Source organism: Panthera tigris, chromosome F3, assembly GCF_018350195.1.
Source record: "Panthera tigris isolate Pti1 chromosome F3, P.tigris_Pti1_mat1.1, whole genome shotgun sequence".
Lineage (NCBI taxonomy): Eukaryota > Metazoa > Chordata > Mammalia > Carnivora > Felidae > Panthera > Panthera tigris.
This window is the reverse complement of record NC_056678.1, coordinates 35,847,663-35,972,679: the sequence shown is the minus strand read 5'-3', so window position 1 is coordinate 35,972,679 and position 125,017 is coordinate 35,847,663. Positions and strand designations below refer to the sequence as shown.

The 125,017-nt window shown below is 49.3% G+C and overlaps 2 protein-coding genes and 2 long non-coding RNA genes across 16 annotated transcripts; 2 read left to right on the top strand and 2 right to left on the bottom strand.

Moving 5' to 3' along the window:
- Positions 1-4,546: 4,546 nt before the first annotated feature.
- LOC107180982 lies at positions 4,547-26,770 on the bottom strand. Its single transcript, XR_001511756.2, has 4 exons — positions 26,572-26,770; positions 18,362-18,457; positions 6,150-6,339; positions 4,547-4,850 (listed from the first exon to the last, which is right to left on the bottom strand). It is a non-coding gene; the product is annotated as an uncharacterized LOC107180982 (long non-coding RNA).
- Positions 25,372-69,819, top strand: MAPKAPK2 (MAPK activated protein kinase 2). 2 transcript variants are annotated; one of them, XM_042975369.1, is made up of 10 exons: positions 25,372-25,845; positions 64,408-64,547; positions 64,737-64,810; positions 65,089-65,168; positions 65,645-65,771; positions 66,388-66,463; positions 66,872-66,996; positions 67,320-67,405; positions 67,525-67,605; positions 68,097-69,819. In XM_042975369.1, exons 1-10 carry the CDS (start codon positions 25,561-25,563, stop codon positions 68,238-68,240), a joined length of 1,218 nt encoding a protein of 405 aa, XP_042831303.1. In that variant the 5' UTR covers positions 25,372-25,560; the 3' UTR covers positions 68,241-69,819. The 2 variants fall into 2 exon arrangements, with proteins under 2 accessions (XP_042831303.1, XP_042831304.1); XM_042975370.1 differs by having other exon boundaries at positions 25,373-25,845; positions 64,737-64,801.
- Positions 69,820-87,301: 17,482 nt separating this feature from the next.
- On the top strand, positions 87,302-100,036 carry LOC107180985. 12 transcript variants are annotated; one of them, XR_006214053.1, is made up of 8 exons: positions 88,265-88,881; positions 92,488-92,606; positions 92,948-93,078; positions 93,165-93,287; positions 94,794-94,931; positions 98,464-98,981; positions 99,365-99,639; positions 99,817-100,036. It is a non-coding gene; the product is annotated as an uncharacterized LOC107180985 (long non-coding RNA). The 12 variants fall into 12 exon arrangements; XR_006214056.1 differs by having other exon boundaries at positions 88,266-88,881; positions 93,165-93,282; XR_006214054.1 differs by lacking the exon at positions 88,265-88,881 and adding an exon at positions 92,231-92,379.
- On the bottom strand, positions 97,021-101,079 carry IL10 (interleukin 10). Its single transcript, XM_007096107.3, has 5 exons — positions 100,761-101,079; positions 99,899-99,958; positions 99,493-99,645; positions 98,412-98,477; positions 97,021-97,338 (listed from the first exon to the last, which is right to left on the bottom strand). The coding sequence occupies exons 1-5, from the start codon at positions 100,923-100,925 to the stop codon at positions 97,246-97,248; spliced, it is 537 nt and encodes a 178-aa protein (XP_007096169.1). The 5' UTR covers positions 100,926-101,079; the 3' UTR covers positions 97,021-97,245.
- Positions 101,080-125,017: the final 23,938 nt, after the last annotated feature.

Below are 125,017 nucleotides of genomic sequence, written 5' to 3'. Positions count from 1 at the left end.
AAAATGGGGGGAGGGGGGTATTTTTACCTACAGGGTTGGGAAAGGGGCAAAGGCTGAGGCTAGGGCAATTCCGTGGCGCCAGCTGAGGCTTAAATACAATGAGAAAGCCCCACCCTGCCTGCTCTGCCCAAAGAGGACCCGGTAGGAAATAAATAGTGCTGTGTGCCCTGCCTGGAGGGCTGGCCCGCATCTGTCTGCCTGGACCAAAGCCAGTCACATGAGCCGAGACTGGTTAAAAAGAGGGCTCCGGTAATCTCCCAGCTCAAGTGTCTCAATCTGGCAGGAGGAGCTATGTGGGCGAGGGTGTCAGCTCTTCTTTATGGGGCCTGGGGTAGACCGGAGGAGAGTGGGAAGGGGCAATTCAGGCCGGGGGGGGGGGGGGGGGGGGGTTGGGAAGGGCAGCCAATCCGTGGGACTTTACCCCAGGCAAAACTATCAGCCCCCAGTCCTGGCACTGGGAGAGGGTGATAACCCGCAGGAGGGCAGTGTAGGCAGAGGAGTTGAAGGGAGAGAGGTTGGCAAAAGTTCCACAAGTCTTAATTTGGCCAAAGCCTTTTGTAGTGGGCACACGCGTGTGCAGGCACACACACATACACCCCTGATATCTTTTCTTTCCCGTTGCTTTGTCCCCCTGTATGCACTCCTATCCCCATCTCCAACCCTCTCCGCTCAGAACATCAGCATTTGATAACCTTCAACTGCACACCGGGCCGCTCTCCCTTCCCCCACCCACCCTCTCCTGTCACTCAGGGCAGTGGCTGTTTCTCCTCTCTAGGCCTCAGTTTCCCTTTGGGCAGCTGGTTGCGGATCTGGCTCCGAGGGCCCCCTAGGCAATCTAGGACAGCACCCGGAGAGGCTCCCAGGAGAAGAGTTTTTACTGAAGTCTCGGAACTAGGTGAAGCGATTCAGCAAGCTAAAGCCCTCTTTGTTCAGCTCTGAGCCCCTAAGAGGTTGGGGGACCTTGAGCCAGGAGGCCCATTTTGCTCCAATCCTCCTGGTAAGACAAATGCCCTGTGTATTATGGCTGAAAGCGTGTGGCCCCAAGTGTACCTGTTCATTGCAGAGGGTGTGCGGATAGTGGTCTCGGGATCATGAGGAGTCAGAAAACTTGCTCCCTGCAGGACGACACGGTGTTGTCGAATGGGGAGGCCCAGACCCCAGGAGCCCTAGGCCCTGAGAAGCCTGAACTCAAGGAGCCTGAACTTGGCGAATGGCGGTGGGGGATGGAGGGAAGGCAGGGGCACATTCAACAGTGCTGAAGATTGTTAACCTGATGGCTGACTGTTCAGGGGAGAAATTGGGACCCCCCCCCCAAACAAAAGAAACAAAAAGCCATTCCGTGTTTGTAGATCTAACTAGTTCAGAAAAACACTGAACATACCTGGAAGGAGCAGGATTATTTGTGATTTCAGGGGCTATTAGGGAACCCCAAACTCCCTGAAGGTTACTGCTAAGGTTGGGGACAAATGTTCATTTTCTCTGGCTGGAAAATTTAAGAAATCAGAGGGGAGTAGGGCATATGCAGAAGCATGTAAGTTCCTGGAAAGTTATCAATAATTTAGGGCCCTGCTCGGGCCAGTGTTAAGCAGTCATCTGGAGAACCAGAGGGTTAAGAGGCCACCCTGTCTAATCCCCACTCAAAGAGGAACACTGGGGAGAGTCTGATGAAGAGGCTGTTTACAAAACCGGGGAAGGGTGACAGGAAACTATCAGGGGACAGTGAGGTTCCCAGGAGATAGCCACATTGGCCCAGGGAAAGGGCTGGTTGGTGCAATCGCGGAGAGCGTGACTGTCAAAGAGGAGGAGGAGGCGGCCACTCCACAGAGGGCCTTTGAGGAAGACAAACACTGCCAACCTCTGGCCAGCAGGGAGGAAGCAAGTGGCTGAAAGGGCTGCCATCTCCTCCTACTCCCACACCTCCCACTGGCCAAACCTGACCGCAAGCCAGAGGAGAAGAGTCTGGCTGGTGCAATCCTAAAAGGCCAAACTTCTGGGGTGGCACAGAGCGCCGTGGAGAATGATGGGTAGCAGATCCAGAGGGGCAGGGGCAGAGTATTACAACACAGTCTCTATGATCCTAAGCAGGCAATTTCATCAGCACCGATGAACAATTTGGGGGCACAAAACATGCACCAGGATTGTGCTGTCCAATGAGGACAAAACTTCAAGAATCTAGCAGCCCAGCTGGGGAGCCAGGAGCAGGAATGTTTAGGGAAGGCGTCTTGGAGGAAGTGGGAATGTGAGATGGGGCTTGGGGACAGGTGAACGAAGAGCTGGGAGTACTTTCACTGTTGCCGCTTACTCAGCAACTGGATCCACCCAAGGACAAGTTTCAGATTTTCCACCCCTAAGATTTTACACAACAGCCATGGACAAAGACACCCACCGGACTCCACACGTGACTTCTCACCTCACCTGGGAAGGATCAATTTCTGAACTGCCTGCCCGAACTTTCTCAACTGTCTTCCCCACTAGGCTCTCTAGAGGACAGATTTCTTCCACCTCCAAGAGTGATGTCCTGATCGATCAAGCAATTCAATAAAAATTCACTTGGCCCCATGCTGGAGACTCGGGCTATACAGATGGATAAAACACACTCCCTGCTCAAGGAGCAAATATTTTACATAGAACAGAGACATGGTTTAAAAAAAAAAAAATCACTATAATGTGTTTGGTCAGAGGTATGATGGAGCTATTATCAAAGTTCTAGAACTCACAGCAAGACAGTGACTAATTCCTAGAAGTGTTAAAAAAAAAAAAAAAGGCTTCAGAGAGGTAATACTGGATGAAAAGTCCATCAATGAGTAAAATCTGCTAGGCAGAGAAGGGAATTCCTGGCAGAGGACTTGAACTGTGTGGAAACAGCAAGAGGTGAAAAAGGATGGTGAAACACTCACGTCGTCTAGAACACAGGATGGTGGGAACTGAATCTGGTGAGAAAGGTTTGGGTTGACTTAAAGGGAACATTGTAGGTCCGGTTCTGGAGTTTATCAGTCAAGCAGACAAATAAAAAGCCGAAGGGAGTTTTCACATAGGGGAGTAACATGATGGGTTTTCTTTTTGGCCAGAAAGTAATTTTCTGGGAGGAAACCATATCTGTTCAGATGCAAGGAAAGGAACCTAAGATAGGGATCTGTACCTCTGCTCCACCCCTGCCTCCCCTCCACATCTCACCCCCTCACCCCAACTCCTGCCATCTTTCTCCAGAAAACAAGCGTTGTTCCCCCAAACTGGTGCAGTGGCTGTTCTGACTTGGCAACAAAACAAACAAACAAACAAACAAAAACCCCAAAGCCCAATAAACGAGCTTGTCTCTTCTAGGATGAGTGGACAAGAACACTCAGGAGAATATTTCCCCTTCCTCCAGTTTTTACCCCATCCCCAAATCTGCTGACCCAGAGGCTGGGATGGAACCTTAACTGGAGCAGACAGCCTATGGGATTTAGGACCTGCCAATCTTAGAATAACCAGCCAACTCCAGGGCTTTTCAGTCTCCCTGGGGTTCTTTCCAAACTTTGTGGCTATTCCTCTAGGTCTTAGCTGAAAAACACCAAAAATAGGCCAGCTCTTTTCAATTTAATTAGCCATTCCTCTGAGGACACCAGATGGAATGAAGCAAAGACAGATGCATTGGGGGCAAGAAGGGGTGGGAGTAGATTCTAAATGGGGTTTCTCATGAGCCCAAATTCACCCCCACAAAGGGTGCTTCTTAGAACAAGGAGCTCAAGAGGCAGACGACGGGGCTCCAGGCTTTGGGCTCACAGGCCAAGGGTCTAAGTGTCGCTCTCAGGCGTGGTCTGTGAGGTGGCCGGAAGGATGGGGGCAGGTGCCTGGGTATCCTGGGCAGGAGGGAGGAACCACCACTCCTTTTGCAGAGACTAAAGTACCATCACCCAGAGTCGGGGCGGGGGATGGGAGGGTACCTACCCTTACCTGGCTCCTGTCTCACAGGCTGTGGGTAGCCAGCAGCCAACCCTGACAGCCTTGTAACAGCCGCCAAGAGACATGCTGGAGTCTATTTCTGGAGTTCTTTAAGAGTGGGGGGAAACGGCCAGCTGCCTGGGACAAGATGATCCCTGCATGCCTCCCTCATCTAAAATTGGGTGATGTTTGCTAAGTAAATGCAGGCCACACTTGGGCAGCGGAGAGCTAAAATGACCCTCAGGACCTCAGGGGTCTCTCACCTTAGTAAGTACCTTCTCAGCCAAGCAGAGAGACCACCGATGTGGAGCAACTGCCCCCTCTGGTGGCGAACATGGGTATAAAGTTACGCGGGGTCAACTTCATCTCCCACTTGAGTCCATAGCAATTTCTCCTCCAAAACTCAAAAAAAAAAAAAAAAAAAAAAAGCCTGTGAGTCCAGGCTTGAGTCCCTCTAGCTTCCCTCTCTTTCTCTTGACTGCAGTTACAGTCCCTAGCCAGGAGCGTCTTTCCATTTTCTGAATTGATACTTTACAGTGGAAAAAGCACTGGAGATCGTTCCAATGAGAACACTGAGTGAGTCACTTTTCCTTTTGGCTCCATGGAGGAAAAGAAACCACCTGTCTGCATATCTTTATTCAAGCCTAGCTCTTTCCGTCTGTAATGTGGAGACGATAGAGGCACTGCCTGCCTCCCGGGAAGGCCACTGCCTGCCACAGTGCCGTGTGACAAGGAGTGGGAGAAGGGGGGCACTTCCTGGTCCTGGAACCCAGGTAGTCCCATCGCCGGCGTGGTCTTCCTTGTCAGGAGCTACTGTCACTGTCACTCATGCCTGGACCCGAGACACCTCCCCATGGCTCAGACCCTCGAGGCTGCTGGGCTCCTTGGTCCTGGTAGGGGTGTCACCTTTTCCAGTCATCCAGGACTGCCTGCCAGGGAAGGTCAGAGTGACCTGATGATTGTGGCACTCGGGATGGAAAGACTTGGTCCTGAGCCTATTTTGCTGTTGTTATCATCACTTCACAGTCTTTATGATTTACGTTTATTTTTAGGTACCTTACTGAACATTCCTTTTATGTGCACTGTGATGCTTTATGTATCAGATGCTGGGTGCTGTTGGTGGCAAACAAATCGGGACAATTGTTTGGAAACAATATGACTAGTGTTGTGACTGTTTCCACAGGGAAACTAATGGCATTTTTGCTACAGTTTCTTTCCTTCTTTCCTTCCTTCTACTGATAGCTTAAAAACTAAAATAAACCCAGTAGTGCGAATGGTCAGCTGAATGGTCAATGCTTTGGATAGGTGTCCGTTCAGGACCAATGTCGCACAATGTGTTTCAAAATTGTTTTCAAGGGGCGTCTGGCGGGCTCATTCAGTGGAACGTGTAGCTCTTGATCTCGGTGTTGTAAGTTCGAGCCCCGCATCGGGTGTAGAAATTACTTAAAAGTCAAATATTTAAAAAAAAAAGTTTTTTCTAAGAATTTATGTTACTAAGGGTTACCTTTAAACATTTTTTTTTATTGTGGTAAGATGTATAGGATACAAAGCGTAGGATACAAAACTTTTTTTTTTTTTTTATCGTGGTAAGATGTATACGATACAAAATGTACGAACATCTCTAAGTGGATAGTTCACGGAACATTAAAGTACTTTCGCACTGTTGTGCAACCATCACCGTTCTGCAAGCTTCAGAACTTTTTCATCATCTCAAACTAAAACTCTGTACTGGGGCCTGAATTTAACACAGGTACCTAGGAGAGCCTGCTGGGGTCCAGTTTGACCCTCAGACCTCCTAGTGGCTTTCTCTTCTGCTGCTGTCCCTAACCTGATCAGACCTGCAGTGGTCACCGTGTTCTGGCCCTTTCCCTGGTAGGAATGACTCAGGTACTGATAACAGCAGAGAAGAGGGCTGTACCACAGTTGTTGAGTTTTGTAGCGAGAAGGGACCTCTAGGGATCCTCTGCATGGCCCTTCCACAAAGCAGAACCACAACTACCCCATAGCCTACCTCCATGCCTCAGTTAAGACTTGTTTAATGAATGGATGAATCTGGAAAGATAGACACTATCCTGAGAAAGGAGACTTCCCAGCTGGCTACTCATGGTCGTAGGGAGATGACAATGCATGTCCTTTGAGGTCAGAAAGATCTTTGTCCCTTTGTCTCTTGCTAAGTCTGTGGCTAGGTTTTCCTCTGTTACACCACGAATGGAAATTGTCATTCTTACCTCATGGTACGAGGCTTGAGCGAGGCAGTGCATATGAGGTGCTGTAGCAGAGACAGAGAGTAGTAGAAGTTCAATGATGCTCGTTCCCTCCCTTCCACCTGCCAGACACTCTCACAGATGCATCTCGGGAAACGACTTCCTCTTCTTTGACTCCATTTCCATTTCTTATTGGCTCCTTTTGTGTCGGATCCTAAGAAACAGAAGCTTCCCCATTACCTTTGCCTTTTAAAGCTAGGGTTCTATTAGTAAGAAAATGTGAAAGGGGAGTATTGTTTGTTTTTATCTGAAATTGAGCCTCCCAATTTCTATTTTATTGGATGCGGTTGTGATTTATTAATGTTATGTGTTCTCTTTCTCTCCTCCCCTCCCTCCCCATACAATCACCCATATAGGCAACTCCTCTCATACCCTACACTAAATTATCCTGTTTTTAACTGTTTTCAAATCCAAGGACTTGGCTACATTCCCCTGAGACAGAGGACAGAACTTACTATGGATACCCAGCATTTATTTTATTTTATTTTATTTTATTTTATTTATTTTATTTTATTTTATTTTATTTTATTTTATTTTATTTTTTTATTATTTTATTTATTTTATTTTATTTTTTATTTTATTTATTTATTTTTTATTTATTTTATTTTTATTTTATTTATTTTATTTTATTTTTTTAAGTTTATTTATTTATTTTGAGAGAGAGAGAGAGAATGGGGGAGGGGCAGCGAGAGAGTATAAGAGAGAATCCCAAGCAGGTTCTGTGCTGTCAGCCTGCTGATGTGGGGCTCGAACTCATGAACCTGAGCCAAAATCCAGAGTTGGATGCTTAACCGACTGAGCCACCCAGGAGCTCCTCGTTTGTTTTTATTTATTGATTTTTTTTTTTTCTGAGAGAGAGAGAGAGAGAGAGAGAGAGAATGGGGGGAGGGGGAGGGAGAGAAGGAGAGAGAAAGAATCTTAGGCAGTCTCCACACCGAGTGTGGAGCCCAATGTGGGGCTCAATCTCACGACCTTGAGATCATGACCTGAGCCAACATCAAGAGTCAGACGCTTAACTGACAGAGCCACCCAGGCACTCCAGCACCCAGGTTTTGGTAGTAACCAGGTCCTATCATTCATTCTCAAAGATGTTTCCTTCATCCACCCCTTCATCCCAATTACTTTGTACCTTTATTCTCACCTCCAGATACTAATATGAGGCCACAGAGTAAGTAATTTGTAGAAATCAAGTGATCTGGCTAAAATCAGTGGGCTGCAGGACTCTCTTTTCTGTTAAGTAGTTGGAACACTTCAAACCCAAAGGAAAGTAATACCCTTCAATTTTAAATCAATACTCATTGGGCATTGTGTTTATTCCAGGATTCTGGGAGCAACGTGGGCTTACAAAATCTGTAAATCTAATAATAGAGATTTCAAAACAGTATTTTCGAATAGTCTCTTCACTGATTTCTGTCACTGTGTGTCCTCTCTTCAGCTGAATTTACACAAAATTTGCAGACTAAAGTTCTAAAAACAGCACTGGTGACTTTGGGCCCAAGGCTGTACTAGGGAACGTAGTCCATTTCTCTAGGCTCTGGGGATCTATTGAAAGATTTTTGAAGCTCTAGAATAACATACTCATATTTATATTTTTATTTTTTACTTTTTTTGTAATGTGTATTTATTTTTGAGAGAGAGAGAGAGAGAGAGCATGAGCGGGGAGGGGCAGAGAGAGAGGGGACAGAGGATCCAAGGCGGGCTCCACACTGGCAGAGAGCCCCATGCGGAGCTCGATCTCACGAATCACGAATTGTGAGATCGCGACCTCAGCTGAAATCAGATGCTCGACCGACTGAGCCACCCAGGCACCCCCAGATTTATGTTGTTAAAAATTATTGGGGCAACGTTGAGAGAATGCACTGGAAAGAGAAAACCAGAAGCCAGTTAGGAAGCTGGTGCCATCATCCAGATAAAAGATGGCAGTGCCTGAGGCAGGGAAGTGGCATAGTAGCATAGAGGAAGAAAACTGGTAGAGAGGAGGGGGGACGAGCAGGAAATGGTCATTGAGTGTCAGGGATGAGAGGAGTGAGGACTATCAGACTCAGCCTTTGACAACCCAACAGATCGTGATCCCTTCTCTGAGCAGCAGAATGAAGCTGTGCGTGTGTGCATGTATGTGTGCACGTGTGCAGACAATGAAATCCATTTTGTAGCTGATGATTTAAGGTGTCTGGGAATGCCTAGTAATGGAAGTCCACAATGGGTATGGATTCAAGAAAATATTTGGGCTGGATTTGTAGATTTGGGGGTCCTGGGTACAGAGTTAGCTAATAGTTGAAACCTGAGAAGTAGCAGGGAATGATTGGAAAACGGTCAAAGAAGGAGCCCAAGACAGCACAAACACCTTGGGGACAGGTAGGAGTGAGGAGCCATTGAAGGCAACTGAGCAGTGGACAGGGAGGTAGAAGTCGAATTCAGTGTGATGTCCTGAGAATCAAGGTAGAGGGAGGCTGAGGAAGAAGGGATGGCTCCACGCGTTCAAAGCCAGCAAAGAGATCAAACTGAGGAAGTGAACTCGGGTGAGGAGGAGGAGGAAGGTGGCAGAGACAACAGCCTGACTGCGGTGGAGCTGAGGAGACACGGGATGAACTGGACACAGGCAACGCAGCTGCATGGCTCCTGCAGTGAGTCTGCTGGGAAAGGGAAGGGGAGAAATGGGGCAAGTGTAGGCAGAGGCAGGGCTGAGGGCCGGGGGGTGCCTCCACACGGTACAGGATTGGGGGAGGAGTCCGCAGAGTGGGAGTCGGGCACTTGCTGTCAGTTACCCATGCAGAAACCAGCCCTCTCTTCCTGGGTGGTAGGTTTCTTCCTACCCTGAGAATTCCAGTTCCTTTTGTCCAGTGATTGGTTTAAGATGGACATGTGACCGATTTCAGGCCAATAAGATATAACGGGAAATCTGCTGAGGTTCTCTGGGAAGTATGTTTTCCCTTGATGAGTAACATAGTCACAGGAAGCGGGGGCGGGGGGGGGGGGGAGCCTTTAAAATGTATTTGTATGCTTGTAATATTTGTATATGTTTTATCCCTGCCTCTTCGTTGTTCTGCTGAAGGCTGTCACTTGGGGGTGTGAACCTTAGAGCTGCTGCAGCATCCTTGCAAGAGTGAAGGGGTGAGCTGAGCTGGTGGGCGGGGACGGTCAGCCGAGGACGGCAAAGCAGGAGGATGGTAACACCTGGATCCTTGGTGGTACCTGCTGAGTGGCTGAACAACCCGAAATCACTTCCCTTCAGTCTTATTAAGAAACTATCAGTTTCAGGGACGCCTGGGTGGCTCAGTCGGTTGAGCGTCCAACTCTTGATTTGGGCCCAGGTCATGATCTCGGTTTCTTGAGTTCGACGCTCATGTCGGCACTGTGCAGAGCCTGCTTGGGATGCTCTCTCTCCCTCCCTCTCTCTGCCCCTCCCCCTCTCTCCACCTTCTCTCTCTCTCTCTCTCAAAATAAATAAATAAACATTTTTTTAAAAAATAGTGAGGCAAAGCATCTTTGATTAGAGCTTCTTTCCTAAAGTAGCAGTCAAAACCACCACTCTTTAAAAAAATTTTTTTTAATGTTTATTTTATTTTTGAGAGAAAGAGAGCATGAGAAGGGTAGGGGCAGAGAGAGAGGGAGACACAGAATCGAAAGCAGGCTCCAGGTTCAGAGCTGTCAATGCAGAGCCCAATGTGGGGCTTGACCCCATGAACTGCAAGATCATCACCTGAGCGAAAATCAAGAGTCAGACGCTTAACCGACTGAGTCACCCAGGCATCCTGGGGGGCAGATCTTTCTAATAGTTCTAAATGGCCACATTTTGGGCTTTGGATGTCATGTTTTCCTCTGGAATTTAGGCAAAAGAGCAGTGCTCTCTTGACTGAGGATTCGAGAGGCAGAGCTGTATTCCAGACCATGGGGCCTGATAGAAATCCAGAGATGTGCAAACAAAGGAGGCAGGAGAGAAACACCCAGAAGGCAGAACACTCTTCTCAGTGCTCCTGAGGAAGGTACAGGTGTCTGGGAATTGAGTACCCACCCTGGAGAAATGTACAGTCCAGGGGAGAGAAAGTCCTAACATGTAACTAATAAAGACCGAAGTGTAACAAGCACAGGGTTGGAAACAATGGGGGTTGAAGGAAACAGATCTAGTTAGCAGTTACTAGAATATTCCAGGTAAGCAAAAACTAGGCCAGTAGCCAGGGAGATGGAAAAGAGGGCAGGATACAGGACGCCTCGCTGAGATAGAATCAGCAAAAACTGCCAACCTGTTAGATGTGGGATGTGAGGAGAGGAATGGATAGAAAGACCAATCAACTCATACAGCATTGAGAGAGGTCTTTTTTTTTTTTTTTTTTTTTTTTTACGTTTATTTATTTTTGAGACAGAGAGAGACAGAGCATGAACGGGGGAGGGCCAGAGAGAGAGGGAGACACAGAACTGGAAGCAGGCTCCAGGCTCTGAGCCATCAGCCCAGAGCCCGACGCGGGGCTCGAACTCACGGTCCGTGAGATCATGACCTGAGCTGAAGTCGGACGCTCAACCAACTGAGCCACCCAGGCGCCCCGAGAGAGGTCTTTAAAAATCCTCTAAATCAAGGGTGAAAACCAAACTGTCATTTCGCTATGGAATACCTTCTTCAACAAAGCCAGACACAGACATTCAAGGCACTTGGGGGTAGGATGTGTTTTTTCCCTTTTCCCTTTGCTTGTTCAGGAGTTGGACACACACCAGGGCAGGAGAAGAGACGCCAGCCCCGGTGTTCCACACAAGGATTCATACAGGTCTATGCAGGGCCAGTTCTATGGGCGTGTGACCCATGCAGTCACACAGGGGCCTGTGTTTAGAGGACCCTGTGCTTGGTTTTATCGTTCTGCTACCGCTCTTTGAAATTCTTAATAAGCTCTGAACGAGGAACTCTGCATTTTCATCTTGCACTGGGTCCTGCAAATTAGGAGCCGGAGCCTATGGTAGTTGGTGCTGGGAAGAGAAGCAGAGGTTAGAGGCCAAACAACGCAGTCCTTCGACAAGCTCTGCGATGCCGAGACAGCCAGGGTGGCCGTGGACGTGAAGAAGAACGTCCTAGCAGCCGTAGCCTACTTTACAGCATTGCTGTGAGTATTGAAACCAGCAAAAACACGGGAAGAGTCCAGAACAGCGTCTGGCACGTAGTGATTTGCTATTTAAGTGTTTGATGGCATGATCAGTCCCTCTCTGCACCGACTCAACAGCTGACAGCTTGAGGTTATTCATTCACAGGGTCACAGTTAAATTTCATTTTCAGTCTTAGGGGCACCTGGGTGGCTCAGCCGGTTGAGTGTCCGACTTGGGTTCAGGTCATGATCTCACGGTTCGTGGGCTGGAGCCCCACATCGTTGGCTTTGCGAAGACAGCTCAGAGCCATCTTCGGATCCTCTCTTTCCCTTTCTCTCTTCCCCTTCCCCACTTGGGCTCGTGGGCTCAGGCACACACTCTCCCTCCCTCTCTCTCTCTCTTTCAAAACTAAGCATTAAAGAAAATTTTTTTAATTTCATTTTCAGTTTTAACCTATAACTCGCCATCCAGCCCCGGGCTGATGATTGATCTTCGGGGGGTGGGGGGGGGAGGGGAGGAATCCAACAACAATAAATATCATAATAAATAAATGTGCACCATCGCATCCTGTCACCTTCCTGACAACGCTCTTTTATGTTTATTTATTTTGAGAGAGAGGGAGAGAGAGAGAGCATAAATGGGGGAGGAGCAGAGAGAGAGAATCCCAAGTAGGCTCTGTGTTGTCATCGTTGAGCCCAACGCAGGGCTCAACGCAGGGCTCGAACTCACTAACCAAACTGTGAAATCATGACCTGAGTCGGACATTTAACTGCTTAACCGACTGAGCCACCCAGGTGCCCCTAAAAACGAATCTTGAGCTCCCTGCTTCCTCCCTCCCTGGATCTAAAGGAAGATTATGTCCCTGCTGTCATCAAGATAATGGCTCCTTCCCGCACTTCTCTCCACTTCTGTCTGAGTCCCGAGAGCCTATAAAGTGTAAAACCTTTGTCCTTTAGAGTACAGCTCTTGACTGGTGGTAAAAAATGAAAACCCTGGCCCGACACCTCTATTCCATGAACGCTTTTCCCAACCAAAGTCTGAAAGCTGTTCCTCCTACCCCTCCTAATCTTAGATGTTCTCAACATGTTCTTGGTAAGAGGGAACTCTCTCTTATTGTCCTAGGGTTTCAGGTCGGCAGGGACTGCACATTTTTTCCTTAGCTAAAACAGTTGTGGTTTTTCCTAAAAACTTTGCAAGTTCCCTGTAGACTTGGAAATTCCCTTCTTGGTTATAGCTCTTAATGGATGCAGAAGAATCCTGGCCTGGTCCTATCTTTCCTGCCGGTCTGCTTGCTGTGTGACTCTAGGAGGTCAGCCTAAACTCTCTGGGCCTCAATTCACAAGGATTTCCTTAGCTGGGGCAGATTGGAGAATGGAAAGGTTTGGGGAGGATTTATTTCCGGAGGACCTTGGAAGAAGAGATTTATAAATGTCTCTATGGTAAGAATAACCATTTGGGGAGCTAACAACCCATTTAGATCCCTCCTCTTGAAAAAAAAAAATGAGTTTAATAATTTCCGCTGCTAATTACTAACCCCCACCCTCACCTCCATGCCTGCCTCCACTCCCAGCTGTTGATTGATGGAGTAGATAAGCTGTAGTCTCCCTCTTCCACCTATGTGCACACTTCTGGCAGGCCCTAGATAAATAGGAGGCAGAGGCAAGTCCTTAGAATTATTATTATCATTATGATGATTATTATGCTTTCAGCATGAGAAACAGGAAGTGAAACTGACTAAAACATCCAGCGATAAATGCCTAGCCCCATCTCCTCCGCCAGACTTAAAGGCAGAGAAGAAGCCAGCCAAAGAAAACTGTGGGCCACAGACTCTGTCAACCCCGTGTGTGTGTGGGGGGGGGGGGGTGTGTGGGTGTGTTACAAGGACTGTCTCTGAATAACTAGTTTCCAGGACTTGTGATCTTTTACCCTCATTCTAATGCCCATGCTTCCTCCTTCATGTGATATCCTCAGGGGCCTTTCTTACGACTTCCTTCCCCATTTCCTAGAGAGAGCTTCCCATGGCTCTCAGAAGATGTTAAAAGGACCAGCCCAGTGAGTAACTGGTGCATCCGTACACACCTGGCCTGCTGAGGCCAGGTCTGAGCCTTACACCTTTCTCTGTCGCTTGATTTGTCCCCACGGCAGACATATTTCCTGGGCCAGAGGCCTTTCTTCCCTCACCTTTCAGGGGAGCCCTGCTTTCTCTTCTGGCCTGGTCACCTGACACTTCATCTGCTTGGCTGATTATTCACAGCCTTTGTCTTTTTCAGTAATCGATTGTGGACAAACGGTAGTCAGAAAACAGGGCATCAGGGCCAATGTAATTATCCCAGGTTGACATTTCCATTTGCAGCACCGTGGCCTCTGGAAACTCTGAAAAATAGTGAAAATGACCTGATTTTCATACTACCTTGTTAGCGCAACTTCCCGTGGAGAAAAGAGGAGAACAGCTGTGTGGGGAGAAAATGAACCAAGCTGGTGTTTCAGAAACGCCTTCTCATTTGGACAACGTTCTGAAAACTACAGAGGGAACAGATGAGGAAAATGCATCAAGGAGAGGTAGCAAAGACAGAGAAAGAGCGAGCAGGGTGCCGGGCTCTTGTGCTAGTCCCGGGGCCCATGTCTTTTTATGGCTTTTGTACCAAGATCTTGAGCCAGATTAACAGAGTGTTGGAATTTTGCTTTGGGAAAAATATAACCATCGTAGTCTCCTTACGATTTAATAAGGTCCCAGTGAAGCCTACCCAGGGGTTGGGATGGCGCTGAGGCCACAACAGGGTAACTGACAGAAGAAGAAAACTCCAGGATAGAGCTCTCTACCCCAAGTTGTGACGACAGTTGTCTGCCTCCGGATCGTCCCCTTCCGGCTGGCCCTGCTCCCTGTCCAGGAGACCGTGGTGCCTAGGAAGACACTGTTGAGTCCTGGCTTCCTGTGTTCAAACCCCCATTCCAGTACTTCCTGTAAGTCACTAAGATTCACTGGGCCTCAGTTTCCTCATCCGGACCCCTGGAAGGATATTAGTAACACCTACCCTATAAAGTTGTTGTGGAAATTGATTGGATTAACACATGGAAAGCACTTAGAAACCCCATCAGGAAGACACTAAAGCATATGGGGGCCACTGTCATGATTTTGTCTCGTGCGCCACCCTCCATTCCATCCTTCCAGAAGAATGTAAGTGTCACATTCTGTGACAAGCATTGGGTGAGTCGCTAGGGATGGAAAGTTTGCAAAACATAAATCTCCGGGGGCTTCGCTCCCTCTGGGGGGTTTCTCTTCTTAACAGAAAATAGGTGGTGCCACACTGACTCCCATTCTTCCTGGTTCCTTGACCCTGCTCCTTGACCCTGTTCCTTGACTGTTTGCCTTCATTTGCTGCTGCTGCTCCCCTGATCTTTCCCTTCCCAACTCTGCAGAAGATAGGTCCCAGATGTCTCAGCCAAAAAAGGCCCCAGCGTCCTGATAGGCTCTTCTCTGACTTGTCCTGGTGAAGGAGCCCTGGGAGGGGCAGGGCCCCAGGGAGGGTGCTGGTCTTTCTGCTCAGCGGCTCCCCCTTCCCAGGCCCTGGGCTCCTCCACACACACTCTGGAGAAGCTGGAGGAGGGCCACCAGGCTCTGTAATAACCACACTTCCTCATGGTAAACAAGAACCAGATTCCTGGGGAGTGACGCGGGTGGGAGCCCTGTGGCCGATCAAGGCAGCCGTGTGACTTGAAGGAGCACCTCTGCTTGGCCTTGACCTGTCTGGGGAAGGTTGAGGGGAAGGCTGCCCACATGTCCCTCTTTGCTACCCTTGCAGCCGTACTCTGAGCTATGGGGTCCTTCACACCAAATGGCCCTGCAGACTCTGGCTCTGGCATCCTGGCTCACTCTCACAATCAGGGAACATCTGCCCCGTGTCTCCTGTGTCCGCATTTGTCTCACCCTCTTCCCTACTCCTGTACCTAACTCCCACCCTTGGGTGCCTCCCCGTCCCCCCCGCACCCTGCACGAGGAATCGTATGCTTCCCTCACTGTTGCCAGAAGAAGCCTCACGATCCCAGGAGGATGGCTTGATCCCAGGAACTCAAGAGTGAAGGCTGCAATGGAGGCTGGGCCGGCCCATGAGCTGCCTGGGCCTTCTGACTTTGGGTGGCTGGTCCAGAGCTTCCATCTGAACAGTGTGACTTGGGAGTTTAGGATCTGATGTCTCAGGAATGGAGGCCAGATACGGTCCCTGCTCGTTCTAGTTCCTGGGTGGAAGGTTGGACTGGCTCAAAGACCTCTAGAAAGGGCTCCACAAGAAAGGGGGGCAGAGAACTGGTAGCTGAGGGCTTAGGACGGGAGGGGGCAGTTTGTTAGATGTCTTTTTGGGCGTTTGCATTTGTTCCATGTGAATGTATTGAAGTTTCCAAAATAAAAAAAGAAAAAAGAAAAAAAAAAGGATTCTGTGAGTTGGTAAATCTTCTGCATGTTAAGTTATAGAGAAGTGTCCCTTGACCCTTGTCCCCTTGACGGTGAGACATCCAGCTTAGACTTCAGGCTTAGAAGGGCCGCTAGAGGCGGGTGGCTGCTCAGGTCTGAGATTTTCCGAGCGTCTGAATGATTTGCAATGTTGCACTGGAAGGAGAGGCATTGCTGAGCACATTGGTCCAGGAGGAGAAAGGACGTACCTGCTGTGCTCCTGTGATCCCTCCGGGTCTGGAAGGCCAGGAGTCTCCCATCTAAAGGACCGCAGGAGCCCGGCTCCACCCAGAGAGGTCAGCCGAGCAGGCCATTTGTGTTACCTTGGTCCCTGGGGGTCCACAGGGAGGGAGTGGGCCAGTGCCAGCACCCTGGGGACCTAGTGTCTTCTCTGAACGTGCCAGAAGCCACCTCAGTTTTCCAGGCATTGTGTATTAGTCTTAAAACTTGTTTCTTTAAAAATATTTCTCTCCTTGGGGCGCCAGCGTGGCTCAGTCGGCTAAATGTCTGACTTCAGCTCTGGTCATGATCTCATGGTCCGTGGGTTCGAGCCCCACGTCAGGCTCTGTGCTGACAGCTCAGAGCTTGGAGCCTGCTTCAGATCCTGTGTCTCCCTCTCTCTCTGCCCCTCTCCTGCTCATGCTCTATTTCTGTCTCTCAAAAACAAATAATCGTTAAAAATTAAAGAAAAAAACCTTTCTCTCCTTTTTATTCTCAATCCTTACATTCATGTAATGTGTTGAAATTTGCATAGCACTTGCGCAGATGTTACCGATGGCTCCCTATTGCCCAAGTCCAAAGCTTTAGTAGAACTTCTAATCTTTATATCTGCCTCCCACCTCACATCTTGACACTTTCCCACACACGTCCTATATTCCAGCCCATGCCGACCACCTGTTGCTTCTACGAGCCACACAATGTCATCTTTCTCTCCATTCCATCATTCAGTGCTACCTCTTTCTCCTCCCCTTCCATGAGAACTCTTGCCCGTCTTTAGATGCCTAAGTCAGATGTCACCTCCTCGGGGAGGACTTTCCGGATGAATCTGTCTTGTTTATGAGTTCAGGAGCACCATACTTAAACCCTCTCAAGGGCCACCTGGTAGGGTGGCTATTACCAAAACTGAAACCAACCAAACCAATGCTAGAAAGTAATGGGTGTTGGTTAAATGGAGAGACACAAGAACTCTTGGCACAGCTGGCGGGGATGTAAAAGATGTAGCTGCTATGGAAACAGCACAGGAGGCAGTTCTCAAAAAGAATGAAACAGAATCATCATATGATCTAGCAATCCTGCTTCTGGGGATAGACCCCAAAGCATGGAACGCAGAGGCTCCAACAGGCATTTGTACATAGTGCTCGCAGCAGCCGAAGTGTGGAAGCAAACAGGTGTCCACTGAGGGAGGGACGGATAAACAAAAGGTGGTTCATACATACAACGGTGTACGCATACACAGAGCCTTAAACAAAGAAGGACATTCGACACATGCTACAACATGGCTGAATCTCAAAGACATTATGTTCGGGGAAATAAGCCAGTCACAAAAGAACAAATACTAGATTTGTATGTATATTCGTATGTGTATATATTCATATGTGTGTGTGTGTCTGTATATATATATATACATGTATATAAGCCAGTCACAAAAGAACAAATACTATATTTGTATATATATTCGTATGTGTGTATATATTCATATACGTGTATATATATATATATACATGTATATAAGCCAGTCACAAAACAACAAATACTATACTTGTATATATATTTGTATATGTGTACGTATATATATATACACATATATATACGTACACACATACATATATACATACACACATACATATGCACACATATATGTGTATATATATGTATATATGTATATACACACACACATATATGTGTGTGTATATATGTATATACACACACATATATGTGTATATATATGTATATATACATACACACGTGTGTGTATGTATATATATACATACATATGTGTGTATATATGTATATATACACACGTATGTATATATATGTATATATACATACACACATATGTGTATATATATGTATACATATACATACACACATATATGTGTGTATGTATATGTATACATATACATACACACATATATGTGTATATATATGTATACATATACATACACACACACACACACACACACACACACACACACATATATATATATATATATATATATACATAAAAAACTTCTTCTCCAGGCACCCAAGGCCTGTCAGGGGCATCAGGGCATCCCCATGCCCAGCACAGTACTTGGCACTAATCGGTGCCACCCAGTCCATCTTTATTGATACGAGACGGGCACAAAGTTGATGGTGTGTGTGTGGGGGGGGCATCTCCAGGTTGGTCTCAGGCTGGGCCACATTCCAAGTCACCTCTTTCAGCATATCCAAGTTTCCTCTGCACCTGCCGCTCCACTGGAGGGGGGGGCGGGGCTCTAGCTGTCTTTCCAGCACTGTGGGGAGACCCTTGCCAGCATCAGTGAGTGAGCATCCAGGAGTGACAGGGACTTGCCTGCAACATGTGCTACACGGGTCACGCAAAAGGAAAAACCTACCCTCGTGTTATAATGAGGCACCGGAAGTCCTGAGAGTGTGAAGTTTTTAGGGTCACACACCTACCTACCTATATGGTGCTATAGTTGTGGTCTTCGGAGGAAGGAGACAAATGGGTGATTGCCGTATGTCCTTTCCGTCTCCACAGTACTACAGCTTTCATAGCCTAAGAAGATAGGTGGGGAAAAAATTAGTTCCTACCTCTGTCGTGAAATGAGCAAAACCAAAACAAAACATAGTATATGTACTACATATATCTCACATATTTCGGTCCTCCCTCAAAAGCTTATACGTGCTAGGATCCCAAACTCATTAATGCTTCATTGACTTTACTCAATGCCTTTACCTCTCCTAGAGGGAGAATCTTTGGAATCAGAGTAAACTGCAGGTCGCAGAGTGTGTTTCCTTCTCCTGAACCATGCACACAGGCTGAGATGGCATCCCCAGAGAGGCCTGGCAGGTGTCAGCTAGCTGGACCACTTACAAGAGCATTTAGGACCACAGACTTTGACATATGTGGGAACAGCATGAGTCCGAAGGCTGGCTCTTCCCACTCCAGCGCGATGACTTCGGCCGGGTATTTAACCTTTCTGGGCCTCGGTGGTTTCCGTGATCCAAATGGCAGAAATACTGCTACGTACAGCCTTGTTGAGAGGATGGAAGGAGATAATTGGCACGAGAATATCTACTGCAGTATCACGGCTCACGTTTATAGAGGTCAATTACTATGTGTGGGTAACAGTTCATAATGTTTCACGTGTATTTAAGTTAGGGAATTATCACCCCCTTCATTATAAAAAGTGCGTTCTGAGGTGTGGTTAACTTGGCAAGTGATAAGTGGTGGAGATGGGAGTTGAACTCAGAATTTGATTCCCCCATGCTCTACTGCCTGAAAGTTATCTTCTCATGTGAAGCTAATATCACCATACCCTTAGGAAACCACTAGACATTCCACACACACGCTGGCACACCTCTTCGCCCCCTTTCCTACCTTCCCACTTCCGTTTACTTTACTTTTCTTGTTTTTTTTTTTAATGTTTACTTATTTATTTTTGAGAGAGAGAAAGAGACAGAGAGAGAGAGAAAGAGAGAAAGAGACAGAGAGAGAGAGAGAATCTCAAGCAGGCTCTGAGCTGCCAGTGTGGAGCCTGACACAGGGCTCAATCCCATGAACGGTGAAATCTTAACCTGAGCCAAAATCAAGAGTCAGACACTCAGGCAAATGAGCCACCCAGGCGCCTCTCTGTATACTTTTCTTAAGTGAAGGAGGGAGCAAAAAAACCAAAACACAAAAAAAACCCCAAAAACCTGGGGACACAAGATTACCAGGAAAAGATAAAATGACCTCCTAGGTTGACACACTCTGGTTGTGTCCCTGGATGTCCCCTTTTCCTTTCTCCCTTCCCCAGTTCACTCTCCAGGCTGAATGCTCATCTGAGTTGTAACTGACATGCTCAATACAGGGTAGTTTGAAGGGGCAAGACTGACTTCAGGGACAGGGACCACAGCCTTGGGCCGTTTTGAATGTGGTAGAATATTTACCTCTTTTCCCTCCATTTCCCATACTAACGTGCAGAATTTATAATTAGGCATCTTGTAGTCCTGATTAGCCTCATTTGTGGTCCCTTTAGACATGTTATGTTTGTTGGTGGGCAGAGGCTAAGTTTCCATTCCCCTCTGGGTACTTCCTTCTTTCTCTTTCCATTCCCATTCTTCCCCTCTAGTCCAGCTGCTCCCTGCTATGGCATTAAACCCTCAAAGGTTGGGGTACAGACAAAGGCATCGGGGGGGGGGGGTGGGGGAGCAGAGCATTTCTTCCCCTCTGGGAAGCCCTCAAGTAGGGCATTGTCGGCAGCATTTGCTTTGGGTAGAATTTCTTGCTGTGGACCAGCTCTTAGCACTTTCAGAGATTTCAGAAACTTTTGTAACTAATGGTTCTTCTGTATCTATTATCCTTGAAGACATTGAAGACCCTCATTTTACCAAAGAATTACTAGCCTATCTCTCCCTGGTCCCAAATCATTTTCCTTCCCAACGGTGAGTTTTCAGTGGACAGATCTTTTCCTGTGAATCACGCTCCCTTTCTTCAATGTTCTGCTTTTTGCCATGCTAGCGTTAGATACAAAGTCTACTTTATCTGTGTGCCTATGCATATCCAGCAGCCAGTGGATGATTCTATCTCATCAAGAGCATGCTATCTGAAAATTTCCAAGAAATTCACCTCCATAGATCCCTACCCTCAGTCATCCAGTCATAATGTCACAGCATAATAAAATAAGAGATGTTTACTCTCTGACGGTGTGAAGGCCGGGTAGGGGAAGCTTGGAGAAGAGAGTTCACTGTGGAGTCATATTTATCCCATAATATAACTGAGCTATGCAAATTAACATAGACCTATACTAGAAGGTTGAAGGAAATTGAAATGTGGGAGATTTAAAGTATATCTGAAAATGGAAACTATAGCCCATAGCTCTTTGGGCCATTCCTGCCCAGAAATGGCATATACTATCTTTCTGACATCAAGAAGGATTTGTGGGTATATGTCTGCTCAGGGTTTAGACTGGGGGCCATGATCATGGACTTTGGGTCACAAAGAACTGGGTTCTGTCCTTGGCTAACTCTGTCACCCTAGGAAAGTTATTAATTTCTCTAGGACTCAGTTTCCTTTCCTAAAAAATAAATAAATAAGGATAACAGTACATACCCCATAAGGCTATATAATAGGTAGGATAAGTAAGAGTTAAGTTTGGGAGTGATAGAAAACCTGATATATCAGTTACTATAACAAGAAGGACATTTATTACTCTTTTATATAAAAGTCTGGGTAAGTGTGTTAGGGCTGATATGATGGATGCTTGCTTCCCCCAGGACATAAGCTGCTTTTATCCTTTCGTTCTGTCATCCTCAACCTATGGCCTCTATTTCATGATCCAAGATGGCTGCTCAAGCTCCAGCCATTAAATTTTCATTCCAGCCATCGGGGAAGAGAAAAGAGGAGGAGAAGAAAAAGGACTACCTCTACCTTTCAAACCCTTCCATTTACAAGTCATTGGCTAGAACTTCATCTCATGAACACAACCAGCTGTAATGGAGGCCGGGAAATGTAATTTCTAGTCCAGACAGTCATGTGCTTAGCCAAACATTGGAAGGTCTTTACTACTAAAGAGGGGGAAATGGGTATTGGCTCAAATAACTAGCAATCTGCCACAGATCTTTATGAGATGTAAATAAGATGATGCACAGAGTAAGCACCCAATCATCACCATTACCATCACCATCATCATCATCATCATCCCCATGAGAATGTGGAGAATACTTTGAAACCCATCACCAGATGCTTCTTTATGTTAACCTCATCTTGTTAATGTCATTCTTACCCACCTCCCTTTTAAGACACTATTAGTTTTTTCTTTCATGAAGGTCAGACACTTATACCTTATGAAATAAAATTATGGAAAGCAAGAGAAAACTGAGGAAAACAAGGGAATGGTGAACACGGGATTCTAGATAATGGTTCTCTTTGACGCTGGAAATAGAGGTGGGGTGGTATGGGGATGGAGAAACCACCTAGTTATTTCATTGTCAAAGCCCTCGTTTTTATTTTGGGCAGGAGATTCACAGGAGACTCTTGCATTGTTAAAAATAATGAATAACCAAATAAAAGCAGAGATACCTGGACCAATGATCCAATGCTGGGGCTGTGTTGTGAATCAAGGATTATAATTAATCTGACTCTATGCAATGAGGTCTTTAAATTGTACAGTATCACATGGCATATGTCTGTATGTCAAGAATAGACAACAATAGTGCTTTCTATCTGCATAGACCTTTAACTTTTGAAGTGCTTCTACACATCCATAAAAACTGCTTAAGAAGTTCATTACACGTGGCTAAGGGCTTGGTATTATAAAAATAGGACTTCGGACTTGTGCGTCCTAAGGGAAAATCGTTTATTTTATTCTTACAGTAGTTTTGTGAGGCAGGCAGGACAAATGTTTTATCACTATTTCACAGATGAGAAAGAAGGAACTGAGAGGGCAAGGGACTTCAGTGAGGTTGTGTGGCTACTTGGTCAGCAAAGGAACTTTAGACTAGATCTCTTGCCTAGTGCATCTTCCTTTAGGCAAGCTCACTCCCGGTTATTACGCATCTGTTAGGCATTTATTCTGTGTTACATGCCAGGCACACCATGCCAATATGTTTGTGTTTACGTAGGTGCGTGTTTTCCGGGTACTGGGTGCAGTTTATGCGATCTCTGTGCACACGCACACATACACGTCCTTGTTGTCCTTGTGTGCCCTGAGGCCTACGTGGCCCATCTAACTCCAGGAGGAATCCCCAGCTGGGGTTTCAGTTGTCTTGTTATTCCTAGGTCACTGGGCTTCAGCATTTCCCCAGAGCCCCAGCTAGTTAGGAAGGCAGCTTTGGTATCAGGGACAGATCTCCCGGCAGTGGGCACAGAGCACAGGAACCAGCCAGCAATGCTTTAATAAAAAGAAGAAGGAGAAGGAGAAGGAGAAGGAGAAGGAGAAGGAGAAGGAGAAGGAGAAGGAGGAGAAGAAGAAGAATTTCCTGATTATTTCTAGTTTATGAAGAAATGATCATAAACACTATCTCATTAAATTCTCATTGTGTTCATAAACACAATCTCATTAAATTCTCACTCAGCCCTGAAGTCCATGTTATTATTTTTCTCATTTGCTCAGACACAAAGAGAGGATAAATGGCTTGCTCAGGGTAACTCAACCCGAGGGCAGACTTGAACTCAGGTCACTTATTCTCTGAATTCTTTTCTTTCTGTTGTGCCTTTCCATCTCTGCAAAGGCAAAAAAGACCCTTATCTTCCTTCTAGTGGTGTGGGGAGAAGCTGTGAAAGCTCCATGCCAAGCAGTAGAACACCCCTAGTGACACCCTCTGTGGACAGAAAAAGAACAACTCAGAGGGCGGAGCAGCCCCAGACCGAGGACCTTCAATCAACAGAGAAAAAGACGGAGTAGCTGGAGCTTTCCACCTCCCTCTCTCTGCATCCTTTCTTGTCTCAGTCCTCTGGCATCTCCGGTGTGTGCCTCGGGGAGGCGATAGCCATACTACTAAACTGGAGAGGTCAAGGCGTTTTCCAATCTCTGTGGCCTTAGACAGTCTGTCTTTTAAGAGTCAGGGGGTTGGGAGAACTGTCTCACCACAGGCATCCTCGGCTACTGCAGCCACAGGTGAATCCCTCCAGCTCCCAGACCTGTGTCTGTGCCACTTTGGCCAAGCTGTTCGCTTACACGGGTCTGTCTTCTCCACGGATTAACACCATCTACCAAATGCAAGGCTGAGCATGGCTTCTTGTATACAGTCAAGTTGTGCACTAAATGAACTCTGCTTCAAAAGAGCCAATATTTATGTTAGGGGAACTGGCCCCAGGGAGTGAATCCTGCTGCCCTCCCTGGAAGGGAGACTCCTGCCTTTTGCTCTACCTCTTAATCCTTCCCTGCCTGGGCTCAGTCCCAAGGGCTCCTGTCCTCAGGATATCCCATTGTTTTCTCCCTATGCTGGGTGTCCTTGGACAAGGGGGCTCTGGAGTATCGGAGGGACATATTAGGGGCCATGTGTGGCTATAGCTCAAGCCCCATTTTTAACATTTTATTTTATTTAGTTTTTTTGAGAGAGAGAGAGAGAGAGAGAGAGAGAGAGAGAGAGAACCCCAAGCAGGGTCCGGGCTTTCAGCCCAGGAGGTTTGATTCCCCCCAACTGTGAGAGCATGACCTGAGCCGAAATCAAGAGTTAGTTGCTTAATGGACTGAGCCACCAAGGCGTACCCCAAGCCCGATTCTTACTTTTGCATTACGGGTAATCAAGCTGAGGTTTTGTGTTCACCTGTCTGGTCTTTTTTCTCAACTGTTCTTAGAACAGGGAGGAGGTCAGCAGGGATGTATTAGATGATCATCCCCCACACCCATCAGAATGCATATAGAGGCCCTCCTGCAGCTTATAGTTAGGGCCTCCCCAGTCGCCTCCCCCTGACCTGGGCTACTATGGGCCCAGCTAGATCCTTGGTATCTTCCGCAGAGATATGGCGCTAATCTGGACTAGACCTCAGCTTCTTAAAAATACCCACTTCTCCTAATAGGCGTAACCCAGGGACTAACTTTTCCACGCTAGAAATCAGACCCTGGTCTGATCCAGACCTTCCTTTTGTTTCACCGTCTAATCTAATTCCACAACGCTGCAGAAAGGTATTGCTTTTCCTCCCACTGAGGGAGAGGTGCAAAGGCTTGCCCAGGGTCACACAGGAAGTCTGAAGGTCAGTCTATCCTTCCCCCCCCCCCCCCCCCCGCAGTTTCCTTTCTTAGCTAATTTACATGAGAAACAGTTCAAAGTTATAATTGCTACATTGTTCAAAGTTACACAATGATTAAATCTTTTACTGACAAATTCACGAGAAAAGAAATGCAAAACTCAGAGGAAAATGGTCGCCCTAAGAACATGTTTAATATTTGCCTCACACCTATTTCTAGGAGGAAGGGCCCCTGTAATTCCCTGTAATTCATGCTCACGCCGCTTACACTTACTAGTCGGTCACCTCTCTCCTTCAAAATACACCCCTTCTTCCGATTGGCTGCTGCCGTCTAAAAGAGCCAGACGACTGGAGAAAAGTGGGTTTTCTATCTGAATTATGCGCCTACTTTCATACGCCTCCTTCTTCTCTTGGCTTGCCCCTGATCAATCACGAACCGGAGTGTCTCGGCCCCCACTCCCCTTCAGCGACCCCGCCCCCAGGCCGCTGCCCCGGCCAGCCACCCTCCGTCCGCACTCGGGAAGGCTCGCGTCCTCCCCTTTAAGGCCAGCCCCGCCCCCACGGCCACGCCTCCTTGGCCCCGCCCCGCCTCCCGAAGCCCGGCCCCTCCGACCCTCCCCTTTAAGGACCGGCCCCGGACGCAGACGAGGCTGTGACGCGGCCGCCGGCCCCCGGGCTGGGTACATTGTCGCGCGGCCGCTTCCCCCCGGGCCGGGCCCCCCGCCGTCCCGCGGTCCCCTGAGCGCCAGGCCCCCGGGGGGGGAGGGTGGGAGGGAGGGAGCAGGGCTGGTAGGCGCCAGCGGCGCGCGGCGGGACCCACGGAGCCCCGCGACCCGCCGAGCCTGGAGCCGGGCCGGGGCGGGGAAGCCGGCTCCAGCCCGGAGCAAACTTCGCCGCCGGGCGGGGGGTGGCGGGGACCCCGTCCGGAGTCGGAGGAGGGGGCGGCCGCGGGCCCTCCCGCCTCTGCTCCCGCGTCTCCGGGCACCATGCTGTCCAACTCTCAAGGCCAGACCCCACCGGTGCTGTTTCCCAACCCGCCGCCGCCGCCGCCGCCGCAGCCCCCCGCCCCGGCCCAGCCTCACCCCCCGACCCAGCCGCCGCCGCAGCCCCCGCAGCAGTTTCCCCAGTTCCACGTCAAGTCGAGCCTGCAGATCAAGAAGAACGCCATCATCGACGACTACAAGGTCACCACCCAGGTCCTCGGACTGGGTATCAACGGGAAAGTTTTGCAGATCCTCAACAAGAGGACCCAGGAGAAATTCGCCCTAAAAGTAGGTTCGGGGGCCGGGGGAGGGGAGGACGGGCACGGGCGGAGGCGGGGGCGGGGGGGCGTCCCGGGGACGACCCCCAGCGCTCCGAGCGGCCAAAGCGCACGGTCGCCGGGCGCGATCGCGCGGACCCTGCCCGAACCCGGCGACCGTCCGTCCCGGCCGCGGCGGGGTTGTGGGTCCCGGGCGCCCGAGGGGAGCCAAGTGCGCGGCCGGGGGCGGGCGCGCCGCGGGGAAGGTCAGGTCCGCGCGGACCACGCCGCCCAGACCGAGTTTCCGGTCACCTCCGGGTGTGAGTGGCGGGACCCGAGAGGACTCGTGAGCACTCTGCCATTTTGGGGTTTGAGCGGGATCCAGCCGAGTGGCAACGGTTGGCTTCGGGGCCACTTCTGCTAATTTCACCCTGGCTCGAGGAAGTGATTTTCGAGGCTTGTGGTTCCCCATCCTCTCCTCCCTCCTCTCTTTCTTTCTGCGGGCACAAAAGGCCCATTACTCATTGAGCTGGTTGGTCGGTTAGTTTGGAGAAGTCGGATCTCAGAGGTTTATTTAGCCTCGCTCCTTATTTGGGAGCCGGAATGTGTGATTTCACTTCCCTGGGCCTCCCGAGTGCGGCCATGCCGCCTTGGGGCGCGCCGGCCCGGGAGGTGCCAGCCTGGAGATTCCGCGGGGACACCGCCCCCCGGGCGCGGGGGAGGAACTGTTTTGATCCGAGAGCAGGCCCCCTCCTACCTTCAGTGTCTGTGAGGCTCCAGATGGGAGGCCAGCAGGCTCCGGCGCGATGTCTGCTGTTTCCATAGCTCCATTGATCATTGTGAACCGGGTGTCTAAACCACGGCTTGGCCCGGTGCTGATTCCGCAAATCAGGGATGGCCACTTGAGCCCTGGACGTGGGCGATTGGTGGACAGTACGACGGAGCGTTTTCCTTGAGCCGGGGAAACCCAACCTCTTTTTTTTTTTTTTATTTTAAGGGGGGGTGTGGTGGTTTCGGGGGGTTGGGGAATGAGGAGTTAAGTGAGAATACCTAGTTCAGAAGTTAAACAGAACGGACTTGGAGGCCTGATAAGGTGGGTGGGTCCCTAGTGCAGCGTGAGCCAGTGTTCAGGGTCACTTAAAAAGGTTTTCCCCCTCAGACAGGTTTCAGATCAAACCACATCTCTAAAGGTGACATTACGCCTATTTCCCCTGGGGTGTCTTAATGATTGGAGGAGGAGAAAAATACTTCCTGTGTTATATTTTTCTCTTCCCCCTCATGCCTCCCCTCCTCAGCTAGCTGTATTTCAGCTATTAATACAACTCAGATAGGTGTGATAGGCGGAACTGTTGGGATATATAATCCGATGTAATAAAAGGCTGGCACTTTGCATTCCATGTGCAATTTCCAGATTTTCAGGCCTCTAAAATCATTTTCCTGCTGCTTTCATCCTCTTGGGGGACAGCTTTCAGCTAGTCCCAACACTGTCAGATTTCTTTGGTTTCTACTCTAAGCTGTTGCTGTGGGCTTTTAGCTGTTGTGACTTAGACCCCTTTCCCCATACAATCAACTGGGGACACGGAGTAGGAGCTGTGGTTTAAATGTGTCACTGACCTTGGGGAATGGAATTGAGCGAGTGCTGTTTGACCACAGTTAACTTGTACGGGTGAGGAAGCGACAGACGCCCTTTCTGAGAGAGTTTTCTATCCCTCCGAGAGGCCATCTGCCCTCACCCATCAGCAGTTTGGGGACGAAGGCTGTTCATTCATTCCCCTGGATAGTTGGAATATTGCATAAAGACTTGAGAACAAAAGCTCTCAACCTCTTTTTATTCTATTTAATGACACATAAAACTCCACTCTAAAATGTTTTAGGGTGGCAATTCAGATTTCTTTTGTAATTCAGATTTCTGCGATTGTAATTAATAGGAGAGAGATTTGGATATGTCCCCCCGCTTTAGTTTTGAAAGGAAAAATCCCGCAGCATTTTAAATAACACTCATAATTTATCCCTCTCGGGTGGGAAGTGGGTGCAGATTGAAGTCAGTCTGTTTTGACAGGCAGTCTGCTCCCAGATCTTGTAAGTTGGCTCAACTGTTAAATTGCAGATTCCCACACATCTTTATGTAAAAACTTAATAATAGAGGAAGAAAGAAGGTATGAGACATTCAGAGACTGATAGTGTCAACAGCACTTCCATGTCCAAATATTGGCTAAGACATAATTACAGCTTGTAGGGGGAATCTGGCCCAGTGAATCCTGTCTGAGACACACACCAAAGAGATTTCTAGATCTTGAATCTTGGTGAAATTAACCTTCGGTGCCGAGTGGTGAAATGATTTTCAAAACCAGGAGCGTTTTGACTATGAAGCAAGGGGAGGTAGATGCTGCCGGCTAGGACGGATTGCCCCATCCGTAGGTGCCTGAGGAAAAAGGGATCGGATCTCCACTCTCCACACAGCGTTAGGCCATTCCTGGGGATTCGGGGCAGAAGCTGTGGGGCTGGAGCAGGGCCTCGGATGGGGGTTCTGACCTCTGCTGTTTCTCAGCTCTGAGAGTTAATGGGGGGTGGCAGATGCCCAGATGCCCTGCTCACTCTGTGGTCTGGTGACCTCTTAACCCTCTTAAGTGAAATCAGTGCTTTCCAAAAAAAAAAAAAAAAAAAAAGCAGCCCCAAGCCACCTTGCTGCTTCTCTCCCTGCACCTCAGAGAGCTAACATTTCAGTGCTTTTAGTGCGTGCTGTGACCTTACCTCACCATCTCTCCTGGCTGCTGTTGCTAAGTTCTGAGTCATACCCATACTTCGTCAGAGTCGGAAGGGACTTCAGAGGTCATCGCATCTACCCCCCCTCGTCGTGCAGATTTGCGAAAACCAAGGCCCAGAGCAAAGACTTGCTTGAGGTAGTATGGCCACGCGCTTGGCAGAGGCAGGATTAGAACCCAGGATGCCTGACTCCCTGTCTCAGGCCTCTTCCCACTTTGTAACTGCAGTGACGTCAGCAGACTCGGACCTGGGATTGGCTGCTGCTCCAGCCTAGGGAGCTACTCTCTTACCCCCTTGACTGGTGGCGAGGGGGTGCCGGGTGGGTATGTATTACCTCCCCAGCAATAACCCCCAAAGTTGGAAGGGCAGCTTACATACCAACTCAGCAGCTCCATGAATTTTAAATATGGTCAACAAGCTTTTTAAAAATAATTTTTGTATACCACCCCCTCCCTTTTTAGGGCGTGTTTGATATAAATCTAACGTATTATTTTTTGTATAAGAACATGGGAATTCTATTAACTATTTCTTTGATACAGACGCCTGGTCCCAATCCACTTGTGTAATGGTTGGTTGTATTCCCCGTGGGGTTCCTCAGCTGCTTCCTGCTTCTCCGTGTCATGGTGACTCTTGGGTATTAGCTGAACAAATTTAATTAAAGCTGGCACTGTTGTCCCTCTCTGCTGTGTGACTCTGATTAGGTGAAGCACATTATTGCTTTACAAAATATAGAATGTTGTCCTCCCTTATCTCTGTTTATCTTTCCATTGCGTGGATTAGAGAAAACAAGGTCCTGTGATGTCTTCTCCTTTCCTTTCTCCGGTGGTCCTCCTTCCCCAGGTCACCTCGTGTCACTGCGGTGTGGCTTCCTTTGTTGTTCTGAGGGGGAGATCATCGGAACTGCCCATGGTTGGTCTGAACACTGTTAGAGGGAACCACCAGATCTCCCACAGCCCCAAAGTACAGGCATCGTCCTCTCCAGCTCACATCATCCTGTATACCTCCCGGGGAGCGGGGAGCAAGATAGGTAGTGTGGCTGCATGAGGGGCAGTGTCCCAAGATGGGGTTCTCTGGATGGAATCACACGGTGAGGAAAGTTTCTTTGACTAATAAATCAGCCTCTTTCATATCCATTGAGGTTATAGGTAGTTAACAGTTTGCTGAGCATCCTATCGTATGCTTACTTGTGTGGAGGAGACAGACCTATAAAGTGCCTTAACATTTAGGGGGCCAAGAAACCGATTTGGAGAAGGCAAAATTAACAAACTTGGTTTGCACGCTCCAGTATGGCAGCCAATACCCATGCATGGCTATTGAAGTTAAAATTAATTAAGCTAAATCAAATTAGAAATCAGTTGCTAGCCACATTGCAAATGTTCAGTAGCCTGCACGTGGTTAATGGCTGCTGAACTGAATAGTGCAGAAGAATATATTCATCCTTGTAGAAGGTTCTACTAGCCTTTGCTGGTCTGGAGGTTAAATCATGTGATTGGGAACAGAAGAGCTTTAGAAGGGAAATCTGGGAGGACCCAAGGAGCCATGGATGGCTCATTGCTGGGCCTCTGAGGTATGAGTAGATCTGTCCAGAGGGGATGGTGACCCTGGCTCTGAGGGGAGATCAGGTTGGCAGGGAGCATATAGGGCTAGTGGCTCAGAATTGACCCTGACCTAGTTTTGTGTTAAAAGCCGGTTTCAAAGTACTTGAGGGGCGTGAAGTAAACGAACAGGCTGTTGTAAAGCAGGGTGACAGATCACTGAGGTTTGGGCTAGGAGGTTCTAGTTTCTGGTTGCAGAGATGCCCTCCCCGTCTTGGGGCCTTGGTCCCTGTTTACTGCACCAGGGCTCTTGGTGTCCACTGAGGCAGGATCAAAGTTGGGTCGGCTCATGGTCCTTTTTCACTTGTAAATTCCGGGCTTTGATGGAGTTGAAAATAATCTCCAGCTAAGATCTGGGGTCAGTAGCTGATGGAAGTGGAAGGAAGAGCAGCCCCCAGGCCTTGAGACCAGATATCAGTGGGTGCCTGGGAATTGAAGGGGCTCCTTTTCAGGAGGATGAAGGCACTGGTACTCATGATTAAGATGTTTTGACTGCTTGGGCCCAGAGGAGTTGGCCCATCATCCGTTGATGATTCCCTTAAGAAGCAGGTGCAGGGATCCAGGGAGAGACCTGGAGGAGCCAAGATTCAGGACTGCAGACTTGATCCCTGCCCAGATCCTGGGGTTGGAGGAGGGGCCAAAGCTCCTGTCACCCGCAAATCCCAGGGATGTTTGGCGGCCTTGCCAGGAGGAATGTCAGCCACGGGCGGGGAAGGACAGGGCACTGGCGTCTGCATTTGAGTCCTTTCCACGGTTCCCAAGAGGCCCTCGCGTGTTCTGAGTCAGGACTCTTCCCTACTGGTTTGAGGTCCTCTCTTCTGCTGCAGGCCCTTCAAAGTCATGTGGGGTCTCTTTTCTCCTCTCTTCCCTGGTCTGCAGCGGTGCTTCAGGGTCCAAGAGGGAGGTGGGCGGGCAGGGCACGGTTGGTGTCTGCTGTGTTCCAAGGGGCTGCAGGTGCTCTTGGTAATGGTTTAAGGCCCGGTGGTACAGAGACCCACGCATCATTGCACCTTACTGCTGACACTCCCCGGCATCTTTCTTGACTCCTTCCATCCCACCAGAGCGGGAGGCTAGGCCCGTCCGGAGGGGTTCAGTGGTCTGTCCGAGGCCTTACCTGGCATCAGCATCAGGGACACAGTTCCCCGGGACCTGCTCTGAGTCTGGGTTTCTTTGGTTTTTTGGTTGCTAGAGGGAGTAGCGCTGGGAGTAGAGACCTGGCAGCACAAAACTGAGCTCTTGGCACTAGGTCTTCCTACGTAGGTCACCTCATAAATGGGGACATTGGTAAAGAGAAAGGGCCACGCCACTGGGCGGCTTGATGTAAACCAGGTATGTGACCCACATCAGACTTTGTACCCTCTCTGGGCTTGAGAGGAATACTGATATTTTGTATTTTAAGATGTATACAGATGCATATTTTTAGAGAAGAGCCTGTTATTATTTGTTATGTGTCGGATGGGAAAGCCAAACATGGGGTCCAGGCTATATGCCCTGCTAACTGGGCATGTGTCCTGCAGTAGGTCAGTTAAACTTTCCAGGTTTGGGTGCCCATGGCAGAGGTCAGGCTACCCATTGCTCCTGAGCACTGGCATTGGTGGGTAGCGGAAGGCTGTGCCGGGGGCAAGAGGCCAAGAGCTGGCCGGATGGCTTGCTGACCAGCCCCGTGTCTGACCATCAGCAGCGTCTGAGCCAGAGTGGATGCCCCTGGTGTGGCCTTGATGGCTCCAGGGTAGCCTGTGCCCAGTTAATTAACAGTCCTCCCTGACCAACCGTCACTTCTTTTGTGTGAAGACGTGGAAAGTGTTGCACCTCGCGCCTCGGCAGAGAGGATGGGCCAGATAACTCAGTGGGATGTGAATCTGTTCTTGCCTTGAAGTTAGAAGAATCTTAGTGTAGCGGTGTCTCCAGGCAGAGATGCGGAATTCTTTTGTGTTCCCTGTCTGCATCTTCTTCCCCACTTGAGGTGTGGGGCCAGACGTGGCCGCTGTGATCGGTTGTGCGGGCTGGGCCCTGCACAGGGGCACCAGCTGAGGGAGGAAGTGAGGGCTGCAGTCTAACCTACCGCTCGCTAGTCAGCCTTCGCGTTGGCTTGTGGCTGGGTCCATCCACATGGGTGCCTTCTTGTAATTCACCCAAAGATACGGTATGGGCTGGGGACTGTCCTGGGATGAGAGCTGGGGACTGATTCCTAAAGCTGACGAGGAAATTAGGATTTGCATCCAGGTACCACTCAGCAACCCCCTAGGGCTGGGTAAGACTGGAAATCAGAAGTCTAAGGAAGCAGGAGGAGGGAGGGATGCCTGATGAGGTCTGTTCTCTTTCTTCTTCTTCCTGCTCACTAAATGCTAAAACAGTCGTTTCAGCCCTGGAGCTTTGGACCATGGCGTCCTGTGCTCTAGGCCATCATATGTGGCTGGATCCAGGAAGAAGAGACAAAGTGGAAAGGGGGATGAGCCTCTGGCAGTGCCCTTTGGGGGGCTTTATTTCCTGATCCAGTAAACATCGCTGTGTGCTAGCTGGCAGGTGGGAGAGGCTGGGACATGCCCCAAGGTCAACCCCCATCAGTAACTCATGTTCCCTCCAAGACGGGCCAAGCTGTGTGTTTATTCTGCTAGGAACATGAGCCGTCCCAAAGGGTCATATGAAAGGGCATCTTACTCTTGAGGGACGTTTCCAGGCATCTCCATGGCCCGTGTCCATCCAGCACTCATCTGGAAGGTGAGGAGTGGTGACCAAAGGCGGAAGCTATGTGGCCACCACTCGAAGCCTTTTCTGTCTCAGACAAGTTGCGGGTGACAAAGGGAGCTGTATGGCTGATGCCTTCTCTCTGCTTGGCTTCTCTCCACTGATTCTTCTTCTGAACCCAAAGCAAAGGTGAAGGGGACCTACTGACAGGTCCCCGCGGGCTCCTCCACCGACCGTCATGCTCTTATGGGGCGCCTTGCCCCCGACCCTTCTGTGGCAGGTGACTGAGTCAGTCATGTTGCTGCCATTGTGACGATCCATGTTATCTCTAGGCTCCCAGCCCACACACTGGATGGACACTTGCAACCTGGCCTCCCGCCCAGGGCCTCGACCTGTTACTCAGCCCCTCCGTCCCAACAGCTAAAAATAAACGTGCCGCTGCTGCAGTCCCCCCCACACAGCCCGGCCCTGCTGTCTGCCCCAGGGCTGCCAGCAACACCGCCGAGCCCACTCTCTCTTGTCACTTGTGGTCTCCCCATTTGCCCCCTTCTCTTGTAGCCCGAGCTTGGGAGGTGGTGGGGGGCAACTCACGATTCTGAGCTCTGGGAGTGAGATACGATACCCGAAGCAGCACCAGGCTCGGTTTGCTCCCAGCGCTCGGAAACGTGAGCTGCCCCCCACCACCTCCCAAGCTCGGGCTACGGGAGAAGGGGCAGTGCGTACAAAGGCTCTGGGGAGCCACCGTGCTTCTTCTTCCCCGTGAGGGGAAGGGCTGGGAGGAGGTTGCAGAAGTTCCCCGGGTCAATTAGACTTTCCCCCTTGCTTGCCTCCTGCTCCGGCTTCCTCCAGGCTGCACCGGCAAGCAGGCCTCCCTGCAGAAGGTACACGGAGGCCAGCAGGAGAGCTCTGCCTGAGGCTGCCCCAGGCCCTCACCCCGACTGCCCTGTGACTGAGCTCGCTCCCTGCCCTGGGACTCCTGCCCTGCTGCTGAGCTATATTCTCCACCCCTGCAGCGTGGGGCTTCAGGTTACCACATTCAGAAGTGTGACCTCATCCTGTCGGCTTCCAAGGATAACTGGGCCCTGGCTCCCGGGGCCTCCCTCCTGAGTCAGGCCATGGCCCCTCTGGCCCTCCCAGCTTTGCCACCTGCAGGATGTCACAGAGAGCACGGGTCTCTTCTGCCTCCTGTGAGGGCAGGGGTGGTGCTGATCGGTGTCCACTGAGGTCCATTGAGGTGACCTCTTGCCCTACTGCCTGGGGATCCCGGAGACCTACAGGATGTGAGGAAAGGGGCTCAGGGAGCTGGGGTACCTGCTTAACTGGTAGATACTGGGCAGACTATATCTTTTAGCTTGACTTTGGCACTCTCTTCTTACTGATTTTTCTAATCCTTGGGCAGGTGTTGATACTAACCATACACAGAAGGATTCTGTGTCTTTTTTCTGGGATTGGGATTTGTTTGGGAGAAGGTGTGTTGGGGGAAGAGTAATAGAAGCTGAGGCAGGTCTGGGGGGCCCTCTGGCTTGAGCTAGAGTTACATACTGGACCAGGTCTCCATGGACTGCTTCCTCCCGTCTGTCCCTGCAGGGCCTCATTTCCTCTGCAAGGAGAGATTTATCTGCCAAGGCCCATTGGCTTCTGGAGGGAGGAGTTGGGTGTAAATGGCTAAGAGTTTATTTTTAACTCTGACAGAAGGAGCCCCTGTCCTTGGAGTCACCATACCCTCCCTCTTCTCTGTCCCGGGCCTCCTTCTCTGGCTTCTGTAATTCTTAGAGGAAGCCTTGTAGATTCCAAAGGCCAGGCTTCACAGGAGCTGGGGAAGGGGAGCCTCTCTAAGTGAAGAATCTGCAGGTTGCCCGACAGGCCCGACTTCTGTAGAGGCGAGAGCACTGTGGGGGCAGGGGAGTAAAGGGGGAGCCCTGGGCATCGGAGGCCACAAGTGTGGAACGCACAGCATCCTAGGAATGCAGGTGGACCGGTGCGGAGGCCACAGGGGCCTTGGAACTTGGAGGACCCTGTCTACTTTGTTGTGCTGGGGAGGGTGGCAGGGACATCTTGTGGCCTTCGTGGTGCCTCTGTGTTTCCAGGCACCCAGGTCTCTGAAAGGCAGAAGGCCACGGGGACAGAGTGAGTGTACCTGGTAGCTTGCTTTGTAAATGCTCATGTTTACAGAAACCCGGAAGCTTTGTTATTCCCTCTGACTGCCGGCCTCCCAAGCGTCACATCCTTTCTTTCCACTAGAGCCCACGTGGGATTCTCAGGGGTTTCCTACCTTCATGTCCCCCTCCCCTGGCAGGGCATTAGTCCCCTGTGCTCCTAGGGAGGAGGATGAGGGGTGAGAGCGCCCTTGACCCTTCTGATTTCGTGGACTTGTTTTTGTTACCTTGCCTTAGATTTTTAAAAAGAACATAAAATTGAGTTAGAGGTGTGTAATTAGAGAAAGAAGGGATGGAGAGTAGGGGGGTGGCGAGGGGGGCAGCCGAAACATTTAGCTGACTCTGAGAACCTCAGGCGGGGAATGAGGGTCTTGCCCCTCTGTCCCTTGGACCACATGGGGGACTACTTTGCCAGCCCTGCTCATGTAGCTTCGTAGTTTCAACCCTTCAGTGGGTCCCCTTTGCCTGGGGAGCACAGGAGATTTTCAGATCCTTCCTTGATCTGACCCCAATCTGGTTTTTGGTTGTGTTTTTTTTTTTTTTTTTTTTTTTTCTGAATGACTGCTATGTTTCAGCTCAAGGGGCTTACATTTGCTCTTTCCTTAATAGAACCCTTCCCCTCCCCCTCCACTGTCACCTTTGCCCGTGGTATGTGTGCCATCTGTTCATCTGTATCTTCTTTGCCTCCCTGCCCCACCCCTGTCTGTATCTACCTACTCCACCCTGTACAAATGCTGCCACCCTCATGAAAGCCTTCACCCTAGAAGTGGGTCTCCCCCACCCTCCCCCGCCAAACTTGCCAAGACACTCCTCCCTTCTATTTCAGTTGAAGACATTTTCTCCATGTTCAGGGGGCTTTCTAAAGATTGGACTGCAAGTTCCTGAAGACTCACATCTTCATTCTCTATATATTCTCTTACTTCCACGTGAGTCGATGCCCTCATTTAGAAAAATTTCATGGAGTATTTTGGCATCATGCGTTATACCCAGCTGCCTGAAAAAGGTGCAATAACTGAGTAATGGTGGATGCTATCTGCATCGATATAAGGTACGAGTGGTGATCCTCAGGGTGGAGGGGGACGGCCATGGGCGTGGAACAGTATTGGGCTGGGCTCTCTGAGACTAGCCAGGGGTATGGTGAAGCCCCCCGAGCGTCTGTCCCTGCTCTCCCTCCTGTCTGCCAAAAAGCCATTCATAGCGGAACAGTCTTCTGGGCATCTCTTTTCTCCACACATTCGGATCTGCTGACTCAAGCTGGCACCTTCTGTTTCTGCTAACGGATTTCTCGTTCTCGTAAGGGCCCTGACCACAGTTTCCCATTGATGCCTCTTGTCTTTCTCGTCCCTGCTCCAGCGCCCCTCCTTTTCCGGTTCTACGGAGATGACCCTTCTGCCTCTCAGAATTTTCACTGAGGGAGGGACAGATGTGGAACTAGCCAGCTCTCCTCTGGCTCTTGGCATCTTCTAGTTAGCTCCAGACGAAGCAGAGACACACAGATGTAGTCCAAGGTGATCGTACTGCTGGCTTTGCTCCTGTGTGAGGCAAGAACACCAGCATTGAATACTAGGCTGCCAGGTCTGAGGTCAGAGGTTTGACTCTCGTGGGGCCACTTGACTCCATGCCGCACCGTTGTAGGAGAAACAGAAGGGGACTGGTATCTGAGAGACCTGGCTTGTGTGGTCCTCGGCAGGTCCGAGAACCTGTCTGGGCCTCATTCAGTTTCCTCGTTTGTGAATCAGAGGGCTCAGAGTCGATCTCAGAGGACGCCTGCATCGAATGAAGGGCTTTCTGTAGTGCTGCTTCTGTGACCCCACCGCTGGGAATACTGCCCTGTGCTGGAGGACGTGGGGCAGCCCAGGTTCCAGGCCGCAGGGGCCATCCTCACCGCCCTCACTTTCTGCAGGCCAGCGCTCTTTCACCCTTCTCCGGGCTGTAGTATTTTTATTCATTCAGCCGTTCAACCGATGTTTGTAAACATTTATTCTCCTCCATGCCTGCCTCCTGTCTTCCCTGCTGACTGGCCATCAGGAGGCCCAGATGGCAGGATTAGCCTCGACTGGGAGACTAGTCAGGGTCATCCCCTTGGGTTTAGACCCCTTTAATACCTCTGCTATATGAGATGAGAAGAATTTGGAACAATGAGGGCTGATTCTTTCTAGCAGCTTGGACTAGACTCCTGCCTTTCTAAGCAGGATTTGCCTTAGGGTGCCTTCTATCCTTCTGAGATCCAAAGCAACTTACTACTCAAGAAAATTAATTAGCAGTGCTAAGGATGACTCTGCAGCCTCCCTACGGATAGATCGGAACAGCAGATCGACTTTGAAACATATAACAGTCCTCAACCTTCTGCCCCATTCGGCTCACTGTTGAAGGTTTAGCAACCCTGTGAAGGTTTCCCAGATTAATAACAAGTCTTTCTTGAGCAGATACTATGTGGCAAGCATTGTGTTAGGTGTCTTACCTATATTCTTGTTAATTCCCTATATTAATACTGCCAAGTAAAAGTATTCACAGAATACTTAACATTTTACAGAAGGGGAAATGTGATCAGACGTGTTCAGAGCAATGCATTCATTAGCAACCATTTGTTGAGTACCTACTGAGTGCTAAAGATCGTTTTAGGCTCTGGGGATACATGAAGTGTACAAAACAGAAAAACAAAAACAAAAACAACCTGCACAGAGCCTGTATCCTAGTAAGGGGAGACAGACAAAACGTAATCAATTAAATGATACAGTTTGACAGATGGTGATAGATACAGTGGCAAAAATGAAGGAGGGAGGAGGCCCTGGAATGCTGAGAATGTGTGTGGCTCAGGGAAGGCTTTCCTGGGAAGGTGGTGTTGCCTGCACAGTGGGAATACTGGGATGGGAGGGGCGGGGGCAGGGGGCAGAAGGAACAGCAGGTTGCAAAGCCCTGAGGCCGTTAATGGTGGGAGCGTCTTACGCTGAAACCTGGGCTCCTTTGGCGTTTGCAATATTGCCGAATAGTTCCTCCGTGACTCCCTTATAATCTAGTACTCAGTTGACCTAGCGATTTGTGTTGTATCATCAAATATTTATGGAATGCTTATTTCGTGCAGATCGCCACAATGGTGAGGTGTGGGCCTTGCCTTTGGGAACTTACAGTTCAGAACAGGAGTGAACACCTTTGTGCATATAAAAGGGATGAATACCCCCCCCCCCCACACACACGCACACACAGCAGTCTGGATTGTGCCCTTTCGCACACATTCCCATTTGGTAATCTCTGGTAAAGGTAGTACTTCTCTGACGGAGGCAGGCCAGGTGGCCTGATTTCTGGGTTTACACAGGAAGAAAGAGGTTCAGGGAGATGGTGGTGGGGACGCGGGTGGAGTCAGGGCAGAGGATACAGAGACACGGGATGGGCCCCTCAGGGTGGAAGGGCTCACTTTTGCCTGGCATGGGCAGAGGACACATCATGGAATCACATCTGTGACAAACCCAGGAGAGGGTACAGATAAAAGTTTGGCCAGTGGGGGGGATTCTAAGGGGAAATGGTGAAGAACTACACTGGGTACTCCTGTCCTCTGTTTGGCTGAGAGGGAAAGAGATGACGTCCTCCCAGGGATCTTTCTGGTAAGAGGAAATGCTCGGTATGGGTGTGGCTGGCTGACCATCCAAGAGAATCAGGGAGGAAAGGGGGAATAAAAAAGAGGGGGCCGGCCTGAGCCTGGGGCAGAGCTTATTTTTATAAGGCTCTTATTTTTATAAGGGCCCTCCTCTGGGCCCTAACGGGACTTCTGTCTCGCTCTGAAGAATCGCCTCCATCCTGTGTTCAGCCTCCCGGTGGAGGAGCAGGCAGGCGGCCTGCCAGGTGATGGGGAGGCTGTCTGTCCCCCAAGCTCTGGCCATCTTTGCTTCCTGCCTCTCAGGAGCCCAAAAGTCAGGGCTCGGGATGGAGCTGACCGTTAGCACAGATGGGAAAGTGAAGCAAGGCCTGGGGTTTTTTCCTGAGTGCGTGCGGTGATGAAGGAAGTTGCAACATCATTTTCTTTTTCTTTTCCTTTCCTTTCTTTCTCTCTCTCTCTCTCTTTTTTTTTTCTTTTTCTAGAAGGGGGAAAACCATCTTCCAGTAAACTTCACAAACAGTATCCAGTCTTCGATGGAAGCCATTGCCCCACCCCCACAGTGCTTTTCGTATTTGATCTTTTCTTCCATCTTTCTCCCCTGTCCCCCGCACCCCCCCCCCCCCCCACTGTGGTGTTCCTCTTGGCTGAGAGACCACATCCCTGCGTCAGGCTGGCTACCCAGAGACTTGCTCGGTGGCCTCTCCTTGACAGGGGGAGCTTTTGAAATACAACAGGTGGTTCCTGATATACGACAGGTGGCCTCTCCTGCTGTCACATCAGTCTGTTCCTTTGGTATTCCAGAAGGTTGAGGCAGCACTTCTCAGCTCAGGTAACCACACTTTGTGGTAGATTCAGAGCATGTGTGCAGGCAGATGCGGGGCAAAAAGGGCCTAAAATGTGGAAGGCAGGAATCAAGGCTGGAAGACCACACGTGTTAATCTGGAGTCCTCGGTCAGGTTTGAACTTGGCCTTTTACCGTACCTGGGCAGGGGTCCAGTTATGTTTGAGAGTGTGCAGACGATCTCTTTTGCCTGATGAAAAATTCTGAGGTCTGGAAAAGTAGTGGATTTGAGGTTTGCTTTTTGTTTTGTGAGACTCATTTTCTCTCTCTTGGATTTCTGCACCCCAATACAGCCAAAAAGTTGCGGTACAAAATTTGAGAGTCCGGCTCTAGTCGGCCAAGGAGTGTTCTAGGTCATCCCTGAGAATGAGGCCTGCCTGCTCTGAGGAAGCCGGGAGACACCCCACTGCCTGGGCTGGGATGGTGGCTGCTGGTACCTCTGGGGCTGCTGGTGGTGTTGCTTTCTCGGGCAGGGAAGGGCAGAGTCCTTGGGGTGAGAGTTTTAGTTTGGGCTCTTTGGTCTCTGTACCTGTTGTCTTTGGTACAGCTGACACAGAGCTCCTCCTTTCCTGCTATTTTCTTCGAATTTAACCTCTCTGTCATCAGGTAGCTCACTTTAGGCTGGAAATGAGCTCTGAGAGGCGGTGGTCAAGGGAGTTGGCTTGTTTACCTGGATCCCACAGTGAGTACATAAGCCATCTTTTGCAGGAAGCTGCTGCGGCCAATAGAGTAGCCCCTAGTCATCTGTGGCTATTTCAATTGAATACATAAAATTATAAATTGATTCCCCTATAGCACTAGCCACCTTTCAAGTCCTTGGTAGTCTCATATAGCTGGTGGCCACTGTATTGGGCAGTGCAGATAGAGAACATTCTATCATCACAGAACATTCTCTTAGATGATGCTGGACTCTGAGGTAATCATTCTACACCCTGGTGAAGATTTATCTGAGCTGGAAAGGGGATTTATGGAAGAGCACAAGGAGAGGTTTGAAGGCCCAGGTGAGAGGGTAAAAAGAAGGTAATCATTTAGAAAGGACCTTACATAGTATTTACTTTGTCTTGTTTAAGACTATATACCAGCAAATGGCCATCTAGCCCAGTGGCTCTCTGACTAAGTCAGTTGTCAGAATCACCCGTAGATAACATTGAAGTATAGAGATTCTTCAAAAATAAATAAGCATTAAAAAAAAGAAAAGTGTTTTTTTTGTTTGTTTGTTTGTTTTCCTAAAGGGGGCACCTGGGTGGCTCAGTCGGCATCCGACTTCAGCTCAGGTCACGATGTTGCGGTTTGTGGGTTCGAGCCCTGCGTCGGGCTCTGTGCTGACAGCTTAGAGCCTGGAGCCTGCTTCAGATTCTGTGTCTCCTGCCCCTCCCCTGCTTGCATACACGCACGTGTGCTCTCTCTCTCTCTCAAAAATAAATACTAAAAAAGAAGAAAGTTAAAAAATTAAAAATAGAGATTCCTGGCTCCACTCTTTGTATCTTACTGAGTGTGAGACTCTACAGAGGAGAGGTATTCAGGAATGTGTGTTTTCATCTGATGGTTATCTGGGTTCGGCCACCACTGATCGATTGACTTTACGCTTCAATTGGTCTGGTGATGGGGGAGCTTACCCCTTTTCAGGTAAACCTTACCATTGGGGCACCGGAGTGGCTCAGTCGGTTGAGCATCCGACTTCGGCTAGGGTCATGATCTCACAGTTCGTGGGTTCAAGCCCCATGTCAGGCTCCCTGCTGTCAGTGCAGAGCCCGCTTTAGATGCTCTGTCCTTCTCTCTCTGCCTGCCCCCCCCCCGCCCACTCTTGCATGCGCTGTCTCAAAAATGAATATTTCAAAAAATAATAAAAATAAATAAACTCCTTGGTTTAAAAAAAAAAAAACCAAAACCTTACCATTAAAAAAATTTGCTGTTGTTAAAGTTCAAAATTTTGTTCCTGGGACTTGTAATATTCCTCGGTGCTAGTGGCCTTTTCTGGAGCCTCAGAGAATGCATCAGTTCCATCTCTTGTATGCAGGCTAATGCAGATACTTGAACACAGCCTGTGACCCAATGTCATGGCACATTTTCAGAGTACTTGGCCTGCCAAGGGCCCTGGAGAGATGCAAAGATGTGACGTCATTCCCTGATCCCTCCGATTACCGGGCCTTCCTGAGGGATTGGGGAAAGGTCCATGTCTCAGGGGACCCTGTCAACGGGGAGTCCCAGAGGCTGTCCAGCTGCTGCGGACCATGCATGTCCTCCACCCCTCTGCACGCTGATTCGTGGGAAAGAGGCCCTGACTCCCCATGGTCAACTCTGCTTCTTGAGGGCACTGATCTGGTTTTCTTCAGAGGCACCAAGAGACTCAGCCATCCATCCATTCCTGGTCAGATAGGACCACAAACATTACTTCTGCTTGGAGACCTTCAGTAGCACCACCCTGCCTGGCCCCCAGCATAACGCTCCCACTCCTGACATGGTATTCAAACAAGCTGGCTTTCACCTTCCCTCCCACCCCCACCCCTCGCACACAGACAATCACCCTTTCAGAGATGACTGCTTCCAGTCCGAGTGCGTTCTTACGCTCCCAGATCTTCTGTTGGGCCTTCCTAATGTTCATCCTTTTATATCCTGGTGGAGTTACAGCTAGCCTCTGAGGCTTAGATTTTACCTGCAAACTGCCCCACCCCCACCCCCACCCCCACCCCCAACTCCAGGCAGAATTCCCTTCCCTATGCTAGTGGTAGTTCACACTAGCTGTAGGTCTGCTGTGAATTTGAATTACAGTGGCTCTTGTTTCCTTCCCTGCTAGACTCTGAGCTCCTTGAGGACAAGGACCGTGTCTCATTTATTTGGAGTCCTCCAGTGCAAAGCACAGTGCCAGGTACCGAGCTGAGGTGTTGTGTGTGCCCACAGAAGTGGGCCAGTCTCTTGGCTGTTTTGTCTTTTGGATTCTGAGGAGTCTGCCGCGGGGAGCTGGAGCCCCTTCTGCGCTCCCTTCCCCCGCGCCAGCTTTCTCTCCGCAGTGGCCTCGGGCCCCATCAGGTCTCTTGAGAAAAGTACTGTTTAGCAGCTGATAATTAACAAGCAGGGCTTGGAGCCTTGGCTGCCTCAGAGGCAAAACTGGTATTTAAACAATAAAGTTTTTAAAATCAAGAATTAAAGTGTCAGCTTCAGAAGCAGCGACATCCAAGCAGAAGCCTGTTAAGATAAATGGAACAATGAGTGGAGCCAAAGGGTTCTCTCTAACCCCGCGGGGGCCCGGGGGGCAAGCGGCCTGGCTGGGGTGCTGTTCTCTCTAGCCCCGCAGGGGTCCGGGGGGAAGCCGCCTGGCTGGGGTGCTAGAAAGAGAAGCTTCTGTCTCTGCTCTTGGTGTGGGGCCTGGGGCTGCTTCACTAGGAAAGCCTGTCAGCTTGCCTTTCCACTCCCAGTTTCCATAGATCAGACTAATTTTGCCAGGTGGGCAAGAAGAGAAATTCGGAAAAATAGGGTAGGAATTAGGAATAAACTGAGAGCTTTTTCTAAGGTGATAAAAAGCACACTTTTGTTTTTAGAGGCAAGTAGAGACTGTTCAATCCTGCCTCGAGGTGTCTCCTCGTGTTTTCTTCTGATGCTTCGAGGGCTGAGAATGGAGAGCTGACATTGGGGCCTCCTCCCTTCCTAGGTCAGAACCAGGGCATGAGGAATCCCCCAGCCTCCTGCTGTTGCCCAGATACTAACCACAATCGCCATCTCCACTGTTCTAAGAAACATGCATACCAGGAACAGTCCGTGGCTTCAGAACAAGGGCAGCTGCTCAAGAGGCAGAGGCTTCCTGTGTGAGTGTGTGTGTGTGTGTGTGTGTGTGTGTGTGCGCGCGCGCGCATGCGGGTGGGGTGAGGGGGGGATTGAGGGTACCCTGCAACCTGTCACCAGGGCACCTGCCTCTGTGCCCAGCTGCAGAGCCCGGTGGAAGATGCCTTTTCAGAGTGCATGGTTGTGAGTGAAGCAGGGGCCTCCTGAAGGGTCTCTTCCATAAGTTCACCCCAGGTACGTGGCCAAAATTAGACAAATATTTTTTTAGGGGGGTGAGTACGGAGAGACTACTATCGAATCCAAGAGACGATCTGAGATACACAGTTTGAATATAAAAATACTGGGCTTACTGGGAAATGTTGACGATCTGTGTCCTGTCTGACGCTCCTGTCACCTATCCTTTGGTGTCTGTGGTATTGATACACCCACACCATGTGTGACCCTTATGGTGTGTGGTCTGTGGTCGTACGTTGAGTGCAGTGACCCAGTTACCTGTGTGGACAAATGCAAAACAGTCGGGGTAGTTTAGGAGGAGAACGAAACCCACTGGCTCACCTGGGGTTGAACCCTTGTCCCTGGTGACATAAACACAGATGATTCACAGGCAGCGTTGGCTTGGGCGTGTGCAGAGAATCCATCTCTTCGATGACATTCTAATGGCCCTTGCAGAAACTTCCCCACTAGTTGAACAGAACAGTGAGGGTACCACGGGCATGTGCGTGCTCCTTCATCTGCCCACCCAGCCGTTCTCTGGAAGTTTATCGAGGGGAGACCATGTGAGCCAAGTATGTCTTCGATAGTCCACATGTAGAAGGGCTGTGGACAGGGGGCCGGGTGAACATGGTGGAAAGAGCCGCCCATGTTTCTCCAAGCACCAGACAGTCTTGGAACGTGCTGCTGGAGTGCCCATCCTGAGATGCTCTGTGACCAGAGAAACCTGGGAAACACTGCAGTGCACATTAACATTTTAAAGGCTCTGAGAAGTTCTGTAGCAAAAGAATGCATTCGACTTTGTAAAACCTAGTGCTTCTGACATGTATAGGATCCGTTTTTTACTCACCACCTATTAATATCCTGGTAGAATACTGAGAAATGGCTGTGCACAGTCTCCCTGCTCTGGGAGAACGGTCCAGTGATTCGAGAAAAATTCACCTGACTCTGACTCAGCACGGGTTTGAGAGGCTTTAAAAAGGTGTGCGTGTGTGTGTGTGTGTGTGTGTGTGTACACATGTGTGCGCATGCGTGTGTGCTGGGGGGTGTGGCAGAGAAGGGCCCCCACCCGGCAGGTGGCTTCTATTGAAGTTGGCCCTGTCTGCATCCCTGCTGGCTTTGTGCTTCTGGAGAAGGCTTTTGTCCTGGCTTGAACATACTGAATAGCAGCTACATCTGTCATGCCTGGGAAGCGGCAGTTTGCAGCATGGGGGGTGAACAAGCAGTGAGCAGACACCCCAGCTTGAGGCCCAGGCTGCTGAGAGCCCCTCTGTATGGAAGGGCGGGGCTGGCGGTCCAGAGGCAGCTGCTCGCTAATCCTGGAAGTGGAGGGGAGCAAGGCATAGCTCCCTTGTCGCTGCATTCTCCTCGTCCGGTGGGGGAGGTTGTGTTGAACCTTGAGGCGGTAGCTGGGAAGAAGCAGGTGGGCAGGGTATTTCCTCCCCTTTGCTAATAACCACAAGGCATCTGGAGGGTGGACCAGAGCGGAAAGGCACTCAGCTCTCCATTACCCGGGGGGGGGCTGAGATGAAGCCATTTTGGTTTAAATGTGAGGAAGAATTCAAAATTGTGAAGTGGACGTAGCAAAGTTTGTGGTGTTTTACAATGGGAGGGTCCCGGCTAGAATTGCTTGTAGGCCGTTGGTGACAGGAGATAGGTATGAGTGCCTGGCCTCCCCGAGGGCCGGCCACTTGAGAAAGGTCTGGGAGGCCTTCCTGGATTCTCCCCCTGGAACAAAACCAGGTGCAGGCACTTCCTGAGCCGGTGGCAGGCCTCAGTACCCCTCCTGCACAGCTTTGCCAGGAGGCAAAGGATTTCTAAGGAAATGGGCAACTGGGAAAAAAATGGGAATGTGTGTAGGAATCAGGCACTCTTCCTGGGGATCGTACATGTCCGATGTGGGTAGACCTCTGTGTAATTAAGGCGGGCTCAGGATTTCCCAATCTGTTTGTACGGATGTAGGTATTAATGTACTTTTACGATGCTTTTCCTCTTTTGACCTTCCCAGAGGGGGAGGAGTTAGGTCCTCAGCAACGAGGGTGAGGTGTCCCTTACCTCCCCTCTAATCTGGCCTTCTCCTTCTCTTCTCAGTCACAGCCGCAGAGCTCCCTGGAGTCATTCATTCAGATGGGGGAGGAGCAAATCCAATCCCTCTGATCGATCGTTGCCCTTGTTAGAGAAAAGGCAGATGCTGTCCCTCCGCTCCCCCTGAACAGGAAGTCCGGGTGGGCCAGGCTTTGGTTTGGGAAACAGGAGTATTAGCTTCTGCTGCCAACTGGGGTTGTGTTTGCAGACTCCCAGGCTCCAGTGTCTCCGGAGGGACCAGCAGCTCTGACCCCCGTGGACTTGCTGTGGTCTCCGGGGAGGGAGCCTTTGCCAGGAACCTCTGAGCTCACTGGAGGTGGGTGTTGGGTAAGGGTGGTGGAGGACTGGGTAGTAGGAGAGGAGCAGGGGGATGACTCCCTCCTTCCTCCATCAGCTGGGGATGCATCACCACTGCTGGGAATGCATTCAGGCCACTTCTAGACAAATTGGTCATTATGGAAATTCTTTCTTACCCCACGGTGGGGCTTTACTGCGTGTTCAGAAGAATCTTTAGATGTCCTGGCCGTGAGGGTCCAACCCTTTTGCCTGCTGTCCCCTCAAGGCTAGAAGGCGGAGCAGTGTCTGAGCCCCCATTCCTGTGATCTCTCCCTGTTCTCCCTTCTCGTGTCGGCCAGTCTTCACCTGGGCAGACGTTGGGGCGGTGGTCTGGTGCATAGCGGGCATGGAGTTGGGGGAGACGATGGCACCACATGCCTCGCCTTCCTCTTCCCCATAGGTCCGGGCCCTGTTGGGTCTCCACTTCCTGTCATGGCCTCACTTGCCACGTGGTGGCACATCTGGACCCAGACAGGGTGTCCTGTTGTCCTGCATAATGAGGATCCCAGACTTCCCCTAGGTGACTTGCCACAGTTATTCCAGGGAGGAGCGGGATTTCCCCTACCCCCAAGCACTCCAGAGACTTCCTCCAGGCTGCGGGCTCCCATTTCTGAGTCTTGACCTCTTAGCAGTCTACTCTCCTGTTCCTCCCCTACCCCCACCCCTCACCCCAAGGAGAAAGGCGGGAAGGAAGTCCCGCCAGAATTGTTTTTTGGTTTGTGAGGTAACGGTCTTGGGGTTGAGAAACACACCCTCCCCTTTAAGATCTGAGGCCAGAAGCAATGGGAAACCAGAGTGGGCAAAGCAGGGAAAGGAGCAGGGGGAGGGGGTTGGGGGCTGGTTATAGGTACTGAAAACTGGGAGGGACTCCCAGGGGGCCCTGGGCGGTAGCCCTCCCTCTGTCACCCACCAGCAGGGGAACCTTGGCAAATACCTCAAACCCTCTGCACCCTGGTTTCCATGTGCCTAAAATGAAGGTGATGTCGACTCCACCTGGATTACGGATTTAAAGGTGACCTTATACACAGAAGCGCTCCAGAATGTATAAAAATTAAACACACTTTGAGGTTATATTACCTGTCTAGGAGGAGAGAATCATGTCAAAGAAGACGGAGTTATAGAAACCTTAGACCTCATATAGGCTGGTTATATGTTAGATTTTACAGGAGAGGAGACAGTGAAAGTGACTTGTCTGTAGGTAGGCACTCAGCAGCAATTGTAGACGTGGGACTAGAACCAGGTCAGCCAGCTTTCTGGCATATCCTTCTATCACTTGGCAAACTCTAGGTTGTGTCCTTGGGGTAGAGAGCCACAGAGTAGAGAAAACGTGGCACAGAAAATCTGACAGTCTTGTGTGCAATCAGATTTAAATTATCCATGCCACTGAGAGTAGGGGAGGGAGGACAATAGAGTAGATACTCTTAAAATTGTTGAAATTGAACTTTGCAAAATATTATTGAATTTTTTTCCTGTAGCAAATGTATCTCCTTATTTCTCTCGGGCTCCCACAGTGTTCTGTGTCCCAGAGACCTGCTGTGTGTTGGGGGGCGGAGTGCTCCCACTCCTGTATTCAGTGTCTGCTGTGGCTACCCTACAAAGTGGATAGTCCACATGCAGCGGGTTAAGAGCTTGTCCCTTTCTCTGGGGACACACGGATATGATCGTGAGCTCCTTGCCTTTTGCCTGTAGGAGACTGGCTGGAATGTCTGACGCCACCGTGGTACCTCTGCATCCTTTGGCTCCTGCCTAGAAACATGGTTTGTACAGATGCAATGAATCGTAGACTGTCAGAGCTGGAAAGCACATTAAGCGTCTTCTAAACTAGTCCCTTGAGTGTCCAGGGAGAGGGACCAAGGTCGGAGCGGGGCAAGGACCTGTCTGGGACCAGAGAGCCAGATAGTGATGGAAATGGTCTCACGGGGACAAGGACTTACGGCAGGAAAGGTCTGAGTGCGAGCCTCACATGTGTCCCATCTTAGCTATGATCTCCTGTCCCCAGGTCAGCCGGGCCTTTTGCAATTCTGCCCCAAGAGGCCCCTGTCCTGGCCAGAACAGTTCCTCTACTTCCCCTTGCTGCTTTCCTCCCATGACCCCCCAGCCACCTCTTTTTCCCTTGTGATTCCTACTGGCTGTAACTTCCTTCCCTCCTCCCCCACTTTTTATTATGAAGCACTTTAGATATGCAACAAGCTTGAAAGAACTTCACAGTGAACACCCGTGTACCCAGCCACCTAGATCGTACCATTGCATTTCACTCTGCTTGCTTTCTCCGGTCTTTGCAGTCTTTCCGTCTCTCCACCCATTTGTCAGCCCTATTTCAGGGATGCGTTTCGTTAGCAAGTCGCAGAAATCAGTACATTTCTCCCACTAAGCATTTCTGCATACATAGGCATTAGAGTTCAGTGTTTGTTCATGCATTTATCTTTTTGTGTTTTGGTGGTAAAATGTATGTAACTGTGAAATGCTCAAACTTTAGGTGTACGCTTTGATGTGTTTTGGTAAACGCTTCCATCTGTGAATTCCAAACCTCTTTCAAGACACAGAACAAACATTGTTTTAAGTTTCTTTATTTATTTTGAGAGGGGGGGCGGGGAGCAGGGGAGGGCAGAGAGAGGGGGAGAGAGAGAGAATCCCAAGCAGGCTATGCCCTGTCAGCGCAGAGCCCAACACAGGGCTTGATCCCATGAACCATGAAATCATGACCTGAGCCGAAGCAAGAGTCCGACGCTGAACCGATTGACCGCCCATGTGCCCCAGAACATTTTTATTACCTAAGTAAGTTTCCTCATGCTCCTTCACAATTCTGGTGTTTCTTCACCATAGGTTAGTTTTGCCTGTTGTGGGACATCATATGAATGGAATAATCAGTATGGACTTTTTATTGTAAGGTTCATCCACATGGTTACCTGTGTAGGTCATTTGTTCCTTTTTATAGCTGAGTGGTACTCCATTGTATGGACAGCCTATAATTTGCCTATCCATTTTCCCGTTGATGGACATTTGGAGTGTTTCCAGTTTGGGGCTGTGATGAATAAATCTTCCATGAACGTTCTGGCACAAGTCTTTTTGTGGACATGATGTTTTCATTTCTCTTGGGTCAATACCTAGGAGTGGGATTGCTGGGTCAACAGAGGCTGGCCGTTCCTTCCTGTTCTGGACTCTGCCCTGCTCTCTCATTGTATTCTGCACCCGAGATTGTGAGTAGCAGAAAGTGCCTTATTGCTCATCTAGATTATTCTCTTGCCGGTGTAGGAATCCCCTGAGAGCCCACCTGACATTCGAGCCTCTGCTTGAATGTTTCCAAGGATGGGGAACTTGTTTCCTAACAGGTCCCTGCTCTTCGGAGACAGCTGCTTATTAATTTCTACCTTGGGGAACCACATAGGACAAGTCTAATTTAGCCTCTTCTGTGTGACAGCCCTATAGAATTTCAGGACTGCTGTCACATCTCATCCCTCAGCTGCTCCTCCAGGGTTTCTCTTCTTCAGGCGGATTGTTCCAGTTGACTGAGCCGTCTCTCGGGTGACGTGATTCTCAGACCTTTTACGTTGCAGTCATCATCCTCTGAAAGCTTAATGTCCCCCTTCAAGTGTGTTGCCCAGAGGCGAGCCCTGGATTCTAGATGTGTTCTGTGAGGTACAGAGTGTGGCTGCATCTGGACTCTTGTCTTGACCTGGGTACTCGGTCCACCCATGGGTTGAAGGCAACGTTTACTTCTTAGCAGCCCCATCATGGCACAGGAGGAGATGAGTTAATATTTGTAAAAATTCCCCCAAATCTCAGATGGTGTTAAGACCGCCCGTTTTAAGTCCTCTGGAGCCGCGGGTATTAATAGCATTTGTTGCACACCTTCCATATGCCATCATCCCCTTTACTCTTTGCCGCCACCTTATGAGAAAGTTACCGTTAAAAGGAACTTAACAAACCACTTGGCTTCAAACCGTGTTTGTCAGCTTTGGCACTGTTACCATTTTGTTGGATTGTCCTGTGCCTCACGGGAATTCGCAGCATCCCCGGCTTCTATCCGCTTGCGGTCCTCTCCATGCCCCATAAGCTGTGACAATCAAAAATGTCTCCAGGTATTTTCAGGTGTCCCCTGAGGGGGAAAGTCCTCTTAGGTTGAGAACCATTCTTAAGGCATAGAACTTGGTCACTGAAAAGAGTTTAAATAACACAGCTCTTCCCAAAGGGTCACCGGTGTTATTCTTTAGTATGTGTATTCCCGTACTGTGTCCTTTGTGCAGGACAGTCCTTGCTTTTTGCAGATCTGGTACACGTGGATCTCAGTTACTACTCAGCTACTACTACTAGTTAAGTAACACCACTTGCCGCGGTGTATTAACTGAGTCGTTGCATAGAGCACAGACTTTGCTACGAGCTCTTCAGTCCACAAATCACTATGTACAGAACAGATGTTTTTTATGATCACCTCCCTTCTTTCTGAGTCTGTCAGTGGCGGTCGCTTATTGCCCATCTGTTGTCGGGCTCACACACAGATAGGGAAGTGGGCCGCTGTGTTGCCTCCTTGGCCCCTAGCGATGAACTCATGTGACACTTTACAAACATGGATAATCCAAAGAGGGAATTGACCAACAAAGATGACATTTCCACAAAGAATTGAAAAGTGGTAATCCCGGAAATGAAATTGGAGCTGGATTAAATGGAGTCACAGAATCAGTAGTTGATTATAGGGATGTCGACATGGCCACGGGTCATGACTGTGCAGATGAAGTCAGAGGAACCCTGGAAGGCAAGCTCATTGACATGAGTGATTGTGACGAAAAGGAGGAAGAAGTTCCAGAGGAACTGACGCTGGGGAAGAAACTCCACATTGAAGGCATTCGTGGAGGTATTCTGTGTCACTGAAAGCACAGCGGATAACATGTTGAAAACCGACCCAAACTTTGAAAGGAGTGTGCCAGTTTGCAAAGACACGGAAATGGTGCCCCCTCTAGAAAGCAACTACTCTGGATAAGTTTTTCCCAGAGAACTGACATACTCTATTCTAATCCGTATTACAGTGTACTGAACACAAGTTTTACTAGATTTTCCATTTCTCTCTTCATTTAGAACTGACAGTAAGAGAGTTCTCAATGTTTTGACCAAAATTTCTAAAGGTCATGGAACAATCTTAATTTTTTCCATTGATGATTAAGATCGCACGATCATTTGTGTGGTTCTGTCTTACTGCGCAAAGCAAAGGCTGTCTATATTTAGAGAGGTGTGGGTAAATACACACACACACAACATTTCTTTCGCTTTTTCTCTTTCGTTTTTTTCAAAACATTTCAAAACAAAAATAGGATCAGACTACAAGTGTCAATATGCAGCTTGCTTTTCTCATGGGAAATATCTTTTTTGGAGAACTTCTGATCTTGGTATATCTGGATCTACGTCATTCTTTGTGATAATTGTATATTATTTTATGTGTCGTTGTAGATGTGCAATAATTTGTTTGACCCGTTTTCTGTTAATGGAGTTTAGCTTCTCTCCAGTTGCTTTTTCTGCATGGGATATAATGCTGAAGTGGGTATCTCTGGCAGATTCATCGCTAGCCCCATTGAGTGGATGAAGACATCGGAGATAACTGGGACGCCTGGCCGGCTCAAGTCCGCAGAGCGCATGACTCTTGATCTCAGGGTTGTGAGTTTGGGCCCCACATTGGGGGTAGAGATTACGTAAAAATAAAATCTTTAAAAACAAACAAAAAGAATGTGAAATAACTGCCCAAGTTCAGGCAGCTACTAAGCTTAGAGCTGGCATGTGAACTTAGGACTGTCCAGTTCCAGGTCCTTGCGTTTTTAACTACAGTGCTTTACAGATTCTCTTCTCTTAGAAGTAGCTTTTAACAACACAGCAGCAGCCCAATAGCAAAAAATATTAGAGTTTATTGAGCGAGACACAGTTCTAGTGGCAAATGCATTATTTTTCCTATTAACTGAGCAACAACCCTATGGGGTAGATACAGTTATTGTCTCTGTACGATACTCAAGGACACCGAAGAAGGTGAGGAAACTAGCTAATGCAGGAACTGCCACCCCTCAGGTAGCTGGCTTCAGAGCCTTTGCTGTCACTCCTCGTGTTATATGGATCTGACTTGAGAAAGGTCCCTCTTATCCCATGCTATAGTAGATGCCTTTTTTTCGAAACCCTGACTTAGGACTTTGCTCGGGCCCGTGTGTTCACCTACTGTAATCATTTAGAAATGTGTTACCAGGCACACCTCCACTTGTCGGTCACCTGCGAGTTTGATGAGCCTGCCGTGTACTCTGTCTTCAACCAGCTTGTTGGTAAAATAGCAGGCAAAGCCACAGATGGCATTTGTCAGTTTGTCACTGGAGGTGTGCTTTGTGTTTAGCCAATAAGCAAGCGTGTATTAAGTACAGCCACTATGCCATGTACTGGGCCTAGGGTTCGCAATCGAAAGTGAACAAGATCTAAGGTAACGCTTCGTGTCAACGAAGCTTCGAGAAAATGGTGGATGAGATACAGTCCCAGGCTTTAAGAGGCACAGGGTCTACACGGCAGGGCAAGGAATGTTCTTGTAACTGACGCCAGTGAGTGTGGAAGTAGGAGCTTACCAAGAGTCTCTGAGAGCAGAGAGGAGAGGGGCTGGCTGTGCCTGGAGGACATCAGGGAAGCTTCTCAGAGGAGGTCAGCACTGCCTTGGTGCTCGAAGGATGCAGACTTGGAGGCCCGGAGGACTGTCAAGTGTCGTGGCACTCAAGCAGAAAGAATGTGTTGGGGGGGGGGGGGGGGCGCAGACAGAGATACTGCAGTTAGGAGCCAGGAAAGACCAGGCTAAGGAACTGGGGTTTTGTCCCGTAAGCCAGTGAACATGTCTAAGGAAGACAGTGCCCTGCTCCTGTTTGCCTTTCAGAGGTTGACATGGGATGTGCCGGGAACAGATTAAGGCTACCATCTAGACTCCAGTTAGAAGGCACGCAAGAGAAAAGGGAACCAAGCAAGTGGCCGCAAGACTGGAAGAGAGAACGTGGATTTGTTTGGGGAGCTTTCCAAAGACAAGATCAGACTGGATGTGTGGGTGGGTGAGTAGGTGGGACAACTACTTCAAGGTTTATATCTGGGGGCCAGACGTCATCGTCGTTTACTGAGGCCGAAGAGCAGGTCAGAGGGGGCGCTGAGTTCAGCTGGCTGCACATTCAGCCGGCCCCAGATCCATTAAACAGCACTTCGTCATTGGTCACTTGTGGCAGCGCTCTGTCCTCTCACCCTTTGTTTCTTTGTCATGTCAAAGGTCCGGCAAGGGACTGTCCGTGTACTCTCCAGAAGTGAAGGCCCCCTGCATCTGGCACTCCTTGGTCTATAATTTAGTGACTCTGCTAGAAAAGGTATTGAGATGAGATGTGTCACAGCCTCTCAGGGAACCCAGGCTGGGCTGTGGTCGCACTTCAGAATCCGTTGGCCAGAGACCGATGTGATGTTCGGCGGCCCCTCTTAATGACCATTCTGCTTACGTGTCGTTTCTTTTTCCCTTGACTGGTCTGTGAACTCCCTAAATCCCAAAGCGTTCAGCATGGTGCCTGGAGCATGGCGGGTGCTGAGAGAAGGAAAGCTGCGGGAGAGCAGGGCGTCCCCGTCTCCTCCTCCCTGGAGCCCTCCGTGATCACCAGCTGGTTCTGGAGGCACACCTGCAGATTGCTTCTGCGTCTCGCGGTGTCTTCACGATTGGCAACTTGTCACTCTGTCACCCTTGGGTGCTTATAGGTTGGCTCTTGGTTCAGCTTCCCTTCAAAGCTTCCCTTCAGTGTGTTTCAAGGTTTGGCCTGTTCGAATCTGAAGAACTTTCTCTGCGATTAAAAACAAACAAACAAAACACGATGGACCATACTGGAGATGAACGTTCCCGCATCGGCCGTCATTTTTGTGGCTTAGAGCCTCAGCCCCATGAGGGGCCCTCTTCCCCCTCCCTGGTTTTTCTTACAGCTTTGCACGTAGGATTAAGACAGCCTGCAGTCATTCTTGCATTTTCACAAGCCCTGCTCGCTCTAAGAGCCCACGCCACTCTCTTGGGGTCTGTCCTGTCTTCAGTACCCGAGCTCATCGGGGCTCCCTGTGCTGTGGACTTAACCATCGGTGGCTGCTTCCCCCTCGTTTCTTTCTCGGGGGTTATTATGTTTTACGTGCTCAGAATCTACTTCAGAGGGACCAGACCTTATCTTTCGAAATGCATTCCCCTGTGGGATCTGTGCTCATACTGCTCCGTTAAGGCAACATCTAAATATCGGTTTTCTGCAAGTCTAGGCTAAACAATTGTTTTTGTGCCTGAGTTTTTTCTTCCCTCCTTTGAACTCTAAAATGACAAGGTTACTTCCTCCCAATGTGGTATTCTTGTTGCCATTGTTTGTGCTAAGATGTTTTGTTGTTGCTACATAATTTACTAGATGTTGCTTCCTGGTCAGAATCTGAAGGAGCATTTCCCTTCCTTGCACCTCCGGCTGTGTGACAGGTGAACTCTTTAAGAAAGGCACGGCAAGAATTTATCAAGTGCCATGCTCTTAGCACACAAAAAGAAAAACAAAACAAAACACCTTGCATTTCTCTCTGTCCGATGCCCTCGTGTTCACGTTGGGTGATGCGAGCTCTGTCTTGCATCTGGGCCATTTTTGCTAACAGCAGGGAAGAGTGGTTCATACCTTCTACCAGTTTATTCTCTCATAGGTTACCACGGGCGTTACTTAACCTCTGGTTCCCTTGCCTTCTCTCCTCACTCTGCTGACTTTCAGTCTTGGGCATGAGGAATTGTTTCAGGGGTAGGGTGTGTGTGTGTGTGTGTGTGTGTGTGTGTGTGTGTGTTGCCCTCGTGATCTGTAGGACCCTTCTCGTCTTCCATTTTCTGTCTCTCAGCTCTCTCCACCTCCCATTAGATCTGTTGATGAAAGTGTACACACCGTGAATCTCATTCCACTTCACAGGAGAGTTGACGATGACCTGGCACTTATGGCTGCTAATTAAGAATTTGAATTTGCTTCGTCAGTTGCACAGGGTCAAGTTGATGGAGGCTGCATATGCCAGAAACAGTGTCTCTGACCTCCTTCCGTCTTAATTTCTTTTGATACTTTGTCTATCTCTGTGGGTTTTTTAAAAGTTGTACCTAGACACTGCAAAGAATGTGGCATTTTCTTCTTGCTGCCACTCCGATTTTGGCTTCAATCCAGCTGGGAGCGTTTAGTGTGTTTCCTTCCCACCACTGTCTGCCTCGTGTGCAGGGAAAGATGCTTTGTATCCTGATGTAAGCCATTCTGTTATACAGCCTGCCTTTTAATTTATCAGCAAAGTGTACATTGTGTCTCTTCTGCACTAAGCTGTGCGCTGGGCCGGGCAGGTGCAGAGATAAATGGGGCAGACCTGTGAACAGGGCGGCGTAGGGAGCCAGGGCAACAGTAAACTAATAGCAGCAGCTCAGGGTTTGCTTGTCAAAGCGTCGCTTGTCGTGAAGATAAGACCCTGGAACTTAGTGTCTGAATCGGGTCTGCATCTTGGCTCCGGCAGTTACTAGCCTCTCGTCCTTGGCAAGTTGCTTCCCCAGGACCTGTTGCCACACCTCCGCATGGACTCAGCAATTGACTATTCCAGAGGGCTGTTCGCAGGCTTCATTATAACGTGTTTGCTAAATATAAAGTACACCTGACACGTGGTTGGTGTGGTGTACACGAACATTCCTCTTTCGATCATGAGCATCTGCTGGAAGAAACACAAATATCTGTGTCCCCCAGTCCGTCAGTTTCCTGCCTGAGACTCCAGCGTGCTTGACCTTGTGCGGTGCTCATTTCCACAGGAGTCGCAGGTGGTTAGCAGCGGTGGTCTGGGGCCTAAACCTGCTCTTTTTCATATTTGGGTTAATGTTCTTCAGGGAGACATCAGGCCTTTACATCAGCCGGGTAGCCCTCGTACTTTGAACTACGCCGGGTCCTTCCTCCTGCGGCCAGTGTGGGATCTCCTGCGTCTGGTCCCCTGCCTCGCTAGTCGGAAGGTTGACTTGCTTTGGGGCACACAGAGCTGGGTCACAGTCTGAGGCCAGGGGTCAAGTAAGAACTGAGGCATAGTGCACCTTAGAATCTAAACCTCTCGGCTTGATTTTTAAAAAGAAATGCATGTAGATGGTGAGATCCAAATATTACAGAAAGATATAAAGTAGAAACGTAGGGCACCTGGGTGGCTCAGTGGGTTTAGCTTCCGACTTCGGCTCAGGTCATGATCTCACGTTTCTTGAGTTCCAGTGCGGCATTGGGCGTGGAGCCTGCTTGGGATTTTCTCTCTCCCCCTCCCCCTCCCCCCCCTTCTCTTTCTCTCTCTCTCAATAAATAAAGTAAAAAAATAAAAAATAAAAAAATAAAGGGGAAAACAAAACAAACAAAAAAACACAAGTTTTTCGGTAGAACCTTCTCCTGGTAGTCAACCCTCTTAACATTATTTGGGATAAATACCTCCAGAAAAATTGTGAGCATCTGCAGGCCTGTGTACCTTCTCCCCTGCGCCTTAAAAAACAAAACAACAACAAACCACCCAAATGGTATTATTATATTTTCTATTCTGTTCAGTATATTTTTTGGACATTTGAAACGCCCACAAAAGAAGAAAGCACTACCTTTATTACCACCGTTTACAGTGACCCATTAATTAACCTTTTGGTGTGTTGGCTTCTTGTCTTCGTGAATATACTTTAAAAGTTGCTTAAGTAATGCCAATGAAAGTCCATTAAACAAACCAGGATGGTAACAGTAAAGCCAAAGTGCCATCCTGTTCTTGGTCTGCCCTCCCATAAACATGGCGTATGCAGCCCCGCATCTCTCACAGCCTGTGCACTAAGTTCTCTGGTGTGTAGGTGCCTGCCATCTATCTGACCAGCTCTGAAGTGTCGGACGTAGGTCATTACCAGTTTGGGGGCCATTAAAATGCGTTAGGAACATATTTGTGGGATGATTTCCTAGCTGGGCTATTACTCCGTTCAAGGTGTGAACATGTACAATTTTGATAGATTCGGGCCAAGTTCCTCTATACTAGTTTACGTCCCTACGGGGGTGTATGAGGGTGTACCCTTTCCTTCCAAATCTTGGCATAAACCCAGGAGTTTTGTTTTGGTTTTTGTCAAACATTAAAACATATTTGCCATTCTGGTGACATTACTGTCTTGTTTTTGTAAGCGTTTCTCTTTTCACAAGTCGCATGGAGAATCTCTCATTTGGCCATCTGTGTTCCCTTTCTTTGAACTGCCTGGTCGTATTCTTTGCCCATTTTTATATCAGACCGTTAATCTTCTACAATTGGTTTGTCGGAGTTAAGTTAGCCTTTTATCTGTCATGTGTTGCAAATAGATATTGTTTTAATTGTCGTTTATAGTGTGACTTTTAAGTTTCTTGCCTTTTTGTTGAACCTTGGTCCTTTGTGGCTGCCCCAGGAAGGTCCTGGAGAGAGAGGGCAGGAAGCACAGGGAAGATCTAGCTGGTCTGGGCAGTGTAGTGTGGTTCTTTCAAGGCTTTTAGTACCGGATTCCCCGTTATAAGTTTTAGCTTTGTTTTGGGTGAGGATTTTTCCCTATCACAATAATGAAAGTCAGTAACAGAGAACCACTTTGACCTCCCAGCCAAATATTTGGGACTGTGTGTGCCAACGAGGGACCCAGATGCAGTACTGCTGTGTATCTTTTATGTCAGTAACCTTCTAAGACTTAAAAACTCTATTTGATTTCTCCTTAGATCATTTTCTAGGGGAAGGTCATCACTAGCTCCTCATTGCAGAAGTTCTAGAAGAGGGCATACTCCCCACCCCCACGCTGCCAGGGATTTAGAGAAAGGTCATTTCAACCAAGACTTACCTGTTCATCATCTCTTAGGTTCCTGAGCTGGGCTAGATGTGAAGAGACAAGTGACCATGTGTCCAGGATATAAGGAGCTCTCTGTCATTGGGGGGGGGGGGGGTGGGAGGGGCGAGAGAGAGTCTCCCCACTACCACTGCTGATTTCTGACAGCACCCTAGCCCCCTGTTTCGTTCTTTTGTAGCACAAGTCACAGGATGTAATAAACCTTTTTAGACTTTTTCACCGTGTGCCTCCTGCATCCCAGTGGAGGCTGCATGGGGCACAGGCGTGATTTGCTGTGTTCTCTGTTACATCCCAGCACTCTCCCAAACGGCGGGCTGTGTGAACTGGGTGCTGCAGACGCTTGCTGCGTGATGGCATCCTTGGGGGGGTGGGGGGTGAGCTCCCGCTCTGTGCTCTGCGTCTCCTCCCTGGTTCCCTCCCTGGTTCCAGGTCCAGGGATGAGGGCTGTGAGGACACTGTGTCCCAGTCCTGTGGCCTCGTGACCTCCCACATCTCCCTCTTCCGCTAGCACGGGGCTGCGGGGGCCAGTTCCGCAGGCTTCAGGCTGAGAGGAGAGGCATAAAGAGCTTTGAGCTGATGCAGATGCCTGCTGGCTGGGGAGCTGGACGGCCAGGTCAGGAGCCAGAGGGGACGGAGGACGCTGGGGCGGGTTGAGCTGCAATTCTCAGTGTCCGCCCCTCCTGTCGGGGAGAGGGGTGTGGGCACCTGCCCATGGCAGCCTGCACCTGCTGGCGTGAGCTGCCTTCCCCCTTCCGTGGATGTGGGGAGACCTGGGGGTGGGACGACGGCCTCTGGAATACATTTGGAGAGCTAAGCGTCTTTCTTTGCCTCTTAAAAAGTACAGATGTTCATTGTAAGTCACCTAGAAGAGAAAGATACAAGAAAGTTAAGTTACTGTAATCCTCCTTTTCAGGTAGAATTACCATTAGCGTTTTACTGAGTATGAATGCCCTTCCTTTTATACCCTCCCCCCACAGATGTAAATAAATGTATAGAGCTGTACTGTACCTAATTAGGCTTTGTAACTTGCTTTTTTCACTTACTATCAGATACTTTCTGATGAGAAAATTTTAGGAAACGAAGATTGGGATTTGTGCTTCAAAGAAAAAAAGTAGAGTGTCCCCATTGACAGTGACCGATAGTGACTGAGAATCTAACACACAGGACTCCCTTACTGACGAAACATTCAGTTCCAACATTGCAGTAACGATTACAGATTGTATAGGTAAACACACTTCTAAACAAAAGCAACTTTGCTTATCGCTGGGCCTTCGTTACCTGTTTCCGGTTGATGTCACTGACCCGGGACATACCTTAAGGCTCCTTCTAGGATAGTAGCTTTGGGTCAAATTCTCTAAGTGGGATTTCAGGATCAAAGGGTTCGTACGTTCGGGCCCCCACTTTTGGCGTTGATTTGTGGACAGTCTTGGCAGATTTTGTGCCTTTGCCCTACCACGGGGCGGTGGAAAAGGGGCTTCAGGAGCAGTGAGAACAGGCACCGCATCCCAGCCCTGCCACAGGCAACTGCTGGGAGACCTTAAATGGATTGCTTGGCTTCTCTGAGCCTGAGTTCTCTCATTAGTAAAGTGGGGTGCGCCCTCCCAGTTGGGTACGAGGGTTCCACGTTTGGAGTCCTTAGCACCCGCTTAGCACAGAGCACCCCGGAGGACAGGGGCTCCCTTCCCCCTGCTCCCTGGGGATCCCGCTCTCTGCTGGAGTGTTCTCTGGGACTCACAGCAGCCTCCTGCCCACGACCTCCTCTTTCCCTCTGTGCCTCAGAGCGCCAGCTCAGCACCGCCCTGTAGTCCAGGAGGAGGGCGGGTGCACGGCACACGGGGCCTTTTCCCTTGACCTCCTGCTGCGAGTGACGGAGGAGGTCTGGTTTTAACGACACCCCACACACTTGTGGACACACGCAGTGCCTGACTCAGACTCTTGGCTCCCGGTCAGTCTTGGGAAGGGATGTCTTCCTCCTCTCATTACGGGTGCACCCGCCCCCAGCTGTCCGGTTGGTCTGGGTGGCGTAGGGAGGGAGAGGAAGAGCTCAGAGCTGGGATGCCAAAGACCGCCTCCCTTCCAGTGTTCTGGGTCCCCCTCCGCCCGGTGCCTGGAGCTATTAATAACGCCGTAAACCAGGTGGGCGTGAGCGGGATCCCAGCTGCCCACCCCGGTGGGACCCTGAAACGACCTGGGTGGGAAGTGGGGGCAGAATGATAATAGCAAACGCGAATGCGCTGCTCACTGTGTGCCCTGCACTGCTCTTAGTAACTTACATACGTTACCTCGTTTAATACAGGCGAGTCCTGTTATTACCCCCTTTTAAGTCCAAAGGGATTAAAAACTTCCACAAGGTCACGCACCTGGCAGATGTTGGAGCCTGTGAAGGGGATGATCCCTTGGGGCCTGCAGCTCGTTCCTTCCCCTCCAGTCCTCGTACCTGCTTTGCTGGTGAACCATGCTTCAGACCCTGGGCTCTGTTACTTCCCATTTCTCTGCCTCAGCCCGGTTTAGGATGCTGACCACTCCTGAGCCTTTTCCTGTGGCCCCACAATGGAAGATTTGGTGACTGGGGAGATAAGGGGGACCATAAGCAACCAGCATCAGGGGCCCCATTCCTCGTCCCAGAGCTTCCGGCAAACTGAGGCTCGAAACAGGGTTTGGGGAAAAGCTGCCACGTCTCCCTCGTTGCCACTGTCATCCTAGAGGTTCCGCCCCAGGCAGTGGGCTCTGTGGCCTTGTCTCTGGCCCTTGCCACACTTAGTGGGTGGCCTTGTCTATTGCACACGCAATCATTAACCTTTTCTACAGTGCGAGAGAATTTCAGACGCGGCGTGCAGAGCAGGGGGCGGAGACAAGTCACAGCATCTGCTCCACGCTTAGTGTGGGCTTAAAATATTTCATAAACCCTTGCAGGCTTTGTGTGTTGTGGCTTCTTGGTGAGAAGACCCTTCCTTCCTTCCTTCCTCCAATCTGGTCTGGAGCCCTGAGAGCTGGAGACCTGGGCCCTTTGGCCTCCACTGTCTTTGTCGGGCCAGAGGAGTGAGCCTTTCCTAGGTGACTCTGTTGGCTTCTGGTTGAACCTGTTGGTGGCCCCTGGCAGCACTACGGGAATCCTGTTTCTCTCTCTGACTCTCCTCTGGCTAGGGGCTCATGCACCCACCCCCCGCCCGCCCCGCCCCGTCTGCCACAACCCCCACCGCTGTTCTTTACTTAGCTCGCTTCTCATGTCCTCCCTGCTGGCTGTCCACACCCCACAGCTGTCTGCAAAGCCTCTTTGGCTCTTCAGGCTCTTCCCCCACCACATCAGCCCACTTGCCCACCTGACCCAGTCGAAGGTCTTGCCTTCGATGCTTGTTGGTTTTCGTATCCCTCCAGGGATTTCTGATAAACACGTACCTGGAGGCCAGGCACCAGTCTCCATGGGAAATTCTTATTATGTTTCTTGTAGAACTTAAACATACGACTCTTTCCGGTTTATTTGTTTCGCTGAATCTAATCCCGCTTTACAGATGAGGAAACCCCTTGCAGAGAAGGAGGTTGGCTTAGCGCACCACGCGAGGAAGCGCAGAGCTGGGAAGTGAGGTGCGCGTGGCTCCTGAGGCCAGCGTGTTGTAGTGGGTCCGTCTGGCTCGTCTACCAGGCGAAGCGTTATGTGTGGGCCTGGAGGCGGGATGTGAACCCAGGCCTCCTGACCGCACATGCTCTTCTGCCACGTGGTCTAACCCGTCTCAGGTTGGAGCGCCAGCTCTGAGTTCGTGGGGGGGCCAGGGAACACGCACTTGGGTTTGGGCATTGGTGTGTCCCCGCCTGGCACAGCTCTGGTTGGTCAGAGCCCGGAGCTGGTTTCCAGGTTGTGGTCACTGGGCCGCAAACGCCAGCCCAGCCTACGGTCTTGCTGGTGACGTCAGCGGGCTCCAGCCCCAACTCAGAGGTGATGGAGAGAGTCCCTGTGCTGTGGCAGTTACGCCGCTGTTTACAGTGATGAGTGCCTTCCTGATAACAAAGCACTCTTAGCAAGACTATTTCATGAGATGCTTACAATGGCTCTGTGAGGAAGGGGGCCAGCCAAGTGTTACCCCCTCACTTCACAGATGCAGAACAGGCTTAGAAACGTAATGACCTGTCCCAGGTAATGCAACCAGAAATTGACAAATTCCAGACCCGCACGCAAGACCCTCCTGATTGTAAATCCATGACCTCGAGTTGCCTCTGAGTAAATCTGTCAACTTTACTTCTTCTTCTCTGGGTCTCATAGTCATCTATACACCTGTAGGGGGCGAGAGAGGTCTTTCCTATTTGGCTGTTCTGAGACTTTTGCTTCTGAACCATTTGAACTTATCACCCATATAGCACATTAGCTCACTGGCTCATAAGTATTTTCTGTTTCTATGTCCCCTAGTACCCTGATTCCTCCCGCCCCAGCTTGAATTCTTTCAGATTGGGACTCTTCTGTTACGTCTTGACGTTCAACACAATGTGGGACCCAGTAAGTGCTTACTGAGTTGAATTACATGCAAATGAAATTGGTCAGTACCTCCTCCTGCTTTCCTTAGAGCATGGGGAAGGAAAGTAAGCTTTTTTCCTGGTCCATCCAAATGAATTAAAGTTGAAGGTGGCGGAACTCAGAACATGTGCAGTATCCCCAGATGGCCACGAGGTGGCAGTGTGACCCCACAGGAAACTTGCCTCCTGCTTGCTCCTTAGGAGACTGAACTATCTGGGCACCTGTCTGGGGATTGCCTCTGCAAGGTCAGTCTGCACTTGCCTGTCCGGAACTGACAAGTCTCAGCCTCCAGCTCTCCTTTTAAAGACTCGTGTCATGGAAAAGGCTTGGGCTTTAGAACCCACCATGCTTAGATTCCAACCCTGGCTCTGCCTTTCCCTAGGAACTTAGCCCTGGACATGCTATTTGTCCGAGCCTCAATTTCCTCATCCCATAAAATGGCAGTTGCATCTTGTTGACACGAGCACTGGGTGTTGTTGTATGTAAGTGATGAATCACGGGAATCCACCCCCGAAACCAAGAGCACACCGTTCACACTGTATACTTGACAATAAATTATATTAAAAAAAAAAAAAGGCAGTTGTGCAGTTAGAAAAGGCCTAGTATATCGCAGACCGTAGCATGATGAATTCTAGTTTTATTGTTGGAAATTCCTGTGTTTGCCTTTCACCGCCCTCTGTGATCTGGCTTCATCCGGACCATCTGATCTTTCTTTCCAAGCTTTGTGCACTTTGCAGCAGGTCTCTGAGCTTTTGGGCTGCATCACCCATCGACTCCAACTCCACTCCCTCCCAGTCAGTGCCCCGATCCCCACTGTTTTCCCGGCCTGGATGGCCTCCCTTCTGCCTCACCATTTCCTTCTCAGCCTCCACCGCCCTTAAATTACTGTGTAGGGCTAATCTTGACTTCCCACAGAGATGGTAAGTCTCTCCGGGTCTTTGTCTTAATCATTTTGGCATCTGTGCTGTGCGCATAGCGGACGTTCTGGAATGAAAGCCATGGCTCTGGTTATCGGGCATATACCAGGCACTCTGCTAGGCGCTTTGCAGGGTTGTTCAATCCTCGCAACTCTGTCCCCATTTTGCGAAGGAATAGATCAGGGTGCCTTTGGCTCTGCGCAATAAAAGAACTCTCCTTAAAAGCCGTTTAAATAGTAAGGAAAGATTCTGATCTTACCACAAACAGGTTCTGAGGGCGGGTTCTTGGTGTCAGCGAGGATCCAGGTCGTTGCCTCCTCTCCCGGTTGCTTCCTCAGGGCATGGACTTGTCCTCTAAGGCGGCCTCCTGTATGGCACTAAGGTGGCTGTCCCCATTCCAGGTGCCACGAGCAGGAAAGACGGCATGGGTTCCTTGTGCTCCCTTTAAGAGGCCTCTAGCGGATTTTTTACAAATCTCATCTTGGCCAGCGTTGGGTCTTAGGCTTGTTCCAAAACTAGTCAGTAGTAAAGGACTAGGAATTAGTGAGACTGGCTTGGATTAATCAAGATTCAGCCCCCCAGGTTCCATTAGTGTCCCTGGCCACCTGGTCCGGGAAAGAAGGCACAGGGAGGAGGCTCATGAGTTAAGGAATGTGCTCAAGGTTGCAAACATGTAAGAAGCGGCATTCGAAACACGTCAGGCTGACTCCCTAGGCCATCGGTTGGTCGAACGAAGTATGTCACAGAGGTAGAAAGCACCTTGCTCTGGATTTGGTGTGCTGGGTTTTGAGGGATCTTGGGAGTCCCTTTTCTTACTGATTCTGGAGTCTTTCCTTTCTCCAGGCCCCTTTCTATGATTGTATTAATTTTCTTCTGCCTGTCTTTCTCCTCATGCCTCCTTTACTAACCCCTGTCTCCCAGTGCCCGACTGCTGCCTGCCTTCTAGAAAAGACTCCATGCCCGTGGCTAGGAAGGGCCCACCTGGATAAAATGGTCCACGGGCTGATTTCGGTGTAGTTGTCAAGGCCCCATGGAGGTCATCTTAAGGTTTCTTTCAGAGCAGATAAGGGAGCTGCAGAGCTCCAAGTCAGGATTTAGGGGGAGGGGCCGGAGAAAATGCCACGGGAGCTGGCAGGGGACCAGATGGGAGTGGCGGGGAGTTCCTGACGAACCAGCGTGGATGTCCGTGGGCACCCGGGCCACGGCCTTGGAATAGGCCTACCCGGGGCGACAGCCAGCTGTCCTCCTGCAGAGACAGTGCAGTGACACAGGTGGCCGTTTGGCTTGCAGATGCTTCAGGACTGCCCCAAGGCCCGCCGGGAGGTCGAGCTGCACTGGAGGGCTTCCCAGTGCCCACACATCGTGCGGATCGTCGATGTCTATGAGAACCTGTACGCGGGGAGGAAGTGCCTGCTCATTGTCATGGAATGGTATGCACCCGTGCCCATTCTGCCCCTTGCCCAGCCTGTCCCCGCCTCCACTCAGGCCCCTCACCCTCCAGGCACTGCCCAGGCCTGGACCCACAGCTTCAGACATAAATGCTTCATTTCTTTTGGCGGGCGGTGGGGAGGGGTGGTGGGAATTTGTACCCGTCGGATCTGACTGTGGCTTTGTTTCAGTCTGGATGGCGGAGAGCTCTTTAGCCGAATCCAGGACCGGGGAGACCAAGCGTTCACAGAAAGAGGTAGAAAGGGTCTGTTGTGGGGACGGGCCTTGGCAGGCAGGGGTGTGGGAAGGGGGCCTCTGCAGCGCCTGCTCTCTAGGAGAGATGCCGAGGCCCACGGCCTCCTCCAGCTTGTTGCCGAGGCTGGCATCCGCAGCTGAAACGTGACCGCTCCCCATTTCTTGGTTTCTAGGGTGGGTGGTGGACTTAGGGAGTCTGGGGCTGCACTGGGGGGCGGGGGGCGGGGTTTCAAGCCCGACAATGCATCTTGTGACCTTCTTTCTCTCTCCCACCTCTCACGGCTACAGAAGCGTCAGAAATCATGAAGAGCATCGGTGAGGCCATCCAGTATCTGCACTCAATCAACATTGCCCATCGGGATGTCAAGGTACCAGCCGTTTATTGCCACCCCTCCCCCTGACTGAGTGTCGCGGAGGGCTGCGGCCGTGGGACCGCGGTGACCCTGGGAAGGTTTGTCCTTCCCAGGAGTGTCCTACAGCCTTGCTGCCTGGCTCCTGAGGGCACAGTAGGGCAGGGTGCCATTCTCTGCCCCACGGGGCCTGCCCGCTCTGGGCACACCCCCAAACCCAGGAGCAAAGCCGCCTGTGGCTGTGCCCAGCCCTGTGGTCCTCACCTTTGGTTTCTGTGTCCCTGTGGTGTTTGCTCGTGGTTGTCTGTGTTAGTCTCCTGTCTCCAAGCACGCTGTAAGTTCTCAGAAGGCAGACCCCTGGTCGTGTATACCCGCCTGATTGTTGATGACTGTTGAATGGAGAAGGGAAGACAGGAACGTCACCCTTCTGATTCTCATAGCCCCTCAGAGGCTCAGCAGAGTTGCTGTTTCTCTGTCTCTCTCTCTCTCTGTAGCCTGAGAATCTCCTATACACCTCCAAAAGGCCCAATGCCATTCTGAAACTCACCGATTTTGGCTTTGCCAAGGAAACCACCAGCCACAATTCTTTGACCACTCCTTGTTATACGCCGTACTATGTGGGTAAGTCCCAAGGAGGCCTGGGGCGCCCATCTGTCCCCAGGGCTGCTCTCACACCCTCCCTCCAGCTCTCGGTGCCACCGGTCCTGGGAGAATCATGTCCTCTGACCCTTTCCGGAGCTGGTTCTGATGTGACCTGACCACAAGTAGGGCTCGTCAGAGTGAAGCTGGGGTTGAGGCCTTATGGGAAATTTTCTGAGAGTATAGGCAGGATTTTGTGCCCACGTGTAATTTCCCCAAGAAGGTCGGTCCTTGCCATCAGATTCCCAGTGGAGTCTGGGACACAGATTTGGTTCTGGGGCCCCAGCTGACTGGCACAGAATAAACTCTCCGAACGTGTTTGTTGAATTAAATGGACAGCGTGAGTTGACAAGGCTGTTCAGTTCAGGAATTGTTTCGGTCTCAAGACTCTAGCCCCAGGGCTCCTCTTGGAGGAGGGTCTGTTCCCTATCCCCAATCCCAGCACTGGGTGATGGCTGCTCCCCCCCCTCCCACCCCCAGCTCCAGGACCATCATGAGGGGCTGAAGGGCTGGGAGGGAGAACATGTTCCACAGAGAAATGGGAGATAGCACAGTGCTCCAAGGGCCAGACCCAACCACAGGGACCTTTGGTTTGCAGCTCCGGAAGTGCTGGGTCCAGAGAAGTATGACAAGTCCTGTGACATGTGGTCCTTGGGTGTCATCATGTACATCCTGTGAGTGTGCCAGGGAGGGCGTGGGGGGTGGGGGGTGCCGGGCTGGGGCAGTGGGGTGGAAGGAGGCCCGTACCTCTCTGGGACAAGAGGAAGGAGCGAAGGTCAGCGTCCCCTTCTGGATGGGGTTTCCCTGGGAATCCCCAGCATGTCTTCTTCTCTCAATGCTTATTGGATTCTGGTAGCCAAGTGGTGGCTATAAACTGATAAATGGGCAGGAAAATGTGCTTTAGATACTCCGCATGCTGGAGTTCTGGGCCCTGGTCATGACTTCATACGTTGTGCCCGAATCAATGAGTTCCAATTTCTCTGTGACCTTGGCAAGAAGAAGCCCGTTTCTCAGCCTGTTCCTGGTGCAAGGCCCCCTACGTAATACCAGCTCTATCCCTCTCTTCCTGCGTCGTGGTTTAGGCTGTGTGGGTATCCCCCCTTCTACTCCAACCATGGTCTTGCCATCTCTCCGGGCATGAAGACTCGCATCCGAATGGGCCAGTATGAATTTCCCAACCCAGAATGGTCCGAAGTGTCAGAGGAAGGTAAAGACCCCAGGCCGGCACGTGCGCGTGTGTGCATGTAGGTGTCCCGCTCGTGGGGGTGGTGTGGCAGCGGGTCTGTACCTGTGCTTGTGCCCGCTGGGTACATCCTGTCTGTGTGAAGGGCCTGGCACAGGGCCAGGGCCGTGGGGCCACACGTAACCTATCAGGTGGTACAGGCGTCATGCCCTCAGCAGCTCCTTGGGCAGTCTGCCTCCATGCAACACCCCCACCCCCGAATCTGGGTTCACCTTGCAAACTTTGGGAAGAGGCAGAAGAGGGAGAGTGGCCCCTGAACTGTCTCTGTCCCCCGCCCCTCCCCCCAGTGAAGATGCTTATCCGGAACCTGCTGAAAACAGAGCCCACGCAGAGGATGACCATCACGGAGTTTATGAACCACCCCTGGATCATGGTAAGCCTGGTAGAGGCCGGAGAGACCTGGGTCCATGGGAACCGTCCCTCAGGGTGAGGGTTCAGCCACCACTGTGCCCCACCCCAGGCTGTCGCTTAAATTCCTTTTCTCCCCATCAGCAATCCACAAAGGTCCCTCAGACCCCACTGCACACCAGCCGGGTCCTGAAGGAGGACAAGGAGCGGTGGGAGGATGTCAAGGTGAGGGAAGCCCTGGCTGCGAGGGGCTGGGGGAGGCGGCTCGCCAGGGGTGCCCAGGCGTGGGTGGGGGAGTTTGGGTCTGCGCTCGCTCACCCCGGGGATCTGTGTTAAAACAAGAGCAGTGACTCTGGGCCACTTCCCCGGCCAGGCTGCGGGCCGGGGACTCTGCTTTTATTCCCACTAAGCCCACCGCTCACTAAAGGGACCCCAAAGGCTACTACTCAGGGTCACGCAGCTAGTGACAGGCTGGAGCTCACGGGACTCCTGGTCCTCTTCTTGCCTTCCTGCGGGGTTGTTGGAGGGCTCGGGGAGAGCAGCAGGATGCCGTGGCCAGGCTCCGGTGACCCACGCCGGGGCCCAGGCCGCTGTCGGCCCTGGACCCACTAACTAAGCAGCCTGTCCTCTCTGCTCCCACCTCCCGTCGCCCTCCCCCTGCCCTCGTGTCTCTTGTCTCCCGTGTCTCCCCCTCGGTGAAACCCTCCCCTCCCCAGGAGGAGATGACCAGTGCCTTGGCCACAATGCGCGTCGACTACGAGCAGATCAAGATAAAAAAGATTGAAGATGCATCCAATCCTCTCCTTCTGAAGAGGCGAAAGAAAGCTCGGGCCCTGGAGGCCGCGGCCCTCGCTCACTGAGCCTCTGAGCCCATCCCACTGCACGGCAGGGCAAGCAATAACTCTCGACCTGGATATATTTTTTAAACGAAGAGACACAGAACTGTCCCGTTTCCGCCTCCCCTCCTCCTCGGCGGCATGGAGTCCGGAGCCCCATCAGAGGCTGAATCCTGCCTTTGGTTCCAAACGAACGGCCACCTCAGAGACGGGGAGGCCGGGAGGTTGGGGGTGGTGTGGAGAGAGAAGGGAGCAAGATGCTCTTGAACCCGTGCTCATTTTGCAATTCTGTCAGTAATTTGACTTAGAATTTTTATGAAACTTCTTTTATTGTTCCTTGCCCCACTCTGCCCTCCTGTTCCCCAAACCCCTTCCTCTGGACGTGCAAGGGTTTGGGGTTTGTTAAAGGGTATTTGTGGAAACTGTTCTAGGGAGTGTCGCTGTGTGGTCCCACTGCCCTCTCCTTCCCCACTACAGCCTGAGGTCCCTGCTGGCCGAGGCATTCTGGAAGCTCAAAGCCATGCAGGGCCGGGGCTGGGATGCCACCCACCTCCGCTGGAGCCCTCAGACGTGTGCCAGACGCACAGAGGCGAGTGTGAGTGTGTGTGTGTGTGTGTGTGTGTGTGTGTGTGTGTGTGTGTGTGTGTGCACATGTGTATGTGTGCCCGGATCTGTGTCTGGGACTGCATTTGAGGGGCCAGGGGCAGGCAGGGCTGCAGAGGGAGGGGCCCTGCTGTGGCTCAAGAGCCTTCACCCTCCCTGGGCCTGCCGTGCCCATGTCGGGTCTGCCGAAGTGCCTGAGAAGCCTATCCAGATTCTGGGCCAGGCCCTCCGTGGCCTGCCCGTTAGCCGGTTCTGGGAGGCAAAGAGGAGTGACTTAGGCACTGGCACAACAATCAGGAAGACTGGACCACCCCCCGTCCTCACCCCCTGCTCCCTAGTTAGTGCTGGTCCTCGTCCTCTGAGGCGCTTAGCTTCCAAGTGGCCTCTCCACTTCTCCTTCCTGCCATTCTTAACCCATTCTTGTTTAGTTTTCCTACATTTTTAGCCACTTCTTAACAGGCCTCCCTCTGCCCGCGTGGGTGAGCCTGGGCAGTCTAGAAGTGATACACAGCTTCTGCGTTCTGCTGTCTCTCTCCTGGGCTCTGGAGGCATTGGCGAGCCACCCCGTGCGGGCAAAGGCAACACCACTCAAGTGCTGTTGTGTGTTGAGGGGGGGGATCCTTCACACCAAAGATGTCCCGGCTCTGCCCCCCCCCGCCCCGTCCCCACTGGCCACTTTCCCTACCCCAAACGGCTCAGCTTCACGTATCCAGGCCAGTGAGGGGAGGGTGGGGAGGGCCCTCCCCCAGTGTTAATGAGCAACCTGGGGAGACGTCCTCCGTGCCATGGTCTTCAGGGCTGTAATCCTTCAGCTTTCATCTCCCTCAGGGGCAAGGTGGTGGAGGAGCCCCCTGGCTCTTCTCTGGGCACAGGGGAAGGCCCTTCTCGGAGGGCCTGCAGCGCCTCCCTGTCTCTGATGGTGTGTCCAGCACTCAGATTGTTGTAAACTATTGATGTTTTGTATGAGCGAAACTGTCTTTACTAAACAGATTTAATAGTTGAAAGGTTTCCTTGCTCTTCCTTCATGGGACTCAGCCCTTCTACCCCACTCCCCCCATTTCTCTTCTTCCCACAGATGGAGATGGTTCTGTATGTTGGGAGGGCAGAGTCTGGGTGTCCTGGCAGGGGAGAGGACAGGAGGGCCTCCGGGGTGAGTGGGAGCCAGCACCTGTCCCGTCCAGGGTCTGGCCAGGATGTGTCTGGTGTAGGGGCATGAATGCTGCTGTCCTTTATAGCAGCGTGGGGTGGCAATAAGGGGTGGGGGGCCCATGCTCTTTTGCCAAATACTGAATCAGGAGTGAAGCTGTTTCTCAGTACTTGAATCTTTGACCTGTTTAGCCAGGTGCTGGCCTCCTCAGCCTGAGGGGCCCTGCTGGCCTGGGATGGAAGGAACTGGTTTCAAACCCTGGGAGAGACCAGGGGAGCAGGTTGGTGTAGTTCCTGAAAGTTCCAGCAGGGGACGATAGGGGTTAGGCTTAAACCAAAATACTCTACAGTGACCTGGAAGAGCCCTCCGTGTTCACAGGACCCAATTTCCGCCAGTTCACGGATGAAACTAGCAAGGCCCAGAGGTGGGATGTTTGGGGTCACACCACGGATTGGCTTGCAGTAGGGCCTAAGGTAGAAACTGGTCTACTGACCCCATTGCTCTTTCAGGAAAGGAAAGGAAAAATAGTGCACCCGAGTAGTTAACTTCACATTTTCTCACGTGGTCCTCAGAGCTGACTGGGGAGAAACGCAGGGCAGGGTGGTTACCCCTGCTTCACGATGAGGGAACTGACGGAGGGCGCAAGAATGTACTGGAGCTCACACGGCTACCTGGTTTGGACTAGAACTCCGGATCCAAAGGCCTGGGGCGGGTGTTTTCCATCCTCACACCTGACTGTGGCTGGAGGAGGGGCCTGCTTATCCCCTCAGTCATTAGCAGGATCACAGCTCCACTGCTCAGGCTGGTGGGCTTAGGCAGGGCAGCCCCTATTGACCCCCGACCTCCACTTTATACCCCCTGCATGGATTGTTGAGGCTAGTTCCTAGCTTGAGACACCACTCAGTGTTCTAGAAACCACCGCTCAGGTGAACCGTCATGAGCTTTTGTGTTCAGAGAAACCCAGTTGTGTTCTCTGCGTTGACACAAGTGTCAGAAGTGACGAGAACTCGGGGGAAGGGCAGCCGAGGGCAGATAGGAGGGGAGCCAGGGTGAGAGGGCACAAGGGCATGGTCAGAGCTCCATTGTCTTTGGAGGCCGTATCCCTTTTCTGTTGAGTCCTTGATGCATTCCATGGCTTAAAACGGCACAGATGTAATATCTTACAGGTCACTGGTCCGATAGGGTCTCACTGGGCTAGAATCAAGGTCTCAGCACAGCTATATTCCTTTCTGGAGGCTCTAGAAGATTCCATTGCCTTGCCTTTTCCAGCTTCAAAAGGCTTCTGCGTTCCTTGGCTAGTGACTTTTTTCTCCCTTCTTCAAAGCCAGCGACATCACATCCCTCCGATGCTTCTGTTGTCCCCGCTTTGACCTGCACTCTTACTGACCTGTGTGATGAGACTGAGCCTACCCAGATCATCCCGGATAATCTCCCCATCACAAGGCTCTTAACCTTAATTCTATCTGCAGGGTTCTTAGGTCCAAGGATCAGGATGTGGCATCTGCAAGGCACCTGCTTTGCCACAGAGGCCTGTCCCACAGCTTTCTCATCCTCTTGTCCCCACACGTTGACACTCGTGTTTGCTGCCACTTCTGTCTGGGTCAGCCCGGCTCAGGATGCTTGTGGCCAGAGACCATCCAGCATGGAGTTGGTGTTCAGGGAGGATGGCTGGGGTGAAGGGCCCCGAGGGGCCCGGCTTCATGCATGGGGCCTGGCCATACCTTTGCACTCCTCCCCATGCCCCTGACCCACACACGGGTGGCTCTGTGACTCCTGCTAAACTCCCAGGTGGGATGGGAAAGGGAACTTTGATCTAATGACAAATGCTGGCCTTCTGGGGTGCAAAAGACAGAGCGGTGTGATTCCCGAATGCCCTCAAGTGCTGTAAGACGTAAAGAGGGTCTAAGGACTAGTCTCCAATTTACCTGAGGAAACGCAGCCTCACAGAGTAAAATGACTCTCCCCCGAGACCTCACAACGAAGCAGTGGCGAATCTCACCTGTGACTCCAGCTTCCAAGTTTAGAGTTCCTTGAAAAGAACAAATGAAACCAAATACCGCCCCCCGCGGGGGAGCCAAGAGCGAGACTGGATTCCCTTCGACTGAGTGGAATTGTTTCCTTTTGTATGAAATGGGGGTGACGTGCCTGTGTCCTGGGGCTACTGTGAGGAATTTAATGAGATCACGGATTTTAATGCTTCGTAAGGCACTAGGTGGCCTTTATGAATCCCACCGTCCAGAGGACACAGGGAGCTCTAGGTTTGGAGCAGGGTCACTGGTCTAGGCTGGGTCTATCCCGCCCTCAGCTTGAGGATGTGTGTGCCTTGGGCTGAGGAGGCAGTTGGTTTGGTAAACAATAACAGTAAATTTGGGGTTTTCCTTTGACTTGGTTGGAGACAGGAAGTGCTGTGGAGGGCTGTGAGTGACGAGTGGGTAGTGCCCGCTCAGGGTGTGAAGGAAATTCAGTTATTCAGGGGAGGAGGATGGGGTTGGTGAGGCTGGGGAAAGTGCCCGCCCTCCACAGGTAAATGTAAACAAACCTGCTGGGCACTCCCCAGCTGGGCCCCAGTGGGTGTGGGAGCAACCTTGGGGGGCAGCCTCTGTGCCCTGGGCCCCAGGAATACAGCCCCTTCCTGCCTTTGACTCTTGAAGCCCACAGTTAGGGGCTCAGCCACCCCAGGGGCGGGGCGGGAAATGGCCAAGTTTGGAAGTAGCTACTCTTCAGAAGGAGTACCAAGCTCCAGCTCTGGGGGAGCCTTCTGGCAAATTCATCTACCTTTCCCCTCCCTGCGCTCAGACCAGTGTGAAGAGAGCACCCAACGCCCTGAATCGCTAAATACCCAGGCACACACTCTTATGCACTGTGCTTTGGGAAAAACCACGTGTAGGACGCAGGTCCTACTCAGTATGCAACCTTGGGAGGCCTTGTTTTGTCCTTTCTCTGCATCCACTGGCCTGGACACATACTTTGGGGTCTGAATCTATCCATTCAAAACTGTCCCAGACAGTGAGGGCGGTCATCATCCGAGCCCAGGTGGCCCCGGGACAGCCTTTCAGCACCCCCAAAAGTTTTGGCACTGGAGGGATGAGTGAGGTCAGGTGAAGCACACCCTGAATCCTTGTCCTGCGGGCAAAGCCCTCACCTCTGCCTATCCTGGGGACAGTATCAGTCCTACCCCCACTGAGGCACGTGACGATCGCATGTGGCCTTGCCAGGACTTTGAGAAGTAGGGGCTCTATCCGTGGGTGGACAAGGGGGTGGCCTGTACTTTTGGCCTCCTCGGCTCAACCACTCTTGGAGAAGACTCCCCATGCTCCCAAAGTTAAGGTGCCACCTTCCGACTCAGCCCCTCTGGAGCACCTGCTACATGCCAGGCCCAGTGCTCAGGACTTCGGGGAGATATAGATGCGTTAGACGTGTATCCAGCCCTCGTGGACAGGTGGTTGTGGAGCTTTTCTGGGAGAGACCCTGGCGCGCCTCCTCTGAAATGCCCTTGGAGCTCGCTGTGGGAGGACAGGTTTGACCATAAACCACGAGGGAAGAGCACGAGGGTAGATTTTCCCATCAGATTTCCACTCTGGTCTCGGCAAGAGCCACATCTTTCCTTCTCTGAGTCTAGGTTCACCCCTTCCTTCCGTCTTTTGGTCTGAGCTGCTGTCTGTGTACCACTGCAGCTTGACCTTTGACCCCCACCGGTCTGTCTGCGGGGGAAGTCTGATTTCCTCCCCCCTCGGCGTTTTTCTGCCCCTTTTCTCTTCCGCGCCCCTCCAACTTGGATTCCTCTCATTTACTGTGGTTGCTTCCCCCAAACCAGAATTTGGGAACAGAGCCCCACTGGGATTTCCCCTCTGTTCTCCATTAACTTTTAAAGAAGCCTTAAACTTAGATCATTTTTAGTTACCCATTTTACAAGTCGTTATAAAAACAGGCTAATGTGACTTGTAATTGGGGGCCCCTCTTGGGAAACTGGGAGCAGTGGTTGTCGAGGGTTTCCTTGCTCCTCTCTGTCACTAAAAAGCCAGAGCTCCAATTTTAATGTACCTAAGCTTCCACACTTTTTGTTTTTCACACACCAACATCACAAACCTAGGGTTACCTCGGAATGTACAACCACCCTCTGGCGGTGGGCGGGGGGGGGGGGGCGCATATTTGTTGCTCTGGGGGAAAACGACTACCCAGAGCCTCTGGCCAGGAAGTCTTGGCTGTGAAGCCTGCAGGATCTCAGGTGGGGAGGGGTGAGTGGGGCTGGGCTGTCGGAACCTGTGTGTGGTAAGTCGTTTTTTAGGGGCCTGGGCTGCCATGCAAATGCATTTGTTTGCATAACTTTCTTGCTCCGTGGGACAGTGAAGTTTCCTACTCCTCGCGACACCTCTGCCAGGATTTGCAAGGGAAATGCTGGACTGGCTTTCCCCCTTCACTCTCCCCCTCCAGGAGCCTTGTCCTCCCCCTGGGTTCTGTTTCAGTCCCTCTGGCTCAGTGTGACCAAATACCGGTCTTAACCTTCCGGATCCTGGGAGAGCGGCGTTTCTGGGGCCCCGAGATGCACAGTTATCTACAGAGGTTATGCAAATGAGTCCCCGGGGTTGGGTGGCTCTGGCCCAAGTCCAAGCCAGTGGAGAGCTGAGGCCGCTGGTGTCTGAGAGCGAGTGAAACGTACTCGCAGTCCTTCCTCAGTCCAGGCAGCTGGGGGATCTTGTTCCTCAAAGAACTCCAGCCTCCAGGGGCTATGAGGCCTCAAGTTTCAGAATGAGCTGAGTTCTCCCAGCCCTCCCCCTCTGATTTGGAGACCTGTGGTTCCAAATACACCAGTCAGAGGTTTGCTTTTCAAAGAAACCACGATCTCCTCTAAGTCTGAGCCCCAGACCTCGGTTTAGGTGTGCCTACAGCCTGTGGTACAGGGAGACCTGGTTTTTTGCAGTAAGACCCAGAAGGGCCTATGGTTTTCTGGCACTCAGCTATCTCCCTTTTCAGGTCAGAAACCTCTTCTAAGTAATGGTCCTCATTCATAGTGAGACTCTGACCCTATTGGCTGCACCCACAGCCGCCCCACCGGGGCTGAAGGCAGGAGGGGACAGGCCATTCTCTGAGCCAGTCTGCAAGGAAGAGTAAAGGATGAGAAATCAGCCTGACCTGCTTATTCCAAGTTCTGAAAACGGCAGCTGACCCCACATAGGTGCTGGGGATCTGTCGGGTGGATGAATGCATCCACAGAACGATCAACACAAGTAATTTTAGTAATTCGAACAGCAAAGAAATTACATGCACGTGTAATTGTGTATGCATTCAGAGTGAAATGTGAAAGTTGGTTACAACCTCTCTCCCCACCCAACCACGCCAGCTCCCTCTCCAGAAATAACTTCATTCAACAGCTCGGTTTGATTTTGATTTTATCCAGCCTTCCCAAAATTTCTATTAATCTATCTACATACATATATATCCTTATAAACACAGATGAGGAATTTCTTTGAGGGCTATCACAAGGGCACATGGAATCATTAGGTATGTTCTACAACTCGCTTTTTTTTTAAAAAATTGTGAAATACCCGTACCATAAAATACCCCATCTCCACCGCTTTTTAAGTGTCGAGTTAAATAGCATTAAGTATATTCACATTGTTGTACATCCCGTCTCCAGAGCTTTTTCATCCCTATTAATTAACATGCAGCTTGCTTTTTTTTTTTTTTTAATTTTTTTTTTCAACGTTTTTTATTTATTTTGGGACAGAGAGAGACAGAGCATGAACGGGGGAGGGTCAGAGAGAGAGGGAGACACAGAATCGGAAACAGGCTCCAGGCTCCGAGCCATCAGCCCAGAGCCTGACGCGGGGCTCGAACTCACCGCGAGATCGTGACCTGGCTGAAGTCGGAGGCTTAACCGACTGTGCCACCCAGGCGCCCCTTCATGCAGCTTGCTTTTTAAACTTAGCCTACCTTAGTGAGGCTGGACTCAGAACCATCGAATTCTTTTTTTTTTTTTTTTCCAATATTTTAAAGTTTTCTTTCTTTACTTTTTGAGTAATCTCTACACCCAACGTGGAGCTAAAACTCACAGTCTCAAGATCAAGGGTCGTGTGCTCTACCAACTGAGCCAGCCAGGGGCCCCAGAACCCTTACAACACCTATAGAGTATGCCATAGTAGAGATAAGCCACAATTTATTTAACTATCTGCTGATGGTGGGCAGACGTTTCATTTGTTGCCTTTTTTTTTAAACTATTAGTATTAATGTTGCAAACATCTTGTACAACATCTCTGTGAACATGTGTGAGGGTTTCTGTAGGATAAATTCCTAGAAGTGCAAGTTAGGTCAAAGGATACGTACATTTTATGTTTTGGTAGGCATTCCCAAAAAGACACTGTCAATTTATGAATCAATGCATTTTGCATGTTGCTTGCTGAATGACAGGGCCATGAATGACTTTGCTGTCAGCAGTGGGGCAATCTGGGGATAGAATAAGTCAGCTGAGATTAAGAGGGTATTTGAAGCACTTCCCAAAACATAGATATATACCCTCGGCTGCACTGTGGGCGACTGGAAGAATCAGATGTGGAGGGGCAAGGGGGATTCCTTCAGCCTCTCCCCACATCGGTGGCTCTGCTCGCCCAGTTACAGATATTTGCATCTATTTTGGGTGTACAGGCAGAATGCCTCAAAAACAAATCTGAGGTTCAGCCTTACTCAGCTGGTGTTTGGTCTTGAGCATGTTACTTGATCGGCTCCCCAGACTGGGAAGCCCCTGGTGGGAACACCATGGAGAGGACGGTGTGCGAATGACTTTGACACAAGGCAGACTGGCAGGTGCCGTAAGCGAGGCCCTGAGTGCCATGGGAGCTTCCAGGAGAGGGCTCTCTCTGGTTAGGGACAAAGGCACATGCTGAAGAAGGTGACTCAGGCTCAGAGTTCTAGGTGTTGGGGCAGACACAGGAGACTTGCAAGCAGTTTTTCTTACTAGGCAAGAGCTCAACCATATTACCCCCAGAAACCTTTATGGGACACTCATGGTGTGCCCAGCCCTCCACTGATTATGGAGTCTGAGGAATCAGGTTTGGGATGCGGTGGTCAATAGCTCAGATGCACACTGTGCAGGAGAGAGCTTTGGAGTTAACTAAACTGGGTTCAAAGTATGTTCAGGTGACTTGACTTTATGGAGCCTCAGTTTATCAACCAGTACAATGGGGATAATAATTGCGGCACTCCACAAAAGTCCTTAATAATACTTAAAACAATACGTATTCGTTATGAGGATGGGCCTCATGGTCCTCCAATTACAGCATAACCAACTGAAGGGCCCCAGCTGCTGTGCTCTGAAATCCACTGTTGCATCTATGCTCAGGCCATGTTTCCCTCCATCTGCCCCAGCCATGACTGGGCCCAGCAGGGAGGCCAAGGTACCCCAGTTCCTGGGGAAACCGGGACTCTAGTGATGGCTGGTTTTGGTTTGAGGATTCTCTGGCAACTCTGGGGGAACTTCTTTAGACCGCACATCCAACTTCCTCTCCTTTGCTCCTCCTTGGGGTCAGCCATCGTCTGATGGCTCTCCCAGCTTGGCCAGGCTCCCCCCATGTTTTTGTCTCATGAATACATTTCTCCTAAGCAAACCCCTTGCACGTTCAATCTCATTCTCGCAGCTCCTTCTCAGAGGACCCAGACTAACACCATGATATCACTTACCTCATGGAAATGATGCCTGGCACATAGTTAGCACTCATTGTTACCCTCTATTGCAGGTCGTAGTCCTGTTATTGTATCAATGGTGTGAGTGGATTGATTTTAACTAGAGGAGAGTAAAGGTGACCTACACTGCGTGGCTTTGGGTTGACCCAGGAGGCCGCTGTATCGGCTGCTGCAGGGATGTTTGGGCCAGTGGGTTTGTGGCTCTGTGACCTAGCAGAGAGGACCCCCACTCACGTTGGGACGGGGAGTAGCTGGGTGTGTCACTGGAGGGCGTTAGTGGCCGGCAGAGTTGGGGGCCGCGGGGTGATGATGGGAAGGCAGTGTGCCTTCAAGTGAAACAGGGGCCATGGGAAGTGAGGGTGACTCACAGGGTTTCTCTCGAAACTCCCAAGCCCATGGCATCTAGAATGTGCCGAAAGTGGGGCCCGCCAGCCCAGCCTCGCCCCGGTTCTAAGAATGTGTACCTTCTCTCCCCTCCCACAGTTGCCAAAATTAATCAGGCCCCCGATTTCAGCGGTATTATTCTCATAAGAATTTGGCGAAGAAAACCACTGGGTCATACCCCCTCACAGGAGGCCGCAGAGATCAGGGCTGATTGGGAGGAAACGTGAGAGCCGTTATCTCTAGTCTGGGTTTCTGAACCCGGTCCTCCCTGCTCACTCTTGCAGAAAAGACCCAGTTGCAGTGATGTGGGTCAGGCTTGCCGGGTGGGGTAGGCTGGAGCCCTGCACTCCTGTAGGCCCAGACCACGTTGTGCCCCTTCCGCGTGCGGGCTGAGGCCACCGACTTCTGTGAGCCTCCACCCCCATTAGCAAATGGTGGCAGGAGAGCATCTCCATCACGGCGCTTCTGTGACAGTTAACCAGCTAATCAGTGAAAACCCTTAGCCCAGTTCCTGGCACATAGCGAATGTAAACCAGGTGAAGACACTGCTCAGTCCTGTTCAGAGACCTCTGGTCCCCTTTGTGGACTGTCCCTTCTCTTTCCCTTTTTTTTAAGTGTTTATTTTTGAGAGAGGGAAAGGGAGAGAGAGAGAGAGAGAGCGAGCGAGAGAGACGAGTGTGGGCAGGGGAGGGACAGAGAGAGAGAGGAGACACAGAATCCAAAGCAGGTTCCAGGCTCCAAGTTGTCAGCACAGAGCCTGAGGGGCTCGAACTCAGGAACCATGAGATCATGACCTAAGCCGAAGTTGGACACTTCGCCGACTGAGCCACCCAGACATCCCTCTTTTCTTCTGAATTCTGACCTCCAACAACCCTATACGGTTAGTGGTATTATTATTCCCATTTTATAGATTTGTAAACTGAGGTCAGCTTAAGTACCTTGAAAACAATCTCTTGTGATATAGGACCCCAATGTAGCCTGTTGGGACACTTCCCAGAGGCAAAGAGGAGGCAGTGAAAGCAACTGAGGCCAAATTTAGAAGCCTACAGCATTCATGGACCTGGAAGGGCAGCACCACATAGGCCATTCCCCCCTGTCCCCACGCCCCCAAGATGGAACACTCCTCCTTCAGATATCTGCACAATTCATTTCCTTTATGTTCTGTGTATCACTTTTTCTATGATGCCTCTAGCCTTACTGCTCTATTTAAAACTATAGTCTTTCCTCCTACACCCCACCCCTCACTCTTCCTCTCTACTCCCCTCTGTGGCCTTACATTTTGAGTCGTTTTAATTGAAATAGAATGTACACACCAAATGCTATCCTACTTCAGGTTTCCCCCCCAAAGATCTGATCCCCTTCTAGAAACCTGTGGAACTTATTTATCGCCAGCGGAACCTAAGCTCCACGGGCGCAGAGATCTGAGTCTGCTTTATTCGCGGACTCATCGCCGGTGCCTGGCACACAGTAGGCCCTCAGATGCTTGTGAGATGTTGGTGGGAACCTAGCAGCATCCAGTACTCCAAGCAGAGAAGGAAGACACAGGAGACCCAGCCTCTGCCTGCCTGACTTGGCGGTTCCGTGCACGGTGGCAGCAGGCTGTGTATGAGTAAGTTCCAGAGGGCGTGGCCACCGCTGCAGCACGTGCTCGGGGCAGGACCGGTCCCCAGAGCTCTGAGACCCAGGCAAGGCCTCCTGGAGGACAGAGCCGGGCACCTTGATGCTTGGGACTCCCCCGTCACCTGAGACAGCGTCTCCTTCCCTGATAAAGGGGAAGCCTTCCCTCTGTCAAACCCAGATCCCTGCTGCTGCTGTTTCAACCCATTTCCTCTTGTTCTGCCCTCAGTGGGTCCTGTGGCAGTAACCGCACTAACCATTCCAACCCGTCTCATTCCTCAACCCGGTGTCCCCAGCAGGCTTGAGCAGAGGCTGCTGCAAATTGCCCATAACCCTGCGCAGCCCGGAGGGGACAAGCTGAGAGCCCTGCGCCCTTGGAGTAGGGTGGACTCATGGAGGCACGATCCCCAGTCCCGGTTGGGGAGTCGACCCGTACAGCGAGCTCAGGAAATGCTGGCTGAGTGGATGGATGAAGCTGGGGACTAAAACATGCCCTGAGAAATCCTTTTAATGACCCGGCTTCTGTCTAGACTTGGCGATGACAGCCTTTAAACAAATGTTGGTTATTTCGCTTTATGACTTGTTTGTGTTTTTAGTGTTTTATTTTTAGCCACTCTTCCCCAAGTAGAAGCTTCCAAAATTGCATTCAGTGCAGTACACTATAGCTGGAGAAAAATACATGAGAAAGTCAAAGAAAGAAGAAAAGAAAAATGAGAAAGTAAGGAGAGGAGTGTAGAATGTGTGTCGCCAGGAGATCCTACCCGGGGGAGCTGAGTAGAGCTGAAACCCAGACTTGTAAAGGGCTGCCGCTGTCTAGACACTTGCACGCATGTGTTGGCAAGGACCTGTTCTGAGTGCTGTCCAGGGGCACAGCCTTATCACAGGCACGGGGACGTGTCCCTTGCTCCTGGAGCCTACAGGGGAAGTGGTATGTCATGATTTTTATGGGGTCCTAGCTCTTCTCCGGTTTCCATCCCATGCCCTCACCCAGGCAAGTCAGAAAGCAGGCTGAGTGATGGACATTCGGGGGGCATCTCTGAAACACAGAAATCTCTAGGCGGGAGCTCTGCAAAGGGATACTGGTGTTTCTCAAACTTGCTGAATCATGGAACACCAAATCATATTTTTGGTGCTTCACCCCTAACAAACCTTTTGCTTAAAAAGTATCCCTGCCCCCAGACCCCTGAAGAGCTACATATAGAGCAAAACCCAAGGGGATGTAATTTCTTAAGGTCACAAAGAGGTAACATTTTAGCTGTTTCTGCTAATAGCAAATTTGTAACGATATTCTCTTCCCCAGTTCTCACAGCACATTGGCACTGTTTTCAAAGGCTCTGGACTAGTCTATGAACTCTGGAGCTGGAGTCACCAGCGCTGAGTTTACTCCCTCTGTAGCACTGTAAACTCTGTGTAACAACCACATACCAGAAACCACGCCCCTTCCCTTTGGCTCCCCGCTGGGTGACCCTGGGGAGTGGCCAGTGTGGCCTTCTGAGAATTGCCCCATGACTTGCAACGAGAGACCTTTACCTAGTGAAGCTGGTGAAGCCCAGCTTCTGTGTCCTGACTTGCAAAATCTACTTTTTAATTTGACATCTCGAACCTCTAGTGTATTTTTTCTTTTTAAAAAATGTTCATTTATCTATTTTGAGAGAGAGAGAGAGAAAGCACAAGCAGAGGAGGGGCAGAGAGAGGGAGAGACAGAGAATTCCAAGTAGGCTCCCTGCTGTCAGTGCAGAACCCGACGCAGGGCTCGAACCCACAAACCGTGAGATCGTGACCTGAGTCGAAACCCAGAGTCGGATGCTTAACTGATTGAGCCAGCCAGGCACCCCGTCTAATTTATTTTTTCTTAAAGACAACCTCTAAATTATTCAAGCTTTGGGCCCCACAAATCTGGATCCATTGGTGCTTGGCAGAAAAGGCAAGCTATTCACTAAAGGTTTTTGCACCTTCCATATTTGTTGCTGGGGAGTAGCTACCAGTGTCTCCAGCTCCTTTGTGACTTGGTTCTAATCAGTGGAATGTGGCCGAAGAGAAAGGGCCACCATTCTCAGGCCTGACCTATTAAAACCTCCCGTATATCTTTGTCCCTTGTCTTCCGGCCGTATCCAGGAGCTGAGGGCCCCAAAGTGTAATTAAGAGTTTGACTCCATTTTTGATGTCTGCTCACGGCTCTCAAGCCCGCTACTCCCCTTTTCCCTTTCTGCCCCTCAAAACTGAAAGGGAAGTTTGAGCGCCCCCTCCTGTGGCACTCACCGGAAGTTCAAACCACACAAGTCTCAGCCTGCACCCGGGAATCCTTACTCAAGTCCCATCATGTAACGACCATGAACCCCACACCAGTAGCCCCTCCCTGCTTTTGCTCAAGCCATTGTTGGAACCAGCCCTTCTCCCTCCAAGAAAGCCTCATTATGTGAGTAATAAACCTTTCCATACCCTCCTGGAATGTGTGTGTGTGTGTGTGTGTGTGTGTGTGTGTGTGTGCGTGTGGCATCACCAGTCTTGGCATCTGAACCGCATTTTGTTGGGAGGGGAATCCATCCTGTCTCAGGAGTGACTATAACGCAGAACCTCCGTCAGCATGAGAGAAGGTGAAGCAGAATTCTTGCCTGTACCTCACTGCTACCCTCTCCAGATGCATTCTCTCCATGAGTGAGAAATAAACTTCTCTTAAGTCACTGAGATTTCAGGGTTGATCTGTTACAGCAGCTAGTGTTATCTTAACTAATGTGCCCATGATAAAGCTGACTCTAATAATTCTGTCTAATTAATTCCAATATCCTAAGTAGCTTTGGGGAAATCTAAGAAGAAAAGAAAAAAAAGAAGAAGACTGGTTATTTTCCTTTCTGCCTCAAGAGAAGAGGCCAACTCTTTTCCTGCAAAGAGATTATAGATAGCAAGGCCATCTGATTCAGAATACAAGAATAAAGATGTTGTGATTCTAGAATGATAGATTACTTGTTTCATAGTATTAATATGACTTTATTCATTCTTAGTATTTTCCCACGGAAAAAAGAAGGGAGGGAGGAGAGTGTTATCGTGTGTTATGAAACAAAAGGAGAAGGGGAGGAAAGAAAGAACCCAGTACAGCAAAATCAGCCATCAAATAAACATATTCCGGTCATGGGGTCACTGGAGTCCAAGGGAGATGTATGCCAGCAACTTCCCCACCCTCCCTCCTTTCTAGACATTCACGATTTCACCCAAAGCTCTGGTTTCTGGCAGTAACAGGGAGTTGCTTTTGCTCTGTCTCCTTACTTAACAGGCGTCAGCCTCAGTGACACGTTTTGACCCTGATATGCGTGTATCTTACCTTTCTCCGTTTTTCACTCTCAGTTCTTCTGTGAACGGCTCCCCACTGCTTCCTTTTACCTTAGGAGTGGAAAGTATGGCAGACTATGAAACCGACGACGTGTGAGCAAGTAGAAAAGGAAGTAATCGTTGCCAGGATCCAGTAAAGGTTCACTGTTTAGGTCCTGCCTTCAAGGCTCCAGAAGCCATTGGCCCAGATTGCGCTTGGGGAGACGACTGAGTCAGGAAGAGTCTGTCCATGTGGGTGCAGAGTCAGATTTTAGAGGACCCTCAAAGTATTGCCTTGCATCTGAAGGCGGAGGCAAGAACAGAACAAGTAGCATAGTCGGGGGGTAGATTGCTAGGGTAGAGAAATTCAAGTTCACTCATCAAAATTAACTGCTGTTTTTGCACAGTGCCTCTCTTGAGCGGAGAAAGTAGGTTTGAGGTCATTCTGGTCTAGACCAGTTACTTGTTTTATATGGTCCCTGGACTAGTAGATTTGGACTTCCAGTAGACTTGATGTATCTGGACTTCATCAAGGCATCTGAGAAAGTCTTACATGATCAATCTGAGAAAGTCTTATGTGATCAATGTGCAGATAAGATATAGCTGTCTATTATTTCTAGCTAGGAACAGGACCTTAATTGATATCTAATGTGCTATTGCCTCGATCTACCGTATTTAATGTTCTGTCATTCTGGGCAAAGGTGTAGAGGTCAAGGGTGTCAAAAGCTAGATCAATTGCTGCAAATATCTAAGAGTAAAGCAGACATAGGTAAACATAAGTCATATATTTAATTTTTAAAACTTCAATGTGCAACACAGGATAAGGATGAGGTAACTTGGTCATAATTAAAAAAGACTTGGAATTTTAGCTGACCCCAGGGTATTAGTTTTCTAGAACTTCTGTAAAACCCTACCCCAAACTGGGGGGGGGGGGGGGAGGAGGTGGTGCTTAAAACAATGGAAATGTATTCTCTCACAGTTCAGAAGCCAGAAATCCAAAATCAAGGTGTCAAATATAGCAAATACAGCAAATACAGTGCTGTGCTCCTTCGGAAGGCTCTAGGGAAGAACTGGCCTTGCTTCTTTGAGTTTCTGGTTATTGTCAGCAATCTTTGCTGTTTGTTGGTTTGTGGCAGCCTAGTTCCAATTCTGCCTTCGTCTTCACACGGCCATCTGTCCTGTGTGTTTATGGCCTTGTATCCAAGTTTCCCTTTTGTTATAAGGACACCTGTCATTGGATTAGGGCCTACGCTACTCCAGCATAACCTTATCTTGATTACATTTGCAAAGACTACTGCCACGTAAGATCACATTCACAGATACTGAAGGGTTAGGACTTGAACATATCTTTTTGGGAGACACCATTCAACATGCAACACGCGGTATGGCCAACAATGTGCCATGGCTGCTGCTAAAGAATCTGCATGGTGGTGGTGAGGCTGTGACATGATGAATGGTCCTGGGCAGGGACAATGAGTAGGTCTAACCCACCCAGGGAGGCACAGCTAGTGGACTCTCAGCAGTACCCGGCCCCATCTGCTCCCCTGGACTTCCATGCATCACGCTCCATTTTTCCTTCCATTTTTCTGGCAGGTTCTCCTTCCCTCCATGGCTGATACTTCAAGTCACCCATTAAATGATGGTATTCCTCAGTGCTTTAAGCTGTCTTTTCCCATTCTCCATATTTTTCTCTGAGTGAGTCAGTGTTCTTTCCCATGATTTCAGTTACCATTTGCAGACTGATGACTCCAGAATCTGGTGCATACATCTGAACTCTAATTAGACGCCTCCACTTAGGTATCTCCAAGTATGTCAACCGAACACATCCAACACTGGGCTGTTCATCTTCCTCATTTGTGCAAACCCGGACCTCCTCCAGAGTTTCCAGTCTCGGTCCATAGCACCACCATCTCCCCATTTGTCTAATATCTTTGATTTCTTCCTTGCTTCACCCTCCATGTCCACACAGCCGTCAAATCTAACTGACACTACACATGACCTACCGCACAAATATGTCTATGTAGTTTTCTTTTTATTCCCACTGCTGCTATCCTTGTGCAAGTCACTGTCTGATTTTTCATTATTGTATTGTATTGTGTTGTATTTTTACCTGCATTACTGTAACAGGTTCTGATTCGGTCTTCCAGTCTCTGGTCTTATCCTCTGCAAATCCACTTTCCACATAGCAGCTGCAATGCAAATACAGTAATGTTATTTCCCTGCTTAAAACCCTTCAATGGATTCCCACTCTCTTTAGGATATGAGTCAACCTCCCTAACGTGTCCTAATAGAAACTGGGTGGCCTGACCTCTGCTTACTTCTCAAGTCTCATTCTCTCTATTCCCTCTTCTTAGTCTCATACCTTCCCCCTTCGCCTCCACATCTTTTTACCTGCTGTTCCCTCAGCCCAGCACATTTTTCCTTTCCCCCTTTGCCTAACTGATGGATATTCATAGTTTAGGTCTCAGGTTAAATGTTCTTTTCTTCCAGGGAGGACTTTCCTGGTCCAGTTTGCTTGCTTCCATCAGTTACCGGTTTACCATGTTGCACAACTCCAAGGGGTGAAATTTGTATCATATTGTGTGTGAAGAGTGCCCCCGAAGTTGTGCAACACAGTGATCAGGCACCCTTTGTTCCTCACTGTCATCGTTTAATTGGCTTCCTTTCTGGGTCTGTAAGCTCCACATCTGATTCTCTGCTGTGTACCTGGCACATAGTAAGAATCCAATCAATATTGAATTAATATGTGAGGGTTAAAAAAGAAAGGACTTTCTTAAAGAGTGCATACAAGGAAAAAAATGCAGGAATGGAAAAGATACTGGAAACCAGACATTTTGAATAATAACTGGAGTAACTGAAGATGGCTGACTTAAAGAAATTAAGACTTAGAATAGATATAATAGCTGCTTTCAATATTTGAAGGACTATCCATATGAAAATGAAATATATTTATTCTATTTTATCCCAGGAAGTGTAACTAAATAACTGAAGGTAAGTTATAACCAAGCAAATTTGGGTCTGATGAGAAAATCGAAAGAGATTTCCAATCATGAGAGCTGTCCAGAAATGAAACAGGTGTAACATCACGTAATGAGTTCTGTTTCATTACAAATATTGACACATACGCATCACAATTCTTGTCCGTCTGTTAGCGTGATTGTGGATGGCAGGTGGATAAGAGAGCCTTTGAGTGTCTAACTCAAAATATCTGTGATTTGGTAACTATAAGGAAAATCTTCTTTTTAATTGAACTCAAACATTTATATGATGCCTTCTCTGTGCTTGATACTATTAGGGATATAGGACTGCGAGACTCCTCCCTGCCCTCAAAGGTGTAGTCAGGTGTGAGGGACAATGTGAAGTTCATGAGAAGATAGAACCTTCTAGAATAACATCAACTGTCTAAATGTGTGGCTCAGTGGTTTGCTCAATGAATGGAAATAACTGGTCTCCCACTGCGGTGGAAGGATTTGTAGGAGAGGAGGCCTTTGTAAAGGGAAGTGGAAGATGCAAAGGAGAGTCTACCTCAGGAGAAGGGAGTGAGAAGGTAGGGCCCTGGGAGAAAGCAGATGTGGGCCAGAGGCATAAGCGAGCGTTCCTCACACATTTCACTTACAGCACCAGTGTGCACACAGCTCTAGAAAGGTCTGGTTTCCTTGGGTGAAAACGTGGAAGAAGATGGCATGGGGGTGGCCTGAGAATTGGCTGAAACTAGGGAGTCATGTGCTGTGGTGAAGGGAGATGAACTCCTTGACCATCCTGAACTCCCTCAAATATTTGGGGTTCAGTGGACGAGTCAGAGGTGACTCAGCTAGCTACCCGGAAGGAGGAAGGGAGTAGGGGAAGCCCCAGGATTGGAGTTGTTTGACTGTTTATGGCCCAAGGGCTCACGCATATCTTTTGTACATATTTTTGGCTGCGAGTAACCTGAAGCCCAATCAACAGTGACTTAGTAGGAAAATTATTATCTTACATATAGAAAATTCTGAAATAGTTCTCATCTAGGATCGGTTAACTCATGTGTTTGACAAAGTTACCAAGGACTTACTTCTTTCTGTTATTCTGCTTGCCATTTTCCATTTGTTGATTTATCTCCTCAGGCTGAGTCCCCTCATGGTCTCAGAGAAGGCTTCAGCAATTCCCGGCTTGAAACGTGGAAAACATCCAGAGGCAGAAAGAAAGCCTAGTTTCCTTGCTTTTAAGAAGAAGAAGAATATTTCCCAGTAGCCCGTCATCCAAGCTCTCCTCATGTCCCATTGACCAGGTTACATCACAAACCCATTCCTAAGTCAGTCACTGGATGGGGGAAACAATAACCTTGGGAGGAGCCCTGCTCCCCTGAAGTACATACATGCAATACCTGAACAAAATCAGAGACAGGAAGACAATGGCAACCAAGCATGGCGGCAATATGTACCTCCTGAGGAGGATTTTAAATTCTTTAGGGTCAACTGTAAGTGGTAGAGCGGGGACTTGGAACCAGGTTAGTCTAAGTCTATGTATTTCCACCAATGGTATCTCACCACCTCTTTCTCCCAATCTGAGGTTCCCTGAGTCTGGGAATACGCTGGGGAGTGTGATTTAAACCTGAGTTTCTCAAACCGTCCTTGGTAAAGAATCCGATTTTTAAAGAAGTTCAATTCATTATGGATCAACATTTTAGTAAAATACAATCAAAAGAATTACTAGGGAAGTAATGAAATGAAAAATAATGTAAAGATATACAGAATGCGAGCCCCTGTTTTCAATGATTCGATCTGACAAAAAAATATTCTATCAGATTACTATAAAGTTTTTTTTTCAATTTTCTTAATGTTTATTTATTTAGTTTTGAGTGAGAGACAGAGCGCAAGCAGGAGAGGGGCAGAAAGAGAGAGAGAGAGAAGGAGACACAGGATCTGAAGCAGGCTCCAGGCTCTGAGCTGTCAGCACAGAGCCCAACGCGGGGCTCAAACCACAAAAGGGGAGATCATGACCTGAGCCGAAGTTGGACATTTAACCGACTGAGCCATCCAGTCGCCCTGCTGTAAAGTTTTTTAAACTTCATTTCTGTGCTGTTCTTGCCACAGACTGGTAGCAAACACTTCATGGACCAGCAGTGGTCTTCCAGCCACACTGAGTGGTGCTGATTTAGATGATTTTCTGCCTCCATCCTCCTCCCTCAACAGCAACTCAAGATACTTGATGCTTGGATGCTTCAGCTGAGATGGGGGTGGGCGAATTACCCATTATAATTATTGAGCCAAATATCAGAGGAAAAGGCTAAGTTTTTGCACTGCTGTTTTCTTGGGGACTTCTACTGTCACCAACAGATTTCATACTTGTGGTAACACTTTCTTGTTGTTGATTTTCTATTTACCTGCTATGTAGGAAAGAGATTGAGCACAATAGTAAGGCAGTAGTCCCTCCTTCTCCACAGGGGGTACATTCCCACACCCCCAGTGGGTGCCAGAAACTGCAGGCCGTACGGAGCCCTATATAGACTATGTTTTCTTCCTATACATAATACCTATGAAAAAGTTTAATTTAGAAATCAGAAATAGTAAAGGATTAACAACAATAACTGATAACGGAACAATTATGACAATATGCCGCGATAGAAGTTATGTGAATGTAGTCTCTCTCAAAATATCTCACTGTACTGTTCTTCTTGTGATGATGTGAGATGACACAATGCCCATGTGAAGAGAGGAAGTGAGGTGGATGACACGGGCATTGTGATGTAGCTCTCGGTTGCTGTTGACCTTCTGGCAATCTGTCAGAAGGAGGATCATCTGCTCCTGTACCACGGTTGACCACGTGTAACCAAAACCACAGGAAGCACAACCATGGATAAGAGGGGACAACTGTCTGTGAAATAGAAAAGACTCAGGGGATAAAGACCCTGCGTATCATAGGAAAGACCTGTTTGGAGATTTGCTGGAGGTGACCAGTTGGGTATGTCATTGGGTGATGATTCATCTTGGCAAAAATTATAAGGTTCTTGATTTGAATGACTCGGATTGTGTGTGGTTAATGCTTAGACATTTGTTGTTTTTCTGACGTAAAAATGACTTCAATCTGCTGAGATCTATTTACAAATATATAGGTTCTTTTATTTATTATGAAATACCAGGAAATCTATATATTAGGGCATCTTCTAAGAAATCTAGATCTGCACTGCTCTAAGATTTAGGAAATTTAATTTTTCAAGTGTATGAAACTCTGAGAACTCTACATATTTGAAAATTAGAATCCACCAAAGCTCCAGGAGGCTCCAACATCTACCTCTCCGTTTCATTCCCAAGTGATTTGAGCACCTACCTCCTACTCTTCTTTTACATTGCCTTCCACTGGCCTTCTTTCTACTGCCACAAGACTGGTGGATTTCAGTGTCCTTGTGGGTGACTTCTCCAAAATGTGGCTTTTCAATTCCATCATCTCCACATTGCTGATGACCTTTCCCCCTGCCTTTACTCAACCATCTATTCCAATGGCTATAGCCTGGAATTCATTATCCCTCAAAACTGCCCATCTCCAAAATGTCTTGATTCAGTCTCTTCCCTGTCTGGCCACCATCTCCTCTCCTTGGGGATTCCACTTTTACCTTCCCAACTGTTCCGTGACTGCATCAGAGCCTCCAGTCCATTGGCTCATCATCAGTTCTCTCTTGTATGCGCATTATTCAACTTTGAGTCCTGGGTCCATCTTTCCAGTCAGGCTCTTACTTATACTCTCAACTTCCTCTCCCCCTTGTCCTTTTGTTCTATTCATGGGTCAAAACAATTTTGCATATCATGCGTTCACTCCAGGCTGCCAAGAGAATCCTGAGAAAAAGTATGCAATCTGGCAGACTGCAATTCATGATTACCTACCTCAACTGGGCTCAACACTGCCTGGGTGTCTTCCACATTTCTTTAGAATCATTTGCTTTCCACATATCTGCAAGCATCATTTCAAACCTTTCTTTCTCTCCTCAAAACTTCTTTCATTCTCTTCTTATTCACTCTTCTCAGAGAAAATAAAAGCCATCTGTTGGAAACAACTTCAACTTCCTGCCAACCAATCTTCAACCCAACCTGCTTTTGTACCCACTGTCCCTACTTCCTTCCTGTTATTATTCAGTGAAGGTGTTCCTCTTAATCTCTTCATCCACTCCTCTACCTGCACCCTACCCCCTCCTGCCTTCTGAGGAAACTGTCTTCATCAGTTATATCTCATTCATCTATCTTCAACTTTTTCTCCTGTGTTGGCCCAGTGTCCTGTGATCCACTTTTTCACCTCCCATTTAATGCGTGATCCCATCTATCTCCCATCCCCTGCCACTCTTCTGCACTGTTCTTGATAAAGTGACCAGTGCCCCCACTTGCTCTATCCCATAGAAGCTCTTTTGTCTTGATCCTAATTGACCTCCCGCTAGCATTTGATTCAGTTGACCATTCTCTCTCCCTTAAAATGCTTTCTTTCTTTGCGCTCAGGAGTGCCACTTTCTCCTGGGATTTCTTTTTATCACCCAGGCCATTTTTTATAAGTTTCTTTGTCAGCTTTTCTTGCTCTGACTTATAAATATCTGGGTTCTCCAGGTCTTGGTTCTGGGCTCTTTTCTCACACTCTTTCCCTTGGTGATTTTCTCCACTCCTACAATTTCACTTGCCATCTCTATTGCAATGACACTCATAGATTTATCTTCAGACTACATCTCTATGTCCAGCTGACCACTGTGGAAGAATTCGAAGTCTCAGAGGCACCTCCAACTCAATGGGGCCAAGGTAGAATGTACTCTTTTCCTCCCAACTTTCTTCTCCCCTACCCGTTGTCCAGACCAGATCTCAGGGGTTCTTGGCCATCACTTGCCATCACCACTCTCACCTAAGTAGTTGCCGAATACTTGAACCCTTGTACTTCACTAAATTCCTATTTATGACCCCCATAGTCCATACTAGAATTTCCTCTTGTCTGAATTGGAAGCCAACAGACCCTATAGGGTCTCATTCAGAAGATATATATTCTCCTGTCTACTTAATAGCCTTTAATGGCTTCTCTTTGCTTAAAGTCTGTCCTTTTCTTCCAGTTCATGTTAAATCTCTCTCCCTCATGTATAATATGCCTCACTTGTTGTGTGTCATCTTTTAGTTCCTTAAACAGTTTAGGTCCCTTCCTACTTCAGAGACTCAGGATATGAGAGGAGATGGAGAAGCCAGAGGGTTCTGAAGAGGGCCCAGGGCCCAGCTATATTGGGTATCAGTACAAATCTGCCCTTGCTTCAGAGACATTCCTTCCCTTCATTCTTTGCTGTTCAAAGAGGTCTTTAAATATGTGGCTCTTTCGAAGGTTCTCAGCACCTCCCCCTTTATTTGACCAGCCCCACTCATCCTTCATGTCCAGCTGGATGTCACCTTCTCATGGAAGCCCTCCCTCCCCGAGTCTGGGTTAGTTGCTTTAGTGACACCTCCCACTTCTCATCTACTAGTTTTCACAATTATGCTAACATCGTGTAGTTAACTTGTGATGTCTTTTTCCGACCATATGGATTTAGCTGCTAAATCCATGAAGGTAGGCAGGACGTCTGTTTTGATCACTATTTTCTCCCCAACACCCAACATAGTACCTAGAGTATGATAGGTTCTGAGTAAATAAATGTGCATCTCATAAAAACTCTGACTCGGGACAAAGGCCAGGGAGAAGCCAGTCTGCCCCTGTTTTGATTTGATCTCATCCTTGTTAGATACGAATATAGAGAATATTCTGCGAGAAGACCTGATTAGTTACTTACGCTGCATACTAGCCACGGTTACTAATTCAGTTCTGGTAGAGGTATGATAGGGTTCAGCTGGGGGCATGACATCCGCTTCTTCTAAATACTCCAGAAAGACTTTTTCACATAGGCGTGAGATTCTGGGTTGCATATTTGATGGACTATGGGCTCTGTTATACAATGACTTCTTGACTTTGGGGGAAAAATGTATTTTTTTCTTTGAATAATGGTAAGGGAAGATGCAGTGTGGCAGACTGTCTCATTTTTTAGGGTGCTAACAGATTAGTAACCGTGATGGATAACGAACGCATATGAACAAAGGCCAGGGCTGTGATCAATAAAAACTTTCGACGTAATTAACCTAATATTTATTTAATGGTATGTGTAACTATTATGGCTTTGGATGGCAGTTAGGCACCTCTAGTAAGCCTCTGCTCACTGAACCAATGTAACTCTAGTAGCTATAACTGATGTATATATTCACTTCATCAAGCCAAGTAGTTCTTCAGGCACTCAAGAAAATGTCATTTCCTTTCTGTCCTTCCCAAGTGCCAGGATGGTCCGTTTTCTCTTCCTATCCAGAAGTGGTGGGTAGGGAGGCAGAAAATATTTTAAGGAAAGTCCAGGTTCGGTGATGGGCACACAGGGTGTGTCTGGCTGTTTCTCATGGTGATGGCAGTGATCTCACCATCTGGTCTCAGGTGAGCATTTTTCCAAATGCCTAAGGGAAAAGCTGGTTTTACTAAGTATTTGCTCTGTGCTTTACATGTATTCATACCTCTATTTCTTATGACAACAACACCTGGAAGGAAGGATTATTCTCTCCGTGTCACAGAGGAGAATACCGAAGAAGGCGATGTGTCAAGGTCACTCAGCTTGGAGGTTTGGCAGATTCCAGAGGCTGAGCAAATCACGCCTGTGCTGTGGTGTAAGAAACAAGCTGTGTTATTTTTCCTTAGGTCTTTATCATCTCCAGATGACTGGTAATCTGTCTGGAAAATTACAGTGTAGACTCTCTGGACAGGAATGTGTCCCAGAAAAGGGCTCAAGTGGGAATATCCCTGGCTGATTGGAGGAATCAGATACTGGAATTAGGAACTATGGGCTCAGAGGGCACTCGGAGTTCATCTAATTTAGTGGTTTTGAAGCTTTTAACCACAAAGGACTGCCATTATTAATTTCCTCCAGAGACTCTCTATTTTAAAATATTTTGGCTGGTTAAAAAAAATTTACAAAAATAATTCTATTTTCTGTTTTTATTAATCAAAGATATAATAGACGACTAGAAAAATAGAGCTTCTGGCCAGCATGAGGGGACCTGCCTTTCCATACCGAGGGGCTCTTGCTTCAGCCGAGCACATACAAGTGTTTTTTAATGAAACTGTGCAGACTTACAGGAGGTGGGGATAGCAAACGTACAATTTCATTAGACTTTTTCAAATTTGGGAAGTTGTTCCAACAGTCTCTCCACCATGAATACTTTCAGGAACGTGCGTGACTCTAGTGGTCCCAGCTGAAAATCATTGATTCAGACTTACTTCCTTGTTTCATCATTGAGGAAACGGAAGCCCAGAGAGGGGAAGTAAAATTTCCGAAGTCACCAAGTTGAGTTGATGAGTAAAAGGATGGTTAAATAATAGAATACCTGTGTCCCCTGGGACCCACTACCCACTCCAAGGTAGAGTTGACTGGTTCATTCTGTAGCCAGTTCTGCAGCTTGTGAAAGTTTAAAGATCTTCGTTTCATTTTTAATTCTGAGAGTTTGCTCTTAGGATACAGCTCTCATTCTCTTGGAGTGTTATGCCTGCTTCTCCCTCAGGCTTAAAGCTGGTCCCCGTGTCCCACAATTAGATCCACTCTTATAAGCGTTTTGAGGGTCAACAAGCCATAGAGTGAGTAGCTTCTGCCATTGAGCCAATTCTCTTTCCTCTTTCTTCACATCTCTGATATCAACCCCTTCCTTCCAGAACCTTTCGATCTGTCGGATTTCTTTCAGTGGCTGGGTAGGGTAACCACATTGTTATCACAAATTTTGGGAGCTTCTCTCCCTGGTCCCACCCTCCTCACCTTAGCAGCTTGGGCTATAGACTGAGATTCTCATTCTTCATTTCTATCCAAACTCTTGTGGGAGGTGAAGAGGGCCATGGGAGAAGAGGTGGTTGCTCTTTTTAGAGAATAAAGGCTTGTTGCCAAAAAAAAAAAAAAAAATCCCCATCATCTAAACCGCATCTCCTCATCCCTAGATTTCCAATCTATTAGACATATGTACCTTCATACCTGACATTCTATTGGACCCTTATATCAAGTCTGGTCCATTAGCCAGCTCAGGCTACCATAACACAATACCGTAAACTGCACAACTTAAACAAATGAACAAAATTATTTCTCACGGTTCTGGAGGCTGGAAGTCCGAGATCAAGGTGCCAACATGGTAGGTTTCATTCTGAGACCTCTTCTCCTGGCTTGTAGCCACTGCCATCTTTCTATGTGTGCGCCATAGGATATTTTTATTGGGCACATGTGAAGAAAGAGAGATGGAGAGAGATAGAGGGAGATGGAGAGAGCAAGGTCTTTGGTGTCTCTTTTAAAAGGACACTTTTAGGAGGATGGCTCCACCTTCCTTCAACAAAATTATCTCCCATAAGCTTCATCTCCAAATATCATCACACTGGGGGTTGGGGCTTCAATATATGAATTTTGGGGGAACACAAACATTCGGTAGATAACACTTGGGAAGAAAGTTTCTGCTGGTTTTCCAGGTGAGAAACTGAGGCTCAAAGAGGAGGAGGGCTATGTCCATGATGATGCCCTCTCCATGGTGAGGTGCTTACCCGACCCTTCCCCTTACCCCCACTCCCAACCCAGGAGCCCGATGTGCCATTCGAGCACAGAGCTATGTTTTCTAAATTCTTAGAAAGATGTGGTAGTTTAAAAAGACGTCCACAAATTCTTTGAGACGCCTCCCTTCAAAATGTGGAATCTAATTTATCTCCCCTTCAATATGGGCTATACTTGCCAACTCACTTCTAAGGAACAGAATGTGCCAGAAGTGTGGTGTGAGATTTCTGAGATTAGGTCGAAAAGACACCATGACTTCCTCCTTGCTCTCTCTCAGATCACTGGCTCTGGGGAAGACAGCTGTTGTGTTGTGTTATGTTGTGGAAACACCAAAGAAGCCCCACAGAAAGGACCACGTAGCAAGGAACCAAGGCCACCTGCCAGTCGCCAGTGAGGAACTAAGTCCTCGTGCCATGTAAGTGCGTCATCTTGGATGTGTTTTGTCCAACCCCAGCCAAGCTTCAGATGACTGCAGCCTTGGATGTTATTTTGACTGCAACCGCATTAGAGACCGTGAACCAAAACCCCTAGTTGTCATTCTCAGATTCCCGACCTACAGGAAAAGACAAAAAATGTGCGCTGCTCTAAGCTGCTAAATTTTGGAGGCATCGATAGATAATTAACACGAAGGGAAAAGCATTTGACGCTATTCTCAGTTCTCCGTTCTCCATATAATCCACGCGGCCAAGGCACACCAACATTTCTGAACATCTGTTTCCTCTTACAGAAGATAGCAATAATAATACCCCATAGCATGCCTGATACATACATACCTAGCAACAACTAGCTCAAAAAAAAAAGCGCTCAATTAATTGTGGCTGTTGTCAACATCTTATCAGCCATGTGGCTTCTTTAGGTGAGTTTCTGTCTCTTGGTTTCAGATGCCCACTTCCCTCACATGAGGTGTGAACCTCAGCCTTAAGTTAGTATGCATTGCCTAGCAGAGGGCCCTAACAGCCTAAACTTCAGTTTCTCCATTTTAGTACCGAGAGCCCTGCTGTAGAGAGCCTCACTCCTCTCTCCCGGGCTTCGGCTGGCCTCCATTCTTAACCTTTCATCTCAGAATTTCAGCTTTGATGCTTCCCACTTCCTTCCTATGGTTACTTTAACTAAAGTGAGTCAGGTCTTACTGAAAAACTGACCACAGCCAGTTGGCCCCTATCCTCCCCCGGACCAGGGCTGCCTGGGCAGAGTATGAGGGTGATCAGTGTTTACTCAGACCATTGTTTCCCTCCCTCTCCTCCAAGTCACGGGGCCTTGAGTAGGGCTTCCCCAGCCACCACACCCCTCCCAATAGACCGCAGTCAAAAGCCAACCTCACATTTGTCTGGTAGCTTAAGGAGGGAAGAGAAGGGACTGCGGCCGCTTGAATCCTTGGGCATTCTATCAAGTGGGCTAATCTGCTTATATTCTACTCGGTTGGGTGGGCCTCTGATCTCAGCTCAAGGAGGATTTGGTAGGGGTTTTTAGTTGTGAATACCAATAATAATCAAACATGTGTATAGGGACCATCTCTTAGCCCTAGGAGCCATGTTAGCTCTTTATCTTAATTTTCTCAACAGCCCTGGTCAATTAGTATTCACCCAGACCTTTGGGGCTTGAAGAAGCCAAAACAAAACAGAACAAAAACCCAAACCAAAACAAAACAAGACCCCAGAAAACAAAGACAAAACAGAAAAAAGTCCTCTGCCAGTCTTTCTAATTTTGGTATCTACACAACTTTATCCTTAGCCTTGAAAAATCAACATGATCTTTAAGAATTTAAGGATAATTTCTTAAAGGACTGAGTTTGTAGGAAAACTGTGGTGGTCTTTGCTATTGCCTTTTGAAGTGAAACTTCTTTTCCCCCTCTGATCAGATTTGGAACTTGCCTCCTCTCTGGGAGAGTGTAGTTGGTTTTCTTTACCTGAAATGCAGAATTCATTTCCCTACGCTCTTCTATCTTGGAAACATGGAGGGAATAATTTTAGTCAAACAGAAGTCAAATGATGCCATAACATAATTTTAATAAGACTCATTTATTTATTAAGAATTAAAATCTGCTATGAAGACAGACAAACAACGTAACATTCCCAGAGGAATTGAATTGCTTCTAGTTAAAACTGAGTTCTATTAGAACCAACTTTAGGTTGTTATAAATAACAAGCAGGACACAGCTTTCAAGAATGAAGAGGTTGGGGAATGAGGTCAAGGGAATCCCTCTGAGCCACTGGAATATTAATTATCAAAGGGGCTCCCTAGTTTCTCCTCCTAAGAGGGTAAGAGTCTTTACAATACTCTAGGAGCCCCAGGCCCAGAGAAATTATAGGGAGGTCAGGAACAATAGCTCAACAGCTATGAAGTATGGTCAGGCTTGGAATGGAAGCATCAGTAGGCTCCCCAAGAAACATTTTTTTCCTTATATAAGTTACAATTTCTCTTAAAATACTCAAATATCATAGGGTATCACCCTACAAAAACAGCTTACACACAGGTGAAAAAAAATAAATATTGAAAAAAATTATAATATTGGGCTTCTTTCTAAATAGTTCACAGAGAAGCTCAGTAAATAAATACAAATGGGAGTTGAGGTATCGGAAGTAATAAATATTCTAAGAGAGAGGTATGACCGGGTTCTCCAAGGAGCTGTTTGGTTCTCCCATATCCCTGAGTAGGATTTTGTAGATCTCCAATTTATGTCCTAGAGTCCAGAAGAGTTGCATCCTGGATGTTTCGTTCCCCACCATGTTTCAGATTTTCATCTTCATTGTCATGTAAGCTTCTATGTAGTTGATGAAGATGTCAAACTCACCCATGGCTTTGTAGACACCTTTCTCTTGGAGCTGTGTAGGGAGATAGAAAATGTTTAGTGAAAGCCCCATCTGAGTGAGCAAATGAGTCCCTGGTTTGGATGGGCATGACTCAGGGACCCAGGAGTTACCCTTGCTCCCATGCGTTGGGAGGTGAAGGATGGAGCCTAGAAGCCCAAGGCTATTCCCGGTGCCTTGGGAAAGGCTACGTGTTTACCTAAAGCATGACTAGCAAGTAACAAGAGGAACATTCACTTCATAAGGCACAGTCTACAAAATGATGCCTTTTCAACAATTTTAAAGGTCATGTGCTCACATGACGCTTATTGAGAATTTGGAGAAAAGACGTTAGGGGAACAACTTTGACAGCAAGAGAGTAAGAAGAGAGAAGGGAGCCCTTTTAGGTTGATGCTCTCCCACCATTGGACGGAGCAGGCCCTGCCCTGCTCCTCTGGCCTATTATCAGGGGGTTTATGTCCCCTGATGCCAGAACCCTGCCCAGTGTCTGTCCCCAGCCCACAAAGAGGACAAGACCACATGGCTTCTGGGCAGTGGGGTTGAAGAGTTCACCGACAGTTGGAAGCGTGAAACCCCATTCGATCTGAGAGCTGACATTCTCAGGCACTTTGGCAGGTGTGAACGGCACCTGGAAAGTGAGTATGGACCAACTCCGGGTCGATGAGAATGCTACTTCCTGCTCTGAGTTTTGGGGAGTCCAGGCCGAACCCCTGGGTGTGTTTGTGTGTGCGCATTCACGTGTTGGCTTCCTGCACGTGTGGCTTGCGTCTAGATTCCCAACAAGCTACTTTCTGTTTCCTTTGTCACTCTCCCCAGCATCTAGCTCACTGCGCTCGCAGGCTGGCTAGCTGTCTCAACCCTCAACCCGCCTGCAAAGGCGGGGAGCAGTCATTTAGAAACCCCCAAAGACACTTCACAGAAAACAAATATAACCAAGGCGGCAGCTCCTCACTGGCTGGGGAGGTCACACCATCTGTGGGGTTCCCACACCCCCTTTGAGAGAAGGACGGGGCCTGCTCAGCACCTGACGACTTGGGGAGTGGGTGGAGGTCACGTTCCCCAAACCCTTTCTGCCGCCATCCACTTACCTTACTAAAGGTACTCTTCACCTGCTCCACCACCTTGCTCTTGTTTTCACAGGGCAGAAATCGATGCTGTGGAGGAAAAGAGAAAGCGTTCATGCCGTGGGCTCCCAGCTCCCGTGTCCACAGCACTTGGGGGACAAGCTGGGAGCACGAAGAAGGAGTTAGACTCATCTTGGATACCTAACCCCCACAGCGCCTGGGGAGAACTGAGCCCTCTGTCACCCTGGCCCACTAGACAGAGAGGAAACAGCCCAGGGAGATGAAAAGTGCTTCTCCAGGAGCCTCTCTGAGATGTTTGCCAAGCTTGCATGAAAACCCAGGGGATGGAGCCTGGAGCTTCCTCTTCGAACACCACAGTGCTGACAAGTGCTGAGCCAGCCATTCTGTCCTTTCCTGCTTCCCTGTCCTGTCCCTCTTCTTCAGTTCCAGCCACCAAGGACCATTTCTAAGTCCTCCAAGGAAGAGAGATGCAGAGACTTAGTCATGCTGACCAAAACCTTCGCATGGTCCCGTCCTACAAATAGAGACCAACCAGTTCCCCAATTATCAGCGAGAGAACAGAGGAAACCAGAGGTGAGGGTATCACTTCAGTTGGAGAAATTTTTATCCTAGGGAATTGTTCATAGACACACTCGCCTGGTGGCGAGTAGTCCCCTGGGCCTTCTAAAATGCCAGGGAAACTCCTGTCAATTGGGCCCCGCTTAAGGGCTCTGCTTTCCAAAGGTGGAGAGTAAGAAGCAAGGGGAGTTTCTTCTCCGAGGGACTCTTGCTTCCTGGCCCATTTTGCTGGGCTCGGGGTCTAGATCCAAAGGGAAAAGGGAGCCCAGACTGAAGCTCTGGGCCCCTTTCGTAAAGAGAGAGGGAAATAGTTAATAACCCACAAATGACTCACAAATAACAGGAAAGCTGTTTGCAAACATGTAAATGCCTAGCAGCCTCCCCCACTCCCCGCTCAGAAAGAAATGAGCAAGAGACAGAACTCTAGTGCCTTCGGAGAGTCCTCCCGCCAGGCTGTCTCTGCTTCTCCGGGTGTGAGTGGGAAGAGGCCGCCGAGCCCCGAGGGGAAGAACTGATCCGCACTCACACAGCGCCGCAGTCTCAGCCGGAGGGTCTTCAGCTTTTCTCCCAGGGAGTTCACGTGCTGTTTGATGTCTGGGTCCTCGTTCTCAGCCTGGGGCATCACCTCCTCCAAGTAAAACTGGATCATCTCGGACAACGCTTGGCAACCCAGGTAACCCTAAGGGTGGGGGGGAGGGGGCATGCGGTCGGTGACTGGGAGGAAGCACGGCTGCCCCGGCTGGAGGGGACAGCTCTGTCCCCAGGGACCTTTCTTAACCAGCCACCTCCCCCAGGGCCAGCCCTTTGGCTGTGTGCTGAGTTAAGATCTTTCCACTTCTCCTTTTCAAAGCAAAGGAAGCAGACCCAGCTCCCGGCCTCCCTTCTCTGAGTCACGCTGCAAGCTCGCCTCCCACACACCCCCGGGCCCTCACCTTAAAGTCCTCCAGCAAGGACCTAGTCAACAATATGCTGTGCAGCTCGTCCTTGGTTTGCTGCAAGAAGAACAAAAGGAGAGTGAGCCCGAGGTTTGAGGAAATAACTGAAATAAATGTCTTTCTGATGCCCTCTTATTTATAGAGTTTCTGAGTTTTCATTAGTGCAGGAAAGGAGATTTTCAAAACAAGGACGTTCAACAGTGCTGGAACCCTTAGTTAAATCAGGTCCCTTAGTTACATCAGGATCAAGTTATTTTTAAAATTCGGCCAGGTTTCGCAGCCAAGGCAGAAGCTTGACTCAGTCCTGATCTCCTTTCTGCAGAGCTGGATCAGGTTCAAAGGGGCCACCCACACCCCCTTCGGTGCTCTTTGCTGTTCTTTTCTCCTCGCTGCGGACATCCAGCGGCAGCTTTGAAAGCCGTCTGGAGATGGGAAGCATCCCCTCATGCAGGTTTCCCCTCTGTATGGCTCTTGCCCAAGCCGTCAGGCTTTTCCTGGTTCTGGAAGCCCGCTCGGCTGAGGCCATTTATGTTTCCCTGCCACAAGGTTTGGGGGACATCTTCATCTTCAGTCAGACCCTTTGCGATTTCTCCCACGTCTCTAAGCATAGGAGTCCCAGTGCATTTGCCTGGGAGGCGGCTTTTCTCCCCCCCACCCCGCACATTTGTTGCATCACCTGGGCTTAGCTTAACTCACTCCATCTAGGGCTCGACCTGGGACTCCTTAAGAATTGAAGTCTGAGGGGAATGGATCCCGGGGATGGAGGTGAATGAGAAGGAGGGTTCTTGGAGCTCCAGCAGAATGCCTGGCTGAGGTGGTCCCGGCAAGGAAGGAAGGACAGGAGGGCATTCATACTCACAAAGAAAGTCTTCACCTTGCCGAAGGCAGCTCGGAGCTCTCGGAGCATGTGCGGCAGGCTGACTGAGAAGTGGGTGCAGTTGTCCTCAGACAGGGTGCTCTGGTGTCGGCTGGCTCCTACCCCGGCCAGGAAGACCAGGAAACACAGAAGTGCTGGGCTGGGCATGGCGAAGCTCTGCCTTCTGAGAGTTGGCCTTGTGGTTTGGTGTCACAAGAGAGAGCCCCTGGTGTGCAGACCTTCACCTACTGTGTCCCCCTTTTATATTGTGGGTTCAGCGAGGCCTCCCCATTCATAAAAAGCCACAGTCACAGGTTTCCTGGCAAACAGCCCCTCCCTTCCCTCGAGCTCTCCAACTTTGCATTCGCTGAACTTAAAGTTGTTAATTTTTTTTTTTTTTGCATCGTAAGCAACAGGGATTGTTGAATAATGAGCTTTTGCATTACAGCTATTTTTAGGACGAGCTACCTCTCTCTCTCTCTCTCTCTCTCTCTGTTTTAAAATAACTTTCCAAATTTTCTTAATAAAAAAAGAAGTTGATTTCCTGGGGCGAACAGCTGTTCTGTGCAGAGAGGCCCATGGTTGTGGGTTCCATTCGCGTGCTCCTAGGTCACAGTGACGTGAACACATTGGCCATTCCAGAATGCACTGGAATTGAGAAATAATTGGATCCCTTCCCCAGCCTGAGCCGAATACCCAAGGCTTTTCCTTGCTGAATTGGAAAGAGCCTCAGTTTCCCCAGGTGAGAACTGGGGTGATCTAAATAGCCTCAAAATTCCCTCTGTTTCTTTTGTTTTATGTTCCAAGAAGGCCCCTCGCGGAGGCCAGTTTCCCACTGAACTAGCAAGGTCGTGGGATGTGCTCCACGCTCCTTCTCCAGCCCTGAGTTCATCTCAACTCTCAGATCCGTGTCTCTACCTCCTCGGTGGTCCTCATGCTTGGGGGACGTTAGCAAGAGTAGTCCACCCTGACTGATAGCTTGGCACCTGCCCGTCACCGTGACCCTTATCAATCCCCATTTTGTAGTGAGCAAATGGAGGCACAGAGACGTTAAGTAACCTGCACAAGGTTACACGGAGGCTAAGTGAGAGAGTCAGACTTTGCACCCAGCCCTGCCTGACACCAAGTCCACGCTTCTTACTCTTCTCTACACTGTGGAATGAAAAGGTTGGATTCAAGAATCCTTAAGGTTTCTTTTAGTTGTGAGCTTCTGTGGTTGGAGACTTACGCTTGAAAGATCGATGGGGGTGAGGAGGGAGGGAAGGTAGAAACAACAAGGAAATTAAGTCAGGGTTCCATGAAGACTGGGACAGCAGGCCCTTTTCCTTTCTCTACTCTCCTTTCCCCTGCCTTCCAAAGAAGTCTTAGCCGCCTTATCTTTGACTTGCACATGTGGGGTTTTGAGGGTAAGCAGGTAGGGTGGCCAGACGTAGTGAGGAAGGTTGCTCTGCCTCTAATAAGGGAAGGACAGGGGTAGTGACATCGCTTCTTCGGATATCTGGAAAGTCTTTTGATATGCCTTGATCTTGTCCTTCTACAGGGGCTTTTCGCACCTCCCCAGTGAAGATAGTAATGAGGAAGACCACTGACCTGGGTGGGCAGGAGGCCTGGGCTCTCCCTGGTTCTGTCTCTCTTTAAAACCAGGGAAAGTCACTTGGCTTCCCTATGTCTATATCCCTTCTGTCCCAAGGTAGAAGCAGTACTTGCCCTCCTGCCCGCCAGCAGCCTTTGGGCTACACATGAGGGGCTTGGGGGAGGAATCACAAGTGGACTCAGATATAGGGTGTCTCCAGTGTTTCTGTTACGCCTTGGCCCTCCCGCATCTGCGCTCACGACACCTCAGGTGGCACCAGGGACACCTCCTGAGTCTGCTCCAGTGGAGGAGGTCACTGAGGCAGAACAAATAAGGCAGACATACTGGGGCCAGGCCAGTCTGGAGTGAGTCCAAGGGAAAGAAACGAGGGGGTCCATGCCCAACCTGTGGATGTACCTTGTGCAAGATCAGGAGGCTGCGGCCTCTCCTCCCAACACTTTGGGGCGTGTCAGTGCAAAAACCTAAGAATAGTGAAGGGAGTAAAGGGTGGAGCTCATGCAGGAATTTTGGCTTCTGCTGATTTATACTGGGCTTTGGAGTACTGAATTTTGCTGCCAGGAAGCAAAGAAGTCAGGAGCTGAGTTTTCACCCCCTCCTACCCTTCTCCTCCACTCTTCCCTTCCGGGTTTTCTGGACTGTGCCTGCTTTAGCCCATATTGCTGACTGCCTCTCTGAGTGGGTGTTCTGGGTGCAGATTCAGCATGGCGGAGGAGTCAGGTCAGAGGAGTCAAACCCCAGGCAAGGCTATGAGGCCCCTCTCATAGCCCCTCTCCCTGCACAGGGTCTGGTCCAGGGAAGAAGGCTCCTGGCCATACAGCTTTCTCTTTTCTGTGTTGTGTTGGGCATAGCAGAGTACATGATGAGCCTATACCAGGGCTGCAGGAAGTAACGTGCAGGAGGCCGGTCTGGGCTCTCAGAAGGATAGGAAAGCAACTCGGAGAGGCAGTCCAGCATCTTTTACAATTTCTTCTTATAATTTGAGATACACACACACACGCATACACACACACATGCACAGGATGGCAGGGGGAAGGTAGGCAAAGCCATTTCTATCTTTCTTTTATTTTTATTTAATTTACTTATTTTGAGAGAGAGAGAGAGAGAGAGAGAGAGAGCACGAGCATGAGAGGGGCAAAGAGAGAGGGAGACCGAGAATCCCAAGCAGGCTTCACGCTGTCAGCACAGAGCCTGAAGTGGGGCTCGAACTCACGAACCGTGAGATCATGACCTGAGCCGAAATCAAGAGTCCAACACTGACTCTTGATCCATTTCTTTAATCCATAATCCATGAGGTAGGGTTAGGTTTAGGCTCTGACTTCTTTATTTCTTTTGGAACGCATAGGCAATTACCTCAAGCCATTTGCTGAATAGTTGATCTTTCCCCTACTCATTTGAAATCATTGTCCTCTCTCATTTCAAAACTTCAGAATCTAAATGATTGAGGATAACCATAGCAAGTTTTTGGATGCAGTTCCTTAATTAACAAATGGAGATGCCAATATATTTTCTATCAACATAGAGGGTCGACGTCAAGCTGATAGGAGAAAATGGGTATGAATATTTTGGGAAAAGTTAAGAGCCCTTGCTTTTACGTGGACAAAACAATAAGAACAATAAAAATAGGCATCATTTGGGGCACCTGGGCGGCTCAGTTGGTTGAGCGTCAGACTTTGGCTCAGGTCGTGATCTCGCAGTTTGGGGGCTCAAGCCCCGTGCCGGGCTCTGTGCTGACAGCTCGGAGCCCGGAGCCTGCTTCGGATTCTGTGTCCTCCTCTCCCTCTGCTCCTCTCTCACTCATGCTCTGTTTGTCTCTTTCTCTCAAAATAAATAAATGAACGATTAAATAAATAAATAAACATAAAAAAGTAGGCATCATTCTATTTCTCAAGGCCATGAAGGTATCCATTCATTTGAGAAGTCGTTAGGATCCACTGGGACAAGTCTCAAACTCACAGTCACATCTGAGACATAAAGGTCAACAGTCTGCATGTTATAGGAGTTTGAGTTTGGGTTTTAGTACGAGAAGAGCCCATGTAGGGGAGGAAGGGAGAGAGTGGGCAACTATGGATGATGAAGTGTCAGTCTGGGCACCATTTGGTTCTGTGGAGTTCATGAGGACCCAAAGGCCACTGATCACCATGAGCTCCATGAGGGCGAATGGCCTGAGTCCAATCTTCCCTTAAGTCCAGATGCATGGCAGGGGTCTGATAAATGCTTATTAAATTGAATTTAAATGACTTTTCCCAGTGAGGACTCTCTGGGAGAATCAGAGGAATATTGTGGGAGAGGAAATACCTCCCCTTTTCCGCCCCTCTTCCAGAATATTCCCCAATTTCTGTATTCAGCTGAAAATGAAAGAAAATCTGATTAATCGTGGCTTAAAAAAGAAAAGGATATTATTTTTTTGGTTTCATTTAACATGAAGTCAGAGGCAGGCAGTCTCGGGCCGGTTCAGCACCCACATCATCTAGAACCTGCTTTTTCTCTCCTTCCTTCTCTCCTCTCTGTTGTTGCAAGATGTTGGGGAGAAGGGAGGTGGGTAAAGCCCAAAGGTCCAAAGGCATGTCAGCCCAGAAGATCCTAACAATCTTTCCAAAAAGCTCCCCTCGGTGAGTTTCACCACTTTAGCTGCAGAGGGGTCCAGGCAGGCAAACACTGCTAGTGTGTGTGTGTGTGTGTGTGTGTGTGTGTGTGTGTATGTGTTGGGTGCTATGTAAATAGATTTTGAGGTCCCATCTAAGAGCACAAGAACTCATAAGGAATCATCTTCCAGCTACCCTAACACTCAGCAAAATGGAAGCCTTCCTGGTAATGTTGCTCTGCGTCTTGCCGAAATTTTATAACAGCCCTGTGGGCCTCCATTGGAGCCACAGATGGAAGGCTAAGAATGTAGGCTTGCTGGACTCAGGGTTCAACTAGCTTGCCTGGCAACCAGAGCCACTCGGGAGGGAGCAGGCAGGTTGGTGATACAGGCAGAGAACGGGGGGATGGTGCCCACCCGGGACAGGGGAATGGCTATTCTGATGAAGAATCCCCTTGGGGCTTGGCTTCCACTCACCCATTAGTAGTTATTATTTTAAGGCTGATAATGGGAGTTTCATTTCTTCTTATTTGGGACATCTAGTATGCACAATGCTTTCCCCAGCTTGAGATTTCTAGTATTCCCTTGAATAACCTTCCTTAGCATCCCGGACAGAAGCTTCCTCAGCTGCTATGCTGCAACAGGCCTGGTCAACAGCACAAAGGCTGACAGCACAACCCCAAGTTGTGCTGGGCCGGGGTCGCAGGGGACAGGGCTCTGTGGCACTGTCCTCCTCTGGGCTTCTCTGACTTTGGCCTTGCGACTGGGGTGCTTCAGAATATGGACCAGGTGGATCAGAAGTTTCAAAGGAGCCTGAGTAGGGCTGGCCCCTGGGGCAAATCAAGCAAGGGTTATGCAAACTGTATCGGGTGCCCGTCCTAGGAGCCTGGCCCACAGACGCTGCAAACCACAGCGGAAGGGCTGATCTCTGGACAGCCAACGTGGAGTTCCCCTTTGTGCAACTGGGGCGCCAAATCAAGCAATTTGGATTTTCCTTAGGGGACAGACACTGTGATCTGTAACTTCTCACATGAGAAATTTGGTGCACAGGGGCCGGGACACCAGGTGTTGGAGACTTTGCCCCCCAGAGGACACAGCTGTTTCTGATCCGTTTGTATGACTACCTAGAATAACTGGTGTAGTTAATAGAGTACTAGGGTAGTTATTAGCAGTCCTAGTGTAGAACAACTCTGTAGTTGCACAGGGTCCCATGGTCTGGACACAGGTCCCAAACAGTCAGCTGTTACTGCTTTGAGATGCCTAGCGATTATTGAACAAGTGGCCCCATATTTTCACTTTGCACTGGGCCCCCAATTTATACAGTTGATTCTGTATATGAGACTGAAGCCATCTTCCTTCTCTGGCCTCCCCTTCACCTAGTGTTCCCTAACGCAGCGAGTGACATGACCCTCTAACCCCACACACAAGCCAGAAACCTAAAAATAACTTGCTGGTTCCTCTCTCTCCCTCGCCAAGTTTTGACCAATCTATTATCAGGTGCTCTTAACTTTTCCTCACAAACATCTTCCTAATCTTCTCACTTTTCTCCATTTCCAGCAGCAGCAGAAACAACTGTCTGATTCAAACGGCCATCTTGTCTCTCCTGGGCTCTAAAATAAATGCCTAATTCAAATTCCAATATCCGTTCTCCGATGGATTCTCTGTTCTCCACCTTGTAGGCAGAGTGATTATTTGCAAATAGCAATCTGATCATGATTCTCCTTCTGCTTACACCTTCCATGGCTTCCACTTTCTCTTTCTTAGTAAAACAAGGACCTGTATTCTTCACGCTGTCTAGGACTCCTTTATCATCTGACCCTCCTTCTGCCTCGACTTTCAGCGCTCCCCACTGCCCCTGCCCTCCAGCCTCACTGGCTTTCCTCTTTTTGTTTTTTTGTTTTCAAATAGTCCATGCTTTCTCTCCTACTGCAGGGCCTTTGCACATGTAGTTTCCCCTTTATGGATTGTTCATTCCCTTCCCTTCATCCTTCAGTTATCAGTTCAGATGTTACTTCCTCAGATGAGTTTTAACTTATTTTCAGCTGGATCTTCTGGGTATATCTTCTTAGAACATCTTGCTCCTTTCCTTTATGGTACTTATGGCAGTTTATAATTATACATGTGGCTTTGTGGCCATTTCTTGGGCTCCATACTTGCCATTAGACTGTCCTCCACAGGGCAGGACTCGTGTCTGTTTTTGATCACCATTGTTTGCCTAGTACTTAGCAGAATGCTGGGCACATCCAAGGTTATTGCTAAATATTTGTTGAGTGACTGAGTATGTGCTTCCTAAACTTTTTGTAGTTATAACTGGCTACCTTTGTCTCCCATCTCACAGAAAGTAGAGGATGAATTCCCTTGGGGAAATAGCTACCCTCACAAACTACATGCTTATTCCCATTTAGCTTTTCCATTTTGAAAAATCAGTCTCATTACTACTCAGCACTCATCCAGGCAGGATGTTGTTAACCAAATCCCCCACGATTCTTGGAGTGTTTAAAATGTCCTGTGTCACAGAGTATCAGAAGAAGGACCTTAACCATTATATAACCCATTCCTCTCATTTTATGGATGGGCAAACTGAGGCCCCGAGAAGAAAGTGACTTTCCCAGGCACTTGAAATAGTCAATGGCAAAGGTGGAATCTGACCTCAATTCTCTTTGCATTATTCTTCTCAAATCAACATCTAATTCCTTGACTCAGAGGAGCATTAAATCACTCTCAATTCTCATGGCCAGCACCAACACTAGAGGGCACTAAGATGCGAGCAGTGTGTGTAGTTGTAATGGCGAGAAGTTGAAAGTCATGGAAATAAGTTTCCCCTTACAAACCAACTATGAATCTGTTATGTGCTCTCCAGGTATGGAGCTCTGTGCTTGGGACCTAGAGATGGGGGCGAGGGTTGCTGCGATAGTTTAGTCCTGGGGAAATACTTGAAGCCTTAGGATATTTGCAGACAGAAGGGGGTTTCTTACTGTATTTTATCTGAGACGTGACTGCAATAGTATTAGGAGGCATAGGTTGGCATGCCCTCCCACCAAGGAACCCCTCAAACACCATCTCTCTCCAGAAACCTTATTTAAGAGAGCATAGAATTGAGTATGCCCCTTCATCTTGCTTATTCTGGTCTTGATCTCCAAAACGTACCCCTGACTCTAAATCCTCTGTCACACTCCACATATTTTGATGTGTGCTTTAGATGCACAACTGTATTACTTGTGTGAAGAGCCAGATGCTTCCTCCATACGGGATTCATGACACTTCTGCTGTGACTGTGTCATTTACGTGAAGCCTCAGGTAATAAACTCTTTGGGGAAGGGTGTGGAATTGGGCTGTTGTGTCTGCTGTGGTCCCAGTTTCCCTAAGTCAGCTGTCCCCAAGCTGTTGGGATTCAGGACCCTTTTATATTCCTAAAAACTACCGAAGATCCCAAAGAGCTTTTACTTATGTGGATTTTATCCATCAATATTTATTGTGTTGGTAACTAAAACTGGGATATTAAAAATACCTATTTATGAGTTTTCCAAGTCGTAATAAAAACTACACATGAACACAAATAACATATTGTTATGAGAAATAACTATATTTTCCAAGTCAGAGCACCTTTGGTGAGAAGAGGGACCCTGTCTGACATTTGTTCCAAATTTTTCGAAATATCCGGCTTAATAGAAGAGCTCGTATTCTTACATCCTCTTCTCCATTCAATCTGTTGCAATCCATTGCCTTAGCTTGAAGCGTATGAAGAAAATCCAGCGCCACAGAGATATACAGTTGGAAAGGGGAGGACCCCTTAGAGGTCCTTGGACTTCCCCCTCCTTTGAGAGCCACTTGCCTAAGTGTTCAGTAAAAATCTCTGGCTGACGTTGAGTGGGAGGAGGGTGATCAACGTTTGGTCTCAGAGAAAGGTGTGTGGGGGAGGGGAGGATATAGCAGCAGGACACCGGACCTTGGTGGAGAGGGAGAAGCCCACCGATTCGCTGCTGCCTTCCTTATTCAGAGTTTCCAAATGGCCAGCGTGGTCCTGCCGCGCCGCAGCTCCTGCGACCATCAACGTATGTCATGGAAGCTGAAGGCCTCACACGCGGGGTTTGTGGTTTCAAGTCAGAACCCATGGGAGTTTTGGGGCTGATTTGCAGTGCCTTACCTATTACTGTAAATCCCCTTCTCCAAGGGGCCCCAGGCCGAAGCCCAGGTTGTCGGGGCTGGGCGTGGTCAGGGGCCACAGGGCTATCAGAGGGACTCTACTGTGGCTTATTTGGGGTTCTACTTTCCATTTCCACTTTTAGTTCTTCTCTCTCTTTCTTGCTCTCTCTGCTTTCTCTTTGGTTAGCCTTGTGCTTTCTCAGTTTTCAGAACAAACTGAAAATACCATCAGATGTTTTCCAGTCTGATGGCCGGGATTTATCCAGCCAAAACAATGCGCTTTGCTTTCCACTTTCTTCTTACCCCATGCAAAGTCAAGGGGCGTACACAGTCGCCGAGCTCTTCCTGATCTGGTTAACTGACAAATCACTTCAACGAGGTGCGCACCCTTTCAGGAACTGGGTCAGACACTGTGGGTTCAAATTAAAGCTTGATTCCTGGTTGCCCATCTGACTGTGGGAAACTCTGTGTAGAAGGAGTGGGAGCTGGGGCACCTGGGTGGCTCAATCGGTAACATGTCCGACTTCGGCTCAGGTCACGATCTCACAGTTTGAGTTCCAGCTCCGTGTTGGGCTCTGTGCTGACAGCTCGGAGCCCGGAGCCTGCTTCGGATTCTGTGTCCCCCTCTCCCTCTGCCCCTCCCCCGCTCACGATCTGTCTCTCCGTCTCTCTCAAAAATAAATACATATTTTTTAAAAATTAAAAAAAAAAAAAGGAGTGGAAGCAGAATTTCTATTTTTATGGAGCTGGACTAAGAATTCCCAAGGCCCTGATATGCTTCAACCTTCGAAAAGAGTTCAAAATAGGGGCGCCTGTGTGGCTCAGTTGGTTCAGGGTCCTGGCTTTTGATTTCTCTCTCTCTTTTTTTTTTTTTAACATTTATTTATTTTTGACACAGAGAGAGAGCATGAACAGGGGAGGGTCAGAGAAAGAGGGATTCAGAGAATCTGAAACAGGCTCCAGGCTCTGAGCTGTCAGCACAGAGCCCTATGCGGGGCTCGAACCCACAGACCGCAAGATCATGACCTGAGCTGAAGTCGGACGCTTAACCGACTGAGCCACCCAGGCACCCCTGGCTTTTGATTTCAACTGAGGTCATGATCTCACAGTTCATGGGTTCGAGCCCCATACCAAGTTCTGCACTGACAGTGTCGAGCCTGCCTGGGATTCTCTCTCTCTCTCCCTCTCTCTCTATGCCTCCCCTACTTGTGTTCTCTCTCACTCTCGAAATAAATGAATAAAGTTCTTTAAAAGTTCAAAATGACATATCACTAAACTATACAATATATTTAAGGAAGTCCACCAAGGTTCTGATACTTTTGATGTATCAATGCTTTTGCAATTATATCAGTACTTTAAAAAATACATATTGTTCTTTAAAAACGGTAACGAGAATCTGTTCGTGCCTTGACTTTTGGGTGATCTCAGTCTGTTCCTGGGAGTCAGGTCAGGATTCTCAAGCAGGAAGTTGGATATAAATTGGCATCAAATAGTTGACTGATCGGTTTGAAGATTCCCTGATTGGCTAAGGGATGGTGCACTCAAGCCTCTCTTATGTGGCAGACCTTATGTCTCCTCTGACGGCAAAGGCTGGGTCTTTGGCAGCAAAACACCCACCTTCCCCAATTTGCCAGACCCACGCCCTGGGCCCAAGTGTTCGGTTGCTGGAAACCACACGGTGTGCCCTGCCTTTGAGCTGGTCTCTGCAGTAGAGTGTGGTCGGTTAAGTGTGTGGGTCCTAGAGTCAAGTTAACTTTGCCACCCACCTCTGCCTCTTACCATCGGTGTGACCTCGGGCAAGTTGCTGCACTTTCTCATGCTGTAGTATCTACCACCGGAGACGGTGACTGGCCCTACGCGGCTGTTGCAAGGACTGAACGCAACAGCGTGTGGACGCAAGTGCTCCGTGCGTGCCCAGCATGGAATGAGCGGTGGTTTTTGATGCTTTTCCATCGGCATGCACAGCTGCTAGAGCTGGATCTCTCTTTGTGGACCCGACGCCTCAGAACGGGACAGGGTCTCCACCCCAACATTCTGAGGACGTGACACAGATGTCCGCCCCATAGGAGAATGGCAGCCAGCCCCGGGCCTCCTCCATGAGACCCCAGACCCATTCCTTTCCACCCCTTGGCCTTGCTTTCTTAATCAATAACTGGGGGGCTTGACAGAGTTGTTTCTCTAAGGTCCTTTCCAAATCGAACATCCTAGGATTTTGTGGTACTCCTCCCTCCCTCCCCGTCCTTCTTGGCAGGAGTTAGCCACCACACGTTCTTCTGATGCACACATGCCAAACCCACGAGTCAGCTCCATGCCAGGCCCCTTCTTCCGGTTCAAAGCTTCTACCCCGCCCTGGAAGCATCATTCTGTAATAGAAACAAAACCTTTTCCTCGGGCGACGTTTGCGTGTGTTCACCTGTATTTCCTTCTCGCAATCCTGGCCCCCAGCGTGCCTGAGGCTGCAGTTTCATTGTGAGTCAGGTCTGCTGAGCGCAGTGGAAACCAGATGACAAGATGCTGCCTTTTCCTCAAGAGCATGGTCTGGGGGGCGGCGGGGGCGTGCGAGGGAGGTGATCACCCTCAGGAAGTGGATTTTCACATTGACTGTCTCTGGGAAGAAAGAATATTACTGGAAAGCCCGAGAGATCGCTTCACGTCTCTTTCAGAAGGGCCTTCACATTCTCAAGAAATTATTTGCACCTTGCCGTAAAATGGCTGTGTCATCTTGGTACCTGCTGCGAGGCAGGCCAGTGCTGGGGAGGAGGTGTTCCTGGTGTCGTTGGCTCGTGCCATGCGTCTCAGGTAATAGGTCTTCCTGGTGGAGGTGGCCGTGTGGTGCCAGATTCCCGTGGCAGAGCGCAACGAAGCCTGTCAGAGTCCTGCCTCAGTCCTGGGGTGGGGTGCATGACGGCGGCCACAGGCTTTGGAGCAACGAGTGAGAGTCCTTCAAGCCCTCAGGTGTGTCCCATGGGGAAAAGAAGAAAAGGCAAGGAGTGGATCGGATTCAGAGGTGGGGGAGAAGCTATGGAAGATAAAGCAGGAACCCCTTAGGCGTTCACCCCAGAGGCTGAGTTCTGTGCAGGGCTGGGTGGTGATCTGGGATAGGTGGGAAGGTGAACGGGTCATTGGGCAGCTCTTGATCAAGCAGGGCAGAAGGCAGGGGTTTCAACAGAGGGTCCCCTCCGAGGAGAAAGTGGATGGATACCTCCCAGAGAGGGGTCCCAGTGTGATAGGAAGTGACCCGAGATCATTTTGTCTTATTTTGAATGTTGCCTAAGGCTGGTCGTGTGTGCAGTAAGAGAAAGGAATCCTCCTTAGGTGGCCAAGAGGCACATAAAAAGATGTCCCACATCACTAATCATCAAGGAAATGCAAATCAAAACCACCACGAGCTATCACTTCCCACCTGTCAAAGAGCTAGCATCAAAAAGACAAGAAATACCAAGTGTTGATGAAGACGTGGAAAAAAAAGGGAACCCTCCTGCCCTGTTGGTGGGAATGCAAACTGGTGCAGCCACTGTGGAGGACAGTATGGAGGTTCCTCAAAAAACTAAAAATAGAAATGCCATATGACCCAGAACTTCTGTTTCTGGGTATTTATCTGAAGAAAACAAAACCAATTTGAAAAGATATCTGCACCCCATGTTCATTGCAGCATTATTGACAACGGCCAAGATACGGAAATAACCTAAGTGTCCAGCGTTCACTGATGAGTGGACGAAGAAAATGTGGTGGATGTGTTATTCAGGCTTTAAAAAAGTGAAACCTTGCCATTTGTGACAACATGGATGGACTCTGAGGACATTATGCTTAAGTGAAATAAATCAGAGGGAGAAAGACAAACACCATACGATCTCACTTGTATGTGGAATCCAAAAAGCCCAACGAGACAAAAACGAAAACCCCCCAAACCCAGGCTTGCAGATGCAGAGAACAGACTGGCGGCTGCCAGAGATACGGGGTGGGGAGGCAGGTGAAATGGGTGAAGGGGGTCAAAAGGTACAAACTTCCTGGGGCACCTGGATGACTCAGTCCATTCAGCGTCTGACTTTGGCTCAGGTCATGATCTCACGGTTTGTGAATTTGAGCCCCGCATCAGGCTCTGTGCTGACAGCTCAGATCCCGGAGCCTGCTTCGGATTTTGTGTCTCCCCTTCTCTGCCCCTCCCCTGCTCATGCTCTGTCTCTCTCTGTTTCTCAATAATAAATAACAGTTAAAAAAAATTAACAAAAAAAGGTACAAACTTCCAGTTATAAGATAAGTCATAGAGATATAATGCACGGCATGGGGCATATCGTCAACCATATTGTATTAACCTTTACGGCTGCAGATGATAATTCGATGTATCGCGGTGACCCCTTCTCAGTGTGTACAAATGTAGTAAACATGAACTAATAGAACATTGTAGGTCAATTTTACCTCAATTAAAACAGAAGAGACTATCTTTTGTAAATCTTGTAGACCCCAGCTCCCAAAAACCTGAACTGAGGTTGATGCTATTTATATAGAATAACCCAGTTGCATCACATGCTATGACAAATCAGCATTCGTAAAATGAGTTCCTATGGAGACCTCATTCCAGTTTCCAAAAAAGTGACTCAGACACTGGTGCGTAAGCCATACATAAGCTCCTTGCCCCGCGGTGAACCAACAGGTACCCGACCAAGGGAACTGCAAGGTCCTACTGTGTGTTGGGGAAGGGGGTGCGGGTGGGGCTCGGGCCTGCGATAAGGCAGGACAGGGATAATAGGATATCTTCAGCGGTGTGTCACCGGCTGGCTGGCTTTGATGGGGCGCTGTCATTGTCATCTAGAGCCCCACATATGCCTCCACCGAGGAGAACTGATCATATCTGTAAGAGCAATAGCCGCCTCCTGGCTGTGAGAAGGATGTGGGATAGATGCTTGCCGCGGTGCCTGGCACATAACGAGGACTCTGTGACTCTTCCCTGGCAAGACCCACTGCTTCCAGACCGCTCCGTCACTATACTACAGGTACGACAGCTATCACGGCTATTACTATCAGAACAGCTATGACTGTTGATGCTACCACAATTTCGCTTTCCCTTCTGGGCCTCCTGAAATGACTTTGAACATCCCAAAGGGTGGTACCAGTGGAGGAAGAGTTGGTCTGCTCGCCGAGCCCTTCCTGCGTGGGTGGGGGTTGCAGGGGAATAAAGAGGCAGGGCCCCGGGGGGGAGGCCTATGCTGGGGGGAGTGGGACCCAGGAGCTTCTGGTCACTCTAACCACAGCTGGGGCTTTTGTTTCATTTCATGTAAAATCAAAGGGCTTTCGAGTAAACCGGGGGTGAGGAGGAGGGCCCGGGTTGTACACGAGAGGCCACACGGAGCCAGAGGCTGCCCCGTCTAGGCCGCAGCAGCAGGAAAGCTGGGGTTGAGGCTACCGGGGCGCTGCAGCCGAGATCTAGGGGGTGCGGAAATGGCGTGAGGGGTGCCGACTTCTTCACATCGACCCCGCCCTTGGCCCCCTATGCTACTCCTCCCCCGCCCCGCCACTGGCCAAGTGAAAGCCCACGTGCAGTTTCAGCCCTAGCTGGTGGTTACTGGCATTACTGTTCTAACCAAGTTAACTTTTTACGTGGATTGTCCCCTTCAACCCCAGCCCGCCGGACAACAGAAGGCATTCTTTAAGTCGTCTCAGGTTTCTCCAGACCGTAGGCTCGTCTCCCTGAGGCGCCAATTTCATCACCCATCTCCCGTTTGCACGAACCTTCAGAACAGAATCCCTCCATCCAAGCTGGGCATTCACACTCCCAAAGGTCTTCGCTGCCTTCTTTCCCGCAGATTTTCGGCACAAGGCCTCTGGCCCCAAAGAGAAGGCTCTCTCGCCTACTGTCAGAAGACGCCCTGCTCTCTCGCAACTCCTCTGCCTCCATCATTCGTGGCTTTACTGATCTGCAGTGGCCGTACCCACCTGCTCCCCTCCATGCGGCGTATCCCTCAGCGTGCCTCCTCTCCGAGCCTCTCTTTATCAGTCTCATCCCACGGAGCTTGCTTTCTTTTGTAAGAACATCCTACAGAGGCGCCTGGGTGGCTCAGCTGGCTAAGTATCTGACTTAACACACTGGTCTGCAGATCTGTCGTTCATCTTCTTAATCCGGAGACGGCAAACTTAGGCAATGGGATCTGTCGTGAGTGTGAGGGGGCGCTCGTGTGTGTGCGTGTATGTGACTCTGTAGCTCTTCTATGAATAAATGATGCCACGGACCTGCCATTGCCCAGCCCAAGGCTGCGAGCCCACAGGCCTGTGCTGATAACCACGTTCGACTCCTACCTAGCTTGGATGGTTTACCTTGATGACTCTTCGACTTCTTACCATGTGCCACGTTGGACCCCCGAGCTTGGACCCTTCAAAAGACTGTGCCATATAGCTTCCCCTAAGTGCAAGACTCGTCTCAAAGTAGCCATACCTGTTCGCTAAATTTTCCTTCTTGGAAACTGCTACACTACTCCTCTACATTCATTCTATACCTCACTCGCTCCGAAGTCCACCCCTCCTCCCAACCCATTGCTTTGGCCACGCACTCACCCTCTAAAAACATCTTCTAGGAGGCCACCGCCAGATTCCAAGAAGCCTTAGGAATCAGAAATGGTCCAGTTCAAATCCAAGGGGCTGTTGTCGGTGTAGCTCATTCCCCCAGTCTAGCTCCTACATAGGAGACCCAGAAGACTTCTTAACTGGAAGTCACAGTCATCTGGTTCAAGTCCTTGCTTTCCAGACAAGACTACACAACCTGGCACCAAGTTTGCCCTGAAGCCTTTCAGGAAAGCGTCTGGAACGTCTAATGATCCTCGTGGTCAGAAAATTTTCTTCAACAAAAACTCCATCCTGCTTGGCTCTAAGCCTGCTGCTAGCTTCAGGGAGCACCCAGAGTCCCAGATAGTATTGGAGCTGGGAGGGATCTGGGAATTTAATTTCTCAGGTAGTTTCCGTATTAACCCTGTCTTTTTACCGATGAGGAAATTGAAGTCCGGAGCCTTTAAAGAACTTGCCTGAGTGGCAGAGTCAGAGTTAGAACTTGGGTCTCCTGCTACTTAGTTCATTTCTTTGCCCATGTCACCATACTGAGATGAACAATGTGGCTTCAAGAACTTTTAAGATGTTAAAAGGCGGCGTTACACCCAAAACTAACGTAATAAGAAATTATATCTCAATTAAAAAAAAAAAGATGCTATAAGGGCGTGGCCCTGCCCCCATCCTCTCGGTGTCCCAGAAGGAAACCCGAGCCCCTGAGACTCCATCACTGCTGATATCTAGCCCCTTTTCCTGTCTGTGGACTTCCTAAGGGCATGCAATAAGAGGAAAATACCCACCACTTCCCAAATAAGACACGAGGAGAAAATTTTCCCCAAGCTTGGCACTCATAGAAGATAAATAACGTTGACTCTCAATATGGTTCATCGGCAGAATTTTCCCCAGAGCCAACGGCCTGTGTCAGAGCTATATTTTCCACTCTGGCTACTGTGATTTTGTTGCGGCACACTTGCTTTCTTTCCTTTTGATAGTGCAGACGCTGACGCAGGTTTAGGCCTCTGGCAGGTGTCTGGGGGTTTACAAGCCCATCTTGGGCCTCTGACACCTCATCTCCTCGCCTCCCCCTCCCCCTTCCCTTCCCGACATGGCCAGACCCGCTGGGGCAGCAACAGTTGGAGGCGCAGGTAGGGAGTTGGGGTTTTGCCGCCCCCAGAATCTCCTTAGCATGTGCCTGGAGTCTGAAGGCAGAGCAGGCAGGACACAAGGCAAGATCTTGGAGTTCATAGGGGTTTTTCGTAGAACAAATTCCAGCACTTTTAGGGTGACTTCATCGATGACCTTTGATGTTGTTCTTCATTCCTTCTTGTTGTCTTCTCTTGTGCAGCGCGTGTGTGTGTGAGGCATTTGTGGACAGTAGGCCTTTCCTGGGACTGCTCAGATTTACTGTCTCATCTGCTGATCACCGTGTGAAGGATGAACAATGCCTGTCACGTCCACTAATAATCAGGTTCCAATCACAAGCCCAGAGTGGCTTCTTTCACTTCCTCTTTGGGAAGGAGATTGTTTCCAGGGATGTGGCTATAGGAACGGACAGAGAGGGCTAGTCAGCGAACACAAGCTGCTCATACTTGGGGCAAGGCTGGCAAAATTCCCAGGGGCCTTGCCGCTGGCTGAGTCCAGAGGGTCCCCAGGATCTGAGTTTGGTTCTCTGCCTACTGTGCCCAGCCCCATCTCTTCCTGTACCCCAGGCGCAGCCCTCCAGGGCCCTCTCACCAGCTCTCTGGCTTCTAAAGCCTCAGTGTGGTTTCCTTCACCCACAGCTTTACCCTTACCAGGTGCTGTCTTCCCCACTCCCTGGAAAAACACCATTTTCTCAAAGGTGACTGGTCAACTGAATACTAAAAAGTAGGTCATAACTGCAATTTCCCACTCTCTCAAGAAAACTATAATTTTCACTGGTTATGTTGCAGACAGGGTGTCTAGGTACACTAGAGCATTAATGCCTCCCCTCCCCTGTGCGTGCGTGCGTGCGTGTGTGTGTGTGTGTGTGTGTGAGTGAGTACGCATGCATGCATTTGAGGACAGGGTGGGGGCAGGCTCTGGGCCTTTCCCGATTGATTGGATTTCTCGTCTCACTTGTCCTTCCCAAGCCGACAGATGAATAGTGCCTGTCATGGGCAGATGTTCACTTCTCTGGAATTACCCCATCCTAATAATAGTGTGACTTCAAGTGCTGGGTTTGAGATATCTTCTCCTTGTCCTAAGCTACTGGGAAGCCTAGGGAGGAGCAGAAGTGGTCCACCCTGGAAATAACATACAAGCATACCAACCGCCTACCCACTTCCTGAATAAATGTGGCTGAGTATTCCTGAGCTTGGGGACAGGTCTGAATTCCTCAAGCCGTCTTCTGCTTCCCCAGTTCCAACCCGGGCATGGCCTCGGCCCCCTCCCCATCACGGTAAGGGCTGTATCTGTTAGTAGTAGTTTATGCTCTCAGACAGGGTCACCCTAGGAAAAACTGGGTAATGACAAAACATGATTGCCCTCATTGCCCCTTTGGGGTTCAGCACATGCATGTTCCTTCCCTTCTTAAGAGCTGTTTTCATAGGGGTGCCTGGATGGCTCAGTTGCCTAAGCATCCGACTCTTGATTTTCAGCTCAGATCACGATCTCATGGTTTGTGAGTTCGAGCCGCGCATCGGGCTTTGCGCTGACGGTGTGGAGCCTGTTTGGGATTCTCTCTCTCTCTTCCTCTCTCTCTCTGCCCCTCCCCTGCTTGGTCTCTCTCCCTCTCTCTCTCAAAAATAAAAATAAAAAGTAAATATATTTTAAAAAGAGCTGTTTCCAGGACAGAGCCTGATATATGCATCACGTATTCTTCAAGTAATAGCAACAAAACAAAAGCTAACCCTTGGAATGTATCAGGTGTGTGTGTATTAACTCCTTTAATATTGACAACAGTCCTATTACAGAGCTGTGTAATTGATGCGGTATCTCCACTGGCCCATCTTACAGTCGAGGGAACTGAGTGTCAGAGAGGGGATGTGCCCAATCCAACCTCACACAGCTGGTAAGTATCAGAAGCAGGGTTTGAACCTGAGCAGTGTGGCTGCAGAGACCACACCCTCTGTTGTCCCTTAATAGAGATTTGGAGCAGCCAGTGGCATATTAGGAAAACCAGGGGCTTTGGAATCAAAGACGTTTTAGTCCTAATTCCAGCTCTGCCAACTTCTAAGTGGCCTTGGCCAAACAGGAGCCTCTGAGCCTCTTTCCAATCAGAGTCACAATTCTACATCGCACAGGGCTGTGCGAACCTGAACTGAGATGAAGTATTTAAAGTCCACCCCATGGTACCCAGAATGAAGAAAGTACCCTCTAAAGGTTAGTTCCCTTGTTCCTTTTTCTGTCCCTCCCTAGAGAATGGTTTGCATTTTATTAACCGTGGAACAAATGGCATTCAGGATCAATCGCATGGATTAGAAGCATTTACGGATAGTGTTTGTAGGATACTCAACCAAGCAGGCCACTGACAATCAGCTGGGGAGGTCCTGGGGTTGCATCTGACAAGGCCTCCTGAAGATGACTTTGATAGTTGCTGATATTTCAGTGTCTCTATTTCAGGTGGAGTTTGCTGTCTGAGGAATTGGGGGTTTGGGGGTAGCTATTTTTAAAATAATGTGAGGCAGCTGGTGATGGCTGCTTCAGGGATAGCACGTGAGCCAAGTTCCAGGAGGGGAAAGCCATGAATCAGGAGTCATGTAGCAAGACAGGGTTTTCCTTCGGGCCGGATTTGGTCAGCACGGGTCCACGGTTCCCTTGAGGGATTCCCCAGCTGAATGCCTGGGCGGCCATGCTCTGGTAGAATGCCTCCGATTCCCCCATCTGGCCTGACTCACCCCAGCCTCCAGATTGCTCAGTGAAGCTGACTTTCATCAAGGTGCTGCTGGGAGAGTCAAATAGGACCCTAGCCGGCAGCAGGCATTCCCCTGTCCCGCCACAGGCTGGGTGGGAGGCTGAACAAAATGGTGTGCCTTTTCAGTTCTGGGAAAGGTTGGGTCTTCCCTTTACTCTCCAGCTCACACCTGGGACGTCAAAAATAGGAAAAAACATGAAGACTGGAAAAAATAATTATAATAATTATCAATGCTTGCTGAATCTCTGACACCAGTCCGTTAGTCATAGCCGCAATTTGGTGGCTGTGATGATAACACCTCGTTGGCCTCATTAACAGTTAGTGATGATTAATTACCTCATCCAATTGCCGGGCCAGGGAGGAGCGTGCTTGTTCACAAGACAGAGAAGCTGAGCACCAGGGGAAGGAGAGTGGGACACCAGGTGTGGGTAAAAGGCCCTTGGGGCAGAGGCTAATTTTAGTGCACCTGAGTCATGAGGGTGAAACCCCAGGTCTGAGATCAATCACTCAATGTCCCAAAGCCATCTAGAGGGCTTCAGGGTCATAGCCCCTCTTGACCCTTTAGGTGATAGATAGGCAATGTTTTCCATCACCCCGGAGACCACAGCCAAGCCAGTCTTACCCCGGCATCATTACCATCAAGGTAGTCCCCAGTCACTGGCAGACACTTCTCATGGACCACCAGGTCAAGTCTAAATTCATACAAACACTTCAGTTCCCCCAACTGCAAAATGGAAATAAAGACACTGTCACTTTTGGGGGGAGGATGACATGAAATAAAAGATGGAAAGTGCCTGGTATAGCCAGTGGCATACAGTAGGCACTCAACAAATGGTTGTTCATTTCACTCCGGTTTCTCTCCATGGATTGTCCCCTCAAATACTCCAATGTTCTGCACCCTGCTCTTAAACCACTCTTCCTTCCTTCCTGTCTCCTGTACATTCACTGATTACCACGCGATGGTGCCCTAGTTGTGTCTCCCCAGGGAAGCTGCCTCCCACGGCTTCGTTCTCACTGATACACCCCTTTCTGAGCCTGTTGATTTCAGTTTGGCCCTTGGTCACTGTATCCCTTCTTGGGTTCTCCCTTCTAGGACACTGGGTGTAAGTTGTCTTCCATGTAGACTGTAGTTTCTCAAGTTTAGGAAACTGGGCTCGTTGCTTTGTATGATTCCCAACAGGTCACTAAGTGAGCAATAGTGTTTTAGAAGAGACCTGGGGGTACGGGTGGGTGTGTGGCAATGGAAAGTTACCCAAAGTGATGGGGAAACCAGCTGGGGCACTTCTGTTTGGGGATTTCCCTGGACCATGACCTGTACCAAGCCCCTTGCTTTGTAATCCTGCCATACCCTTTATTTTCTATACCTATTTCTTCCCATGGTGCCTCTTTGAATTGGTAGAGGTGCTGTGGGATGGAGAATGTTGGGAATCTCAAGACATAGGCCAGTGAGTACATCCTTCACAGGCAGGATGAAGGGCCCTTAAAATCTTATGCTCTTCAGATCTCTCAAGGCTTCCCAAGCCCTACCCCCATCCTGCCAGTCCTGCTCTGGACTAGGCATCTCTCTTGGTGGGGGAGGGGTGCAAGGAAGAACTCTCTTTTCTCTCTGCAAACAGCTCAGGCATAGGGGGACAGTCTAGATCCAGACACATGGGCCAGCTGAAGAATCTGAGAATTAGAGTAGCAGCTCTGGCATCCAGAGCTGGGATTATTCATCCAGCAACAGTCTGTGAGCAGTGGTCTGCTGTTAGAGGTGATTGTTGTTTAGGATGAGACCCTAACCATTTTCTTGACACGTTTTACTTTTTTTTCATCCATCTGGGTTTATTCTGTCATTTACACAGTTTGCCTTCTGCTCTGGGGCTGCTATTCAAGGACCAATCCTGGATGATACTTGGTCAGGTGTAGGCTTTGAGTTTGTTCAGCCCAAGCTGATACACCTGTATTATGCTCAGATTCGATGCCTCAACAGCCTGACCTATCTCCTCCTATTTACCATCTGCTTTCTACTCTACCCAAACCAAATCACCCTTGTACTCTTCCCTATACTTCAGGATTGTAAAATGTAAAATGCTAGAGCTGGAAGGACTACCTAGTTTACCTTGTTTCTCTCACCACGGATGGGGAGAGAGACCCAGGGCCTGGGAGTAACTTGCTGTGTGCTCATATGGCCCCTGAACATAAATAGCTGTGTGCTTGCCTACCCCAGGATCAGAGCCTACCCTCAGGTTATTTCCCATCACCCACTCTTCTATTCGCTGTGTCTCAATCAGTGACTCCCTTCTCATTATTCCTTCTACCACCAATCTTAAAAATCACCTTCTCCATGAAGCCTCTTTTGATTAATTCAGCTCATTGTTCATCCTTTACTAGTGGGTGGTTTGTGCTCTGTTAATTTTCACTTAGTATTTTTTTTCTCCATGGGTTCCTGTAGGATTATTTCAATGTGTTCATTGTCATCCCCGTTAGTCTGGCAGCGCCTGGGGGTAGAGTCCATTCTAGGAATACTTGAAGGCCATCATCTTTTTCTTCTGGATCCTCATCGTTTGTCCAGCTCAGAGCTATAAACTCAGGGATGCTTAGTGCAAGAGGCTGGTAGCATTGCCTGATGACCCAGGTCACAAAGCCTTTTTGTGCCAAGGGTGCGTCTGGGGTAAGACTTTGAGGAAGAAGAACTTTCTGTGACTCCTATGCTGGAATCAGTCTCTAAGGGCCGGGGTTCACCCCCTGCAGTGCAGAGGTTTTGTTGCTGGACAGGATGTGAACATCCTTGATTTTCTCATGGTCAAGTTAAGTAACTTGTCTGGGGTCACACTGTGACACATTCATTGCCAAACCTGTTCCTTTTGCCAAGTCAGTCCTCCTATGTGCTTTCTTGCTCAACCCATGCAGAATTCTAGAATTCTCAGGCAGGGAGGGAATCCATGGTGGGGGTAGGTGGGGTGGGGTCATGTCATACATTTTCCTAAACAGAACACATGGAAGTCAGAGCCACCAGAGGGGTTGTGCATTTACCTGTGGTCACCCATTTCAGCATTCCACACCCAGTTTAGCTATTCTTGCAAATGTCTAAATTTCTGCTACTGTAGTTTGATTCTGAGCCCCTCACTCTGTTTTTCCTGCCAATATGGGAATGGGCAGATGTCTATGCTCATTTGCCTAAAAAAGTTACTTGAAAAATTACTTTCCAAATTAAAGTACCATGGTTTCTTGATTTTTTTCCCCCTTGCTCAAGGCCCAGCCCAACTTCCTGCTGCCAAGTCCAGACCCATCTCTTCTTATCACTCACAAACACTAGTGTTCCATGGCCAAAGGAAGACAGCAGCTGGCCACTTGGGGCCATGGCCCTTCAGGGACTAGGGCTCTCTGTGACACAGTGAAAACCCAGGGAAGATGCAGTAGTTTATAGGAAGTGCAACATTCTGGGACTTTTTCCAAATGACTTTAAGATAAAGCAATTTCTGAAGAGGTTTAAGCTAAGCACCAAGGTAAGCACCTGGATGTCATCATGCCCAATCTCTGATTTTAGAAACAAAGAACTGAATCTCAGAGCTAGCTAGTGGCAAAGCTAAGGACTGATCAGGGCCACAGACCTCTTGACTGCTCAGGGAAACCAGAACCTTCTATGTTTTGTTGTGCTGTGTTGGAATTGAAGGAGGAAGCAAAACACATATGCTGTAAGTTGTGGGGATAGATAACTTCCCCATGGATCACTTGCTGCCTACTCCTTTCTCCCCAACAAGGTACTAGGCAGAGTCAAAGCTTCCATAGGTGCAGTCCTACCCTGCTTTCCAGTTTGGAGACCTGTATTAAGGGGCCATGGGGCTTTGGTTTCACTGGTAGATATGCCTGTGCTCTTTCTTAAGCTTTGGCTCTGCCCTTACCAGCTCTGGGCCTTATCTTAGTTGGCCATAAAATGGGGAGATTCATCCCAATTGCCTTGTCTACTGCCCCAAGGCAGTACATCTAAGAAATACTTTGAGTTCCTCAAAGGGAGGGGTGAGGGAAGAGATTGCTCCAACAAGAGGGAGTGATTCTCATGAAGGTGGGGAGACCAGCGCGTTAAAATCCAACAGCTGTTGGCCTACAGTGCTGGCCAGTTAGAATGCATGGGAGTCAACCTCATGAGTATTGACTGTGTTAGATATTTCTCTTGAATTATTTGCACAATAACCCTATGGTGTGGGGTCTAATTTTATCTGTTTTATGGAGAAGAAACTGGAAGTAGCGAGAAAGCTGAAATAACTTGCCCAAGGCCACTCAGCTAAGTGGTGGAGCTGGGCTTCAAGCCCAGGCGGCCCTACTCCAAGCTCAAGTTCTTAGCTAAGGTGCTTCCCTAGACCCCAGCTTGAAGTGGCAGTGCAAAACGAAAGGTGAGTCTTTCCCCCTCCCCAAAGGAAGGGACTGTGTGACCTGGAGAGTAAGAGGGAAGATCCGTGAGAGGAAGAACTAAAGGGGTCGGGATGAGAGACTTTAGGAACTGCTGGATGAGAGTGGTGGCAACTGCTCGTTTCTCTTCCCCTCAAGCTCCTCAGCTCCTGTTCTTCACGTGGACAAGTGTAACTGAGGCTCACCCTCTCCAGCCTGCAGAAGGTTTGTGCAAGCCCACACTATGGCCCTGACATCACCTCTGTGAGCAACGTGGTACTTTTGCAGAACCACAGTCCTCCAGGGACTTCAATTTGTATGGGAATGACAAGCACAGACGAAAGAAAAGTCAAGTGTAGGTTTGAGCTCCCATTGCCCCACTCCCAAGTCAGTTTCCTATGAAGCTATAAAACTAAAGCTTCAGAGTCTCTCACTGGCACCAGCCCTACCCAAAGCCCCATACCTAGTATTACATTAGTAACTACATGCACATTTAGATATGTTTTTCTTAGAGAGCTCCCCTTCCAACCATATATGACTCCGGACCCCATCAAACCTGTCCCCTCCCCTCCCCTCTAATCAACTAAATGTCAGAGTCCCACAACCCCCTGAGAAACACCAGTGAAACCCTCTCCTCCTGGAGCCCTCCCACACAGTATGAGCCTTGATTGAAGGTGTGATTCAGCTCGGAGTAGCTGGGTTAAGTTTTTGTAAAGAGGTTGCCGGGTGTGCACTTTAGTAGACCTCAAAGCCACCAGAAGGTAGGAGCTTAGTGTACTTTCTTTGTAACGATGACTCTCTATGATTTCTATCCATAGATAGAAGCTTGCAGGCACCGATACGATTCCACAAAGACATACAAAGTGACTACATACGAGTCCATGAGCTCCTGACCATCCACGTGTGTGGACATACGTAAGCATGCCTGTGTGCCAACGCTTCTTAGATCTGTTCCATCAAGTGAGTCACTTTTGCTGCAGGGACCTTGGAGGTAGAGTCATTCTCTGGGACCAAAGATACCCAGTTTATTCCAGGGGTCTATAGAACTGGGCTTCTAGACATCCACGAACAGCCAGGGCTGTTTTAGCTAGAGGCACACAGGTTCTTCACTACTAGGTTGTGGGACAGGTTTAGAGGACACGGAGGGGGCTCTGGACTGAGGGGAATCA

What these genes read in the sequence shown, in the direction of transcription:
- MAPKAPK2 (XM_042975369.1), top strand. Translation starts at nt 25,561, where the DNA reads ATGCTGTCCAACTCTCAAGGCCAGACCCCACCGGTGCTGTTTCCCAAC. An exon ending in TTATACGCCGTACTATGTGG is followed by an intron (nt 65,772 to 66,387) that starts GTAAGTCCCAAG and finishes TTTGGTTTGCAG; the next exon opens with CTCCGGAAGTGCTGGGTCCA. An exon ending in AGCGGTGGGAGGATGTCAAG is followed by an intron (nt 67,606 to 68,096) that starts GTGAGGGAAGCC and finishes TCCCCTCCCCAG; the next exon opens with GAGGAGATGACCAGTGCCTT.
- IL10 (XM_007096107.3), bottom strand. Translation starts at nt 100,925, where the DNA reads ATGCCCAGCCCAGCACTTCTGTGTTTCCTGGTCTTCCTGGCCGGGGTA. An exon ending in GCAAGGTGAAGACTTTCTTT is followed by an intron (nt 99,959 to 100,760) that starts GTGAGTATGAAT and finishes TTCTTCTTGCAG; the next exon opens with CAAACCAAGGACGAGCTGCA. An exon ending in GGCTGAGACTGCGGCGCTGT is followed by an intron (nt 98,478 to 99,492) that starts GTGAGTGCGGAT and finishes TTTCCTCCACAG; the next exon opens with CATCGATTTCTGCCCTGTGA.